This window comes from Camelus ferus, chromosome 1 (genome assembly GCF_009834535.1).
Source record: "Camelus ferus isolate YT-003-E chromosome 1, BCGSAC_Cfer_1.0, whole genome shotgun sequence".
In the NCBI taxonomy this organism is placed as follows: Eukaryota; Metazoa; Chordata; class Mammalia; order Artiodactyla; family Camelidae; genus Camelus; species Camelus ferus.
In genome coordinates, this window is record NC_045696.1 from 44,137,400 (window position 1) to 44,281,578 (window position 144,179).

Genomic DNA, 144,179 nt, shown 5'->3' on the forward strand with positions numbered 1-144,179 from the left:
TTGCAGTGAAATTTAAGCTAGAATCAATATTAAGTGCTCACCCAAACCACTGTATTCAACTTGATTAATGATTGCAATTGATTGATGTGAATTAAAAATGGCAGAGCATTTAAAAGCATTACAATGATCAGCTACATTTAATTTTCACAGCAATACCCTTGTAGACTATTTCACACGTTAATGGTCCTAGAGTTCAGAATTCTATATCAGGTTCTAGAAACAGTAATCAGAGATTTAGGGCAATATTCTTCTCTCTGTTGCTTAAAATATCCAAATATAAGAAAACTAAATTTCCTTATTTAATATGAATATTTTAGCTGAATTACATAAATATTTACTAGTATCTACAAATTTCCACCTAAAGTTGTTGAATAATAATGCTTCATAAGAATACACCTAAGAAGAAGAAAGGAGTAGACACAGGGTATGTTAAAACTACATATTTCAAACATTCAGGGGAAAAGTTCATGTTTTACTAAACTTTTCCATAAATAAAATCAAAAGACAGTAATTTATAGCCAGGCTTTCAAATTTGGGCTTTACTTAACATGTCTAATAAATAAAGGCCAAGGAGGAGTGCAAGCATATTGTGCTTCAAGTCTTGAAACTGGCATCCCAAAGTGATATACAGCTCTGGGTATGCATGACATTTGGAATTACATTTGGTCTTCCTTTCTCAAATACCAATAGAAAGATTGCTTACTTGGTAAGTGTAGGTAAGTTAAATAGATTTTTATTTTTATAGTATATCTAACAGCTTTTCAAGGGGAAAAAAAACCCAAAGATAATCCAATTTCTACCTTAAAATGAAGTTAGATTGGAGGATCGATACAGTGAACATATAGCCAAAATTTTCTCCTAAAGTTTTTCTTAAAAAAAAAAAAAAAACTTTATCAGAGCTGAAAAGAATTCTGGTTTTTTAACTAACTCTTATTTTGGCTCTCATTATATCAAAAATGGAAAATAGCCAGTTGTGGAGAAAATGTTAATGGTTTTGCAAGGTACAGGAATGTAGTTTAAAACTTAGATATGTATAGAGTCAGCCTTTTTTACTGCCAAAATGAATAAACCTCTCAGTGAACCTCAGAAGTTCACCTTGAAGTTCATGGTGAAGTCAACAGAACATTTAAGCACAAAAGGAGAACAAAGTGGAAGTAAACATATTTCCACCAATTACAAGATACAGTGGAACATTATTAATTCTAACTCACTGAATTAAGACCTTGTAATGTCAGTGCAAGTGTGTTTTAGGGGTAGGAGTGGAGGAGTGAGATATGTTTGCTAGCTGAAAATACTGTCTGGACATTTAAAAAATGTCTATACAGCACACTTTTTGGCTTAGATTATTGAAGAAGTCAAACTATTTTCAAACACTTAATACAACATCAGTCTGTATTTGAGAAATGAGGTAGTCCCATATCATTTTTGTTTTTATCAATTTAAAACAGTCTAAGATGGTTTTTGATAGATGATTTCATCAAAGTTCTATACATTCAAAGCTTAAAAAAGGTTTTAAAATTCTATTATAATTATCTAATCTGTTTTTACACACTTTTTTCAAAAATATATTAAATTTAATAATATTTAAGAAACATTTCTGAAAAAGTACATATTTTGAAGCAGTATGTTATTTTTTCTCATTGGCTTATGTTATAAAATTTTTAATTTATTTATATCTGACAAGGAATATTGAAATTTGAAATGTGTTTCATAATGGCAAGAAGCATTAAAATATCTTACTGATTCTGTTATAGTGCTCCTTTTGAACATCTATAGTTTTAGGTTGTAGAATTTTAGGATAGAGTTATCTTATAGTAATTTGATCCTGATAAAGGACTTTAGTTTATATGTGCTTATTTCTGCCTGATTAGTGTTACTTCAACACAAATCTTACTAATATGAGAATGAGATCTTACATTAAAAACTTGAAACAGGTTGCAGTATAAATCCACTTCTAAAGACACTGGGTTATTCATTAATTATAAAAATAAGTTCAAAGAGGAAAATATAAAGATGAGAAAAATTTTCCAAATCTATCCAAAAGAAATAATTATTTTTAACATGGAAGTTATTTATTACTCTTAAAAAGATGTATACACTTCAATAGACTCTGTGCTTAAAATGGCAGTTTTCAAATATGTATTATGATATATTCACTTAATAAAATGTTGAGAAAACAAAAAATAAAATAAACTTAGACCTGTACTTACTACAACAGACCAGAAAACTTGTAAGAAAATTAAATGCTTCAATTTAAAATTGAAAACTGCGATAGACAGACACATTTGTACTTCACATTTGTTTTTGCCAATCACAGTATTTACCAGAAGCAATCTAAAAAGATATAGTACCTGAATCCCTTTCTCTTCCCCAGAGCTTCAAGAAATGGAAGACATTTAGATATAAACACAATGTAGAACAAAATATGCAGAAGCAAAGAGCTTTTGTGTTTGCAAAATAATAAAGCAGAGGACCCAGGGATTGAAGGATATCCTCAACTTTGTGCTTCTTAGTGTTGGGCAGTCCGAGGCAGAAAAGTTGAACCAGAGGAAGCCGGCCTCAGAGCCACCGCATGAGGCTTGGAGTGCTGTGTGAGGCTGCCAGTGCCTAGCAGTATCGGATCCCAGCAGAAGTTCCCCATAGGGCACCAAATACTAGATCTTTCAAATGTATTGTTTCCTAATATAAGAGCCAAATTAAGTTCTCAAAAATGGAGTCATTTGCAATTCTCACAGTATGCACGTACACAGTGTATGAAAATTTGCTTTATTCAGTAATGTTATTAATTTGGTAAAAGTATCTAAACATACTTGGGCTAATAATTATGACCAAAACCATGTTTACATTTGGTGATATACATATGTTAAACCCAATTTGGGTAACATTATGTACAATAACCTATTCTTTTACTGATTTACTATAAATAAGTATTTTAGGAATTATTTGCTATCACTTGTTATACTTGCACTCTCCATGGCAAGCATAGAGATGTGCTTTGCATATAATCATGATGAAATCTTTTTTTTGTAGACCAGAATATTGACTATTTGTAGGTACACCAGCATTAATTTTTTTTTCACAATTACTATCATTAAAACCATTTCCCTTCTTCACTCATGGGTCACAAATTACTCTTGTTCATATAAAAGAAAATTGCTTTCTAGGAGAGATTAATATCTCAATGTCACTATGGCAGGATATCTAATGGTCTTGTATGAATAACAAGATGATGTCCTTTCCTGAGCTTAAATAACATACACTTTTAGATTGTAATATGTTTAGTGGCTCTTTTGTTTATCTAGTAACATGTCTTCCTTTTGCATTATTTGGTTTCTTTAGTAGTACTTTGCTGATTTAACTTTCATTTATAACATAACATTTAAACCCTAAGAATTAGAGAGGGTTGAAAATTAATTTTCTTTGTCATAAATCTTAAAAGGATTAGAAAAATCTTTCTATTCCATAGAGCAAGGAGACAATTTTCCATTTCCACTAATATTACGGGACTTAGAAATTTTCAGTCAAAAATTGAGTTTAGTTATGATTGGCTATATGTTAATTCTAAGTAAATTCAAATGTACTGGGATGGTAGTCTAATGACATAATGTTATTTATTTTACTTTGCACTTCTATGTTCATTTTAGCTGCAAAGGACAATCAATAACTGAGAAGTCTTTAGTGCTGGTTTTTTTTTTTCCTAAAGTTGGTTGAATTCTTAAAGCATTTTTTTCCTGTAAGGCAGAAGCATTTTCTAGAACAGTTTTTGTATCACTCAAAAGGGGCATGAAAATGGAATAAATGGAAATCAAGGTGTGTACTGTTAATACATGAGAGAAAGTACAAAGAACTATGTAACAAATTTTACTTCCCTTGTTTTCAGCTACAAAAACTAGAAAGAACAGACTAAATAACACAGACGTAAAAGTTGGGTGAAGAAAGGATGAGAACACATGTAACTGTCTAAATGAGATAAGGACACTAAATGCAGAAAACTTATCCTACAGTATCAAATGAATTCATAGGTGTAATTTCAGAACACCTGTCAGTAATCCTAACAAACTCATAATAAAAGGAATATATGCCATAAGACTAATGATGGGCAAATGCTTTCAAACTGAAGGGAAGAATAGAAACCAGAAATGACAGGTAGATTCTGAGAAAATTCTAGAACAGATTATATGTTTATGAAAGTCTCATTAGCATAACTTAAGAGCTGCAACTTCAGAGGAAGGAAAAATATGAGAGATATTCAAGATTCAATGGGATGTCATTAAAATGAATATAGAATTGTTGCCTAAAGCTAAAGAAATGCAGACTCCACTGAGAAATCAGTGAAGTTTGCTAAATCTGAATAGGTGTGAAGATTTTCATCTAATCATATCAGATTAAAGAATATCAATTGAGTAGTAGGGAGACTTGGACACCCTTGTTGTCTATAAAAATGTGGTGGGTAGAATGTCTATATGGGGCTGGAGAAAACTTAAGAAGATACGTATTGCCCCTAGATCTCTTGCCTGTCTCCAGTTTGGATAAACAACGTCAACTCTTTGAGATGGTCAGTCTTAACATTCACGAATTATCATTCTAATACCCTCAATTTGCCTGAGTTGCTAACATTTCTCCTAGAGTTAGCAGATTTTCTTCTCAACCCCCACAATATTTTAAAATTAAGTTTAAAAATAAAGTAAATTAAACTCAAAAGACTAACTCAGTAGTTTAGAGATTTTTAATTGTCAGAATTAATCAGACTAGGTAATCTGTCAGATTTTAATTTGAACTAAAATATGCACTTACTGGACTTTTGATTATGTCAGCCAAATAATACGATATTCGATAAAGTTTGTAAATGGAACTGGGATGTTTAAGAGATCTGGATTGACAATATACATTATTTTAATTTGTGAGATTAACATTAGATATTTAAGCATTTGGAAGGATTTTCTTGTTAGCATTATATGTTATCCCAGCTCAGCACTCCAAATTACTATTACAAAATTAGATATAGTAAAGTTTAAATACATTAAAAAAGTTCATGGATGTTTGATAAACTAAGTAAATACATGAGACTGAAAAAAACCATAAAGAAAATCTGAAGGGAGTGCTTCAGAAAGAAGAAAAATGATACCAGAGAGAAGGTTGAATCTACACAAAGAAATAAATAATCTTAGAGATGGAAAATGTGTGAGTAAATGAAAAAACTTTTTTTTATTTTTAATCATTTATAAATAATTCACTGTTTAAATAAATAATAACAATGAGGAGCTTATAACATGTATAGAACTAATTATAGGATAACCATGGAACAAATGAAGGGAATGATGAAATTATCATATTTTAGGTACTTATGCCATATATAAAGCAATAAAATATTATTTTAAGGTAGAGAATAAGTTAAAATGTATGTTGTAATTTATAGATCAACATCAAAAATTAATAACACAAATATGATTAATAGGCTAATAGTGGACATAAATGAAATCATAATAATGGTTCAGCTAATCCAAAATAACTAAAAAACATTGAGAAAATATTAAGGAATAAATGGGACAAATAAAAAATAATAACAAGATATCTATAATTGGAGATACTGTCAGATTGGATAAAAAAGCAAGGGCCATATATATATATATATATATATATGTTGTATATATGATGCAGAAGAGTACTCAAAATATTGGTGAATGGGTTCAGTGATTCAGTTTGTTCACAAGAGATGTTTTATGGAGTCATTTTTGGGTCCCGTCATGTTGAAATTTTATTTCAGTGATTTGAGTGAAGACATAAAAAAACAAAACAATGTCAAGCTGCTTAGCTAATGCCACATATAATAAAATCAAGATTAAAAATAACATATAGAAACAGTGGACATAAACCAAAGTAAAATGTAAAAATGAAAGTGAAACCTTGAAATAGGTGCAGAGCAGTTAACAACTGGCTTATCAACTGGATATCATAAAAGATCTTGGGATCTGTATTAAAAAAAATTAACACTTGCTGAATGTAACATGGTGTCCTGAACTAACTCTTGGAACAGGAAAAAGATTTTAGTGGAAAATGGTGACATATGAATAAAGTCTGTAGTTTAGCTAACAGTGTTATACGAATGTTAATTTCTTTTATATAAGATGTCAGCATTAGAAAAACTGTAATGTAGGGCATATGAGAACTGTACTGTAACTCTTCTGTAAATCTAAAATTTTTTCAAAATAAAAGTTAAGAAAATGAATATGTTTCAATAAAATACACTGGCATGTAAAATATTTAGAAGAATAGTTATTTCACAATACAGAAGTAAATTTTCCTTGGTAAAGAAGCAAGTAAATGGAGGAATTTGTGAAGATAATTGAGTACTTCCTATGTACCAGGGCTTTACATGGATTATTACATTTTATTTTCGTAATAACCATTATAGTTGACATACTACTCTCATCATTTTACAGATGAAGTTAAGTCAATTGCTCGGAGCCAGTAAGTTGCAAATCTGGGATATAAAACTAAGTTTATATAACTATAAAGGCCAAGATTTTTCCACGATGCCATAGTAGCCTCTAGTGTTACAGTTTAACTGTCTTCTGCACTAACCTTAAATTTTATTTTCATTTTATGTTAATTTTAGGATGGATGTTAAAAAGTAGAGTGTATTAGAAGAATAATTAGAATTAAAAGGGGGTCAAGAAACAGAGGTTTAGCCCAAAATTTAAAAAGGGGAAAATTAGATATCTGAATATATGATCATTATAATCAATAAGCAAGGCTTTTGTCTCTTCAGAAGTAATCCATATAGATTTATGAGAGGGGTGCATATTTCATCTTAAAGGAAAATATGCTTCAGCATTAGGTTGTTTAATAATAAAATGAGCTGTCTTTGAAATCTTGCTAGCAGTGTTATCTAAGTAGAGGCAGGAAGTTTTCTCCAGTAGAGGTCTATCATTTTAAGAAGAAATAATTCATGCAAAGACATAGTGGTATGAAAAGCATTTAATATTTAGGAAATAGAAAATACTAATGGATAGCAGGATCATAGATTCTGGTACCAATGGGAATTGCTTGGGGATTTTTCCATCACAGTGAAAGACTGAGAAATATATTCTAACTAAATCCTACTGTTATGACTTGGAGTGCCATTATAGATCCATTAAGTAGTCACCTGAAATAATTTTAGGTAGCAAGAAAATTTGGTGATAGTTTTGTAAAGTCAGATTAAGAACTAGTATCAGCTAATTCCCTTGCAAAAGAAGGAAGGATGAAAACAATTAAATTAATTTGTTATTTAATTAACAACAATTAAATACAATACAGTTAAAACTAGCTAAACACTTATTACATATTAAATATTATGCTTGATATATTTTATTTAATTATGTACTCTATTTAAAAATAATAAAAATCAAATTCTTAAATCGAGGAAAACCATATTAACTTACTAAAACAATTTTACCTCACAATTCTATTTCACTTCTGGCACAAAGTCATACTGGGCTTCATTGGTGAGCTAAAATGGGTACAAAATATAAATATTTTCCTTGGAAAAACACCAAAACCACAGAGAACCAAGACTGTTTAGTTCTTTTAGTTTAAGATTATCATCTCTCATACCATCAAGAGATGCAACCCTTGAATCTTTGTTGTAAATGCCCTTTCAATATAAATGAAGGCTCTGAAGGCAAGTTTTGATAAAGGAGCCTGGAACAAAATTGATGCTGCTAGATGGCTGAATTGGAGGTTAAAGTGGGAATCCACAGGTAGGAGGATGGACATACACAGAAGAGGAGACCTAGGGAGATGCATGCAAATTGCCTTAAATATTTGCCTTGAATACCTCTATTCATTATTTTTCAACTATCTTTATCATATCCTATAAAATTACAACCATGTATTTTGAGTTAAGGAAAATATGAGTACTGTCATCCCTAAATTTTCCCTAACTTGAATATGAAATATGAATAGGGTAAACTGGATATGTGATTATAAAGATACGCATATCATACACACTTTCCTAGGAAAGATAAATCCAGTAGCTAGAAGTTGTATCCTTTTTAGGAGGTGCTTTTTAAATAAAAGTTAATTCTTGACTAGTTTTCTTTTTATGCAGAAGAATTTCAGAATTTCCTTTTAAAATAAATATACATATTCAAGTAATCTCAATAGTTGATTGTGATTAATTAATAGAGATCTAGCTGTGGCCTTTATTATACCTGTGATGGTTATTTGTATGTCTCAGATTGACTAGGCTATGGTGCTTAGACGTTTGGTCAAATATCAGTCTAGAATTTGCTGTAAAGGTATTTTTTAGATGTGATAAACTTTTAAAACAGTACACTTTGAGTAAAGCAGATTACCTCCCATTATGTGGGTGGGCCTCATGCATTCAGTTGTAGAACTTAAGAAACAAAAACTGAAGTTCCCCCAGGAAGAAGGAACTCTGCGACCAGGATGCTTTTAACCTGATACTGCAACATCAACCCCTCCCTGAATCTTCATTCTGCCAACCTGCCCTGTGGATTTCAGACTTGCCAGTCCCCACAATTACACAAGCCAATTCCTTAAAATTTCTATCTCGATAGATTATATATAATATAGATAGATAGGTAGGTAGGTAGATAGATAGATAGATTGATTGATTTATATAGATTAATCTGGAGAGACCTAATACCAATACCTCTACTAGAAAATGTGTCATTGCTTTTGTTTGCCTGCCCCTTTGGCCAGCTGCATGCATATTATCACTGTACAAACCTCAGGGGCACAGAGAATCTGAAATAAGTGCTGAGTGATCACAGAACACATTCTCTGGGCAAGTGCATCCTTTTCATTATGTGACAACCACAGCCTTCGTTTGTGTTGTTGTTCTTGTTCTAGTTTTTGTCCTTATGGAAATGCTTAGTTCCATTCTGCATGATATAATTCTGTGTGTTTTTTGTTCTGATTTTTAATTTTCACCCCTAGGCACTAAAGCCTGAGAAAACCATTGTTTTAGGTTTATTTCTAATACCAGTCTTCACAGAAGAATTGAAACAATTTGTAATCATAGACTCTATATCTTTCATTCAACAGACAAAAAGAACTCTTTTCAGAGTTTTTGATTCTCAAATACAAATAAATCAAAGAGAAAAATCAAACGCACCCCACTCTTGTCAAGATATAAAAGCACACACGCACACACAGTTTTAGAGTGATACACATCTCAGTGTGTCTTATGCAAATAGGAAACTTTTATTGTATGTATTATTTTAAAAGTACTTATTTATATAAAGATAAATCAAGCATATAATAAAAAATATAAATTTTTACATAAAGGCTTAAAAGCAAATACAAAGTCCCCGTCACCATCAAACCATTTCCTGAGTACTATTCCCTGCAGAAGTTCTGATTAGAAAATTTTAGTATATTGTTCGAAGAAAATGTATGCATATATACCAGCATATGAAAGCATACTACTCTATATGTTCCTTTGCATCTTGACTTTTAATTTAATGAAAAGCTCATGCTAAATCATAAAATCCTCACAACAGCACTATGAAGTGAATATTCTTATTCACTTTACTTGGCAAATGAAGAAACTAAATTATTTGGCACCAAGATGTTAAGTAACTTGCCCGAGATCACACAGCTTGTAAGTGGCAGAACCAGGGTTCAAGAACTGACATTCTGAACTTCAGATTCTATGCTTTTAGCTCTTCATTATAATGTCTTAAGAATCTTTCTTCATCAAAAGATGTATATTTACAATATTGTTTTGAAAGACCATATGGCTTCAGAGATATTTTTTAAAATAAACATTCCTTTATTGAAAGAGTACATAGCATTGTTTTCAGCATCCCTGTGGTAGAGCTATAGGAATGAGATACCAGCCTAGAAGCTTATCAAGTTAGCCTTTGTAACTTAGTTAAACTTAATTAACTTCTTTAACTAAGTTAAAATCATTCTAACTTAGTCAATCTAACTTTTAACTTAGTGGAGGTAAGCACTCTCCATACACTTTGTTGAAATACTAAGCTGGACAAAGTTTGTAGAATAGTAGCAAGATCTGCCTTAAGTCTCTCAAGGTGTACTTAGGATAGGGGAATGCTGTGCCCATACTGTTGGTTGGTGTTTTTTCCTGTCATTATTGCGGCTACCGCAGTCACGGTTCCTAGTCAGTATGAGGCTATTTCTTATTAATCCCCTTGGCAGACTATTCTCTGCCTCCAGATGAGATCTTCAGACTAAACTCCTTACTGGGTAGTGAGAAACTGTGGATAAAGCTATCTCAGGCATCAGGATTTTTCTCTACTTGAAGGCTGTACATGCTATTTTATCTTATTTATTTATGTTTTAATCATGTTTTTACTGAAGTATAGTTGATTAACAATGTTGTGTTAGTTTCTGGTGTACAGCATAGTGATTGAGTCATATATATATATATACATGTATATATATATATATATATATATATATACACACACACACACACACACATATACACATACATATTCTTTTTCATTATTGGTTATTATAAGGTATTGAATATAGTTCCCTGTATTATTAAAACACTCTATCACAAATTTTCAGAAATAAGTTCCCAAATTATTTCCTTCAACTCTAAAGATACCTACCTTGCCAATTATCTTTGTTCAGATAATAAAATAGAGTTTAAGTTCCTTTTCATTGCAAAAAATGAGAGCAAGCCAAAATTTACTTACAGTAAAGAAAATAAGACTTTATGCAAAATATGATGGTTATAAGAATTCAGATTGCTAAGGTTCACACAGTTCTCAGAAAGCCAGAGTCCCCAGCCTGTCCTCTCCTAGACGGAGAGGTGTGTAGGCATCTTCCTAAGCTTCTGAGGAGACAGAACATTTTGCCAATTATCACCTTCCATGTTTCATTTAATTACTATCATATTTAATAAAAGAATGCAAGCTAGTCTTCAAAGTGAAAATTTTAAAACTAATTTTACCTTATGTTAAAATCCCTGGTAAGTTGAACATTAAATGTATTATCCTTTCTCTGCATTCTCCAATGTTTTCCTCCCTGTATGTACATTATTTTTCTAATTGGAAACATGCACCACCTCTCAAATATTTTAAAGAATTTCCTTAAGTTGTATGTCCCATGGTTAACAAATAGTTCTTAGAATGTCTATTTTTGCCAAGTAAACAGTCATAGAATTTCTAATAAATGCAAGCATATTTTGATTGTGATATTAAATTCAGTACAAATGGTAAGTATAGTTCAAAGCTAAAGAAAAATGCTAATTTTGTTTTTATTTTTCAAATGTTCAGATAACAGAGGCTATTACTCTGTAATAATTGTTCTACTGCAGCTGTGTATAAACTTACCTCTTTTTGGCTGATAAATATTACATGAGAAAAAAAGGAGTGTTTAAAACATTTCTTACAAGTTAAGAAAAATTTTTATCTAATTCTTATATTTGTTCTTGAACTTTCTAAATGCTATACATTGCTGCGTGAAATTTAGGATAACATATAAAATACATACTAATAGGAAATTTTCCCTTTCAAAAGACTTCATTTCTAAAAAGAGAATATAAGACTTTCAAAGAAGTGACATTTTTACCAAAAATCTTGATCTATCGTGACATGTTATCTAACTCTCACCTTGGGTGTAATTTACAAAATTGGTTTGAAGGCATTTGAGGAAGGTATGGGAGCCATGGTCTGCATTACTGATAAATTTATCCAAGTACTTGATAGTCCATTAGGTGAATGATTCATCTGAAAGCAAGCAGACCGATATCCACACAGTGTTCCAAACACACAACCAATTTGAGAAGCAACCAGACAGCGGTTACCTACTTAGGGTCTGCCTGTGACCACATAAGTAATGCCTCACGTTCCCACTTCTAACAAGATTATATTTGCTGCTTTCAAAAATTGCTGTTTTTTTCTTGAATAGATGAATGTCACATATGCTGTAATTAGAAGGCAACTAAAGACTATCCAATTCAGTGAAAAAGGGTATGGAGGGGGAGAGAAAGAGCTGTAATACAGACAGAAATATTTGAACTAATGAGTCAACATTGCCTGAGAAGTCTTAGGTACTGTCATTAATGTATCTTAAATTACAGTATCTGAAATCTCTGGGCCTGGATTCTTCCCTGCTCCCTACTCTCTGATTTCCCTGGTGATTTCACACAGAGACTCAAAGTTTCATTTTATAAATTTCCCATGATAGCAACTCCACGCTCAGTAGTCCTACAAATATACTTAGGCATATTTGTGATTTATTTTGTGTTAAGTGCTAAAATATTTATTTGGGCTCAGTGGTGACTAAATCCTGAGAAAACAATGTAAATACCTTCAAATTTTATTTTTAGTTTTGGAATTACCATTTTCAAAAGAATTTATAATTATCTATTTTTTGATCATAATGTTCTAATTAGCCTCTTTTTTTTTTTTTTTTTTGCAAATTAATAATCCCTAGGTCTGTATCTTGTAGACTTTATACTACAGATATTTACAGGCCTAATTCACATAATCCTTCCAAATGGCTTATCTGCTTACTATTGACAGAACCCTGGGCTGCTGTGTTGCACAATTCCAGCAGGTGCATTCATATAATCTATGTGAACAGTGCTTCTGGAGTTTTGCAAGGTGCAATCTATTCACATAAACTATAATGGGAAAATGCCTTCTGGAGTTATGTACTACAGTAGGATGGCTAGGCCCATCATGGTTTTTTTTTATTATCTGCTCCTTTGCTCTCATTATATGTTCTGTGCTAGTAATCCCACCACCAAACTCCAGACTACCTAAATGAGGTTAAACCTTATATTTCAATGCCTAATTTAAAGGTTGCCATGTCAGTGAGCCTACCTAATGAATGAAGTTGCTATGTCCTCCCCTGTGCTCCAAAAGCCATTTGTTCTTATAAGAGGTCAGCAGTCCCTCTGTTGCTTTATGTGTGTGTATTGCCTTTCCTGCTTGAGAATGAAATGTTTAAGGACAAGAATCATGATTTGCTGATCTTTGAGTAAGTATGTCATATTGCTTGCTTCATGGTTGGGCTAGAAATAATTTGCCAAATTGATTTCAATGAAATGAGAATTCTCATGTAACTCAAGAAAGTACTTCAAAATACCTATTGGCCCTTAAGGTAAAAAATAATACCCAAACCACTTACCTAAAATTTCATTCTTAAAAATCACTCTCATTTTAGGGACAAATTCTGTTTCATATGTTTTGTTGATGTGGCTCTGTGCACAATACAAAATACAGAATCACCAGACTCAAACACAGGTTCCTTGGAGCAATGTCTTCCTATTTCCCTGCTTGATTATTCCTCCAATGGTCACAGGAATGCTAAACTAAACCCACAAAACTTACATAATTCTTTTTTTAGTAATGCTTCCAAAGCCTAAGCCTGCTCCTTATAATACAAATTAAAATCTGTACATCAGAAATTCAGAATATTATCTTAAAGATCAAAAAAGGGTCATCTTCCATAAATGCAGACACTGATCCCTGTTTCAAGCAATTTTCTTTGATCTACTGTAAGTTATGTGGGTGCCAGTTTCCTACTGTGTGCAGAAATTTCACCAGGTAAGGGCAAACCGATCAGGTAACTGTCCGTTTTTTAAATAAATCATAACACAATATAAGACAGTGTGATGCTAAGAAAAAATATGACAATACAAATAGCTAATTGATCTTTAATTATTAGACATCCCATAAGATTTTAGAAGGTCTAATTGGTACCCTTTAGGTAAACAGCTGCAGAAAGCTGATATATGGAGAAATGTATACAATAAGGAGAAAGCCAGTTCTGAGATTTAGACAAGTTGGATTTAACAGGTATTTATTGAGAACCTATTATACTCCTGGCTCTAATACAGAACTATGGTTAAAAGTAAAGAAAACATAAAAATTTCTTCCTTCAGTATAGTAGGAAGAGAAATTAATGCTGAAGAAATAGGTTGGGGCTTGATTGTTAGATGGGCTTTAAATTACATGTAATTATGTTTCTTCTAAACCAACCTAATCCCATCATTTGTAACAAATCTTGGCATTTATCTGTCTTATTCTAAGGGGCTGTCAACCAGGAATAGCAAAGGTGCTTCCTGGCTCATCAACACTACATCTGAGTATGCAGTTCCAACTGCAGCTTTAGTTTATGCCTCATCATGTGACACATTGTGATGGAAGTGCCAATAGACCCCAATAGATTGTGTTGGCTCTGAAAGCCAGTTTGAACATTTAGAAGCTGATCTGGCAGAAGACACTTCCCTAAAGACCTTTTCTAACATCTGAACATGCAGTTTTCTATGCCTGCACCTTTTCACACTATAAACACAAGCTTTCTGTCAAACACTGGTGTTAAATAATCAGCATCCTTCCCCAGCCAGCATTTACTTGTATAGCAGAGCATGCCAATGAATCTCCCAGCGCTGACTACCAGCCAAACCATTTCCAAAGAAAACAGAGCTATTAACCCTTAGAATTCTTTAATTGTCTCTTGTTATTTTTCAGTAATTTTCTCTTATGCTGCGTAAATACTAAAGATGATGGAGGAAACGGATTACCTTGGGATTCAGATGTAAAGACACCATCATTAAGGTACAAAAATCACTTGGATTACAATTTCACTTAAAAAAAATCTAATAACTTTCTTAACAACAACCATAGTGAAATTGCTTCTGTGTCTTGTTTCTGCCTATGCAAAACCAAAGAGAAGAAAAGATTTGTTTTCAAAAGAGTGTGAGCTAAATTGATTTAATTGTTTCTAAGGACATTGAAAGATTCACTGATACAAGATACAGTAAATAAAAGTGATGACAAAGCACTGAAGACTTGGATACTGTTCCAGAAGTTCATATGACTGCTTAAACTTGCTATGTCTCAACATCTCTTGTTACCCACTTTTGGAACATAGTTAAGACTAGAAATGTAATTATCTTGATCTGACTAGACTTTTTTTTTTTTTTTTCTCTTATTAGATTTTAATCTCTTAAAGCAATACTGTCTGTTAGAAATATAATGCAAGCCAGAAATGCATTTTTCGTTTGTTTGTTTGCTTTGAAGTTTTTTTTTTGATTTATAATCATTTTACAATGTTGTGTCAAATTCCAGTGTAGAGCACAATTTTTCAGTTATACATGAACATATATATATTCATTGTCACATTTTTTTCTCTGTGAGCTACCATAAGATCTTGTGTATATTTCCCTGTGCTATACAGTATAATCTTGTTTATCTATTGAAATGCATTTTTAAATATTCTAGTAGTTACAATAAAAAGTAACAGGTAAATTAAAAATGTATTTTGTTTAACTCAGTTTATCCAAAATGTTATCATTTCAACAAGTGTTCATTATAAAAAATTAATTTATGATTTTTTTGAGACTGCCTTTTCAAGTTCCAAATTAGATGTGTTATACTAACACATCTAAATTCAGACTAGCCACATTTTAAGTGCTCAATAGCCACATGTGACTACCATATTGCATAGCATAGTCTTACGAGGTGACACTATATATCTGTGTCAGTGGTTGGTACCATGTTCTGGACAAGTGTATGTGTTTATCAGGGCCTAAAAATAGTACATTATTATGATGAGTGATGTTTGTAAACTAATTTGTCATTTAGAAGTATGTCATGTGGTAATTTATGACATCATCCCACAATGTTTGAAAGTATTGATTCACATTCCAACAGCGAGGAATTGACTCCTTACTTACTGATTAAGGAAGCCTATAATTCATTAACACTAAGAGTTGTTTAGGAAAAAAGACATTTTAAAACATCAATACTTCTCAATTTCCTTTTTTTCTTTTATGTAACTTAAAAACAGCTGAGGCAACACATATCAAAGATTTAGAACATCAATCATCATTAAGAACTAAAACTGAAATAAAATAACAAAAGACTAGTCAACATTTTCAGAATTATTATCACTTAAGGCAGATGTGTCAAGTTCTGGGACCCCCCCTCCCTAAAATTCAAGATTTATCTTTTCCGAAAACTTCTCTCTGGAAAAATTCTCATTGCTTTCTCTTATATGCGATTCAAATGCTCAGCCTCCTCATTGTGTGGCTCTAAAGGATTAATCGTAAGTGGATTTCCTGGCTAGTGCTCATACTTGCTCATGCTAGAGTTTTGGATTCCTACAAATTCTCCTTTAAATGTTTTTTCTCAAGTCACGGGATGTGTCTCATTGCTGCTCAGAAACAGCATGCAGCCTTTGCCATACCCTTCCACAATCCAGCTTCCCTCTTGGGTGTCTTGCTTTTCCCAGTAGACTGTTTGAAGTTGAGCCCATCTATAGGATGTATTTAGCAGTTTAATTTAGAGACATGGTTAGCAGTATAATTGCTGTATCCTCCAGCTGTCAACTAGGCAAGCTGTCCAGGTAACATTTGTTGCCAAAACTATTTATTAGCAATTTGGAGAAAACAGTCCTCTCCCTGGTGCTGTGGTATCCTTTTAACCAGGCCCCAAGGTGATGCTTAATATGCTTTGTATCTGATACTGCCCCTATCAAAATAGCCACTTTAAACTTCTGCTTACAGCTTCTCTATAGTGGGTCAGATCAGGTCCCCAGGGCTAAACCAGTTTTCACAGACTATCCTGTCTTGTTTGCCAGTAACCACTGCCTTCATCCTACCATGAGCTTCTTGCTTTATCAGTGCGAACAAAGCGTAGGCACTTAATATTTTGAATGAAAAATTCTTTTATCTAATTCCATTTTCATATTCTCTATATAATAATATTTATTTAAAATTTAAGAATTATTTAAAGTGTTTAAAAATATTAATTGCAAATTGATTGTGAAATTTTGTTTTTTAAAAACAGAAACAACTTCCTCATTTATTCTGTTTATAGAAGTAATAGTCATTGTAAAACATAAATCAAACTTTGAGGATTTCTATAAAATTTCTTATAATCCCTAACAGTGAAATTTTCTAAATGGTTTGTTTCAACTCTTTAAAAATGCTTTGTGCATTCTCTTTCTCACAAAGGTCATATGGTTGTACATGTTGTATAACATACTTTTTCATGTTTTTATATATAGGAGATATAGTATCTACCTTGGAATTTTTATTAGATGCATAATATTCCATTACATTTATGTACCATGAATAATTAACCAACTCTTATTGGTGAATAATTTATTTCATATTGTTTTTCATTAAAACCTCAGTGTAAGAGATATGTTTTACATATGAGTTGGAGTTGCTGCTAATTGTATCTTCTTGAGAATTCCTCCAATGTGAAACCCTTGTGTAAGTTTACTCAGACATAGGAACAGTCTTTAGGGAGAAAGTTTTAGGCATACTGATTTCTGTTGCTCATGGGAGATTCAGGTAGAGATGTCCAGTAGGTAATTTTTAAACTCTTACGAGTTTAGGAGTCAAGTCTAGGATAAATATGGAATAGATAGCTTCCAGCCTATCCTGAGGGTTAGGAGCCATGAGAATGGAAGCAAGAAGGGTGGTTTGGGTTGTGAAGAAATACAGTTCTGTGGAGTTCTAGGGAATATTTAGGGGTCAGAGAAAGATGGAGGATGAACATTCAAACCGTAAAGAATTAAAGAGAGAATGGCTTCATTGAAACAGGAAGACTTTCAAAAGATGAGATGTTTTCAACAGTGTTTGATCAGATAAGAAGCAATATTTTTCTATAAATTGTGTCAAATAGAAAATTGTTGGTGATCTTACCAAGAGTCATTTTAAAGAAGTAATAGGAGATGCTTTCAATTTGTGTAAATGTGAATTAAGAAATTAAATTACTTTTTCAAGAAATCAAGCTATAAAATGACAGAGTGATAGGTAGATGAGTGGGACAGTAGTCAGGGAGGATTTTTTGTTGATTTTATAGACAAAAATGTCTCGAAAAAATTTAGAGAGAGAGGAACTACTAAAAAAATGGTAATTTGAAGTTAGGTGATAGGTGATAGTTTGTAAAGTACAAAGAAGGCTGAGGATAAAACTGGAATTATAATATTTCATTGTTTAAAGATTGCTTACAAACTGTTATCTTTGGTTTAAAGATGGGAAAATAGAGATATGGACCAAGAAACCCTAACTAAAGAGCACTGCAAAAAAGAGAAAAACAGAAACCAAATATGAAATAAGCCATCAAGCTTTTCTTTTTAACTGTACAATGTGGCTTCAATAAAAAGATAGGATTTTGTGAATCAAGATTCCTATACTGCTGTATTTACAACCTACAAATCCCACTGCCAATGTAAAAGCTCATGTTAGTGAAGACAATTTTGTTCAAGCCATACTTAAAGGAAAATCAATTGTTTCCTTCCTCTTTTCTTTTTGGAGCTCTTTAAATTTTCAATGCAGTATATCCCCTCAAATTCACTTCTTTGATATTTAAACAATTTAATTGAGTTTACATCTATGTACTCAAAAATGTAGATTTTAAAATGATCACTATTTATTTTAGTTTATTTTGGAATAAAGATATTTGCATTGCACTACAGTCATTCATCCAACAGCAACAACAAGGAGCTGCAAATCATACCACGCTGGTGGGTGGAGGGGACGTGAGAGTGTAATACAAACACCTGCTCCTCAAACGGTTTGCAAACTACTTTGAAAAAAAATTATACTCACCATTTGTAGGACATTCTTTTCATCCCATTTTGCTTGCAAACAAGTTTATCTGGGGGACTTATTCATTGCCAGGTGGCTGATGGATTTGCATTGATTTATTTAAAGTGCTTTCCTTGTGATCAGATGCAGATACTTGCAAGAAGGCCAGCAGAGACGAAAACTCTGTTTGTGGCCAAGGAACAAAGTGAGAGAAGCCCGCATTCATGACTTTGACCTTATTAGTATGGTGTTTCAAACAACTCCACTAACCAGACATGGAGGATTTGTTGATAAATATGCACATATATAAAGGCAGAGTACTTAATGCAGCGTGTCTTACTCATACACTCAGATGCTCCTGTGAAGCAATTTGCATTTCCTAAAATACATGAATCTATTCATATTTTTCGGAATTGGTAAGAAGGGATTTTGAAAGCACCCTTCTTAACTTTCTACTTAATTAATTACAGAGCCAATGAAATATAAGCAGCAGAGATTTGAAGTACAATAATCTATGTTCTTTGTTTAGATAAAATTTTATCTATCTCATAAAATACAAACACCAGATACCTAATGAATTATTTAGATCAACTGATCTACAGTCAGAGTTTCAGATTCTGCCAAGCCAGAACACCAGAAGAATACAGCACGGTTGAGAAGCAGAATGATTTGCTTCCTCACTGGGCTCATATGTCACTTGGTTCACATGTATGCTAGCAAAATTTCCATGTTGTGTTGTATCTGCTTACTTTTCAATTCACCAAGGCATGAGACCCCAAAAGCAGTGTCATAGCTTTGTCTTCTTGATATTTCTGTTATTAAGCAATATTCCTACACATAGTGCACTCACAATATTTATTTTATAAAGCAGTGTATTAAGTTTTTGTACTTTTCTATTCTAATCATCCCCATCTTCAGTGAGCATATATAGGTATTATAATATAATTTAGATTTACAGAGATTATTATAAAAGCATATATCCTCATATAAAGGATATATTTATGATTTGAGTTTCAGTTATAATAAACTTGTCTAATTTAGAAACTAATAATTCTTTTTAGCTGTTGCTCCAGTCTATTATTTTATGTTAAGATATCCAAGAACAAGTAGTTTGTTCAATTGTTCCAGTTCTGATATAGTTGTTTATTGTTGATTGCTGTTCCAGCAAACTGATAATTGAATAATAATCCAGATCTCTGTTTTCCCTCCCACTGAAGGATTACGATGTCTTACTAAGCATCCAATATTAAAATTTCTATAATTGTCTTTTTTGTCTCCTTTTGGGTTTGGTTTTGTGTGTGTGTGTGTGTGTGTGTGTGTGTTTTGGCCTGAAAATGATGCAGTAATGTTGATCAAACACAGAAATACGTAAGTATTGACATTCACCTGTTTAGGGTAGGGAAAATAGTATGTTTTTTTCTCTTACTCCAGTGATTAGTGACACTGAAACAAGAACAAAGTTTATTTAATTTGATTTTGGTTAGGCTATTGGAACTACTTTCTCCTAAAGACCATAAAATCAACTATCATAATAAGATCCTCATGTTGCCCTAAAACATGTCAGAATAATTCTCTATGCCACAAATGACAACAGATGTCTTAGATTTATTTTCATTATTTTATGCACATAAGATCCCTATACTTTTAGCACACACAAGACAAAAAAATGAGTCATGAAACTGAAGACAGATTTATAAAAATAAGTCAGAACAATTATTTGCATCTCCGTGAAATCCCAGCATTGCCTGGTCTTACAGGGTCCCTGTAATGAACAAAGGAATTAAAGTAATTCTCTAAATAAGCACATTTGTCAAAGAGATCGATGTATTCAGCCCCCAGCGCAATTATCTAGCTTTGGCTTCGGAGAGCTGACGATCAGCTAATTAAATTGCCTTTGAAAGATCAACAGGAAAACAGATTCTACCACATTTACTCACTTCTTTTTCAGCAACAGTAATGCTTTATGACTTAATTCTCAACATCATTGAACTAATGGAAAGATCAGAGAAAATCCCTAAAAAATGCTCCACTCCAAGTTCATTGCTACAAATCATTTTCTTTGCCTCTGAAGTAAAGATAACAATCATTTGTTCAGGCCCACAAAGTGACCGTGGGGCCAAAAAGAGACTCTCTGTCACATAAGGTCTTCCTTATGGAAAGAGAGGAGTCATTCTATTTACAGTCCAATTTTGACCTGTGAGGTGGGCAATGATAAAACACTGCTCACATTTCCTCATTTTAGAAATCAGTGCGATAGGGAAAATAGAACATTTTTTTTTCCTTCTACATAGATACTGATAGAGCACTAATCATGATTTGCCCCTTCTACCTGTATCAAGGGGACACGTGACTAGGGATCTGTGATCCTTAATACTATAATCCTTTACTTTTGGTTGACTTCTGTTTGTTTTTTTACGTCTCATCATCATAATTATCATCATCATCAGTCCAAAATATTGTAGTTATTGAACACGTATGTGTCAATCTATGCTGATACTTATTATGTGCCAATCTATCCTAAATGATTCAAATGTACTATCTGACTTAGTTCTTAATTTACCATTGTTTCCTCCATTTTAAACCTGAAGAAACTGAGACGTTTGGAGAATAAGTCATGGGCCTGCAAAGTAGTAGAATACTGTCTTGAACTCAGATGTGTCCAAGATCCTACTCTTAACCACTTCGCTATAAAATAGTGTAATTTGCTAGGCTGTCTCATGAGCAGAGAAAGGAAATTGCAGTTACATAGCTAGAAGTACAATGTCTGCATACATAAGAATTTATCAGTAAGGAAAGGCATAGTGACCAAAATCCATCCTGTCTGTTTTAGCCTATGTAATGGTGCTATGCATCTGTCACTTTTGGCCAATTCTAATGAGAAGTTAAGATGATCTGCACCAGCAAGAAGTCACTTGTTAACACAGATATCTTTTAACTACAGAAAATAAAACTTTCTAATACTTTACACTATTATAATGTGTATCCATATGTTATTCTAAAGAGCTTTAAAGGATAAAAACTGATCTGCTAGGGAAAAGTATATAAAGATTGCCAAATAGGACACATGTGCCTTGACTCTAGAAGAAAGCATTTCCCAAGATATGTTTCTACTTTTTGTCTAAGTGTCAAATATTCTTTGTATATTCCTCCCAAAGAGGGAGATTTAAGGCAAAAATTAATGCCTATTCCAGATCACACAGTGTGGTCTATGGCTCCCAGGTGATGGCTAGAAAGTGCAAAATTTATTTCTGCATACCAAGAATACACTGAAAATACACTGATGACTGCAAACTTGTTTAGGAGGTAGAATGCAGCTAGTCGTTTAAAGCAGGGATGGGAAGTAGAGGAATATCTGGGATGATCCTCTCAGGGAAAAAAGTTTTGTTCTTTCTAGATCGGAGCCAGGGTGATTGTCAATAACAACTAAGAAACCTACTGGAAATTATTAAATCAACAGAGAAAGCATTCTGCAAACCAGTGTTCATGTACAGTTTTGTTCAGTTGCATTTATAATTGTAGTTTAATTTTAATTATTTATAATGCTTTCTTCATAACATAGTGACATAAAGCCATAGAGCATTATGTGAATCAAATGAACTCTCAAAACTAGGAGCAACTTACTTAATAACTGTGTCTGGAATTGAGTAAGCAACTGCTAGCAGACAAACACTGCTCTTCATGTGCATTTCACTTGCATTATTTGGCAAAAGCCTTCACAAACGCACACACACACTCTCAAACACACTTACACTTGTACCCACCTGTACATACCTTAAGGTAAGAAATGTACATATAATTTCCATTTTCCAGGTTAAGACATTAAAACAAAGAAAAGGAAACAGACTGCCTCCAAGTAACAAAGTTAGTTCTAAGACCTCAGTTATCCCCTGTTCTTTGATCTACATGATTAAACGACATGTCTTCTTTTTTCTTGGCTTCAACTATTGCATCTTTTTAAAAGGCAAGAGTAAATGTATATGTTTAGTTGACAGTGGTGCTATTTTATTTAGAAGAGTGAAAGCAGAGAGGTTTTATAATACAGAAAAAGACAAATTTAGAACTTGGGAGGAGATTAGTGAAGAACTCTGTTTCAGATAAATTTATACTAAAAGAACATTCAGAAAATGATTCAGAATCTTCCTCACGATGTGTAGGATATTTTCATTTTTGTTATTTCAATCTTTAACAATTCATGTTTCTAAGATCTCAAATGTAGCAAGTGAGATTTTCAGTTACATAATGTAGATCTCAAGGAAAAGAATATCACTTAAAATAAGAAAAGATGACAGTGTATGTATAATCATAAATAAGATACAGTAAACTAAATATTTCTTAATCTAATAACATCTTACTCTATAATAATTCTCCCTAATTTTCCTTTTTCCAATGGTGTATATAGTATTAACTGAGTTATAGAGAGCCATTTTCTTCATTTTATTCTCTTCCAAGAAGTCCAAGGGCATAATTAGGCATCTATAATCAGAAACATTGTAGCCTTGCTTACAAATCTTAGCAAATTCTCATTATTCCTATAGTCACCAGAAAAAAATTAAAACTTAAGGGAAAGGAAGACTGAAATGAATATAAATATATATATATATATGTTCATGCATGACTAAAGCATTATGCTGTACACTAGAAATTGATACATTATAAACAGACTATACATTAATAAATATGTATGTGTGCGTATAATATATATATATACATATATATATTATACGCACACATACACACACACACAAAAAGAGAGAGAAAGGAAGGCTGGCTATTGGCCTAAATATCTGCCAAATTCTGACCTTCAAGAAATACCCAAGAAAGGGGGTGGAAGGGGATAAATTTGGGACTTTGAAATTTACAAATGTTAGTCACTATATATATAACAATAGATTTTCAAAAAAAAGTTTCTTTTGTATAGCACAAGGAATTATGTCCAATATCTTGTAATAACCCTTAATAAAAAATATGAAAATGAATATATGTATGTATATGCATGACTAGAACATTGTGCTGTACACCAGAAATTGACACATTTTAATTGACTATATTTAAACAAAAAAAATCCATAGAAAAAAAATACTGAAACTTCCTATAAAAGAGCTGAATTTTTAGTCCATGGAAAATGCAGGAATCCAAGCTGAATATGCAGTCCAGCAGAGGATGTAGTCTGCTCTGACAGGATGTACACCCACAAGCACTGGTGAACACCCAAGGTAAGTCTTGGCTCTGAGTACTTCTTTTCAGAATTGAGTTCCTAGCAATGCTAGAAAATAATAGTTTTCTACCCAAACAAAGGTTCAGACCAAAATCCAAGACACCAAATTAGAATTCACACATACACTTATACACCCACGTACACATCAAAGACCTTGGTACATTATACCATTAATTATTTAGAATTTATTATTCCTTATTCATAAATCAGACTTACAGAATACCCAGCCCAAAAAGATCATCAAATAAATCATCTCTCTTTTTTTTACACTTACTGTCATTTCCCACTTACCTTTAAAAAATACATTACCCAAGTATCCCTTTTCATCCTTTCCAGTTCTCACTGATTAATTCCAAATTATCTTTCATTCAAAAAATTTTTTTCTTAAATTTATTCTAAAAATGTCATGGGGAGAATGTATAGTGCTGTCCTCTCACAGGGAGAGTGACCTTGAGGCACATGAGTAGGGGGACCTACTATGCTGTACACCAGAAACTGATACAACATTGAAAATAAACTATATTTCAGTAAAAAAAAAAAATGAGAGAGAAAAAGAGGAGGTAGCTTACTCTTATTCCTCTGGAAAACTAAGATTGAACTTTAAAGAAATTTGCAAAAAAAAAAAAAAAAAAAAACAGTAAAACCTCATTGCCAGTTTCTGCTATCCTGAAGAACATATAATCTTTCAGGAGATGGATCAAATGATTACAATCAAAATTAATACTTAGAATAAGCTCAAATAGAATCACCAAAAATAAATATTCTGGTTTTCAATTAAGAAAAAATTTAAACTGCAGCAAATATTACACACCTAAAAATAAAGGAAAGTACAGATTAACCTGTTGCCTACAGAATAAGCTATACATTACCATAAACATTTTCATTATGCTTTAAATTTGAGGGCTTTCTATACAGTAATTATATTTGAGGACTGTCATATATCATGCATTTTTCAAACATCCAGCAGCATAGCAAAATTTAATGTTGTATAAATGAACGGGAATATATTTTAGTATTATTGTGAACTGTGACACTATGGTGACACTATCTTACTCATGTATCTTCAAATGAATTTTTTTCTCTTTTTTTTAATAAACAACAAATTTTATTTTAGTCAATAGGTTTACATGTAAAGCACACAAATTCAGAATGTTCCAGTGACCTTTTATTTTTTTAAATGCTGGCCTCATAAGAGTGAAATATGACAATTATTAGAGAGAACACACACAACATTTTCAAGTACATTCTTAAAATTTTTATAGAGGATTACCTAAATAAAAGACACAAAATTTATTTAAAGCTAGTTGGTATTAAAGTACCTCAGTAGAATTGGATAGTTGTACAAGCCTAATTTCAAATGATCAAAATTATATACATATGTTTATAATCTGCACATATTTGATATCTAGGTAACTATTTAAAAGTATGTAAGAGAGATGCTCAAAATACATATTTAAGTCATAAAAACATGTTACAAAAGGCCCTGTGCAGATGGTCATCCTCAAATTAAAATATTTAAAATATATAAAGACTAAATACAAGGATAATATTTTGAAATACTTTTTAAAGTGATGTTCTTCACTATCTAATTCAACCCCACACCTTTTCCCTACCAGCAACGAAACTAGAAGTTGATGATGAGATCTTGCAGAGAAAGGATGATAAAGATATGAAGTGCCAGTGTGAGAAAAGCTAATTCAGGACATTTACATTATAGGTCATCTTTGACTTTTATTAGTTATTGTTGAGATTAAAAATTGTGCTGCGAAAGCTTGAATTTTTTTTTAAAATTTAAACTCTTAAGCCTTAAAACGTTGCAAAGTAAACCGTAGAGCCTAAATGAAGTGGTAGTATATGCTACCACATCAAGAGTTTTTGAAAATCTGAGTATGGGAGAGGAAAAAGAATAAACTGAGAGTCCTTGCCCTCTGTCCCCGTTCCACAGCCCCAACCCTCCACAGACATCAATCACTGCTGGAGAGACTGTACAACAGGTAGATATGTTTGAATATCTAAGCAAAGATAGGATGTGCATCTTGCTTCCTTGGGGAAGTCTATGGAATAACAGTATCGAGAATAGCCTTCTCTAAAAAGAGTACTCCACAATCTAGTTCAAGGAGTATGGTAGACATAGTGGCATAGGGTGCCTACATAATTAGGTCAAAAGACTCTTTCACATTTTTTAGGGTCCTAGAGTAACATGGGCCAGAATCGAATTATTTCCAAGAATAAGTGGAAAACTCAAGACAGAAATGAATCCCTGACATGGAAAAATAATGAAAGCTAGAGTTGCTGTCTTCTTTAGCTTGTAACATAAGAAATGTATGTTCTTTGTGTATAGTGTGTGTGTGTGTATTATTAGAAACCCAAAAGGTCTACTGGTAGGCAAACATTAAAATATCAACAGTGGCATTCTCTAGATAGGTGATCATTAGCTCTTTGTTTTCTGCTTGTTTATATATCTGTAGTTTATCTATTTCCCTTGTAATAATTATAAATTGATATGAAACTAAAGGGATAGCTGCAGAGATTGCCTGCTTTGTGCTCCTTGTTATTATGTATTTCTTTTTTGATAAATATGAATTAACAATTAAAATTAAGAAGAAAAGCCGCAATTGATAATCAAGAATTATAGGAGAATGGAAGGAATAGGCTCCTTTTCTTGTGATAACTTACCAGAGCTCAGAAAAGTTTATTCCTTCTTATCATGTTGGGGAAAAAAGAAAAAAAATTGAGTAACTTTCTGCAATGAGTCACTAGTTAAGAGTTAAGCAGGAAAAAAAATGGGGGAAATCCACCCAATGAAATAACCTATTCTTTGGTACAGTGTTTGGAAAGTTGTCAAAGAATAGAAAGTAAAGTTTAGATAATAATAAATAATATCAATATTTTAAGGATAAGGACCTAAACAAGTTTATAAATTGATGCAGGTAAAAAAATAAATGTTTAAACAAGCATTACCTTTAGTCTGATAGTAGAAACATAACTATGTTCCTGGTTTTTTTCATGGTATTATGCAACTTTCTACATCAATAATGTTCAGGCTTTACCTAGTCAGTAAATACACACACAGGCATTATCAATATATTTTTACATATTTTTAAAAGATGAGACATACCTTATTTTTTTATTCCCTGCTTGATATTCCTGCTTGATTATACCCTCATATATCCTTTATATACAAAATAGAAAATCATCCTTCCTGTCTAAATGTATCATATTAAATTCTTTATGGTATCTATTATTCTCTTTTAAGCTTAAATATCTTTTTCAGTAATTCCTGAGAAGTTCATGCTTTCCCTTAATAAAGAGGCTAATGTTTATCTGCATTAAAGTAGGAAACATCAGAAAATCATAGGAAACACATGGTTTATATAAGGCCATTGTTGATCAAAAGTAAAAGCACTAAAAATGCAGAGCTCTTATATTTAACCTTTGTACCTTTCTAAGTAGTTAAGATATAAATTGAGTGTTTACACACTTTTGGTGGAAATAGTTCAAATCAACTTGTAAAGATAAACATGGACATAATAAATAGAGCAAATAGGAAAAGTATAGAATTTAAGGCTTTTCACTTTGTGAAAATAATTTAATTTCTCTTTCTCAGATGTAATGTAAATCATAGAAATGTTTGTGGCTTTAAAGATCTCCTTAGGTTTAATACACAGCAATAAACATGGAAAACATAAATAGAAACACACAGATTATTTCCACTAAATGTTCTTCATTCTAAAATGCATAAACCAAATATGCTGAAATACTGAATGAAACCCATTGAGAGCCATAATAGTAATCATCATTAGTCTTCTTTTATTTTTATCAAACCACTATGCACTTGTTCTTTGCAGAAGAGAAACAGAAAGCTGTCCTTAGAATATCCAAAAGTCACTAGGGAAAAAGAACCAGAAATCCCACCAGAATGTCTATTTTATGAGAAGCTCTGGGGCCCAGTTTTTCTCACTTGGCAGCTTTGTTGAATATAAGCTTTAATTAGGTTATTCAGCATTTTATTTGGCTGAACTGAACTTAACCTAGTCTGTAGATTGCTATGTCCTACGTGTAGTTTGTTTATCTAGTAGACAAACTTTAAACAGAATATAGAAAGAAAAATATCAATTAAGAAGCTGACCAGAATTATTTATCTCAAGGCAGAATGTATCCCATATGGCTACTTCATTCTGAGCTAATATATTAGGATGGAAACTTTGATAAAACAGGAAGTCAAGGGAGGCTTGTGAAGAATCGTACAGTGGAGTGGAGGAAAGAAGAGTGACAGTCTAAATCACACTTGTTTACTTTCAAGAATAATGGGAGAAGCCCAACCTGAGATTCGGAAACAAATCAATGTAGTGATTTTAATGTCATTCCTTGAGAGCACCTACTCATATTTGAAAATTCCTTCCATCCCATGCAAATCACCATCTGCATCCAAACTATATATGTAGTTTGAATATAGGAAACATATGCAATGGGAGGTCAGTCTAGGACATAGGATGAAGTCCTTTACAAGATTAAGGTCATTCACCAGACATCATAGAGAAATTGATAACATGATTGGGTATATCTACTGACAGTGAATAAATGGTTATCCTCACTAGAGTCACCATAGACATAATGGTGGTTTACACAAATCTTATTTCACAGACTGTGGCTATCAAACTTTAGGAAATTTAGAGATAAATTCTCTAAATCTGTCAGAGCATACCTATACACATTTCCAAAATGAAAAACTAAATAGAATAGCTATTCAGGCAGCTGACTACTCTCATGGAAGAGCCCCAATTGCTTAAGTTGTATGTAAGTGAAATACGCTGTTTTACCCTGCTAAACCTTGTAAACTAATATGGTCCTAGGACAGTAACCCAGTGGGACTACAGTTCTCTCTCTGCCAATTTTGTAAGCAAAATACCATCCCCCTGGTAATTTAAATACATACTTAAACACATAAAATACTGAACTCCTCATGTTCTACTCAAACCTGCAGGTGATGGTTAATTTTTTGTGTCACCTAGCCAGGCCATGGAGTATCCAGATTAGACATTGTTTCTGGGTGGGTCTGTGATGGTATTTCTGGATGAGACTGGCATTTAAATTGGTGGACTCAGAAGATTGCCCTTTCCAGTGGGAGAGGGCGTCATCCAACCTGTTGGGGACCAAATAGGACAAAAGGTGGAGAAAGGAGGAATTTGCCCCTTTTTACTGCCTCACTAGTTGAGCTGATTTGTCTCACTATATCTTATCTTCTTCTCTTGACCAAAATTTATACCCTCAGCTCCTCTGGTTCTCAAGCTTTCACATTATATATATTTATCTTTTATTGGTTCTGTTTCTCAGGAGAACACTGACTCATACATTCTTTCTCCCACATCCTTCCACCTTCTGTTGATCATTGCATCCTTTCGGTTGCCCAGGTCAAAAAACCTGGGAGCCATTCTGACAGCATTTTGTCTCAAGCCCTCCATCTAATCTCTCAAGCAATCCTCTTGTCTCTACTTCTCCACACAGCTGGACTATTTAAAAATGCAAAACCTATAATTCCTCCATTCAAGACTTTTCAATCACTCCACATTTCATTTGGAGTGAGTGTAAAGCTTTTAACATGAACTATAAGGCCCACATGAATTTCGTTTCCTGTTATATGTGCACACTGTTCCAACAATATCGATCTCTTTGGTTCCAGTCCCTGTATTTACATGCATTTTTTGTTTTATGTCCATGACACCCACAGTCACATCCTCAGTCATGGCTTCACCCCGAGCTCCAGACTCTATACTTCGTATTTTTTTTCCTGCAACTATAATAGGTATCTTCAAACCAAATATCCAAAACAGTTTTGATGTACTATCTTTCTAATTTACTTCTACTCTTAGGTTTCCCTGTCTCAGAAAACAGCACCATCATCTCCCAGGTTTCTCAAGACACGACACTGGGAGTCATCTTTGGTTGCTCTTTGCTTCTCACTCACATTGGTCCAGTCCTCTCAGTGTATCCATCATCTGTGCTCCTTTCTCTGCTTCCACCGTTGTCACACTCGTCTGAGCCACCTTTTCATCTCTTCACAGCCAGTGTGATGTGGTCAAAACACGGATCAGATTATATTACTCTCTTCTACTTAACAACCTCAAATGGCTTCTTGTTTCCCTGAAAATAAAATCTGAGCCCATCTGTTGTGTATAGGCTTTACAGGTCCTGGTCCTCCTGATCACTCCAATCTCATCTCTGGTCATACCAGCTGCTTTTTTTTTTTTTTTTTTTAAATCTCAGATTAGCCTCACTCACTCTCACCTCAAGGATAGTACAAGCCCATGTTATCTGCATGAAATATATGTTCCCAGATAACCATATGCCTAGTTTCTTTCCATTTGTATCTAACTCAGATCATTCCTGCCATCCAGGAAAAGATTCTTTAACCACATATTATGTAGCATTCCTTCCTTCATTTTTTCTTACTTCATTCTTCCTTTTTTGTAGCATTAATTGTATTTGTATTTATTTCTTTGTTCTTTTTATTATTTTACCCCTCTCTTCACTGCTAGCTCCCAAGAGAATAGGGTCTGTGTCTTTCTTGCTTACTATTGTGTCCCCAACACTTTAGATTTGTACCTAGCACATAGCAGGTCTTAGGAAACATTTCTGGCATAAAAAGGAAACCTTAGCATTTTGTTTAAATGCCATAATGTTACACAGGTCTCATTTTAAGGCTATAAACATTAAGCCAGTAGCAACCATTTGCAAATTTATTGATTCTGATCACCTAGTTTTATAAGAATTATTTCAATCCTTTGGTGAGAAAGGGATTTGTAGTAGGTCTGCTTTATAACTACAGGGTTAATACTCCATCATGTCATTCAGTTTAGGTTGAGAGTAGCTGATCTTCATGAATACTGGATGGAACTGCATAAGCATACTTCCTACCAGTGTATATTTTACTTCTGAAAGCCTGGGGAAGAGTGCTTTGTAATTAATGATTATTTTGTCCTTCCAATTATACCATCTGTTGTAATTGGTAATATGGTACATAAGTGTAATACTGTGCAGAACACTCTGTTGGTCTGGGCAGTGGTTCCTACTCAAGTGAAGAATATTTTCTCTCTCTCAGCTTTTCCCAACAGCCCCTGTTCCTTACATCACTCTTCTATGGCTTCAGTAACAGGGGGAAAAGCAGCTTGTAATATTAGCTGCTTCCAATTTACCTATTTATTTTAAAAAAGTAATCATTAAAACACGAAACCCTCTTCAACTACATTTACATCTCACTTCAGTAGATCTTGCTTAAGACAACTGGCAAATGCCAAGCTTTTATAACAATCTGATAATGTCAGGAAGTCTTTATTTTGCAATGAAAAGATACATACAGGAAATAAATATTATCTATTACAGATAGGTGGCTGAATTGATATCATCTATAAATTGGCAAGAGTTAGTAGAAAAATGCTTAGCACTAATTTTTATTCCTATAATATACCATTCTGCAGTTCCTCAGCTTTGCAACTATTCACATGACCCTATACTAGTAACATGCTGGAAAAGTAGCTTTTTTAAGAATAGCTTTAAAAATTAGTGTATTTTTCACAAATGTTCATATCCATAAATAGCCAACTACATTTAAAGTGTGATCTTTTGATTTTATTATTTATTAACCTCAAATAAGACTCTCAAAAGGAGGCAGTAAGTTTATATATTTGAGTGAAATCCATTTCAATACTAAGATCCACTAAATTCACAGTCTGTTAACCCAGGCTCAGTGTTTTACACTGCATATCAGTATGTCATAATGACGATGATCATCATTACCATCTTTTTATTTAAAGACCCCAATTCTTCAAATTGGCATGCAGTCGTAGGCTACTGAGAATACAGCAGTACAGTGTTGCCTTACTCATTCAGAACTGGTACCCTTTTGCTTGAAATTTGTCCAGGAATAAGGGCTTGGAGTAACGTTTTTTAAAAAAGATGAATGACATTTGGCTTTTCCGATTGTTACCGAACCAAACTGGAGTCTGCTCACCCACGCACAGTAAAGCCAATCTACTGACACCAGGTTGTTGTGAAGGAGAATACAGCTTTTTTGGTAAGAAACAAAATGTGGGGCCAAGCAAGGTGAATGGGCGGCTTCTGTTTAAAAGATCTGAACTCTGATGACTTTCAGGGAAGGGTTTTTAAAAACAAAGTGAGGGAGGGAGAGGGTCGCAGGGTATGTGATCAGCTCATGCACAATTCTCTGACTGGTAGTGAGGTAATCACATGAGTCACAGGAGTGAGCATTATCAGTCCTCAGGCTCCAGCCGACCTCTGGGCTGCGTGTTTATGGTCATCATGCAGTTAGCTTCATCTGCCTGGGGTGGGGTGTGGTTTGGCATCTGCAAAACAACACAAGGATATGGCTCAGGATACTGTCTCTAGCCCTTGAGGAAGAACTAAAGGTCCTTGACTTTGTTTGATGACTTAACTACTATTATTTTGTCTTGCTTGACTATTTCCCCTTATTTCTGCATTTTCTTACGTCTCTGATTAAATTTGCTCTTTGGAACTCTGGAAAGGCCTAGGAGGCTGTTTGTCTGTCTGTTTGTTTGTTTTTAAACAAAGAAGAGAAGGCCATGGGGCAGGGAGTAGTTGGTGGGGGGAGGGTTCTGCCCAGGGAAGGCCTCCACAGTGTCCTGCTCAGTTTCAAGATCAGCTCTTCAAAGCCAGGGAAAGAAGTTCTAATTCGGAGTACCAGGCTTTGTTTCTTTATAGGCTCCTTTTGTAGGATCTGCAATTCCACATTTGTTTCCCTTTCAGGAGTATTTGTACAAGAATGCTCAGAGCCCCCAGACCTTAAAATACAATGGAAATAACTTTAACTGGTAGTAATTAACCTATCAGAAATGGATACATCTGCATTTGCTTGGAAAGACATTTGCCCTGTGTTGTTAGACCAAAAATAAAAACAAAGCACAAAACTGTTTGGAGAATATGAGCTTTTATGTTTTAGGAATAATATGTATGAATATGTATATGAGTAACATGTTAATAATGGTTATTTCTGAATAGTGAGATTGTAGCTTTTGGAAATAGATTCAGGTATAGACAGAGATATTCATAAGCATATCACAGTTTTTCTAAAATGCGTATATATGTGTGTGCATAATTTTAAAACAGAAATTAAAGAAAGGAAACCACTGTAAAGACAGAGAGCTAATTCCCGTTTTCTAGCCTTATCATGTCACTAAGAAACAGACTGTCTTCAGTGTAATGCTGAAGGACGTCATTCACTGTAATGATTTTTAAAATTTGATTAGCTCCTTCCATCAGTCACCAGAATCAAGCAGAAGGGACTATAGCCTAACATCATGACTGAAAGATGACACCTGTTGCAAGTGCAGTGCTCACTCCTCCTGCTTTTAGGAAGCTTCTGCTGTGTCAGCATAAGAGTGGCACAGAGGACTGAAAACATAGGGGACCTGATTCACTGGTAAGATCTCATATTCTACACAACCCTTACCCCTATAAAATTGCTTTTATCATTGAACCTTAACTACATTGCAAACAGAAAATATAGTGAAATCGTTGCATACACTACAGTAGCTCGAATAATCTTTCCTTTTCTTAAAGAAACACATGCCTGCCTTCAAGCATAGAGAAAGAACATTTGTGATTTGGGTTTACTCAGTTTGTGTGAATTGGTTTTCATTGTTTCAGCTTTAACATTTATATTCTCAGTGAAAACATTTTTAATTTTTAGGAAAAACTATTTATAGATCCTCTACATTAAATCATTTTTGTAACTGTGCTGCTAACGGTTGAATTTGGAGCATCTGGTTTATAAATGTCTCTTGAAATGACCCTTGATAGAATATGTATCAGCACTGAAATTCTTAGACTTTCTGGAACCATAGTTTCAGTTCCTGGCAAGACTGATACAGCTCCCTAATTTTCTGAGCGATAAGGTACATTCCTTGTAGTTCAGCTTATTTGGATTTTGGGGGAAAAATTTTTTTTTTCTGTTCCCAAAGGTCTGTGTTAACAACCATCTACTTAATGAAGAATTCCAAATAAGATTTTTTTCTTAAGAATTGTCTTTTCTAAAATCTAAATCTCATTAGGGCTCAGTGATTAAAAATCTTTTTTTGAAATATTTTAAATGCACAGAAAAGACAGTAGGATATCTTTATGCACCAACCACTACCAATAAACTGATGTTAATGTTTTGCTGTATTGGCTTCAGTTCCCTTTTTTATTATTTTTCAAAGGCATACAATATTTGAGATATAGCTTAAATCTCATATCCCTTTAGCCCTACTGAATCCAGTGCATATCATTTCCAAATATGGTTTTAAACTTTGCCTCATATTTCCCTAAACTGTACGAATAAAAATGAAGTGAGGTTTCTCTTTTATTTTTTGTTTCTATTTATAAACAATTATTTTGCACAGTTTTAAATTTATGTGAATGGAGTCAACACTGGATGAACCCTTTTGATACTTTGAAAAAATTCAACAGTATGTTTTTAAAATGTGTTTATATTGATACTTACTATGTTATTTATGTCCTATAAACTATTCCATTTGTATTAACTATTTTTTAGTATATAGTGAGATTATCTTATATTTAGTCTATCAGCCATTATGTCAGAAAGTGAACATTATATTAAATAATATTTCATGACACTATAAAATTATCAATTTGTATTTTTTAACTTTATTTTTTATTTAAATGTAGTTGATATACAATGTTAGTTTCCGGTGTACAGCAAAGTGATTCAGTTATACATTTATGTACTTTTTTTTTCTCAGATTCTTTTCCATTATATGTTATTACAAAAAATTGAATGTAGTTCCCTGTCCTATACAGTAGATCCTTGTTGTTTATCTATTTCATATATAATAATGTGTATCTATTTAACCCCAAATTAACTTTTATTTATATACTACTTGGTACAGTTATTGAATATGAAAATTCACTCTATTTTATTATTTCAGTCTTTCATTTATTCATCTTCCCAGTCTTTATTTCTAATTATTTCTCTTCACTACATTACTTCCACTCTCTCTGTTCCCTTATTGTGGAAAGCTTACTGGAGATCTGTTAGACCATCCTCTTTTATTCTTCATGCCTCTCAACCTCACCTCTTTACTTATCATTGTCCCTCTGTGCTGTGTTCGGGGTAATTCTCTCCACAGCTGTATCTATTTTGCCTTTCGACCCATCTTTGTGTTTTCAGCATATATATATATATATATGTACTTGTATAATAATGTACTGGTTTTATATATATGATATCAGTACTTCATTATACATTTATATATATCTATATTTAATGAAATGCTTTTTTTTACTTTTTTCTTTGCCTATCTTTTTTATATTTTAATGGTTTTGATTTATTTTTATGCTTTTATGGATTTTAAACAAACATTTTATTATCTCTAGCTCCTTGAATTCCCATTGGTGCTTGTTTCATTCTTTGCTTCTCCATCATTGGAGTTATAAGAATAATGATAATGATAATATTAACAAGAGTGGTACCTACTTATTTTTATTGAGCACCTACTCTATGCTAGGTATCATTCTAGGTGCTTTCTATGTACATTCAACCTTTACAGCTCTATGTGGTGGCTTCTATATCCAACTTTACAGATAAATGAACTGAAGTTAAGGAGACTGCACAACTAATAAGCAGATGTGAATTTATCTTCAAAGTTCAAAATCTTTACTCTTAATTAGCATGCTATAGTCTCTCTTAATAAATGCATATAGGCAGATTTAATTTAATAGACCTATCATGGCTTTAATGATTGGTCCATTAATCAAAAAACATTTAGCCAAACCAGATAAAAGCACTCTGTTTGTGTGTGTGTGTGCATCTAAAGGATATTATATAAATATAAAGTTATATTTCTGTGTACAGAAATTATTATATGACATATCATGAAAACATTGTATTCCACCCCTTAGACTTTGAGTAGTCTAGATCTAGAGGAAACATTGTGTACACCAAACACCAAGGTCCAATTACATGGCATTTCTATCTAAGTCACTTTCTAAAATTATATGTAAACATCAGATAGATACCAGATTTAGAAACATAGTTTGCATTACACTCCTGCTGAAAATATTTGTGCATCTGTGAAAGTTTCTGGATTCTTAGACAAAATGTTTGGAATGATCTTAATATCATCAGATATCAGCCATATATAAAATCATTGTTTTGGTTACAACGTACTTTCTGCTAATGATGATTTTGGTCAGACTTTAATTGTAACACAAACCATTCATGAAAATTGATCCACAAAATTATGTCAGAGTCAAAGAAAAAATCCTCATAATCTTAAATTCATTTGTTAGTAAGATTCCCTTTCTTCCCTCAGTGAATACAATGTAAATATAAAAATAAATAAAATATATCTTGACAAAGAAGAAACCAGGATAGTATCCTGGATGGTCTGAAATTCATTCTTGAATAAAATCATGGTTTATGATTTATTTACAAAAAGAATTAGAAGCTGTAAATATTTAGACCATTCATTTTATAAGAAATATATATGTGTGTATATATATCTATGTGTATATATCTATGCATATGACTCACTTGCCTACCTTTTCATTACTAAAATAAAATCCTTTGGCTGAGGTAGGCTCATAGTTTGAAGGTTAGGTGACTCCAGAGAAGTTTTACTTTATATGCGGTGTAGAAGGCATATGACTTGCAATCTCTCAGAGAGCAGTCTGTGAAATGAATGCAAGCGTGGTCCTGTGTATGCAAGAGTACAGAGGCAGTCCAACCTCTTAATAACTCACCATCCCGTGTGACTGAATCTGTACATCACTCATAGAAACTCAACTGAAGGCAGCTCCTAAAGTCACAGGGATAATTTGAGGACTAGGTGAAAAAATTGGATAGTGCCTTCATGCTCACGCCATTCATCCAAAGGGGAAGTTGGGAAGTTGAGGCCATCTGCTAGGAACATAACACATTATCACATTTCCACTTCACACAGACAGGCTAAGGATGTTGACGCTGTCACCATTTGGCACATAAATTTACTGTGGCTTGTTATATAGATAGGAAATATGAGAGCAGAGGTCCAAACACTGATCTCTCTAAGGGCTTTCAGGCCCACTGGTAGACACCGATGGATGCCTGACCCACCTCTATCCCTAACTTCTTGCTGACCGAGGCCAATTGTATACAGATGATTCTCTCCCAGCCCCTAAGCCAGTTTCAGTAATTCTGTTTTCCCCTTGTGTTTTATGTGGGAATGTTCATGTGACTAAATCACAGCCAGTGGAACCAAAACTAAGTCTGCTAGAGGCTTCTAGGAAAAGGTTTTCTCCCTAGTAGAAAGACCCTCACCCCATCCTCATCAAAAATAAAATAGTTTTCTTTGTAACTGTATATTATAAGTTCTGAATAAACTGCCTTGAGTAGTCAAAGTCATCTTGCAACCACGTGCAGAGATATTAAAAACCACTTCCTTGATCCTGGATCATATCACTATGACACACAAAATATTCATTTAAGGACTCACCTATCTCTGGATATGTGAAATATTCAATCCATTATGGTTAAAGTTAAATTTCTACTCGATGTAGTGATACAACAGTCTAAGACAAGCGTCAGAAGCTGTTTTCTATGAATGGCCATACAGGAAGTATTTTAGGATTTGTGGGCCACTGAGTCCCTGTCACAAGTGCTGCACTGTAGTGTTGTAACACAGATGCAGCTGCAGACAGCACGCAAATGGATGAGCATGGCACCGCTTCAATGAAACTTCATTTCCAAAAAGTACGAGGCCAGCATATCTGGCCTGGGAGCTTTAGTTTGTTGAATCGTGAATGTGCTAAACATCACACACAATTTGAAAATACCACCAAATATCTTTGTTTTCCAAAGGAATAAGCCGAGTTGACGTTTAAATGACTTGTTCTCAGTTACAAGCACACCTATTAATGGTGTAGACGTTATCTCTTAGAATGAAATTAATTGAGGTTACCTGGGCATGTGCACAAGAAAGGATTTGTATCCAACAGCCTTATGAAAAGTCAAAAAGACCATGAACTTTCTCACTAAATGTAAACTTTTGTTATTCTCCTATTAAGATGATTAATGGATACACAGGTATATTAAGACTGTGTATGCTTCTCTTTCCCGAAGCTGATAAAAATGTCTTCACTGAACTTAATGGAGAAAAGTATGAAAATATCATATCTTCTTTGGTTACTGAAGGAAAAGGACAGTTTTCACTGACACCATCCACTTTGGTTCAAAAGAAGTAAGTGGAGCTCTGAACTGCTGTTTTGCCACAAGCATTTTACAGCTCTTTCTCCCATTATAAAAATGGCAAAGTGTTCTGAAAATGAAAATTTTTCCTCAGGGACAAATTCATAGAGATTTATTATCTTGCCTCCAAGGGATAGGACTGAGCCATTTTTACAGCCAAAAGTTACTTGTATTTTCAGCACTGGAAGTATTTCTCTGCAGACTTGCAATGTGTAAAAAGATCATTATTGCTAAGCACTTCTGCCACTGATACAGCCACCAACAGGCCATCAGTGATATTAGTCAAGTGCTTTGATAGCATTCCTGTGACTCCCAGCCAGAAACATGCATTTGAAATTTATGTGAAACATTTAAAAATGCAGAGTCCTGGGCCTTACTCTAGTGGCTACACTTGCCAGAGACGGCCTCTGGATAGCTGTCTATTTTACACCGGCCCCCAGTGACTCCTGAGCACAGCCAGCATGGAGAGCCACTGCTAATGGAGAAGAAAGCAGTTTTCTTCTTAACATCCAATTTTAAAAAGTCAATGTCTAAACAATGGTTGTTTATCAGCTTATAAATAATGCCTGTGTGCCTCAAAAATAAGCAAAAATAGACACTTTTTATAACATTGATCCAAACCATCAAAGTCTGCATCTGAAACTGATGGCAATGGTCCTGTCAGACCTTCCAGGAGATCTGCCCTAGAGTCATTCCTTGGGGTTATTCTAACCCAGTGCTGATTTCAGATTTCATCTCATTCTGGGAAGAATCCAGTCAGAACAGTCTTCTGTTTCCTATGCTAAGTCAGTTAGGGCTACTCTTAGGAAGGGGAAATTTGAGAAGTTCCAGAAAAGTACCTTCACCACACAAGCAGACACTAGCCACAATAAATAAAATGCCTGGTCAACTGCCTATCACATCTACATTATCATTAGAATATTTTTTGAATGCTGGAGATTATTTGGGCTGTAGGGATATCTTCTTAGAAGGTCAGCATGTACATAATATAACTCTTTTAAACTCAAGAAATACCAAACAGAAGATGCCTAAATGTAGTGTGGAAATCACATGAGATTTACCAAAGGACATGTTATAGATTAGCAGATACACATAAAGTAATAGGTTTTGTTTAGCTGTATCATCTATCTTGTTTCACAGACAATATAAGGAAACTGCATGAACTGGTAGGCTTCAAGTGTTTAACCAATTGCTTGTTGCCATGGCTATATGCCTGAGAGCTGCGGAATCTCATTCTAACAAATTTAGATAAAATTGTAATTGAAATTGAAGCTGAAAGTAATCATATTAATTCAACTAAAACTATGTCATGCACTTAGGAAATGATGAGAGATTATCATTGAACGAAGTGAATGACTCCCCATTACTAACTCCATTGAGTAGTGACCAGTCCTTGTATTATTTGGCCTTTCAGTGCATCATTAGACACTGAAAATTGCTTAAACACTCTCTGACTTTAGCTTCATAGAACCACATACTCCTGGCTTTCTTGTTTATCTTTTTTCACTTCTTCTTGACCTCCTTTAAAGAAAACTACTCCTCCAAACAACACTTAAACACTAAACCTCCTCTATGCACTAAGCAAGGCATTCTGCTCTTTTCACTGTAAACCCAGAGAAACTGACCATTTTGTAATTTTTTCAATTTTCATCAAAATACTGATAATCGCTAAATCCATACAGAAATTACACATTGGTTGATCTCCAGACTACTATAGCCAACTTCCTACTTCTATCTTTACTTCTATGTCATGTAAACACCTCAAACCCATTTCATAAAGTGAACCTATTGCCTCTCCCTCAAAACTGCTCCTCCGCCAACATCTCTACACTAAAAAAGTGCCACCACAGTCCATGTCCACCCTCCCACTTCAGCCAGAATCCTAGGAGTGGCCCTCACTGGCTCCCTCTTTTCATCTTCAATAATCTATTCATATCTCTTCTGCCTTCTACTGCTTCCATCAATATTGTGCTACCATAGTTCAAACCACCACCTTTCCTTCTTGGACTATGGCAATAACCTCCTAACTCTTCTGTGGCCATCACCACTTCAAATCTTTCAGTGGACTCCCATTCTCAAAGTATTTGCCATAGTTATAAAGAAAAGGCATTGCTTGGTTCCTCCCTTCCTCTGAAGCTGCGTTCTCCTGTGGCTGCCTAGGCTGCAGCTCCCCTGTGTTCTTTTAGCACCTCCTCCATTGACCGCACAAGCTGTTTTTCCTGCTTGGAGCACTCTCCCTTCAAAATTTTCCTCTCAAAGGACTTTCTTATTGTTAAATTTTCAATTTCAGTCCCATATTTTTCAGGGAAATACTCTGTGTCTTCCCCAAGAATCTTAGATGCCTCGTGTTTCTTCTCTCCCAGAGCATCGCTTCCTTCCCTTTTTGTTACACTACACATGTAATTACAGGTGTTCATTCCAGTTTTATAAAAGTAGTGGGCTCTGTGAGTGTAGGGAGCGTGTTTGTCCTGTTCTTTGCATTATTTCTAGAGTCTACCATTATCCATAGCCCAAATTAATATTTTTGACTGAATAACTGAATAACTGATGTTGGCATAGCGCTGGTTCATGTTCACTAGGCTAGTATTTGTGGCTTTTTGCTTTTCATTGTCAGGAAGAAAGAAACACGTGGTCCTTATAGCTGTGAATTTATTATCATATTGACACATACTGGACAGCACTGACAGTAACCTTTACAGTAACCTTTATACCTTAGGAGGGATTATTTATATCTTTGGAAGGTATGGTGAAGAAGGAAGAGCTGAGAAGTACTGAAGGAGAAAATGGGGGAGGATAATAGATGAATAACCTGCCACATGATTATCACTGAAGACCAGTTACTCTCTTCTGCCCAGTTGATGTTTCGGAACATACACTGTGTGTGTGTGTGTGTGCGTGTGCGTGTGCGTGTGAAATCTGCATCAGACACAACATTGGGCTCACATCAGTTACACTCTTTCTAAACCCATTTATCATTTTTGGACTGAGGTATAATGGCATTCCCTAGTCTGTAGGTTTGCTTGATCAAGTGAAATGATCCACATAAACAGCATAACACGAAGCATGGAAATTGTAAGCATTCAATAGTTACTGTTCTCAAAATTAGAATAATGTTAAAAACAAGACAAGAGGCTCCAAATAATTCACAAATTTTACCCAATGATTGTATATTCAAGAATAAACTGTTTTGGAAAATATTCAAATGAGGCTGTCTTTATAGTGCTTCTAATAGATAATGTAACTGGGAGTCAGAATTTTCCACATAAATCAGTGGATAGTGAACATTGTTTAGTCTACCACATTTTTGTGGTCTCCACCAAAATTTATCAATGATACCCACTGAATTTATTTCCATTCCCTTTTGCTACTCCATGGAGAATGAATACAATAATATGACTTTAATAAACAAAGAACTTATTTTACCAAAGAAAGCTTTTTTAAAAAGATGATAAAGAATGTACTATCTAAGCGTTATATGTGCATTAACAAAATTGCATAGACAGCCACCCTGTTTATCCTCATCAAATTAATTTTAAATCTCTGGTTATACCAAATTCTGGATTTTTCAGAATGATAAATTCAAACCTCAGACAAAGCAAAATTAGAGTAAGTATCCCACAAACATATTCTCATTTGGACCTAAAATGTGATTCTTAGTAATGCAAATCTATTTGGAGAATTATTTTGTGAAAACTCACAAAGTCCTTTGCCCTTATTTTTACCCCTAAAACTTTGGATAAAAGGCTCAAAGTTTTTTTAGATCTGTTTTTGAAAGGGATGGATTAGGGATTTTTCTATTACCAAATTTATTCATATTCAGACATAAGGATTTTAAATATGTCTCTTTATACTACAACTTCTTGTCATCAAAGGACATGGGCTGTCATCACTCTGCTGACTATCAGAACCTTGCTGTGGAAGCCTTATGTGATGCTTCTTCACTTGAGCTAAATAAAAAGATGGGGTAGATGCTTTTTTGGGCTCCATGTGTTAATTGCGTCCTAATAAAACCATCTAGTTAAACTGTCTGCTTTGTAGTGAAGTGCAGTTGAGAAGAAATTTCTAAAGGAAGCCTGCTAAGTCGATTGTGCTCCTAGATAATTAATTGAAATAGGAAAAAAAAGCAAAAAAATGAAAATTCTGTAACGCTGCCTTTTCAACTCTTTTACATAACAAAGTTTCTAAGATTCCTTGCAGCGGATAGAGTATTCTCCTTCAGCGAACTGTGTGTTGTTTTACTCAAATTAGCAACTATTGCCATTGTATTTGACCAATTCCTTCCAACCTTCAAAAATGGGAGATAAGGTTAAAAGCTATCAAAACACCCTGAAAATATAACTAGTTGACTTTCACTAATTGATAACATAACTATAAAAATTTGATTGTTACCAAGGTTGTTTGTGGTTTATTGTCTCCTTTCTGTGATCGCTGTGTTTCATTTTAGTTGTCGGAGTCCCATTTATAACTATCTTCCAGATGTAATTTAGCTTTGTATTTATTTTTTGAAAGCAGGATGATCAATGTGCTATTTTTTAATCTGTGTTAATATGTCATTAGTGTTCTATGCCTTAAATTCTAAAATTCCAATATTAATTTTATTTTTTTATTCTGATAGTAGTTACAAATTAAAATCACATTTCCCCTTGCCTAAGATGTTTTAAATGATTCGTTGTATCAGCAATTGATTGCACCCAAGGGCCAGGTCTTTCTTCAGTCCTATCATGGCTTTAACTTGTTTTGCTTTGACATGCTATAGAAGCAAGCTTTTCTTATATAACACATAGTATTGAATATCATAGCCTGCTCGTAATAACAACTTGCCATACACCCATCCTAATCATACTCATACAGATAGCAGCCTCAAGTCTCACCATTTACCTTTACCTGTTTTACAATTTATAATCCAGCCCAGGTAGAAAAGTCCCATGGGTTGAATTGTGTCCCTCCAAAATTTATTTGTTGAAGCCATACACCTCAGTGTCATGGTGTTTGGAGATAGTTAAGTTTAGATTAGGTCATGAGAATGGGCCTTTACTATGGGATTAGAGCCCTTATAAGAGGAGACACCAGACGGCTCACCTGCTCACACAATCTCTGTCTCTCTCAATCTCTCTGTCTCTCTCTTTCTCTCTCTGCCACATGAGGACACAAGGAGAAGGCAGTCCTTTGCAAACCAGGAAGAGAAATCGTACCAGAACCCAATCATGCTGACATCCTGAACTTGAACTTTCGGCCTCCAGAACTATGGAAAAGTAAGTTTCTGTTGTTTAAGCCACTCAGTCTATGGTATTGTTACAGCAGCCCAAGCTGACTAATATGAAAAGCATTACCCTCAGGAGGATTATTCAAACAATGAAAAAGAAAACTTGCAAGGAAATGATACATGAATTTCTCTCTTAATTTGCTTCTCCCTTACATCCACCATCCCAATTAGATGATAAGTAGATAGACAGATACATACACACACATATAGATGCATAGAGGACAGAGAGATTAAAATGTGACATAAAATGCTTTCAGATCTAAGTATGCATTTAACAATCCAGGCTTAGTTGGCTATCATTCAATGGTGGTTGGTCACTCACCATTTTTCGCAACAAATTTTACTATTTCCTTTTAATGAAATTTTCTCTATAATCTTGTATATAGTACTATTTTAATAAATTTCAGTATACACTTCAATTGTTGTCATCTTGATTTATTACCTTAGTCCACATTAAGCAAGCCTTGGATTATTATTTTCAATAATGTCTCTCTAAAAGGATTGCTGATGTAAAATATAGCCCAAAGCTATTAGATGTACATAAAATAACTTTATCAGAAGCCTAAGTTAACAAATTTCCAGGTAGGATGCTTGTTGAAGAAGCTAGACTTCCCATTCAAAATGTGAATATTGGAAAGCACTTACCTTTTTGCATACTGTTTCCATGTCTGCAAAATGCACATGGGTTTACTTCCTTCTCTACCTATCATCCTTCTAGAAGATCACAGTTGACTCTGCACACAAATCAATCTTGAGAAATCCTTTGATAGTTCGCTAGCTATAGTCCCATTAAGATGGAAGAGTCTGTGTTTTCTTTTTTGTATCCCCAGTCTGCCCCATAACTGGTACTCAATTCATACGTTAGTAAATACAGCCAGTTCACAATTATCTAAAATAGCCTAATATGTAGTTACAAAAAGCTAAATAGGAGCTATTCAATTATGTCTGGCTTCTCCTACCGTCCTTTACCTAACTTTTAGAAAACAGGGTCATTCATGATGATGGTTCTCTGAAGAGCTTATTGCTTTGTCCCTATTATCTATTTTAGGCCCAGGAAAATAAAGAAGTGGCACTCCAGTTTCTAATCTGAAGATGAGGGACTTGGACCTACAATAGAGCAAAGATATTTGTACAGTTACATAGTCAGTGAGCAGGGATGAGATGACTTGCGCTTTGCTTTAGCACCAAATGTCATTGCTTTTCCACTGGTGATAGTATCGCTCTTGGTTTCAATACTTCTATCCCAGTTTTTAAGATGTAAACATTAGGGGGAGTTTGGTAAATGGTGCATGAAAATCCTGTGAACTACTTTTGCAAGTCTTTTGTGAACCTAAACTTATTTCAAAATACAAAGGTAAAAAATAATAAAATGATCATAGTAAACATTTAGATAACATTTAACAGGTCTTAAAGTTACTTTTCAAGTGCTATATCTGTATTAGCTAATCATACAGAGATAAGTCTGAGATTCAGATTTCTAAGTCTAAGGTGACTCATTTAAGATTTCACCATTACTGAAATATAAAATTGTGCTTTTTAAACACCCTGATACATAAAGATAATATTTGTGGTCAATTTGTACCAAAGTAGATGAAATTCCTATATCTATATATACGTATATAAAGAGAGAGTTATTTACATATATAAAGTCCCTTATATATGAAGAAAGTTGTTTTTACGTATAAAAATTTTACACATAAATATACTTCTAAGTTACAAAATTTGAAAAGCTACCCATAAAGTATAATGAGAGAATTATGGGATTGATAGTTGTATAAGGAAAAGATTAAATATCAAAACCACCAGCGTACACATGACAATGAAATCCAATTTTTCCCTTCTCAGGGATATAAAAGGAGCTTCGGGAAACTGATTAGGGAAACGAGTATATTAAATTTAAGAGATGCTTCACCTCTTTAGCATTGTCCTTGACTGACACTTCTTTGAATGTGGACCTCCTCCCCTTCTCCCAATCTTTTTACCTTCACAAACTCATGAATATATAGGGAAAGCCTATTCAAAATTTAAAGTGCCATATATAGCTATTTCCAAGACTGGTCAAACAATTAATAGATTGATTTGGTCTGTCACTCATATGAAACTTATGCAGTTATAGTTGCACATAGACAATAGGACACTTTGAAGCATGACTCAGTTTGAAAGCATTTATTTCTCAATGTTCTTTCTACTTTGAGAAGATTGGATTATTGAAAGGGAAGCTGGCTCAATACTGAAGCCCAAGTCAGCATCTGAAGGTAATGACCACTTAATTGCCTGAAGCACAGTAAGGACTTATTTCACTGAAACAACAAAAGCACTGTGATCAGAAATTAATTCTTTGAGCAACTCATTTGGTGTATCATGCACCCAATTATGCACAGAATTTTTGAATCTTATTCAATAAAGTCAGGTATATGAGAAACAATTATTTCTTTTCAGTAACCCATTTTACATCTGACCACACAATCCATAGGACTGCAATCATAGTCATTCTTGATCTTTCTTTCCCTTTCTTGGGACTTACCAGAGATTTAGAATCCTAAGCAGTACCAAGGCAGAGAAAAGGCATAGGTCAAAGGTGGGGTTGGGGCTCTCTGAGTGTTCATGCTAAATTCTTCCACACATCCTATGTCACTTCTGTCTTCTCAATCAGCCATAAAATTTTTACTAAGAGCTTAGATTTTGAGGATGGCATGTGTTTTATGTATAGGAGAGTAGTAACAATTTCAGGGTTTTAACCAATACTTTTGGACTTGCTTCTTGTATTCTCAAGACCCTGTCACATATCTTTCCTGAGGGGGAAAATGTCAAAATATAGAGAGAATAAAAGCATGCAAGTTTATATTTTAAAATATTATCCAGCCACATATTTTTAAACACTTTGAACAATGACATCCACTTCTGGGCATTTACCAAATACAAGATCTCTATTTGAAACAAACTATGCTTAAAGAAGAGAGCACATTAGTACTCGTATGGAAGGTGTGAACCAAATACACCAGGGCTGAGGCGCTTTTTTATTGTTAAAATACATTGCATATGCAGATACCTGAGGAAACTCATACAGTAGTATTAATAAACCTTTCTTGCTTGGGGGTACAACTAAGTTGGCATAGACATCATTATGTTCTGTTGCTGTGAGCTACTTCAGAGAATTTGCAGGCAGCCTTTGCTTTCTATTCATCTCTTAGTTCTGCATTTTCAAATCATTCAATATGCAATGGCCAGCCCTCTTCCCTCTCTCTAAAGTAATGTCATGAAAATAATGCTATCAACTGTCCTGCTGCAGAAATTACCTACGCCTTTCCTCTCTCCCTACAATATGCAATTTTATGATCCCTTTGGAACAAAAACCTAAAGGCTTACAAGCTTGGAGATTTGAAATGTTCAGAATAGAATGTAAAGTGCAGATACAGTTGTTTATGTTTGTGAGGATTTCAGGGCTATTTGTTCAGTAAAATAGTTTATGAGCCAATGGGTATGATTTTGAAAAGCTTGATGGTTAAGTTTATCTCCCCAAAACAACATGGCTCCCAAGACTCTGGAAACAAAGTTGGGTACAATTAGATTGCTATCACAAAATATCTAGTTTTAAATTGAGATAGAAGCTTCAAGATTTGTGACTTTGAAATAAGAGTAATAGTTAATATCCTGAAGGAAGTTTATTGATGTCTCTAGCTTAGAAGAGAGAGAGAGACAGAAACAGAGAGTCCTTCCATCCTAGTACTCTCTTTTTGTAAGAATGGTGTAGAATTCAAAAATAAATGTTTCTTTGACACTAATTTTCACGTTATTCTTTTAACATAAGAAGTTATACGTAATAAAGGTGAAACAGTTTTTGAATATGAATTATAATTAGAGTCATGGTTCAATTCCATCAGTTTTAAAAATTAATTAAGTAGATAAGTTTTACTTCTAGGCCACCAAGAGAATCCAAAAACAACCCTCCCTCCACGTTGTATTACTGTGAAATAAAATCAGTTACTCTTCGGAACTCGTTTCATGAAGGTAGTAACTTCAACAAACTGGAAAAATGCTGTTCTTGACAGATTGTTAGCTAGTGAGATGACAGTATATGGAGAAATGCCAGGACAAAAAGAGAGATCCTCAGTAAATAAAAAATATTGTGAAATAAGGAAAGAATTGATTGTTTGGGTCACTTAGCAGAAAGCAAAAGAAATAGAAAAATCTCTGGAGGGGTTAAGACTCATGTCTGTCTTAGAAAATATTAGGTGAAGGATTGCTAGCTACAAGGGTTCATCTGTGTCAGATCAAATAGTAATTTTCACTTAGAACAAGATAATAAATGCTCTGGAAAAGAAAAAAGTACATGGCATTTTCTAATTGAGAATTGTGTTATAATAATAGATGTTTGAAGACCAAGTGAGAAGAAATCATCATAAATCAATAATTAATTAAGGTAAGTATTCGTGGATTTTATACCAAAGTAGGAGAAATTTAGATAGAAATTCAGTGTAAGACCATTTAAATAGCCTTCTAAATTTAATCACTTAGTTCTTTCATTTCTTTTTTTTTTTTTTTTGCCAATAGAGTCTGTTATAACTAAATGATGGAGAGTGCTTTATGTGTTCAATACTTATTAAAATATTAGGTGTACACGTGTGTCCATTTCTAGGCATATATCATGCAGCAACTTTTTTGACATTTTTTAAAATTAAAAAAAAAATAGGACACAGAAATATGCAGTCACCTCATTGTGAGATTAACTTCACAACCTAATAAATTAGTACAATAAAGAGAGACAATAATGATAAACACAGATTTTAAAGAGTTAGATTAAATTTCACTTTCAGTTTAGGATATAGAAATCGTTGCCAAGAGTGTTAATTCCAACTTAACAAAGTCAGATAAAATAGAAACATATAATTTTATTAAAATCCAACGGGAAGTTGAGGAAAAAGAAACCTGAATGAACTAAAATTCAAAATGTTATAATTCCCCCGCTAGAAAAGACCTGCTCACCTTCATCCGTGGTGAAGCAATGAGAGGAAGAGAAAATTATCATAAATGAGGGTAAGAAAAAATGAGAATTTCTAAAGGCCATGTGATGTTTTAAAATTCTAAGAAACTTCATCAGCAAAGACAGTCTACACCCACCATTCCAACTCTTTCCCGTGAGCTATTACTAAGTTTTCTTGCAGCAGCGTGACAGCAGAGCAGGACAGAGAGATGCTGTGAACGGAGGCTGGGATGTTAAGGACTAAGGGTGGGGCAAGGATCTGATTTTAACCATCTGAAGCTTTCTAGGCTCTCACTGAGTACTAGTGGATAGATCACTTAGAGAGAGCCCCTTGAGGCATCAGTGTATCGAACTTGAAGAGATCTGTGTGCAGAGCAAGAGACCATAGAAAAAGCTCTCTGAGGCATCCGAGGCCCTTGCTTTAGCCTATCTCCACTCCAAGTCTGAGGAAAGGGCAGCAGAGGTGAAGAGATCTTCCGAGAGACGGACCATCGTGGCGGATCCAGAGAGCACAGAGAACTCCTCACCGGCCTCCAGCCCCCAAAACTGGCAGCCAGACTGGAAGGCAGAGTAGGAACTCCCACGATCCTGAATGCTTGTAGCTGGGCTATAAAGTATAAAGCATAAAGAGATTTTTATATGTCTTCCCAGACTCAACTCCCAAGTCCTAAGATCTTAATCCAATGGTAAAATGACTTGAATACAGTAGTGAGTGATTCGTGTTAAATAAATAACAAAAGCCAGACCTGGCTAATTACAGAATAAGATTCTCTTCCTCACCCTAGAGGCCTGAGAGAAAGAGAGAAAGATGTACCCTTTTCTAGGAGAAAATATAACTTATTTCAATCTATTTGTCTTTTTACACTTAATATTTAAAATACAATCAAATGTTATAGGACACATGGAAAAGAAATGTGACTCAAGAAAGCAAACCATCAAAAAAACTAAACTAGGAGATGGGCCAGATGTACAAAGAGCCAGAAGGGACTTGGAAAATGACTATGATGAAGGACTTGGAGGGCACTTTGCTAAGTGAAATAAGTCGGACAGAGAAAGATAAGTACCGTACAATGTCACTTACATGTGGAATCTAAAATATACAACAAATTAGTGAATATAACAAAAAAGTAGATTCACAGATACAGAGAACAAACTAGTGGTTACCTGTGGGGACAGGGAAGTGGGGAGTGAGAAATACAAACTATTAAGTATAAAATAAGCTACAAGGATATATTGGAAAACACATGGAATATAGCCAATATTTTATAATAACTATAAATAGAGTATAATCTTTAAAAATTGTGAACTTATGTAATATTGTAACATATAATATTGTACAGCAACTATACTTCAATTTAAAAAAAGAAAATAACTGTGATGACAGTGGAGGAAAAATGGAAAATATCTGAGAATAGATAGGAATTTTCAATGGCAAGAACAAATCTATTAAAAAGACTCAAATTATAGCATGCTATAAATTAAAAATGCAATATAAGAAATTAAGAATTTATTTTATGGATTAGCTGACTAGACATGGATGACAAACTAATGTGTGAACTGAGGATGGCCCAACAGAAATGATCCAAACTGAAAAATATAAAACAAAAAAGTGTGAAAAAAACGAAATAGAGTATTCAAGATCTGTGGGACAATATCAAACGATAGAACATATGTGTAATTTTAGTCATAAAAGGAGAGAGGAAAGAGAATAAAACAGGAAAAACTTGAAGAGATAATTTTCTAAAATTGGTGGAAGACATCAACCCACACTTCTAAGAACTTTAGTGAACCCTATGCAGAATAAAATTGCATTTAAGAATAGAAAGAAAATCACATCTATGCATACCATTGTTAACGTGCTGAAAATCAAGCATAAAGAAACAATCTAAAAGCTGATGATGGGACTGAGGTGAATTAATAACATATGAGTCTGTAGCACTAAGAATAATGGCTGACTTTTCATAAACAATAAAGGTTAGAAAACATATGGAATACTTTTAAATATATTCATATTTTAAGTTATTTATTGGATATTATTTTACTTAAGCTGTTTTAAAGTTTATTGACTATTTAAAATAAAATTAATAAAAATAATAATAGCATACTGTGGGTTTATTGAACATGTAGAAGCATAATACATGACAGTAATCAGAGATAGATAGATATATTTTTAACATTCTGTCATTCTTTGTTAGATTTGGACAATTTTTGAAGCAGATTGTCATAAATTAAAATGTATTCTGTAATCTCTAGAGAAACTATCAGAAGGAGGCACAAATAAAAAGATAATAGAAGTGATAAAATAATTCTTCAATTGCAAATTTTTAAAAGGAGCAGAAAAGGATAAACAAAGGAGTAAAGGATAGATTGGACAATGAAAAACAATCCAGTATATCAATAGTTACATTAAATGTAAATAGTCAAAAAAAAAAAATAATAAGGAAGATGATCTACTCCTGCTGGGATCCAACCTCAAGTTTACTTTGTAAAGGGTATTTCTTAAAGATCCAGCTATTTGTATGGAAATACCATCTGGTTGGCCAAGCCATTTTTTTAAATGTATTTTCAAATGGTCACCAATATAATTACCTTGATTAAATGTGTCATCTTTCGGGAAAAAAAAAGTAAATGCTCTAAACCACTAGTTAATGGACAGCTGATAAAAAACAAAATATAACTATATGGTGTTTCTAAGAGCATAATAACTATATGTCTTTAAACATAAGACAGGTAAATAGTAAAAGGCAATGCAAATATTATAAAAACACCAAACTTGAATATGCTTGTGTGGCTATTTTATTTATTTATTTATTTATTTATTTATTTATTTATTTATTTATTTATTTATTTATTTATTGTGTGTGGATATTTTAATATACAACAAAATAGACTTAGAGATAAAGAAAAAGAAGCACATTGGTTTATATGTTCTCAGCCCCACATTACTCATCTTCTAAGTGCTTAGTTACCAACTTTAAATTTTCTTAAAAAAATAAATATATAAAACTTCCTTACTCCCAGTTGGGTATTTTAAAATCCCAAACTTTAAGTAAATGACTTATATCTTTACATATTACAAGCCATAAGTCACCAGTTAATAATCAATCAAAATTAAGAATATATTGTATAGGTCATTACACTATTCAGATAGAATACTTTTTTAATAGAATATAGTCAGTTTACAATGTTGTGTCAGTTTCTGGTGTACAGCATAATGTTCCAGTCATACGTATACATACATATATTCTTTTTCATATTCTTTTTTATTATAGGTTACTATAAGATATTGAATATAGTTCCCTGTGCTATACATAAGAAACTTGTTGTTTATCTATTTTATATGTAGAATTACTTGTCTTTCTTTTAAAGGGATCCATTCAATTCTCTTGATATTAATCTTCTGTTTTTCAACATGTAGACAGTGGATTCTTCTAGCACCAATATTCTACGGCCTTAAGATTTATGACAAATACAGTGGCCACCCAAAAATGAAATATAAAACAAGTAACAAATTTTCTTACAATTTAAATTCATAGGAGAGGCACACATATAATACAAATTCTCTGAACTATTATAACACAAAAAATAAAAATGTTTTTAGTATTGATTAATTATATTCCATATAGGATACCTAGATTTCTTTTCTTGATGAAGACTTATAGAATTTTGTGACGCATATAGAAGTGGTGGTGGTGTGGGGGTATGTGCATGTTTCTAAGTGATTTTAAGCAGTTTCAGCTGGAGAGAGTTTCTAGAACTCTCTACTGTTCTTTACAAACACTAATTCTTGCTCCTATATTAAGGTATCCTGCTGCTTTATTTTCCATTTCCATTTGTATAAGACATAATGATTATGTGATTGCAGAATATATTATATATAGGCATGTTAGTAAATATCTAACAATATGGTAGTAAAGTGGAAATCACAGCAGGATCACATTGAAAACAAGTTGAAATGTAGGGGAAATTTATCTCTTCTTCAAGTTTAGAATATTCTCCAATATTCCACAAATCTCAGACTTCCACTGTGGTTTCAGAAAAATATCTAGTCATATATTCACTGGCAAACTAAGACATATAAATTTAGCAGATCTTCCCCGACAGGCAAAGGCTTGGTGAGGTCTGTCAGGATACTTGATGTACACCTGTTTACTCCAATCTTCTGTCACTTCCACTGCAGGGACCTACTATTACAGACTGAAGGAACAGTCAGCGTAGCATCCTGCAGTTTTTTCCTCACCTGGAGGCATGACTTCGTCAGGCCCAGGACAACTGATACCTTTTAAAGGAGCACTTTTCTGTAAATTCAGAGGTAAAATAGAATTGCCATTGTCCACATTATAAATGAACTTGAGTTAATCTTAGAAAGTTCTGAAGCAACCATTCCTCTTATTTACACAGGAATTCCTAACTAATTGGTTTTTATTTATAATTCTTCAATATAACATTGAACTTTCTTGATGAATGAATCACCTTTGTTATTTATACAATTATTGGCTGGTTATATATGCCCTATTGCTACAAGTGGCCAAGTTACATTAATTTTTAATTTCTCATTGAGCCACTAAACTTTAGCACTGATGCTCCTTTGATCATATTTTTTTTTTAATTTACAAAGGTTAATTGTGGTGAAAATGACTAATGTCCCCACAGGAATTCTTGTTCTCGTCTCCTTCCAGGCACTTGCTCTTTGAGTTATATCCTGCCACTAATTTTGAGCAATGATATGTAAGCAGAGGTCATATGTGCTACTTCTAGGAGGAAAAGTTACAGAACCAGTACACAATTCTCCATGGTTCTCCCAGGTCACAGGGAACAGAGTGGTGTGTTTATGTGGAGTAATATCTAAGCATCCTGGAAGCCTGAGCCAATCAACTGGAGGAGGGCAATCTGGGGGTGGGACAGGGAATGGAGGAACACATGTATGTGTTTTATTTATTCAACACAAGTTTATTGAGATGCTACTGTGTGCCATCATTTTAGGTACAATAGTGAATAAGGCCTTATCCTTGGGAAATAAACATTTCCTGTTTTAAGCCACTGAAATTTTAAGATTATTTGTTATCTTAGTGTAAACTAAACTAATATAACTAACACCATACTGAAAGTTTAACCAGTGAATTTTGAGTTACTGTGATTCAATAGCGACTCTAGTTTTTCAGGTTTAGATGGACCAAATAGGTGATCAGTTTAGGAAAAAATGTAATGTTACACTTTTAATACAAAAACAATGCAAGAACAGTATAGAAAAAATAGAAATAAAGAGTAACACAAAGAAAAGAATCACCTATAATCTTATTATCAGAAATAACCACTCAAGTTGTTCTTGTATATCCTTCAAATACAAGTATATCTGAAAATTTATTTTGAAATGACCATAAACTCATTGAATTTCTCTTTCCTGGAAGTTGCTCCATCAGCTGAAATTTTACAAAATTTATTAAAAAAAAAATTTATATCTGCCACTGGGTAGGACATACCTTTCCCAAAACTTGACGTCAAGTATTTCCTAGGTACCAAGTAACCCTACATAGATTTTGACGTGTTATATTAGTAAACCAACATCCATCGTTCTGTCTTGAAACAAATCTCTCTGAATTGAAACATAACTGTCCCCACAACATAAACTCTATTAGAATTTCTGTTCACCTATTTATTTTGTCAGCATTACACTTCTCTTACTTTTTCACTAATTAAAAACATCACCTCTATTTTATTTGTACTCCTATAAAATCAGGATGGTCTTTGAACAATATATTTAATCAAAATAATCAAAATTTAAAGGGGAAAGGAAAGTGTTTCTCTAAGCTTATCAATCTAATTTACCAATAAATTGAATTATGTCAAGCAAACATTGAAAAGTCTGATAAAGCTCAGGCCATGTTTCTCTGCCCATCAAAATGTGCACAGCACTGTTCTCATTAGCAAAAACTCAATTTTAAAACTGCTTCCAATCTTAAGAATTCTGTTATCAAGCCTCCTATAAAACATTAGCAAACTTCTACAAATATCCATACATGGCATTAAGCACTCTTTTGTTCTCCAAAGAATAAATCATTTAAGGTCACTGTGACCCGCACTGAAGATAAAATAGAGATTTCTTTTTTTAAAAGAAAATACTTTGTTTTAAAGGTTGAATAAAAAGATAGTTGAAAAAAATCCACTTAGCTAAAATTAAATTTCCACTTAAAAGGATCACGCAGAATATGCTTTGTTTTAGCATCTTCACAATGTTAGTTGATGAGAAAAAGTTACCTTTCCATTTCCTTTAAACTCTGGTTCAACATTTTCTACTTCTGCAATTGGCAGACAATCATCAGTTGTTTTTTTTATAGTTGTTTGAAAATAGGGTTCTTTATATTAACTATAATTTTAATAATGTTGTTGCTTATGAAAATGTCTCAACATTCTCTGTTACATCTTCAGGAGAGACTGTCTTTCTCACAATTTTTCCATTTGGATTATTGGACCTTCTTTCCCTGTCTTGCACTCTTTAAATTTCTCTTCTAATCCGCACAGAGATAGACTGCTTATCCCTGTCTCACGAGTTGGGTTGCTGCCTAGAAACAAATTCTGTGATTCCATGCTCAGGCGCTCTGCTCCTGAGGAGAAGGCCATTAGTCCCTCACACTTTACTGAATGTTATCCATGTGTTTTCCTCTGAGAACGCTGAGCAGTTTGGGTTTCTATTTTTTCTAGCAGACTTACCTGCTTTCATTTTCTTGATGCTGACTTTGGTACCCTGCTTTTCTCTGCATCTTTTCTAAGTCTTCTGCTCAACTCAGCTCCATACGCTTTTCTCTGCCTCTGGACTGGTTCTTCACATCCTGGATTCCAAACTTGTCTCTCAATCACTTGTTAAGCCAAGTAAATATGCTGTTTTGAAGCCATTTGGAAAAAAAAAAAAAAACACTGTCCTGCTTGGAATTTATTAATAGTTGTTTAAAAAAAAAAGGTACAACAAGTTCAGAATGTTTGTCAACCTCAGGTCCAATAAGGTAAAAATCTGCTTTGGAAAGAATGGTTTCTAGAACTCAGTTTGTATACTATATACGGTAATATACATGCTTGAATCAGTCCTTGATTTTAGCTCTGTGCATCAGTAATCTCTCTGGTCACCATGTCATTACAGTAAACTTTATTTTGGGATCCTGCTTATCAAACCATCCTTTTCTGATGTTCGCTCATGTTGTGCCTCCCCCTCCCTTCTCATACTTTCTATCATCTTTCTGCTTTAGCTTCTACTGTCCTGCTGAGTAATCAAACAAATCTCTAGACACTGTGGTCTTGCTGCTCATCTCAGTAAAGGAAGAAAACAAATAACAGCTGCTGAAATTGTGAACCTTCCTTCCTGGCTGTCAAATTTAGTGAAAACAGATGCTTCAAGGAACCATTTGTAATTCAAGCAGGCACAGAGGAGAAAATGAAAGCTCTTATTTGCTAAAACTAGAGAAGTTTTGCTAGGTCAACTTAGCTTCCGTCTTACAGTATGAAAGAAATAGCACATCCTTAAGTTCTTGCAACTGCCTGGCACTACGTTTCTACAGTAAGGTCATCACTTATACTGACAATACATAAAAAGATGCCCAGGAAAGGTATTTGACCTGGAAGAAAAATGATTAAAACTGATTCTAATGAAATGAATTAAATGTTTTAAAATGTTAAGCATTCCTCCAGTGAGGTAAAGTACTTCTATTTCTATAAGCCTGGGCAAGAGCCTGCATACCTGAGCCACGCGAAAGAATACTGAACCAACTATTGAAAGATGTCAGAACTGGTTAAGGAAACTTCCTCAAGTCATTTACATCTCTGACCCGTATTTTTCCTCAACGGTGATGACACATAAAGAACCTTACATCACTAAGGTTCTGTAATTCAGTGAATTGAATGCCTCTGTTAATATTTTACTGGCAAATTTTGCCAAAATAGCACAGTCATTCTAATCAGATCAAAACTTGACAATATGTATTCATAGAAAATGTTTTTCAATTTATCAGAAGATTGCCTGTGCCCGGTTTTTAGTAACGACTGTAGCATAAAGCTGACTACGTCTGTGGTTATTCTTATGGCTAACTTAGTCTGTCAACCTCTTAGTACAAGTTAGAAAATCCGCAAACAAAAACTAAGGACATCTACTCCCTAATTGGTCCTTTAAGAAGAGGAACCAGAATTCTAAGTGTATTTGTACCTATTAGAGAATTATAAAGAAGCTATATGAGGTTAGCATTTGGGGAAGTGGGGGAACAGAGGGGGGATGGCTGTGAGTCTGTTGGGCCTTCAGGACGGAGAAAAGTACTGAGAAATGAAGCAATCTGAGGCTGAGTGAACCCTGAGAGAACACCAGATCTGGACCAGGGAAGGGGTGTGGAGGGACTTCAAATGATAGAAAGTGAAAGAAGGGAACAGGGCTAACCCTGAACTATAGGTAAACAGTATTAATAAGTTTTCCTTGATTCATACACATTTGTTGGACACTGGAGAAGTTAGTCACCTCTAGACTAGCCATCATCCTGAATCCCCGTTTCAGGCCCCGAGAGTTAGTGAGACTGATATGGAGAATCATCATCAAGGACATTTACTGAATTAAACTGAAGCTTAAGTGTCAGTTAAAACCTCATGCTTCCACAGAGATGTGCTCTGACATTTTTTCATGGGATCCAGTCTTTTGAAATTTTGGACTTTAGGGTCAATATTCTAGAAGTTCTAGCTCCTTAGTGGTTTGATGCAATCAGATGGGGTCTTGGATCTTTATCATTTCAACAAAAAAATCTTCCTCCGTCCCACTTCCCATGAAACCCTAACATAACTTGATAAGAATCTGGGTGGGCAACAGGATAAATACATTTACATGGACTTCTATTGCCTTAGGAAGAAACTCAATTTGCATCAGTTTTTCCTTTGTATGCTTTTCCTAGTATTACCTACTGTCACCATTTACATTAAACCAATTACAGAATGTCAAAGAGGCTGCTTTCCTTACATTTGAAAAATAGTTTACTTAGCACAAGGCAAGTATTTTGCTTATACCTCCAAGCTTCCTCCCTAGATCATCAAGAGATTCTATTGAAGATGGAGTCAAAAAACAAACAAACAAATAAACAGAAATGAAGTAGCATTCTTATCATAATAAACAGATTTTATTTTTCCTAAAGTATCACATTTACATATTTCCCTCAAAAACCTGCGGTAGTAATAGATAACTATTTGAAAACTGCATTCGGGGACACGAAATGACAGCAAGATATCATCCCTTTATCATAATAGCTTTGAAAGGAAATAAACAAATATTTCTCACTGTAGCCTCTCCCTTACCTTACTTAAAATTTATCTAAAACTCTAAAGATAGGAAGGCAGGCCAAACTTTTAAAAGTGCAACCCTACTGCAATCAGACTCTTGCCTACAAAACTCCATTGAAGCTGCTTTGTTGAGATCACTTATGACTCCAGTTTTCTAAATCTACTGGTCAATTCTCAGTTCTCATGTTACATACCCCAACTGCAGTGGCAGAATTGATCACTTTCTACTCCTGGAAACTCATTTTTCATTTGAATTCCAGGAAACCACAACTGCTTGGTTTCCCTCTTACGTTAACCTCACTGATAAGCCTTCCTGTCTCGTTTGCTGGTTTTTACTTTCCTTTCAACCTCTTAACACTAACATGCCCCATGGCTCAGTCCTCAGATCTCTTCTCTATTTATACTCACTCCTTTGATGATATTATCTAAAACTTATAATGCCCTAATTCATATCTGTATCCCAGATCACTACCCAAAACCCCAGGCTTGTTTATTCCACTGCTAACTCAATATCATCATTGGGTATTTAATTTACATCTCAAATTGAATCTCAGATTTAGTATCTCCAAAACTAAACCCTTATCAACTCTAGTCTTCCTGCTCCTTAGGCAAAACAAAACAAAACAAAACATAAAACACCTAAGAGTCATCACTGATTCAACTTATTCTCACATATGACATCAAATCTGTCAAGAAATCTTGTGGGTTTCATATTCAGAATATATTCTGATCCCTTGTCAGTACTTCACTGCTGTAACTTTGGACCAAACCACATTATCTCTTCCCTGGATTATTGCAATAGTCTTTTAAATTGTTTCTCTGTTTCTGTCCTTTCCTCCATCTGGAATCTATTTTTAACCCAGCAATGAAACTAATCTTTTTAAAACATTTATTATATCATGCTCTCCTCTGCTCATAATCCTACAATGTTTTATCTCACTGAAAATAAATGGCAAAGTCCTTACAATGGCCTATAAGATTCTACACTATTTACTCTCTTAGTATTTTTCTGACCTTATCTCATTCTACCTAATTTCTTTTTTTAAATTGAAATATAGTTGACATATAACATTATGTTAGTTTCAGGTGTACTACATAATGATTTGACATTTGCATACATTATGAAATGATCACCTCAATAAGTCTAGCAACCATCTGTTCTCATACAAAGTCATTACAAGATTATTGACCATATTCCTTATGCTGTATATTACATCCTCATAGTTTATTTATTTTATAACTACAGGTTTGTACCTTTTAATGCTCTACATTTATTTTGCCCACTCTGACGCTGTCCTCCTTCTGGCAACCACCCATTTGTTCCCTGTATCTATGAGTTTGTTTTTGTTTTGTTGTATATGTTGTTTTGTTTTTTAGATTCCAGACATAAGAGAAGTCATGCTGTATTTGTCTTCTCTGTCTGATTTATTTCACTTAACATAATACCCTCTAGATCCATCCATGTTGTCAAAAATGGCAAGATTTTTTATGGCTGAGTAATAGTCCATTGAATATGTATACCATATCTTTATTAGCTGTTTGTCTGTCAATGGACACTTACATTGCTTCCATAACTTTGCTATTGTAAATAATATTACAATGAACATTAAAGCACATGTATTTTTTCAAATAAGTGTTTTTGTTCTCTTCAGGTAAAAACCAGAAGTAAAATTCCAGGATCATATGGCAGTCCTACTTTTAATTTTTTGAAAAAACTCCATACTGTTTTCCATAGTAGCTGCATCAATTTATAATCTCACCAGCAGTGCACAAGTGTTTCCTATTCTCCACATTCTAGACAACACTGTTACTTGTTGTCTTTTGATGATAGCCATTCTGATAGATGTGAGGTGGTATCTCATTGTGGTTTTGATTTGCCATTTCCTTGATGATTAGTAATGCTGAGCATCTTTTCATGGGCCTGTTGGTCATCCGTATGTCTTCTTTGGAAAATGTGTATGCACAGCCTCTGCTCATTTTTTAATAGGTTTCTTTTTTTAATGTTAATTCTATGAGCTTTGTGTGTATTTTGAATATAAACCCTTTATTGGATATATCATTTGCAAATATTTTCTCCCACTCAGTAGACTGGTTTTTGTTTTGTTGATGGTTTCTTTTGCTGTGAAAAAGATTTTTAGTTCAATGTAGTTCATTTATTTTATTTTTGCTTCTGTTTCCTTTGTTTAAAGAGCCATACCCCCAAAAATGTTGCTAAGACCAATGTTAAAAAGTGTACTGTCTGTGTTTTCTTCTAGTAGTTTTTATGGTTTTTGATTTTAGAGCCCAGTCCTGGGGTCCTCTACCTATTTTCTTAATCTCTCTTTCTGGAATCCTTTTCTATATATCTGCATGACTAACTCCTACAAGTACTTAAATAATTGTTTACCCCCTTAGTGAGGTGGTCCTTGACTAAACTATTTATAGCTTAAGCTCCTTTGATACATCCTTGGTTTATTCTTCTCCAAAGACCAAATCAAATCACTTTCCAACATGCATAAAAGCTTCATATATTGATTATGTTTATTGACTGACACCCCTTAATGAGGTCAAGATTATTATCTCTTTTAAGGCTACAATACACAACATAAAATAGATATTTAAAATATTTACAGAGTAAATGAACACATAAAATAAGTGAAGAGTATGCAGATGGACTAATCAAATACCCGATATAACAACATTGACTTGAGAAGGAGACAGAGAGTAATTCTAATGGGAGTGGCCCATGAAAATCCTAATTTGCCTCATCAAATTCAAATAGTAGTAGGAATTAATAGAATTATTTTTCACTAACTATTACCTTGTTTCCTTGGGTGCCGTCTGCTTTCCATCATTCACGCATTCATTTAATCGTTTATTCTCTTCCTTGGTAAAAATTTTGCCTAACATGTATTTCCCCTGCATTCCGGTCTATTCGGACTCCTGCTCTATTATTTCTCTTAGCGCAGTTGCCTCACTTAAACTTTCTTTGTCCAGTCTGCCTCAGTCTCTGCTTGGTATTTACTCCCTGACTACTTTATTTACTTTTGGTCATTTTCAAGCCAAAGGACTTCCTTAACTTTCTATGGTTCCATTTAGTATGTCTATACACTGAAACCTCTATAATCTATTGATCAAGCTGTGGAACTGAGGAAAAAAATAAAATAAACCCTGATTATTAAAATAACATCTACACTATGGGTTGAATAATAGTATCACCATTTTCCAGATGAAAAAACTGAGATCCGGTTTTTAATTGACTTTCCTAACCTCAATTAGCCTGTATATGGTGTGTGTGCTTTCAAAATCATTGCTCATTGTATAATGTTACATTGCCTCTTTAATCCAGATATCCTAACTCACAGCCCCCAGTTTTTCACATTTCATATGCAAGCTTCCCTCACGTTTTAGGAATATACCGTTTTTTGCCTCTTCATCCTTAGGCATTTAATAATCAATTATTCCTCACACTTCACTTCAAAATCTATTTTATATACAATGCATTCATTAGGCATATTGAAGTGGGAAAACATTCAACTATCTGCCAATAAAAATATGTGAATATTTGCTAGTGTTAAAAACAGCCACTCTTTTTTCTCATGGAAAAAAAGACACCTTTTAAAATTAATATTAAGATTACCAAACAGTCCAAACATAATACCACTAAACAACTTTAGATTTTTTTCATCTATTTTTTTTAATCTTTTAAAAATTAAATTAACAATCCAGTTGTCAGTAAATATAACACAGATACTTAAATCAAGGTAATATTTGAGTCTTCCATATTTAGATTATTCCTAAATGGGAAGACATTTATTTTCTTCTTTTGGCTTCAAAAGAGAAGAAAGGAAAGCCCATAGCGCAGGGTATTCATACTGTTCTTATAGAAAGTGGTATAATTCTGAATAAGGACCAAAGTCATATTTTCCTTTTCATCTAAAATAAGGGAGAGACTCTCTCGATGCCTTTTAATCTTGTCTCTGGAAAGAGTGTAGTCAATTGTCAGTTTGAATTTTTGTGATAACTAATTGCTCCTTCCTTGGAGTGTCTGATTCTATAAGAAGGTAAAATGGAGAAGGCATGAAAACCTAACTTTTTATACATATTTTTCCACTCCATCACCATAAGATGACTCTAAACCTAAAATGATTTGCTTATAGTGAAGCTCCAGAACTTTCTGAAGTCCTAAAAAGTTTGCAGTTTCTCTAAGGTTTTCTTCCAAAGCCAAACCATATCTGCAAGTTTTGACTTTTAAATTAGAAATTATATTATCCCGATTGTTCTCATGACAGCTTAACTAACGAATGCAGTGATTTTTAAAATGTAATCAATAAATATATTTTGTTGTCAAACAAATTATGTGTTTAGTTTTTACTTGACTCTAAAAGGAAACTAAAATAAACACTCTCTGTTCACAAAGAAAAGCAAGTAAGATGGAGCACAGGGATGGAGTAGTTAGAAATGATCCTACTAAAGAAATAGACATCAGTAGCTTAATAAGGAAAATTTATATTAGGAATGAAAAAAAGCAAAAACTAATTGAAACAAGAATAAGCATAGATTAATTTTATTGTTTTAGTCAAATATGTAACATAAAAGTGGTGTTTGAGGAAGATTAGTTAATTATATGATCAAGAGAAGGAATAAAATTTGCTGAATCAGAAGGAATTTGTGTAGAATGAAAAATTCAAAGTTGGAGTTATGGTAATGGGAATGAAATTTAATTTGAAGGAAACAAATCTATAGAATATGAAAATAAACTTGATGAGAAGTATCAAGAATACATATGAATCAGAGATCCTGTTAAACTTTTTCTCAAGGAAGCCTGTGGGTCTGGACCTAGGAGAGCAGTCCACAAGTGCAAGGCCAGAGCACAGAGTGGGATACACAGTAAAACTGAAGCATCTGTCAAAAGGAATTCAGGCTTTAGATTTATGTCATTCTTCTAAAACTTGATTATGATTGTGATTCTCATTTTAAAACATTTTGTTTGTGCCTAAAAATGATCATCTTAGCATACAAATCAGTAAGTTAAAGAACAGAAAATTAAAATGAAAGTAGAACAAAAAAAAAAACAAAAGGAGAAATTCATAAAATGTAAAACAAATATAATAGAGAATATAAAAAACAAATTTATTTTTTATCTGATCAAGATAAAAAGGAACAAGATTCTAAGATCAAGAGTGAAAAATGGACATTTCTATAGATTGTATGAGCATTGCATAGATAACATAAGGATATTATAAAAAACATTGATAATAAATTTCAAAAATTAGATAAAATGAATTTTTTTGAAAAAGCACAAGAAAAAGTAGAAAATCTGAACAATTATATACCTATTAAACAAATTATACTTATTAAAAAGAACTTATTGGTTAGTCTTTTAAAAATCATAAAAGAATATCACTAATCTGTACAAAATATTCTAGGAATAGAAAAGGAAGAAACAGCTTCCCAACACATTCTATGAAGCCAGCACATATTAATACCCAAACTTAACAAATTATACTCAGGAAAGATTATTACTATGTTTTGAAGATGAAAAAAATTCCAAGTATCTTATCAAATTAAATCCATCAGGATACAAAGAGAATAATAAATCTCAAATGAGGTGTGTCTATTCTAGGAATGTCAATTTGGCTTACTAGTAAAAAAAAAGTCTATATAATTCACCACACAATGTTTAAAAAAAAAGAGGAAATGTAGTATGATTATGTCATTAGGGAAATATTACGCACTTGAGGAAATTGAAGCAGAATGCTAAAATGATTCTCACTCTTCTATAATCTCTTCCTCCAGAATGTGAACTGAACCTGTGAATATAAGTCACTCCCATGATTTTGGAACTTTAGGTGGGAAAAGGGATTTTGCAGATGCAATCAATGCCACAAATCAGTTGAGCCTAAAATGCGGAAGTTATCTGTGTTAGCCTTACCAAATCACATGAACCCTTAAATCTGGATTGAGAGGTCAGCAACTAGGAAAGGTAGAAATTCAAAGTACAAAGATTTGGCATGCTATCCGGATGCTGGCTGAAAGATGGAGGGGACAATATGGCAAGGAATGCAGGTGGCCTCCAGGAGCTGAGAGCTGCCCCCAGCTAACAGCCAGGAAGGACTAGATTCTGACAACACAAGAATAAGTTTCAGAGCAGATTTTTTTTTTCCTTCTAGAGCCTCCAGATGAAAGTTCGCTTGGCTGACACCTTGATTTCAACCTTGTGATAACCTGAGCAGAAAACCCAATAACTCCTGACCTACAGAACTGTGAGTTAATAAATAGGTGTTATTTTAAGCTATTACGTTTCTGTGAATTTGTTATGTATCAAGAGGAAACTAACACAAATATCCAGAAATAGGTAAATGGTATCTATAACAAATCCACTGCCAACATCATCCTTAATGATGATTAATCAAGTGTTTGCCCTGAAATTAGAAATGAGACAGGGATGATGTTGCCGCTGCTCTTCAACATTGCCCTGGAGTCCTGTCCAGGGTAATAGGCAAGAAAAGCAATTGAGATGTACAAGGCATGGAAAGAAGGAATTAAACTGTCATTTTTGCAGATGACATAATAGTGCTTGTAGAATATCTAAAATAACTTACAGAAAAATTACTAGGGTTCATAAGTGAATTTGAATAGCAGCTGTATGCCAGGTCAACACCTGCAACTCCATATAAAAGCAACAAATTAGCAAATAAAAATTTTAACATAAAATTCTTTCTCAGAGCATAAAAAAACAAGCCACCTAGGAAGGGGTGCAAGAGTCCCTTTGTCTATCATCGTGCTAATCTTAGCCCATCTTAATACAGTTAGTTTAAACTTCTACCTTGGTAAATCCTCCCACTTTTTTCCTTTTCAGGATTCTCCTAGATATCTGTATCCCCGTGGATGTGTGTGTGGATGTATTTTAGATTCAGCTCATCAATTTCCACCAAAAAAAAAAAAAATAACAGCTATTGAATTTTTTATTGTGATTGATCAATTTGGAGGTTATCTTAAAAATACTGAGTCCTCCAGTGATCCTTGAACATGTCTCCAGGAACAAACCCAGGCATATATAGACTTAATTTATGAATAAGCCAGCACTGACAGCAAAGTGGTTTAAAAAATGCTTATCAATAAATGGTGTTGGTTTATCCATCGGGAAGAAAAGTGATACCTTACACCATTCACCAAAAGCAATTACAGATGACCTTAAATCAGTAGGTTGAACTATATCCCCTCAAACTTAATGTGCTGAAGTCTAACTTGCAATACCTCACATTTTGACCTTATTTGGACATAGAGTCATTGCAGATGTAATTAGTTAAGAGGAGGTCATGGGGGAGTAGGGTAGGCCCTAATCTAATATGATGGAGGTCATTTTGAAAAGAAGTTTAGATGCTGACCTGCACACAGAGGAAACACCATGTGAAGATGAAGGCAGAGATCAGAGACATGGTTCTACATGCCCAGGAATGCCAAAAATTGCCAGAAAACCACCAGAAGCTCTAGCAAGGCATTGAACAGATTCCTCCTCACTGTCCTCAAAAGGAACCAACCCTGTCCACCTCTTCAGCTCAAACTTCTAGCCCCCAGAACACTGAGAAAATAAATTTCTGTGTTTAAGTGATTTAATTAACATAAAATCTAAATATAAAACAGACTAGTAAAGTCTATGATATCTAATAAAAGATAACAGAAGAAAATCATGACTTTTGTTTTAGAGAAAAAACTCTTAAACAGAGCACAGATATCACAAGCCACAAAGGAAAAGACTGATAAATTAAATAATATTAATATTAAGAATTTTCTGTAATAGTTAAGAGAAATGCCAGGCTACAGTGAGGAGGAAGATATTTATAATACATAAAAATGAAAAGGAGTATATAAAGACAGAAATCAGTTAGAAACAGATAAACAGCATAATGGAAAAATAAAGAAGTTTAAACTAAACTAAAAGAGATTTAAGTAAGTACCTCAAAAAAAAAAAAAGGGTTTCCAAATGATCAAGAAATGTTTTTAAAAGTGTTCCAGCTCATTGAATCATCACAGAAATTTAAAAAATAAAAAAAAAAAAGAGAGATATCAATGCGTAGTAACCAAAATGATTTAAATGAAAAGGAATAAAAATATGGTTTTGGTCAATATTTGCAGCAACTGCATCTCTCATATACTACTCATAGGGTATAATTTCACAGAAACATTATCTACTAATTAAACGTACACATTCTCTGTGATCCAGTAATTCTACCTCTAGAAATACATACGTATGTGCTCCAAGAAAATAGGTACAAGGATGTTAATAGCTGCATAGTACGTAATACCCAAAGTCTGGAATTAAATGCCCACCAATAGTATTATGAATAAATGAATTATTATATATTCATGAAAATGCTATGCAGCAATGAAAATTAATAAACTACAACTATATTTAACAATATGGGTGAATCTCAGACCAAAATTTTGAGCAAAGGAAACCAGATACTAAATAAACATACTATTTGACCTCACTTGTGTGCATTTCTGCAGAAGAATAAAACTAACATGACTAATACATAGAGAAGTAATTCAGAAGAATGTAGTGGTTGAGATGAGTTATAAGAAGATTCTGGGTGCTGGTAATGCTCCCTCCTTGGTGATTACACATGTATGTTCACTTTGGAAAATTAATTACCATTCACACAATCAATGAGTGCAATTTTCTGTATCTTTAGTATACTTTAATATAAAAGATTACTTGAAAAGAGACTCTAGAAAATACTAGTTTTTAATAAGAGTGATGAATAATTAAATTAGATAAGTAGAGTTATAACCAAATAATTGTTAATATTCATTAAAATACATATCTTAAAGTAATTATTGATATTGTTAAAAATTTCAAACCTTACTGCTTACAAATCTGATTTGAATGAGTATAGAAGAATCAAATTCCATATTCTGAAAAATTTCCTAATGATTGCTCATATTCAGCAACAATGTGTTAGCTCTAAGGTATTGTAGTGTATTACCAGGATAATTCTTCATTTGAACTCTGAAAGTATCATTAGGAGGACTTTCTTAACTAAAGGCTGAAATTGAAAATGTCACAGCCAAAATGTCCATTGTAACCCTGGCAAAATTCACTGTTTCTTAAAAGTGTCATAATTGGAACTTGGGTGGTTCACAGCTGGCTTAAAAGTGTCAGAGAAAATGCTAGTGAGCTGATTTTGTATATAATACAGATTTAATATTTGACTATATAATGTTTATTTTAAATGTATGCGTATCTATATACATATGTGTATGTGTATAAGATTTGAAATGCAAAATAAATTATATGTTTCAAAGAAATTCTGATAAAGTGTTAGAATTTAAAAGATTCTTAAAGATAATACATTATCTACAAAAAGTATGGGAAATTGTTATGCTTCCTATAAGAAATCCATACTGATTGAAAAAAAAAAAAAACCCAAAATCTGAAGTAGCTATATTCAAATCAAGCACAAAATTTTTACGCAAAAAATTTTATCAATAATGAAAAGGGTCATTTCATAATGATAAAGGGGTAGATTCATCAAGAAGACAAAAATTATAACTATATACTTCATAACAAAGACTCAAAATATATGAAGCAAAAACTAAAAGAACTTTAGTAAGAAATGGACAAAACCATAATTATAGCGGGTGACTTCAACACCCCTCCTGCAGTGATTAGCTGAATAGGTAGGCAAAAATAAGAAAAAATATAGAATACTTGTACCATATTGTTATAGACTGCATTGTATCCCCCCCAAATTCACATGTTAAAGTTTGAACTCTCCCCCGCCCGATCCTCAGAATGTGATTGTATTTGGAGATAGGGTCATTAAGGAGGTTATTCAATTAAAATGAGGAATTAGAGTGGGTCCTAATCTAATATGACTGATGCTTTTGTAAGAAGAGACTAGGACACAGACATGCACAGATGATCATGTGAAGCAACAGGAAGGAGACAACCATTTATAAGCCAGAAGAAGCCAACCCTGCTGACATCTTGTCCGGAATAGTAAGAAAACAAATTTTTAGTTGTTTAAGCCCCTATCTGTGCTACTTTCTTATGGCAGCTCTAGAAAACTGATACTCATACTATCAACCTATTAACTGACAGTTGTAGGAATACTCCACTAAACAGAATATACAGTATTTTCAAACTGTACAGGGATCACTCATGCAGACAAACCATATTCAGGGCCTAAAATAAATCTTGATAATTTAAAAAGGATTCAAGTTATTCAAGTTATACAAAGTATGTTCTCTGACCCCAAATTAAATTTAAATTTAATAATAGAAAAAAAATTTGGAAAATCCCCAAATAATCGGAAAACAAATGTAGTTCTAAATCACCCATGAGTCAAAGAAGAAATCAGAATGGAAATTAGAAATTATTTTGAACTGAATGAAAATAACAAACCATATCAGAATTGGAGGGTACCGATAAAGCAGTATGTAGAGGGGAATTTATGCCATCAAATGCCTGTAGTGGAAAAGAAGACATGTATCCAATCAGTGATTTCAGCTTCCACCTTGAGAAACAAAAAATAGAAGATCAAATAAAATAAGGAGAAGAAAGAAATGTATAAATAGTGCAGGAGCCAATGATAGAGAAAACAGAAAAACAATAGAACTGTTATATTCACTTGGGGTTGATTTGTGGATTTTCTATTTTGTTCCATTGGCCTTCTGTTCATTATGTGCCAAAACACCCCATATAGAGACTTTATGATAATTTTTAATAACTGGTAGTACAAATCCTGCATTATTTGTGTATTTTTCAGGGGTTTCTTGGCTACTCCTGTTTATTTTTTCACATGGATTTTAAATCAAACTTAACTTCTGGATTTCTTTAATTGGTATAATAACTTAGAAAGAACAGATAGATATCTTTACAATCGGTGTTCCAAGCCACTAACAGCTCTTTTCATTTTGCAATTTTGTGTTTTTCTATGGTTTTTAAAAGTTTTACTCTTACAGTCTTGCTAATTTCTTGCTAAGTTTATATTCAGACATTTTTTCTTTTTTACTGTTACTTTAATGACGGCTTATCATTTATCTATCTATCTATCTATCTATCTATCTATCTATCTATCTATCCTGGGGATTTAACCCAGGACCTTGTGCATGCTAAGCATGTGCTCTACCACCAAACTATACCCACCCATCCAAGTCTAATCTTTTATTATATTTTGTAACTGTTTATGATATATATAATAACAGTAATAGTATCCAGTATTGATTTCATATTTTGCAGTCTTTTTGTTCATATGGTTTTAAGATTTTTCTTTCTTCATTACTTTTATAACATATCAACACATAGTTTTCTTTCTGTTTATCTTCTTTAGCTTCAGAGCCTTTTGCGAGTTTGCCAATGACTTGAAGGGAAAATGGCTCATGGAGTTGCTCTCATTTGGTGTTTCCTTTCTCTCTTACACTTCCACCCCTTAGCCCTGGTTGCTGCAGCATTTCTTTGATGCTTAAAATTATTCTTTGTATTTTATTCTTTTTATTTTATTTAGGTTTCTCCTAGTTATTTTCATTTGGAAGCCAGACTGTTCCAAATTACTCCATCTGACTTGGAGGAAGAAGTCTCCTGAAATCATCATTTGGTCCAACATCTAGACACGCAGGACATTTTCAGCTTTCATTTTGTTGTTGATTTCTAATCTCATTGTTTTGTGGTCAAAAATACTCTTTATAATTTTTTTTTTGCTTCAGAATTGATAGAAGCTTCATTTTAAGACTAGTATATGGTTGATTTTTGATAATACAAAAAATGTTATTAAATGTAAAATTCTATATATAGCTATTTAAATGTACTATTTATGTAATTCAGAACTTCTATAGATACCTCTATTTTTGACCATTTTATCAGTAGTATATATTAAAATTTAAAAATCCAGTTTCCCCATAGTTTTGAGAATTTCAGCTTTATAAGACAGTGCTGAGAAGTATGTGTTAACAGGTGTTTTATATTTTAAATCTCTTATTTATTAACCAATATTTAATGACCCTTTGTCTCATTATATTCTTTACTTTAAATTCTTTGAAAGAGCTATCCAAGCTTTCTCTTGGTTCATATTTATGTGTTAAACATCCATTTGTTGTCTATCTTTCAGTTGTTTTCTGTTTTGAATATATCTATTAAATATATCATTATGTAGCATTTTGTTCTGTATTTTTGCTGAGTGAGCTTAACCCATTATATTTACAGTATAAACTGTTAAATTAAGGTTTATTTCTATCATTTTATTTCTTTTTGTTTTGTTTCCTTCTCTGAAACTTTCTTTTGGATAATTTTACCTCTTTTGATTTTAATATACATTAAAGTTCATACTTATCCTTAATTTATTATTGACTACTCAGAGCTTATTTTGCCTTAAGAATATCTAAAGCTTATAAATATTTGAAAAGCTAATTGCACTCTTACATCCTTCTGGTCATCCCTTTTCTAATAGACCTTTGTGTCGATTTATTTTGGGTTTTAATTCTGAATTATTAGTGACTGCTCATCTAACAATCATCACTCCACTTCACGCTTACCTTGCATGTCTCATTTCTCCCTCCTGGTTTCATCTGGCTTCTTGCTAGAGTGTATCCTCTGTATCTTTATCAAAGAAAATCTACCTGGGATACTCTCTGAAACCTGATATGCTTGAAATATTTCATCTCATCCTTCAGTTTTAATAAGTTATTTGGATATAAAGTTCTAGCTTTATAGTTATTTTCTTAAGTATTTTGGAAATACTATGCCATTGTTTTCCCACATCCAACAATACTATTTATAAGACCAGTAGCAGTACGATTGTTGCTCTTTTGTAACAGATTTGATTTTTTTTTCTATCTTGAAGTTTTTAAATATTTCTCTAATTTTGACATCTTTAAGTTATTGCTACATTGGGTCTAGGTATGAGTCATTTTCTTATATGTCCTGTACAGAATTCTGTGTATCCTTTGAATCTAAGATCTTGTATACTTTTTTCTGACAAAAATCTTGTTTGATATATTTTATTTTTTCAAATACATTCTTTTCCCTGATTTTTCTTTTCTTTCCTCTTGAGATTCATGATGGTTGATATTGAAAATTCTACTCTTATTTTCCATATTCCTTAACAATTTCAATATTCTGTCTTATTTCCCTTCCTAATATTTCTTAACCCAATTTGTAGTTCATTCTTTTCTATGTTCTTTATTTTTGTTTATTTATTTTTGTTTTTGTTATATTTTGTTTATATTTGTTATTCAGTTCATCCAGTGAGTTATTTCAACAGTTACATCTTGGTGTTGCTATTTTCATTTTATTCCTCTTCATTATTTCTTGTTCATACTTTATGTTTCCAATGTCCTTTATCTTTCTAATATTTTTTAGTAAAATGCATTTTATAAAATAGCAATCTTTTTCTTTCATTTTCAGTTGTATTTGTAGATTCCTTCCTTCCTCATTTCATTTTTTTCTCTTCCCTTTTTTTTTTTTTTCTCTTTTTTAACCTATGCTCCAAGATGGGTAGAGTTACCTTATTAGATCATCATACACATTTGTGCTGTTAGATTACTTGTTTATTAATGTCTATGATAAAGGATGTTGATGGAAGTCTAGGTCTTAGTTTGTGTCCTTACGGATGAGGAAAGGTTTAGTGCTGCTAGTTTTATTCCTGTTCCCTGCACTCCATCAAGTGCCCCCTGCTGGCTCTCTCAGCTTGCAGATACTAACAGGAGGACATTCTCTCTGTGGTATTTGCTCAGCGTATGAAGTGGGAGTGGTTCCGGGACTAAGGAGTAGGACTGTAACTGTACCTACTGTTGCCATTGCTCTTCACTTAGAACAGCTTCCAGGGCCACCTGGGTATGACTTTATCCCGAGGCCACCTTAGATTGGTACTGCTCTTATCTTGATAATCAGGAAAAGAGCTGATAATGATCTCTGCGAGATCAATGGGGATTTTTTTTTTTTTTTTTAATTACAAAAGACCTCCCTTTGTCCATCCCCTGTGTTGGGCCCTGGGCATTTTCTGCTCTAGGCATCTAGGTATATCTCTCAGTCCACAAATTTCTCACCATGACACATCTGGCCACCCTGTGTCTCCACATGAGTTTCTCACAAATTTTAGGTGTTACTAATTACGGCTTTAAAATTCACCAAAATTCATGGCATCTCCAGGTTTATATTATAATGTTTACTGAACTAGAATTTCCTAGGATATCTTTATTGTTTTATATTTATAACTTTCAAAAGTAATTTTCAAATATTTGTCTCCCCACTAGACTGTGAAACTCAGAAGTGAAATTTAATTATTTTGCATGGCCTACATCTAGCATTATGCTTAGGCCTCTTTAGGAATTTAATAAATATTTTTGAATGCATAATTTATCCATGTTTATATGGGAAAATGTTGCTAAAAGTGAAAAAGAATAAATTAAGGAAACAGTGTTTATAGGTTATTAATTGACATTTCTTAAGACTGTTCTACAACAAGAATATCTTTACACGAAGAAGGCAGATCCATACCCACTTCAATTACTTGGTCTTCCCTAAACATTTCTCACATTACTAACATACCCTACAGAAATCTCTAAAATTATTCAGAAAATTTATAGTTTATGTTTTCTCTTTTTAAACAAACCAGATGTAGACTCCTCTGTAGCTTCAGAGTTAGCTTAACAGCAAATAATAGCATTTAACAAGAATTTCTGGAAACTTGTGCAAATTATAGGAACGATTAAATTTATAAAAATATGTGGGTAATTTAATTCATGGGGAAAGGTAATAGAAATTGCTACAATATAAATAAAGCAAGGGAATGGGGGGTTCAGTATACTCCTTACCCATACACATTAAAAAAAATTAAGAACATATAGGTATATGAGTACTTTTGAAAATCTCCTAGATGTATTATTAGGTTTAAAAAAAAGAAAAAAGAAAACTCAAATAAATAATGTTTATGGTATAATATCGATAACTTTCCATTTTTCTACATTTTTGTACATGTGTGTTCGTATGTATTGAAAAAGTCTAGAAAAAAATATCGTAAACATTTATCAACACGTGCCTGGAAGGAATGGGACTGTGAAAGAAAAGATGTGAGGACAGAGCTTTAAATAGGTATTTTCTATGTTTTCTTGTTTGGTTAAACATGTGGCAATGTATGCGTATTACTTAAAATTACATAAAAATGTCTAGTTATATAGAGTCACAGAAAATGAAGAGGACAAAGATAAGGAAGTATTTAGTGCATGGAATTAGTAATGCTTGCCACGTCCATCTTCCCTCACCTCTGTTTGTTGCCTGGAGTTGCAAACCTATGCCAGGTAGCGTTTTGGAGAAGAAACGGCTATTATTTCACAGTCACAGTAAAATCGTCACACCAACATTGCCTCATTCTTTGTGGAATTGAAAAAGGTCCCTTATTTTTCTCTGCCAGGGAATGGGATCTTTGCTATATTTAGAAGTGTTTGAAAATAAGGGTAGAAAGAAGGAAGAAGGTGGCAGGTTGGCAGGGTTTCTTCTTCTACTAAAAAAAAAAGGAGAAAAGCTCATGACTTAGGAACTAAAGGGAATCCTGCCCTTGCTTCTTTCCCAGGCTCTGCCTCCTCTGGGAAAATGGTTCTTTGGGAGAAACCCGAAGTGGCAGCTACCCAAGCTCACTGCTCTGTAGACGAAAGGGATGGGCAAAGTGCCCTGGTAGAACTGCCCAGAGAACAAGATGGCTTAGAGAAAGAACTGTCCCCACCTCCATTCAGCAAAAGCACAAGCCCTCAGGGAAATATTCCTCGTGGGAGAAATGCCAGGACTGAAAACTAGAAACCCCTGCTTAAGATTCCACTGAAAGTAATGTTCCATTCAAATATGTAAAAAATGGAAACGGCAAGTTTATTGGAATGTGAAGAAAGGAGAGAAAAACACTGAGGCAGGCAGATACAGAGTGACAGACAAGATCCATTAAGACTAGGTTTATAAAAACTTCCTGCAATGACTAACAGTATTGTAAGGAGCTACAGGCAACAAGAGAATTGTGATTCTTTAAAGAGAAAGAAAGATTCATGTTTTATGTTAGTGATGGTATTTCCTGGATATCTGAGTTTTTTTCCTTCTTTCACATTCCAACAAGAGATTTTCTGTTTCAATTTGTTTTCCATTTTGAGTCAGCTGTATTTGGAAACTAGCTACACTCTGATACATTATTGATTTATGTGATAGACCCATGAGACACCACTTATTATCATGGATTAGTAATTTTCTGAAAATTCTAATTTTCTAGAATGATAATTGAATGACCTATGTAGTCCATGCTCCCCCATCTCCTGCCAAACACACACTCACAAACACATCCCACTCCACTCCTCTCTGTGGCCAAGTCACAGCTCTTTAAGGAAAAGGGGCATTCAGCTAGGATAGCATGAAATATTTAGTGGCTTGCTGATGGAAAATTTATTGGAGGGGGAGTTCTCGAAAAAAGAATCTAAAGTTCTATTTCTTTGGAACGGCAAGTGTTTATTTGAGTCCCCTTTTCTGCCCTAATAATGCCCAGTTTACTTTCAGCTATCATAGCTTTATTGCAAAATATCCTAAAAGCGAAAGAGGGAAGCAAGTGAGAGAGATGCAGTTGGAGTGAATGCCTAATTCCTGGTGGGAGCTTATATCATCAAGAAAATCTGCCTGGCCTCTTCACTCAAAAGATAATGGAAAACATATACTGCATTTGAACTCTCTCGAGTCTGATACTAGGTTACGTCCTCTGACTTCAAAGAATTAGTTCACTCCTTTTATCTGACCACACATGAAGTGTCTGAGCCAGATGAGAAATCATTTTACGAGCAAAAGGCACTTTCCCAGGTGTTTACTCTGCAAAGCATATGAGAATAAAGTGCACAATTGTGGGGAAGTTAAGGTGCTTAGAACTTGCTGCTTATTTTTCTTCTCAGAATCTCAAGTTATTTCTCAAGCCTTAATAAGATTGTGGTGTTGCACCTGCCTAAAGAGCACAGAAAAAGAATAAATGACAGACTCAGATAAATAATAAATTGATGGCAGAAGTCGTGTATGATCCAGGAAGTGTTAGGCACCAGGCCACTGCACAAATCCAGAATCTGTCTTTTATTATTATACTCCAGTGACCACATACGGAAATGCTTAGGTCTGTGTGTAAGGCTCTGTAGTAACACTGGAAGTCCTTATCTTATTTAATTACCTTATCCAGCTTTGCACTCTGATATCTTCTGCTCAACTGAGCTTTTGTTTTTTGGGTTGCTGTGGGTTTTTTCTCTCTTTTTTTTTTTTTTTTTGGTTTGTTTGTTTTTTGTTTTAGTTTGGAGGGTTTTGTTTGTTTGTTTGTTTTTCAGAATCTGCTTGGGATTTACAGCCATAGCAAGAAATGGTACACGGAGAACAGTACTTAGAGTGATAAGAGTTTAAAGGGCAGTAGTTATAATTAGCAATGAGGTAATGACGTTGGGGAAAAAAAAAATCAGAGAACCATATGAGCATGAATTTACCAGAATATGCTGTGCCCAAATGTTCTTTCAAATAATCACCAAAACTATAGCTCTGGAACTTTGCTTCTGAGATTCAAATCATTTGCAATTATGCAAAACTAACTCACTGGAAAAAGACATTTACAGGGCAGAAAGATTGTTTGTGTTAGCATCATGCTAAGTGTGGAAAGGTCTGCAAAAGAGCTCCAGGGCCCACAATACCTCCTATTACCCATGGCTGTTGTTTGCCAACTGTCATAAGCTCTATTTCAGCCTTGAAATATAAATACCATGGAATCTGTCATGGCTCCAGAATTTCTCCATAAAAGGGGCTTAAGAGCTACGAATGGCTTGGAATGGGGATTGCATGTGGTGATGAAAGATGTGGCTTGAAAGCGCACTAGCATCTCTTGATTTGTATGACACAAATCAGCAAATACAATATTAGTAAGAATAGGAAATACAAAAATAACTTTTAAAATACTATAGAAAGTGTTTTTCTGATTGACTAGCTGATGAAATAAACAAGCTCTAGTGACAAATTAAGTAATTTCTCCTTTGTCCACATTAAGCTGTGGAATCAATTAGTCTAAGGCCCTTACACAGTTTGGCAGTTGGTAAGTCAATTATTATTATTGTTATTATTCCCATTATTTTGCGATGCCTTGGGTCCTTCCACTGCATGCAAAGATATTTCCTGTAGCTGCAAATTTTGTAAATTTGATTGTTAACAAAAGGGCCATTTCTGAACTCAGGATGCCTAATAAAATAGAATGTTGGTCATTCTGGTGGCCTCACAGTAATCATCACTCTCTTCCAAAACAAAAACTGAGACATACATTACAGTTACAGATAAACACAGTGGTGGCGGGAATCAGAGGACAGGCTCAGAGGGGAACATAGATCTTCCTGCCCCATCTTATTATTTTACAGATAAGGAAAATAAAGAATAGATTAAGTAGATAGCAAAATTTTTAAAGCAAGTTAACAGCAGAGCTCAGATTGGAAGCCTGATCTGAGTCCTAATCCAGTGCTGGTCCTACCACACGACCCTAACATCCTGCTATTTCAAGAAGGCAAAGACTTTTAGGAATTTCTCCCATATCCTGGTCTTATATTTAGCTTTAGAGATAGTACAGGGTGTACTTTGGCCTTCTTTTCTTTTTCTTTCTTTCTTTTTTTTTTTTTTGTAAAAGTAGAAAAGGTTTGCATTGATGTGCAAAATAGCCATTATTCTCACATATGTGAGATGATATCAAACTCAGATCTCTGTTTTATTCATGGCTGAGATCAAAAGAATAAAGTTCTTACAAAACCTCTTCACAAGAGGTAGTGCTTGTCCGAAAAACGATCACTTCTGCTCACTGACTGATCAGGTGGAGCGTCTCTGAGTGTGTGCTTCAGGGGAGGTGTATTTTCTTCCTGTTCTGAAACAAACGCTCTGGATTTGGCAGCTGTGTGGAATTTCAGGGGTTTTCCCAGTCGCAAAGTGAATAGTGCCTTTCTTGGTAGACAGTGAGGAATTGCAGGTATTTTTGTGAATTTTCCCCCAATTTACTTAGTATTTTTCATGAGAAGATCTAAAAGAAAAACTGAGGTGCCACAGAAATTGCCGTTGGCAATCACTTAATCAGTGTGCTTTGGTAGCACAGAAACACATAAACATTATAGAAAATATATATTTTAAATGCTCTATGTTCTTCCTGAGGGAAGAAATTTGGCAATTTAACTTAATTGATGCCCTGAGAGCAGAGCTGGAATGCAAAACGAAAGCCAAGGACCCCCCACCAACAAATCAACTCAGAAATGCATCTTATAAAAAAAACCTTTGAAATGGAAACAAAAAAATAATAATCTATAGAGACAGGTTATGCTATATACTTAGGAAGTAGGTAAAATTAGGCATAAAGAGGTATTTTTAACTTGTGACTTGGTGCTGAGCTGAGGTTTACTGAGTGGGTGCTCAGTAAACATTTGTTAAACTAAATGAATTTGCTGCAACAATGAGAATCTATGTAGATAGAAAAATAGGAAACTAGGTAGATGTCCACATGTGTCTTGAGTGCTCATTACTGTGTAAAAGGTTTTAATGCACTATCTCATTGAAAATCCATTAGGCAAGTACTAATTATTAAACTAATTTTACAGCTGAAGAAATGAAGTTTCCAAGAAAATAAGTAACTTGCCAAAATTTCCCCAGATAGGGTGTGTTAAAACTGAAAAGCAACTCTAGGCCAGGTCTTTTAACTCTGACAACCAAAGATTTAACACCTAAACTGTACTGACTTCCTTTATTCTCAATATTTAGGTAAACAATTTCAAATTCATGGTTTTGAGTTAGGAGTATCAAAGGAAAGAATGCTTGCTATTTCTATTTTAATAGCGTATGCAGACAATTTTTCTTTGTTTTTATAAGCATATCTTCCAGGCATCTCACATTCAGATTTACCAGGGTTAAGGAATGAAAAAAAATAATAATCTAAGGAAGAGAAAGTTGTGCACAGTCAAACCAGTCTATGGTTCCTCAAATACATAAAACTGTGTAATTCATTATGTCTGACTACCCCATTATTAGGCATATTAAAAAGATGGATAGTCCAAGTTAAGTGTCTGCTCCAGGGTATGTTGTCTCTTGTTCAGTCTCAAGCTAGCATGTCTACGGTGCACCAGTGATTCATAATATAGACCTTTAGAGAAGCTGAATGCAACTAAAACATGAAATTAGTTTTGGCATATTAAACTCTTCAGCTTCGGTAAATGCCCTTTCTGCAGGTGCCCTCCTGACGCCTTCGCTCTCTGCCGGACTTCCATCACGTAGTTTTATCTTCAGCTTTTGCAGGGATCATTTCCTTCTTAGAATAATGTGCTCTACAGTTTTGTAAATCATAGTAAGGTACTCTCTGGGTTATCTAGTGACTCTTACTGTTGCCTGGATTTAAACACAATTGTTTCTTTAGTGCATTAATACATGTTGACAAAATTTAAAGAACAAATACCAAAAAAGAAAAAAAACAAACCCAAAACAGGGTTTTGACTATCTGTATTATAAGAAAATATGTAAAGTTTCTTTGGTCTTGAGAAACTTCTGGGAATTTGCAAAAATTCTATCTAAGACTTACTGATTTCCAACTATGTGCAAAGCACTAAGGTGGACTCGAAACGTGTTTTGTTCTGCTTACAACTTTGATTTGTTTCTTTTCTCCCTTAGATATCAGAATTTAAAATAATTTATTATTAAAATATTTGAAATATATAGTAACACCTAGGGAAATCATTTTTAAATAATCTATTATCTCATAGCTTAGAAATAATATTTATCATTTGATTGATATTCTCCCAGTTTTTTTTAACACACACGTTTATGTGTGGGCATGGTTGTATTTATGCCTAAACGTGGATTATGCTTTATCTTGTTATTACTTAAATCATGTTTCTTCACTCACCTATATAGCGAGATCCATTTTTGCACATTTATTAGTTGTCTACTGCTGCATATGGAATTACTCCAGAATTTAGCAGCTTTAGACAACCCACATTTATTATCTCATGGTGTCTGTGGATCAGAAATCCGGGTAGGGCTAGCTGAATCCCATTCAAGGCTGATCAAGGGCCATAGTCATATCAAGGTTCAATCAGAGTAGGATTCAATTTCAAGCTCTTTCAGTGGTTGTTGGCAGGACTCCATTCCTTATGAGTTGCCGTACTTAAGGCTTCAGTTTCTTGCTGCCGATTGATTGAAAGCCACCTTCAGTTCCTTAGCATGTGGGTCTCTTCCTAGGGCAGCTCAAAGCCTGCTAGCTTGTCATCCAAGCCATACAGTGAGAAGAGTCAGAGAAAGTGTGAGCAAGATAGAGGTCACAGTTTTCCAGCACCTGATTTCATGCCATCACTTTTGCAATATTCTACTCATTAGAAGCAAGTCACTATATCCAGCCCACACTCAAGCGGAATGGTTCAGAGGGGAGTGAATACAAACAGGTGGGGATCATTAGGGCTGTTTTAATGCTTGGGCGTAATAAAATTATATTTTTCTGTTTATCTATCTACTTAGGCATCCATTATTATTTCTTTTTGATAGATTCTAACAAGGAGGATCATTTGCTGAAAAGGAGTACAAATTTTAAGACTTTGAAACATTCTTCCAAATATCACAGCAGAATTATTTTGCTATAATACAATCCCATTAGCAATATATGAGAAAAAAAGCCCCATGTTCTCAAAGTCTCACACACTTACTATCATAGTTTTTGTTACTTAAATATTTTGTTAAAAAACAAGATCTCATGTTTTAATTTTCACCTCTGATAACTTGTGAAACTTAGTGCTTTTTGATTTAAAGGTTTATCAGACCTTTAAGTTTCTTCCATTGTGAATTGCTTATATTCTTTATATATTTTCCTATTGGATCACTGCTTATTGATTGAAAATAATTTATATTAAAATATTATACATCCTTGTATTTTATGCAGCATTAATACTGATACAAGATTTCTCATTTGCACTTTAAGTAAATAAGTCTTCTTTTCTTTACTTAACATAGATACATTTTTTTCTCACTGAATCCCACTAGCATTCCAATGATACTGTTTCTTGTAACTACAACAAAACAAACAAAAAGCACATTTAGAACTGGAAGCATTCAGCACTTTTCAAGGCCCCTTTTAAGCAGAGAGGGTTAGAGAATTTTGCACTTAGAAGGCAGAATAGCCTGAAGGTGAGGAATTTATGGAAAGAGAGAGAAGAGTGGTTTGTACAAGTGCCATGTGATATGAAATGTTAGAAAGAGAGGAGAAGAAAGAGCAGTGATAATGCCGTCATTATTGTCACTCAAAATAAAACCTATAGTAGCAAGTCTACATTATTTAGTAAAGATTTTAGTGTGAGATCTGAATTTCTTTTTGATTCAGTAATGAATATGGAATGGCCAGAATAAATCTAATGCTTTTTCAGTTTAAAGGGAGATTTTCAATACCACCAATTTGTCTATCATATTTGTTACAAATACTGACTCAATTAAACTAGACATTGTTGAAGGATACTATTTATTCTTACAATTAGAGTTCTAATTAACCAATTTGGTTCTCGAATTGAACTTCATTAATGGAATGTATTAGTAATTAACCAAACTGATCAACTCTTTCCTTTAAATATAGTAAACACATTAGTAAATACATGTCATTCTTCTTATTACTCCCACCGTGTGTGGAGAGCCTCTGCTCCTTCACACATGTCAGTTAGGCACAATTTAAGCACAGACAGACTGATACAATTCTCCCTGTTCTTATACTCCTAGGTCAGAAAAATCCCTGAGTTAAATCATTTATTTTTTACTCCACTCTTTAATTCAGATTAGGTTTATTGCCATTTTAAATTATGTTAGTACTGTTTAAAATGATCTTTACTTAGGAATAAAACTATATGTCCAAACTTGTCTCCAAGGATATCCAATACACTTTGGCAGCTACTAAAGCAAAGAATTACAACCTAACCTGAAGCCAATATGACATATTCAGATAAAGAGGGCAGACTGAGCACACATTTCTATCTTTACTCCCTTCTGAACTGTAGGAGTGACTTCTGGTATAACTACACGATGGAGTGCTAAACATCTTTCAAAAAGGAAGAAGGCTATTTTTTATAAACTACTATGGAATAATTTCTCGTATATAAAATTAGTGATTAAAAAGCAGAGGAAAAAGAAATGTGAATAGTATGACACAAGATAGGAGGGACTAAAAGTGCATACACATTTATTTTATTTAAAAAATAGAAAAATAAAACAAAACTAACAAAAATGACTAGCAGAAAGGATGGAGAAAACAGAATGGACAAATAAGTTAAATTCTTGATATATGTACCTAATTTGTAGGGTTGACTTTGGAATCACATATTTTATATAAATATAAAAAGCATTAAATTAAAAAAAATCCTTAAAACAAAATGAAATAAAAACACTGAGTAGCAAATTGGTGGCATAACAACACAGAGATATATGTGTGTGTATATAAATTTATATGTGATTTTTATATATGAATACTTATATAGGAATTTAGCTATATATGAATGTATATTTATATATAATTTAAATATGAATATATGATTGAATATATATCACTGAATTTATATATGTATATGATTGAATAAATATAGTATATAGGAGTTAATGTTGATAGGAGCCAAAATTTTCAGTTTAAGAGAACAGAGATACAAAGAAGAAAAATTGCTTTTAAATTAAGTAGAAGTTCAGGAATTCTAAATTTGAATTGGATGTCAGTAGGAACTCAAGGAGTACCAACTGACTCCCAGCGCAGATATGGATAGGTCTTCCAACTAAAAAAACTTAATAGCTGGCTTACAACTCACTTCCAAGAACTTATTTTACCTGTTCAGGTATAAAAGCATCTATTTTTCAAGATTATTCATGATGGTATTATTTGTAACAGCAAAAGTTAAGAGAATAACAATTGTCCAATAACAGGGGTACTGTTGAAATTAACGATGGCCACAACAACAAAAGCATGGTAATCTACATGAGTGCTTCTTAACAAGGGGTGATTTTACCCCTTAGGGGATATTTTGCAATGTTAGGGGACTTTTTTTGGATGTCAGAACACAGGGTGAAGTGTTGCTGCTGGCCTCTAGTCAGTACAGGCCAGGCTGCTAAACTCTTACATTGCACAGCAATCCCCTCATAATAAGTAATGATGTTTTACAAAATAACAATAATGCTGAAGATGGAAATTCTGACATACATGGAGTACTGTGCATCCATAATAAAGAATGAAAAGTGATCTCCTTGTATTAATATTGTGAGATCTACAGATTACAGTAAAAAGAAAAATTAAGGTATAGAACATTACATATAAAAACTAATGTTAAGTAGAATGTGGGATAATAAGAATCCTTTCTTGAAATATCTACACATACAGAAACACAAACATATTTTTTCCCCAAGAAGTAACAGTGGAATGAAAATGTTGACTGCATATGGGGTGGGCGGAGGAGAACAGGGTGGAAAAGGCAGGATGGAGGAAAGAACTATCGGTGTGTATCATTTCACTTCCTGAGGAGTTTAGACTTCTGAATAAGGCAAATGCAATATATGGTCAAAATTATTTAAATTTCAAAAAGGAAATCAAAGACAATGTAGAATAAGATAGTCAAAATGAAATATTATTAGAGTAATTAAAAGATAAAGTCAAGAAAATCAAGTAGTTGAACTGAAAATATGAACAATAGTATGGAAAGAGCAAGAAACTTATAGGATCATTCTATCTTTTTAATAAGAGTTCCATAAAAAAATGAAGTAGAAAGAAATTTTAAAAATACATTCCTAAATATTTCCTTGAACTAAAGGGTTGAAGCTCTAAACAGAAAGGGCTTTCTGATTTTCTGTTACAATGAATGACAAAAGCTCACACCAAAGCCCATTGTTGCAAAATCCTTAACACCAGTGATAAAAATAAGAAGCATGGGCTTTGGGAGATTTATGGAAAAAGCAAAACAAAGAGTGCAGCCCTGTTGAAAGGATTAACTATCCAAAAAGGCTTGGGGCTGTAGAGAGCAATACCAGCTGCTAAATGTCATTAGACATTTAAAACAAAGTATGAATATCGATACCCAGCCAAATTGTCAATCAAGTAAGAAAACGATACTTCCAACTAACAAGGTCCCAATAAATGTGTCACTAAATACACTCTTTCCTTGGTATCAGCTGAGGAAAGTATTCCATCAAAATGAAAACAAATAAAGAGATGGTTTGGCAGAGACAATAGAAGGTGTACCCCGAAACAGACTCATTTTTGTTCTGAACGTACAGAAGGGCATTTTTGAGCCTCTGGGGTACAGTTTGCTGAGGCCATGGGACCACGTCCTGGCCCATGGGTGTAGGCAGAAGTGGTACGTGCCACTCCAGGTCTAGCCCTCACTCCTCTTGCGGTTTCTCCACACTTACTCTCTCTTTTGGATTATCAGGCAGAAGATGCTGTGGAGGAATCTAGATGTCTGCAGAGCCACACAATGGAGTGAAGGGTTTCAGCAGGACTCTGGAGCTGAGCCCTTACACCTGCCCAAGTCACACAAGAAGTGAGTGTGAAACAGACATTTTACTATGTGAAGCTACTGAAAAAACATTGAGTGGTTTATTTTAGTAATTAGCATATCCTGGTTGATACACATTAGGTTTCAGACAACACGATCCTACACCTGGGAGAGGTGGAGGGAAGTCCAAGAATGAAAGTAGCTCAAAAGGCCAAAAAAGCAAACAATCCACCTAAACAATCCAGGAGGGGAGGTCTCTGGAGGGGAAGCAGTTAATGACAGGTTTACGTGGAAATTTGTTTTGAAAGGTTGTTGGAGAGAATGGGAAGAAAATTCAGAATTCTTTTCTTTTAATGAGGAAATATTAACTTAAGGAAAAACATACAGAAGAGGAAAGAATCAGTCTATCACTGGGATCAGCAATGACTAACATGAATATAGTCATAAATTTGTGCCTGTGAATAGAAAGCCCATGGCTGATTTTTAAACCAGATAAATTTTTAAAAATTACATGTTCATCAGAAAAGCATATATAAATATCAAAAGAAACAGTCAAAATAATTCAGAGTGGCTGCCTGTAGGGAGCAGGTCTGTATGGTGAGGAGGTGATAGTCAGAGAGGTGTTGTTTAGAGCGTGTGTATATGTAAGTGTACATGTATATGCGTCTATATGAATGTATGTATAAATATACATGCAATTTTTATTAATTATTACATTTATATTATGTAAATAAAATTACTTTTGGAAAGACAGAATCAGGTTTGAAGCGATACTTCTTTGACACTGTGAATTAAGAGCAGCCACTCTGTACTCACAATCCCGCCTAATTTATCGTTCAATCTTTCAACTGTGCACATCTGGATGCTATCTTTTATTGTCCTGTGAATATATTTTGCTTCGTTGCCCCTTTATTCACACCAATAACTTTTCTTGGAATGCCCTCTTTTTCCTCTACTCTATTAAATTATATTTGTTTTCAAAATACAACTACGTTTCCAATTCCTACAAAAAAATTTCCCTAAGTCTTAAAAGCTGATATGCTTACTGTGATTTCCTATACATTTTTCCCATACATTTTGGCACTTTCTCATACAATTTTTGGAAATAATTTTATCATAAAATATTTATTACCCAATAAGAGTTTAAGTTCCATGAGAGAAGAGACCATTATTGTCTCCCAGTAGACACTCAGTGAATGCTGGTTAAAATTATATTAAATCAAATAGTGTATTTGTGTCCCACTCAGCATTTTGGCACAAACTTCATTAAAATATTAGAAATTAAACTTGAACTCAAATGAACTAGGAGCAGTGTGTACAGGGACAAAGATGAACAACTCTTAGAAATCTGAAAATCTCTCTCGGTCAGGTTTGGATACAGGTGACAAATATTATCACTGATAACACTCATGATCACATCCGGTGATCTCTTTCCTATTTGTCTACTATTTTCAAAGAGGTTAAAAATTTAAGTAAATTGCAAAGGAAAAAAGTCAATGTGGGTTAAAATAAAATGAGGTAGCATTTAGAGATGAAAGTATTTTTGTCTTTGGCAAAATTCTCCTAATAAAAAACAACTACAAACATAAGAAGAGTTACTACTTTTAATTTATATTTGGACATTTTGTTTCTCAAGATGTTAACTCTCCCAGAAGTACCTTAGAACGGGGGCCTCTGTCACTAGTGCAAAATGTATCCAACTCTGAGGACCAAACAATATGTTTTCTCTCATTGACATTTATGTTCTTTAGTTTAACTAATTTCAAACAAATTTAGTTCTCTAAAATTAGTGCCACAAAACTCGCACTTTACCCACTACCAGTAGAAAAAAATGAGCTGTCAACATCAATTTCAGTTTTAAAGTAAGAAGCATGGTCTGTGTTTGAATGCAGATGTTGAAACTCCAAACACACAAATACTTTCTCTTAGCGGAGGCTTTATTTTTCCTAAGAAGGACAACTGTTTAGCAGCTTGTTTGAAAAAAAAAAAAAACATGAATGTAGAAACACGTAACAGCATGGGGGCTAAGTCTGACAGCATGAGCGCTACATAAAGGAACAATTACAAAATTGAATAGATGTTGCCACATCTTGCATAAGAAGTGGAAGTCATTTCCCAGGTTCTCTTCAGTTACAGCATCCTGATGCTATCAACACAGGTATGAAGAGACTGCAAGTATCTTAGCATTGCAGTAAACCCACTGGGGGAAGACCAAAGCCTGATTTAATAGGAAATTCCTGTCACTCACAAGAAGTTAGCAGAAAAAAAATTAAAATGCTTTTATTTAATGATCACAGGCTGAAAAAAAAATATAAGTATGAGTTTTATGTCCTTACCCTGAGGTTGAACTCAGCCTGCTATGCTAATTGGAAATTATTGCATCATTTAGAACCCCAAATTACAAAATCAAGATGAGATCAGAATTGGTCACTAGGGTGCAGGCACATTTTTATTGATTATCCATTATGTATCCTGATCTATGCTTGGTGCCCTGCATAAGTTATGACTGCCTTGTGATTAATTTCCAACAAATTTCAAATGTCAACAAAGTCAACATGTTGAAACAATGAGGCCAGCAATTCTTTGCTGTGTAACCACGAGAGTAACCTAAAGAATAAAATAGTGGAGAATAAAGGAATAAAATAGGAATTCCAGCAGTCTAAGCCTGTGCCCACACAACGAGAGAGGGGCCTGGTAGGGGAGCACTTCTATCCTTGGAAAATTAAGAGAAAATAGCATTGTAAGTGGAAATGTCGGTTGTGACTATTACAAGTGTCCTTAGAGTGTTGCTAATCAATCATTTTACTTCCACTTAGGGACTTCGAGATTGTTCAATTAAACGGTGCAAGACTTCACCTATTACAACCCTGCTAGGCGTTCAGCTCCCTTTTAGACAGCTAAGGGAGAGCTGTTTGCACAGCTCACCCTTCCTCAATAGTTGACACCGGACAGACTCACAGAAACACCCTAGTTACAAGGGCATCTGCTGTTTGTACTGCTCAGCTAGAGGTAACATGGAGCCTGGGTATCCGGGGGCTCTCAGCATCCACCTGAGGATCCACTGAGCTGAGCCACGACATAGGGGTGAGAGGTTCATGCCTGAGTGAAGCTGGGAGACTCCACTCCCATGGAGGACATTCCAGGACATTCAAGTAAGTTCTCTCACAACGCTCCTTCTCTAGGTCAAAACACCCAACCCTTGCTGGGAAATAAAATGAGTTCCCAGACCTCTAAAGCACCTTTGTTTGTTCTCCTCTGCCTGAGTCTCCCTGTAGTTGCTCTCACAAAAATTTGTTATTTTTTCATAGCTCACTCTTCCTCAATGTCCAACAAATACCCTGTATCTTATTTTCTTCAAACAGTAGTTCTCTTTTTCATTTTCAAATTAAACATGACAGCCCAGTAAAACAAGAGCACAGAGGAAATTAGTCAAGTGTTCCCAGGTGATAAAATGAAGTATTTATGTTTCATCTTTCAAGCACACCTTAGAACACAAAGGGGATCTGAATAGTTGTTTTCCTGTTAAAATAGGTTATCCATTTATAACCTGTCACATGAATAACAATGGCTTCAGTAAGTTGTAGGTTTTCGGATATATTATCTCTAATCCTGGTCATACTGGGGAAGCTGCACGGTGGATATTACGAGATACAGTCCAGAGATTAGGAAACCGAGGCTCAGTAGAGTTAGTCCAAGTCTCAGAGGAAAAACAGCAACCAGCTTGACACAGTCAGTAGGTTCTGAATCTCATGTTCTCTTTTGGGGGGGATGGGGGAAGGTAATTAGGTTTATTGCTTATTTTTGGAGGAGGTACTGGGGATTGAACCCAGGACCTCATGCATGAGAAGCATGCCAACCACTAGAGCTATCCCTTCCCCACTGAATCTCATGTTCTTTACACTAAACTTACCTCTGTTAGAGTACAAGAGAGAACAGGAAGGCGCTCAAGCCATACAGCTTCAAAAATACAAAGATTTTAATGGCAGAAATAGAAGAAGCCTAACAGCAAGAACAGAAGTGATCTTTCTGGAGTAATGATAGCAAAAGCATGTATGAGTCTCAGCAAATACTGAGAAAATGTGGTGATATGCAAAATGCCTCCAAGAAACCTGTGAGAACTGCAGAAGAAGCCAAACTCAATCAGAGCCTCATCAGAGCTGGAGAGTTTCTAATAGCTTTTATGCAAAAATTGATGGTTCGAAGAGACATACTTACACATATGCAAATATTGTTTCATCCAGCTGTGAGGATTTACTCAGTTACTTTCAATATTCTGTGTCTTCCTAAACATAGTTAATAGTTTTTCTCAGGTTAAAGATTATAAAGGATTGTAAACCTGAATATGATATAGCCATAAGAGCATTAACCCATTGAACCAGGCAGAGTATGAGTATTAAGTTGACCGTGGGTGTGATGCTGTTAACACTATTAGCTCGTGAGTTGGAATGATTACTCAAGTGGCATGAAACTCGGATCATTCAGCTCTCCAGAAAGAATAATCTGCACCAGATCAGTAATGTCGGAAGCAAGTGTCCTTAAGCAGAGACAGCCTCTGATTTGGGGGACTCAATGGAATAATACATATTTAAAATTTAAACGTAAATACTCAAGTCCACTTCTCACCTCATTGTTATTCCTTAAAATAAACATGAGATTGGACACCATTTCTTTGATTTAATTGGTCATTTTCAGAGGGACAAGAATAGTCTTTATCAAATAAGAATTAATATGATGCCTGATGAGATTATCTCCACAGTGACCTCAAGAAGATTGTTTCCTAAATCAGTCATTAAAATTAACATGTGCATCACTCCAAAGATGCAAAACAATTTCTTGCAGATGAAAACTTTATATATTAAAAGAGTGATTTGATGAATAATTTGAACACTGGAGTGCTAGTCTCACTATCATCTAATATTTAATTGAGAATATTTGGTTAAAAAGCCAAAGCAACACTTTGCTGAGAAGTTCACATATAGTCTCAATTTTCTCAGAAGACCTTTATAAAAGCAAGCGATGGACAATGATAGAATTATTATTTGTTCACACGGCAGTCGTCTGAGTGTCTCCTATGCTTCTGAAATATGTAAGAATGACTCAGAAAGAAATTTATAGTTGTTAACTGTCTATTTCCCCCATTCAACCAAGTTATTATTATTACTTTTTAAAACTCATATTGCTCTCATTCCATCAGTACTCGGAGAGACATGTCTTACAGCAAGATACACTTTGGTAGCATTCCAGTGACCAGGGAGAGTAATCAGTCACCATTATTAATCTTTGACTATGGGAAGGTTGTTAAATAAAAGGGAATGTGTTATCCTAAAAAAAGAAAACAAGATTGTATCCATTATGTTATTCAATAGATAAGTGCTATTAATACATATGTTTAAAGAAGTCCAGTTGATATATATGTATATCTCTCTCTCACAAACACACACACACACACACACACACACACACACACACAGCACACACACAGAGACAAATGTGTATTCAAAGTGGAAAAACAAAAAGTCATGGTATCAGAGTAGAATAATAGTCTCTGGGGAAAAAAATTATAAGGCAAAAAGATTTTTGACAATTTTTTCCTTGGGAGAACACATATGTAATATTTAAGCCATTATTTATGTTCTTTCTCTTCAAAAAAATTACCAATGCACATTGTTTCCAGGACGGAGGCTCATTTTATCTTCACTATATTGCTTATTATAATTAAGAGCTTGGAAGCTTAAGATGGGATGAAATATTACATTAACCTAAGCAAAAATGGTATCTCCAAATTACAGCTATTAATGAACACCATACTCCTTCTGAGAGTTATTAAACTAAAGTGTAAAACAATCATATATTTTAAATTCAGATATAAAACCTGATACAGCATCAGGAAATGTGCTGTTGGTCAGCAACATATGAGCATCGACTACCCATACGGCGGACTTATACCTTTATTTGGGGGAGGTATTTGAGACTCCCAAGCAACTCTGGCATTCTCTGCTTATTGGAAACTGTTCTAGTTTCTGTTTACATGTTATCTTTTTCACTCGTTAATCTGGCATTACCTATCACTAAGGATTCAGATATGTGAAATAGAAAAATCACTTTGAGTTCAGAGCAATAGTTGAACTTTGTTATAGAAGTCCTAGTTTATTTCAAACGATTTACATACATACCTGGAGAGGACATCACTGATAGCTAGTTCTGTAGGTATTGACCCAGATTTCCAGTCTTTGCTTCTGAACTGTATGAAGACTATTTCCTATTTTCATTAGATAGGCGAGCCCTCCCTGTGAAAAGATTTGAAGTTTAGTGTGTTCCCTTTCAAAAAAGACAAAGGCAGTTTCCAGTTACTTTTTTTTTTTTTTTTTTGGTAGGAATTGGGGGAGAAACACTCAGTAATCTGGTATAAGGACCATGTTGGTGTTGTAGGCAAAAACGTGCCCTCCCCCCAAAAAAAGGATATACAAGTCAAATCCCTAGGACTAGTTACCTTAATTGGGGAAAAAAAAAGGGTCTTTTTAGATGGAATTAAGTTAAGGGTTTTAGAGATGAGGTCATCCTGGGTTACCAAGATGGGCTTAAATTTAAGGACAAGTGTCTTTACAAGAGACACAGGGGAGGTCTGGCAGACAGAAGAGAAGGAGACTGTGTGACTAGGAAAGCAGAGGTTGGAGTCCTGCTGCCGACAGACAACAAAAGCTGGAAGGACAGAATCCAGACTAGAGGCTCTGGAGGGAGCAGGGCCCTGCGGGCAGACACCTCGAGGTCAGGTTCCTGGCCTCAGGAACTGGCAGAGAATACAGTTCTGTTTTAAGTTATCCAGTTTGTGGTAATCTGTCACATCAGCCCCAGTAAACTGATAGAGTTGGCAAACATGTTTATAACTGAAGTCTTGAAATCAAGAAGATTAATAAAATTACGAAAATTTATAGAATGGGAGAGCACGAAATCATATATGTGAGGGAAACAGGCATAATCAATTACTAGGCTGTGTTGTGAGGGAGTACAGAAATGAATGTTGGATGAATAAGGAGATGTGTGTATGTGTGAGAAAATTCCACTTAGAAGAGTCATCCAAGCATTGGGGGACACTGGGGGTTGGTTGGGGCAGGAGTCTTAAAAGATACATTTACTAGGACATGAAAGGGGGAAGGGTATAGATCAAGTGGTAAAGCACATGCTTAGCATGCAGGAGATCTTGGGTTCAATCCCCAGGACCTCTTCTAAAATAAATAAATAAATAAATAAGCCTAATTACATGCTCCCCCCCCCCCAAAGAATATATACATTAGGAGGTGAAACAGGATGTATACATATTATGTGTGAAGATGAGCTTCTCTATGTGGGATGGTACTGGTTGAAAACCACGAGTTCTTGAATTCAGCCATTTTATTTTTCAGAATTTTATTTTTCTATGTATTAGTCTCAACAATACCCAAGGACCAAGGACAATTACTTCCAGGACCTGACAAGTTTCATTAACCAAACCAAAATTTTACTTTCTATTCACCAATTAACATTTTCAACAGGGGTCAATATATGATAGACTAGTGCTCTCCCAGTCCTCATCATCCTTTAAGGGCGCTCTTGTCCCATCAGGTGGAAGGGGGGATTATACCTTAGCTGTCCAGATTCAGAAGCCAATGGCATGAAGCAGTCAATTTACCGTGTACCACTAGCTGTAAGTGTCCAAGACCAAGTAATAGACTGGAAAATCAGGAGCTATGGTCTGTGCTGTAAATGCTCCAAGTATCTTTTCACCTTATAAAATAGGGTGATGGAGGATCGTTATCATTAAAACAAACAAAAAAGAAATTCACCAAAATAATTTGATTCCATTTTACCAATTCTAAAATAAGCTAGAAATATATACACTATACTCAAACTGCATTGACAGATCATTTTACTGTGAAATGAGTAGTACCCAAGGGACCAAAATTCAAAAAGAAACATTAAAGTTTCAAATACAGGCATTACCCTTTTCAGATACCCAACTCACACAGGGACAATGACAGCTACTGTCTCTCCCAACAGCCAGATTTCAGAGCAGCTTTTGTGTCTGCCTCAGTTAAAGGAAGAGGAAATTGAGAGCAAATGTTAAAAGTTATATGATTAAAGGTCATTTTATACAAGGTTTTGGAAGGAGGATTTGTCCTCATGACATAGGATTTGGTTGACTTCAAAATTGGACAGTAATTTTGTATTGAATCCCTGTGGATGAATTCAATTTCATCTAATAGTATATGCATACTGGGTACTAATTTATGCATATTAGTGTTCAGTATACATGCTGTGAAAAAGGCCCATAGTCCCATCACAGACCTGGGGTTGTTACTAGTATTTAACAGGCTATAGATACCAACATATTCAATAAAGAAATAAGAGCCAACTTTGGAAACTGGCCAGAAAAAAAAGAAAGATGGGATTCTTCCTCATTTTTATTGAAAAGCTGAGGTTTGTTTTAAAATGCTGAATAGAAAGATAGTCTACAATTTTTAAAAGTTATTTAAGTGTCCAAATCTTTTTATTCAGCTGAATTATAGGAAATTTGGAATTGAAAGGTATTTCCTCATATTTGGTAAGGAAAAAAAGTTTCTTCATAATGAAGGCTTTCTGGATGAAAATGTTTCATGACTACAGAATGAATGAAAAAATCAAAATGTATCACACCTTCTTGGGTGGCCAGAGGAACAGAGATGTATGCTTTAATTGGAATGTGGCAAGTGTTCTAAGGTGCACAGTGTGATAGTAATTTATTGTGTGATGCATTAAAATAGTGTTTGGCAAGTTAAGCATGCTACAGTAAAAAGTTGCATGTGAGGGTACCAGGGGGATGGAAAAACAGAAATGAACTATATTTCCAGATCTCTGTTAAAAAACAGAATAGAAAACAAAAACCAGAAAACTTTTCACATAGTTATAAAGATGCTATTTGAGAAACCAAAAACTTGTACTGAGGAGAACTTAAATTTTAATATAGCAGACACTTTGCTCTGAAAAAAAATTTTTACTTGTTTAAATACTAACACATGTTTAGTCCATAAAATTTTATTTAAAGGGGTGTACCCCTAGTTAGTCTTAAGAGTTATCTTAGAACATTTTTATGAACATTTCAGATGTATATGTTAGTGTCATGATTGACTAAGAACTAGTCATTATATGAAATTTCTCTGTTTTCACCAAAATAAATGTCCTTAACTACTTTAAAATATACGAAATAACTAAATGCGTATACCTTTAACCATAAGCCCTGAAATCTCATGGCCATGATTAGCATTTAGTCATTTACTAATGTACCAACATATCTGCATACTCCATGGAAATATAGATTGTTAAAAAAATGCATAAAGTATATTTGAAAAAAATCCTTTATGAAGTGAAAACTGAATCTGACAGGGTAAGCTAGAATTGAAAGGGAGTGTCTTGGGTCAAAGGTGGTTATTTTTCTAGGTTCAGGATACAGATCCATTTAATTTCACTCATATTTAGCATTTCCTATAACCCCTTCCCCAATCCCACACACAGACACCCTACTTACTTTGAGAAAAATGGGAGTTCCAGAGTTCAGCAGAAGATAATAAAGCACAGCAATCAAGATCAACAGTGTCTGAAGGCATCTGAGGTCACAGATAAGTCACTGCCACCCTCTGTGATGCCTCAGTGAACCCTAAAACCTTAACCATACTTGGAGTAATTAATAACAGCAATTATATGCTGGAGCCGCCCACGCTGAGGGGGTCCCACAGAAACAGAACAGCCGGCATGCTGCAGACGGTGGCTGAGAAAAGAAAAACAACAAGGACTAGGAAATGATCACTTTCGTAGGGCTTTTGGACAAAGAAGTGAATGTGGCCTTTCCTAGAACAGACAAGATGGTGTGGTCGAAGTAGGCTCACGTTTTACATGCCCTGAATTTGTTGTAGAAGTCTGATTTGTTATTATTCCTTTATCTGCTAACAGTCTATCCCATTTTTTTGAAATTATATTGAAACCAAATCAATGAAAACCTAAATGAGGACCATTTGAATTTATAGACCAAGTACGTGATTCCTAAGTATGTTCTTAGCGTACGTACTTGCATAAGTTATACACAGATCACAGCCCTAAGTGCTGCGAGAAATTTAAAGACAGCAAATGAAAAACAATACTTATTAAACATCTATTTTGTGCCAGGTCCTCTCTCTCTCTCTCTTTCTCTCTCAGTCCCCTTGGTTTTGGTTTCTGTTTTTCGGTAGTGGTGTTGGTGACAGGGTACACGAGTAAGTGAAGACAGAGAAATAGAGAAAAGCACTCAAGCTCGGGGATGCGGATTTCTGGTTATTGCTCTGATACACTAAGCTTTTTTTTTTGACTAGTTACCACATATATGCGTATCAAAAATACACCACTAATCCCTTTCATAAAGAAAAGCATATCTTAACCTGTAAACATAGGGATAAATATACAATAACTGATTTACTTAAAGCATGTTTTAATATCCTGTGTAGAAGTAAATATTCTAGCAATGGTAACGGAATATGCTGGACTCACACCTACAGCGCAGACAGGAAAGAGTGTGCATAGACTATAGGCACAGGCCAGGGGGAAAGGAGTTAAAAGGTGCTGGGGTTTGGTAGACTCGGTCATAAATACGGAACCTCAGTCCACTTGAACAGCGCTAATTACCCAATTTTACTACTCTCTTGTCTTTGATATATAACATATATGTATGACATGAAAATTAATCACAATGAAAATAAATCTTTCAAGCTATGTTTTGATTTTCAATTGTGGTGTTGTAAATTACCACAAACTTACAACACCACCTATTCATTGCCTCACAAGCCTGTACGTCATTTTAAGTGAGTTCAGCTGGGCCAGGCAGGGCTCTTATTTAGAAGTTCTGGAAAGAATCTGTTTCCAAGTCAATTCAAGTATTTGACAGACTCAAGTTCCTTGCAGTGTTGGCCTGAGATCACTGACCCTGGCTGGTTGTCAGGGGCCTCTCTCTCCTCCTCAAGGCCACTTGCACTTCTCCTATGATCCCCACCTCTAACAAGCACAGGTATGTTGAGTCCTCAGACAGTCGTCTCTCTCTGACATTTCCTTCTGCTCCCAGCCAAGAAAGTTCTCTGTTTTCAAAGGCTGATGTGACTACATAGGGCTCACATAGATAATCCAGGACAGTCTCCTTACATTAAGGTACATCATGCCATTTAACAACAATCATGAACATGATGTCATATTTTAGGTTCTAGGGATTAGAGCTGGATATCTTTGGAGGAACATTTAAAAATGTCGGCTTAACACAGCTATAAAATTGCATTCCAAAAGTACAAAGCACAATGGCCAAACAGTACTGATTTATTCTTCCCTACCCCGTCCCCTTCCCCCTAAAAAAGGACTTCAATCATGGTAGTAGAATCTGGAGGCTATCCATCCAACAGTTGCTTTCTCCAGATATGAAGAAGGAAGATGTAATCATGGTTGTCTGACACTGAAACGTCTTATGGCCTCTTCCCTGGAAACATTACTAAGATCAATGACTCCTTCCTCCATGTCTTCCACATTTAGATGCATAATCCTTTTAAATTACCAAGATTTCTAATATGTTGCTTGGGTACATGAACTGAAACTTATGTATTTAATGGGTTTAGGAGATCAATATAGTAATGTTTTGTGCTCAAGATGGGCTTTTTTCACCCTGTAATTATAGTTCTTGACTGAAACTTAGATGCTTTTGCAACTGAACTCATTAATTCTCAGCCCAGTCCCTATGCCTTGACCTTTCCAAATGTGGTCTTCACACTCCTAGAAAAAAAACTTTTAAAAGGGATAAATATGACAATATAAACTCTTATTTTTAAAAGAGAAAGTCGGCTGAATGGTCTTTAAAAACATGTTTTCAAACATTCTTCAAGCACTTCAATCTACTACTTAGAAAAAATTTCTTGGAGAAGACATAAAACACAGAATTTATCTCTTCTACTTTATAAATCATTCATCTAACTTATGCTCAAAGGAACAACACAGAACTTCTAGTATTCAGCATTTCAGGTTGTTTAATAGAAATATATGCAGCACACATAAACACAAAATTGTGTGTTTGTGTGTGTGTATGTGTGTGTGTATATTGTAGTTATCACATTCTCTAAATCACAATTGTATATTCACATAAATATCTGAAAAGCATTCACTCAGAAATATGTAGGCAACCAATTATGGGTTAAAACACTTAAATTTTTTCAGACTATGTATATTTTAAAAATTCTTTGCATCCCTGGGATGAATGGTATACCATATGATATCACTCATATGTGGAATCTAAAACAAGCAAACAAACAAGCAAACTTATTTACAAAACAGAAACAGACTCACAGACATAGAAAACAAACTTACGGTTACCAGCGGGAAAGGGGGTAGGAAGGGATAAATTGGGAGTTTGAGATTTGCAGATACTGACTGGTATATATAAAATAGATAAACAAGTTTATACTGTATAGCACAGGGAACTATATTCGGTATCTTGTAGTAGCTTGTGGTGAAAAAGAATATGAAAACAGATATATGTATATTCAGGTATGACTGAAGCACTGTGCTGTACACCAGAAATTGACACAACACTATAAACTGATTACACTTCAATTCTTTGTGTTTGAAAACAGGTGACAATAGATGTGGCAAATGACACATGCCTATTTAAGATAGATTATTAATCAAAACGATGTATTGTTGAAAAAATTACATATCATTAAAATAATTTTCTAAAAATAAAAATATTCTCTATAACTCCACTTCCACAACAATTTTTTCACTTTATGTTTAATCTGTGTGTACTTGCATACTTATTGATAAATTCAATTCTTTTCAAATATTATTCAAATAACATATCAATAAACATTACTCATGTTCCTTCGTAATTTCCATGATGACATGGTTTTCATTAGTTCACTAAGTCATGCCTTTTTCATTAGACATTTAAGTAATTTCCACTTTGGGTGCTTTTTTTGTGTGTTTTTCTGGTTCATCTCAATTATTATATCATAAGCAAATCAAAAGAATTTCCTGTGGGTAGTATTGCAAAGTAACTGCTTGAAATAAATATTTTCTGTATTTCATACTTTTCTTTTCTATCTTTTTGGTCCTTTTCCTGCTTCTCTCTACTTGATCATGGGCCAAGCTGATTCCAACAAAGGCTTCTCACTTCTAGAACACAGAGCACACATGATTACTTGGACAGTGTTTCTCAAAATGCGGTCTATGCACCATCTGATCAGCATACCCAGATGCTTGCTGAAATAGAGGAAACCCTGGCCCCACCCTGGCCCCACCCTGGATTTATCCCATCAGAATCTCTGTGCTGGGGGTGAGGGTTACAAATCCTTGGGATATTTATTTCAAAATTTTTTTTCAAGTTTCCTTCCCTTGGAAAAGTATTTTTATTTTCCCATTGTGCTTCTTTTATACATTCTAATTTACTGAGACAGTTTCTTTAGGAACTGTTCACTTAAAAAAACCAATCGAATCAAAGGTCATTATCTATTGTTCACTGCAGACTATATTTTCTAAAATGATCTGTAAAATCTCCATTTATATTTAGAACTATTATTTATAAAATCATTACAGTAAAACCAGTCTACATATTCCCTCTAATGCTGAGTTTGCTTGATACTTTTCTTTGTTTCTAAGTGCAAAACTGACTCCCAAGGGGGCTTTTCTCAATGTTTCAGCATCTGCTCTAGCTGAATCTGGAATAACATTTGAGATTCATTTGGTTTCAGATTTATTGTATTGTTCTATTTTCTACAACAGTGCATACAATCCAGTTTTTTTTGTTTGTTTCAAAAAACCTACTTCTAAAAAATACAAGACACACGTTTGTCTTAAAGGGTCTACACCTACCAAACAATTGCCCTAACCCAGACTCCCACTCAACATACATCATAGCTGTGGGAGCTAACGCTGTACAGCGTGTGCGTTCAGGATGCTCCCAGAATCTTACCGGAGAACTCAAAGTTACTTCTTGGTATACTCTACCATCACAATTATATCAGTAAAAAATAATAGTAATACAATACACATTTTGCCAATCACTATTCTAATTATTTTAAAAATATTAACTCATAAGACTCAAAACAATCTTATGATAAATACTATTAGTCTCATCATTCCCATTATACAGATGATGACAGGTGAAGCAAAGACAGATGAAGTAACTTGCTCACCACAGCTAGTAAGTGGCATGGCCAGGGATTTAATTTCTGCAGAATCCATAAGATTCTAATCAATACCCTTAACCATTAAGACATGCACCAAACTCCTGCACCAACTGGGCTGTGTTGATGATTCTAACCTTTCCTAACTAATATTTTTCCCTAAGTATACTATAGATTTTCTCTTAAATGTTATAAATTCTTTGTTATTTATTCCACCTCATTCTAAAAGCTAGTTGAGTGTTGAATTTTTAATGGGTAACAAACAATTGTATTCTGCTAACTTTGTCATTTGTAGCCAATAACTAAAAAGAGATGTTTAATTTATATTTTTTGAAGTTCATACATTATTGTGTAATCCTGAAGAATAAGGACTATGAGTTATAGCGTTTTAATCTCTTGCACAGTGGCAAGGCCAATGTTTTGTGCATAGTAAACATTAAGAAAATAATGTGACTCAGGTAACAGTAACTAATTTTACTGAAATTCAGAAATTTAAAGAAAAGAACTTGAAAGTACATTTTGTAATGCCAGTCAAATCACTTAAAATTATATTTTTTATGAACAATTTTTATTTGAATTGAATATGTCAAAGAAACCTGTACATGGTTACCACAAAGAAACCATTTGTACTATTGTTAATGTCACAGTAAAACATTTACCACATAAATTCAATTATGAAAGTATTATCTTTGTACAGAAAAAGGAATCCATGTTTACTATAAAAATTTGTATAAACAAAAGTATAAACAAATAAAGGAGAATTTATCCATAAAACAGCTATTTTTTAATTTTTTAAATTTTTTACCTAAACAGCTATTTAAATTTAAACATCTTCAAAATATTGGCATATTCATTTAAATAAATAGTCTAGAAGTCTGGACTATTTATTTTTTATACTTCTGTGGATATTCTAAAATTTTACTTCATTCTTCTGAAGAAATATGCCTGCAAAATTTTGTTTTCCAGAATTCTCTGAGATTTTTAAAATATTTTTAGTCTTTTGTCATCGTGTACCAATTATTCTTGGGTTTATAAAGGGTATGTATGCTCTGGTGAGAGCAGCAAAGCTAAATAGAAATATGCTAATTATTCATTTATGTTATGTTATTTGAACTACTTAAAAAAGAAAAGATAAAAAACCCTATTCTATTCATAATAGTAACCAAAACATAGACTATTTATATCTACACCTAATAAGAATGAATATAGCTAAATGTAACTTATAATCTATAGTAAATATAACATTTATTGTGTGTTTGTGGTATATACCTGTCCAATATAGTTAATATATAACTTATGGTAGGTATAATATATATAATATCTATTACGATATAACCAAATTTTACTAAAAGTGAAATTTTGAATAAATGAGAAGACTAAAAATACCAAGTGTCATTTGTCTTCAAACTAATTGATATTATTTACATAATCTCAGTGTTTCATTTGTTTGTTTTGTCTTAATTTGACAGAATCATTCCAAAATACCTCTGGGGATATAAGAAGGTTAATAATTGCAAAGAAAATTCTGAAATGAAGAAGAGTAATTGAGAACTGGAAGTAAAACTTATTATACAGGTATAACAGTTAAACTACATTATTCCAAAAAGAATAGAAAATATGTCAAAAGATGATCATGTAATATCAAGAAACAGATTCCAGTCTGTAAAAGAATTTATTCTGTGAATAAAAGATGACCTTAAAAATCAGTATTTTATTTTCAAGCCACCTTTTCTGAAATATATACAGAAATAATTTTATGTTCCCTTTTTTATATTTTTCAACTTCTAGCTATGTTCCTTTTCTTTTACCTTTTTTCTCCCAGAAATTAATTACATTTTCTCTATTCCTACTATATAATCATTATTGTAATGGCTTCATTGTAAAACAAATGAATATTTTCAGTTATTTTAACATCCATTTTGTCCTTTATTTTGATGTTTGAATTTCTGATCCTGGTAAGGCTAAGAGCATTTCAGTAAAATCTCAAATACCTGTTTATGTATCTCGGTGCCATGCTGTTCAGCACAAAATTTTTTATAAATTCAGGTCTTTGTTTTGAACCATGTTTGCAACAACGCAAATCCGAGTCCCGTGCAGGTTGTTTTTGGTTTTGCTTGTTTGATTATTTTTATTTGAATACGAAGTTTAAGTGACTTTGTCTGATACACGGTCACAGGCATTTAGGGAAATATGAAACAAGAGTCCAGACGTTGAGTAAATTTTGTCAGTTTTGTACAAAAGCGGGAGATACGCACTCTATCCACCTGTGGACACAGCCAGCCCCTCTCGGTCTCTGGCACAGAGGGGCAGCCTGGCTGAGGGCAGGGTAGCTTGTCGTGTTTCTCCTACTCAGACTACAACTTAAATAATTTATCCAAGATCTCTGAAGGTCATTTTATTTTAGATCTTCTTTGCACATTTTTGCTTAGAGTTGAAGCATGCTTTTGGTATGGGAGAAAATATATTTTTGAATGTTGACTAAGTAGCGACTTTAGCTATGAGATTTTTATTCTCCAGTTGAGTTGATTCTCTTTGGGGTTTAAGTAGAAATTCTGATGTGTCCATGGAGTTCATTTCGTTCTGTCCCACAGAAGGAACGAATTATATCCGTCGTTATAATGGAGATGTTTGAGCATGTGTTTGTTACAGTGTTCTGATTTCTGCTCTGTATAGGTCCCTGTCATTTCTTTTGCTGATTATGGTAAACATGTTGCATTAAGTGATAAATTGGGAAAGTCTATATCAGAATTTGATACCCAGATGATATTTTGAAATGAAATATAATAATTATATTTATTATAATTAATATTAATTTAATTGATAACTAATTAATATTATTTTGCTCTAATTACCAAAATTAAAATGAAATTGATTGCCTTTACCATTATATATGAAATATAATTAGTTATAGTTATATATTTCAGTATAAGAAAATGTTGTAATTTACTTTCTTCCATCTTTTTCATACTGCTATAATAATAAAGAATTTAATTTAGAAAATTAAACCAAATGCTTATCATTATTATAATTTCAAATTTATACATCTGCCTCAATATTTTTGATTTGTGTTGTTACCTCTGTGTTTAATTAGTTTCATGGCTCATCACGAGTCCTCCTAGTTTCTTCCCCAATCTTGAGAGAGACATACACTATGAGTAAGGATGTCTGTCAGACAGATACAGATTGACATTGTATGTTCTCTAATTACTAGTTGTGTGACCTTCGGTCTCTGAGATTAAATTCCTTTATGTATAAAATGAGATTAAAAACAACTGCCTCTTAGGGATGTTTTTATATTATATAAACTAATGTATCTGAAACATTCATCATATGCCTGGCACATCATAAATAACACTTAACAAATGGCAGCTATTATAATTACTCTCTATTTATATTCATCTTTCTGTGATTGGATTAAGCACTTTGTCCTGTGGTTTTTGCAGTAGTTTCTAAGACAAAGAATGTCCAAAAATGTTTTCACTGTCCCCTTTGCTGATGAGTGATAACTTCTTGATAAAGTTACTGATTTTCTATTGCTGCATCGTAAATTGTCACAGATTTAAGGGTTTCGAACAATTCACATTTATTGACTTACATTTCTGTAGGTTAGAAGTCTGATGCAGGTCTCAGGAGGCTAACATCGAAGTGTTTACCACGTTTGTTTCTGGAGTCTGTAAGAAAGAATACTTTTTTTGCATTCTCCCATTTCTAGAGGTTGCTGCATTCCATGTTTTGGAGCCCTTTTCCCCATCATTAATGTTAGCCGTGGCCCTCCTTCTGTTTAACATCTCTGACCATAGCCTAGAAAAGTTCTCTGCTGTTGAAAACCCATGTGATTATACTGGGCCACAATAATCTCTCCATCTTAAATCCATAATCTTAATCACATCTGTAAAGTTCTTTTTTTCATGTAAAGTAACATATTCATAGACTACAGGGTTTAAAATATAGACGTCTTGGGCCACTATTTTTTGTTTGTTTGTTTCCAAAAATAATTACTTGTAATTTATTTACTTACAATATCTTCTCTTCATAATTCCACAACAGTATCTTTCATTTCATACCTATTTGCATAGAGGAGATGACTGAATCTAGTCAGATTTGGGGGTATTTGCAGTTAAGTTGTTGTTGATGATAATAAAGGTGATTCCGTGAGTTTGTGTGTAAATGACTGGTTCTCCTAGACATTTAGAACATTTCTTAAAATGATTGCATATGCTTTATTTGCATTCTTTCATTTCTGATTCTTAGTACATAAATCGAATTCCCTGCATCTGTGAAACTGCCCCCTCCTTTCCGTAAATATTTTTATTTTTGCATCCTTTTCCTATAATCCCCATTAACTTGAATAATTAACCTTTGTTTTTCTCCATCACTAACATAATATTTTTGGGAAAACACAGCTGGTGAAGGGAATGCATATGTTCTAGAAATTTACTCAGAGCTCTTTGAGCAAAAATGTCAGACGAAACCTGGAGCGTAGTTTGAAGGCTCAGGCTTTGAGTGAAGGCGTTCTCTCAGCTCCACAAAGTCCACATTACATGGGAGGGGCTGACCAGAGGTAGGACAGTGTGGGCCCCCCTACAATGTGATACCTACCATAAAGGAACACTGCTTCCCAGGTCTGAGCGAGGAGGTGGGGTTTTCATGCGATGAGAGTATAAATGATGTTTGGAGCCAGTAGAATACAGAGATAACTGAATACTTGACACAACTGGTTGGTTTTCCCTTTCACCGGATACTCTGTCTTCAGTATGAGGAACAAATCAACTGTCTGTCGTCATGGGAATAGGTTTGCTTATGTTGAATAACTGATGTCCTCAATCTGATTGTTCCCTTAGACTGCCTGCTACTCCCAAGTTTCTTAAGGTACATAATTTATATCCCTAGGTTCATGAAATATAGAAGACTACTCCACCTGATCAATGGGGAGCAGGATAAATGGGGACGCAAGACACTGATCAATTGCATCCTCTTTACCAGCTGACTAGGTAGCTGTCGAACAGTGATAATGTTCTGTTTAAGCCAGATATTCATGCCCACTTGGTCTGCCCTGAAGTTTATGCACAATCATCTGTCTGATGTTATTCCTTCTCTGTAAGTTTCATCTGGGAGCATGCATATTTATGGGTTGCTCATGGCAAAGTACCTCTGAATAGTATTCAGTTCTAAGTATTGAAAAGTAATCAGAGTCTAAGACATGATTCAAATCCCACCAGTTTGGTAAGGCATGAAGTTTTGACCAGCTGAGCTCATTTAATGGGCCATGCTCCTCTAAAAATACCAAAAATTGTGTTTAGTTCCTGCTGCCACAGGCATAAATCCACATACACTATATCCGCTTACCAGCCTTTCCCCTGATGGAGTTATTTATTTCAAATATTTTTTCTTATGCCTGGTGGGCAGACTATTAAATATTCCACTTTGGGCAACATATAACCCTAATGTGCCTCTCCCAGGCAGTAAATGAAAAGTAGAGAGGGGCATTGGTATACTTAGAACACTCAAAAGTTCGATGGCACAACAGGCCCTAGGTTGCTCATCTTTGTTTAGCAATTATTTTGGCCAATAATGAAGACTAACAGCTCTGGGGGGATTAATTACCCAGGGGTAAATCCCATTTGCAACAAGACTATGTTGTTGACTTGATCAATCGCAGCAATGCCAAAATAAAATTGCTTACTATCATGTTGGTCTAAGGGAACTCTAGAAGTTATAGCTGACTTCTGACTTCAAAATTTAGTGATTCACATAATACCTGAAGTCAGAAGTGAAAACCTCAGAAGAAAAATTATTTTTAAAGAGTGTATCAAATTGTGTTTTCAATGACATCATATTTTCAACATGTAGTGGATCAGTTTATTTGCTATCTACAATGTGCCAAATCAATTTCTGAAACACAAACACACTTATTCTTAATAAGGCAGCTGGCTTTGTATCAGCACCCGCCTTACTGTCAGCCACAGTAATCAATACTATGTAGTACTTTTAGTGCAGAGCAGAGAAAATTCCTTGCTGAGAAGGACCTTTCCCACCTGGTGCCAGTGTGACTGCAAGTCTACCACTCTAGGCTAATCTTGTAGCATAGAGCAGTGCCCTCTCTTGTCATACTCCTTCAAATGAAACAGTCCCTCACTGGCAAACACTCGGGGTCATTGACACTTTAGTGTCACATATTTCTCTCTTCTAGTCCCATGTTGGTGGCAGGGAACCCAGCATCATCAGAATCCTGAGCAAGGACGATCGGGAAAGGAAAGTGAGAGGTAAGTGTCAGAGAGCAGGCTGGGAGCATTCTAAGGAGACTGAATAATCCTGTGAATACATGTAAACGCAGATCCTCCACAGCCATGAATGGCGCTGTGCTCCCCTAATCTCTCTTGTCGAAGTGTGGGTCACAACACTACCGAGAATTTCCAATAACCCCATTGATAGTAAGCTGTAACACTTACCAAAATTTTACTTACTGCTCTCACTTTATAGAATGAAGTTGAAACATAGAGACTAACTTCATAATTCTGATGGTCAGATACGCCGTATTCTCAAGAGTCTGGGAGCACAGCTCATCTTTCTGAATCTTGAAATCTTGAGTGTGTTCATATTCTGAAAGTTATAAACACTTAATAATCTTCTTTTTCTATATGAATGCCACTAACCGTACAGTAAATGGGTAGAAGAATCTTGGGTGACAGGATTTAGCTGCCGTGTCATGCCAGGACAGTACGTGTTAGGAAGCAGTATCAAGACAATGTCCTGTATCTTATATCTCTCTGTGCAGCAAAACCGAATGGAAAAATTAAAGATAGTTACATCTGATATGAACACAAAAATGCACTCAGAAGTGAGGCAAATGTTACAGAGGTCAGTAAAGGAGACAAAAATAACTCTGGAATGATGAGTACTGTTTGCTATTCTTGATAGTGTAGTTTAATAATGGATTTCTAAAATGAAAAACATACTTCTCTAAAGTTACTATAATTTTCATCCACCCAGAGCACAGATCTTTGGGTGTGTGGAGACCAATGAAGCGAGGCTTCTGTAGCATCTACAATACACCGATCCTTGGAAGTTTCCAATTTCCAGTCTGGTCTCAATTCTTTAAAAAATGAGTAAGTAAAACAAACAACTAAATAAATATTTAAATAAAGTTTCCCTGCATTGGTTCTATTTGGATTCTGTTTATTAAACTTTTGAAATCATTGGCTTTCTTCTTTCTTCTCTTAGCTTCTGATGACATTTCTCAGGGCTTTCCAATGAGAGGAAATATCAGCTTTTAAAGAATGAAACATTCAGTGGGATGTTTACAATGCCCTAGGGCTTTCCCTTTCCTTCAGTGTTTGACTGAAGGGGGAAGAAATGAGTGAAATCCTTCATTCTGGATTCAGGGATCCCAGCTCTGTCTGCTGCTCTCTTGCTGTTGAGGACAAGCCCTTATTGCTCAGTTAGCCAAAAGTAATGCACTAATGTCTCCTTTGTTATAAGTTCATTCCTTCCAACATCTAATTCCTAAGTTAATGGCCAAAATAAAGCCTGTATGTATGGAATCCTTCTTATTTCTTGCTACTTCCCCTTACCTGCATGTTTGCTGCTCCCATAGCTTGATATAAAAAGACAGATGCCACATAAATGGCTTCTATTATCATGAACTCCTCCAACATGAAGCCACCACTGATTAAAGTCATATCCCAGGTCAGAGACTTTAATATCAGCCTCCATAGTACAGCTGGGCACGTGAACTTTGGGGTCAGATACTATACCTAAATCAGGTTACCCCAATTGTTTTTCATCTTAGTAAACTACTTTTTTCTGTCCTTATTTTACCATCTCTCTCAGCCCTACTGAATTTATTATTTTTTTATTGACGTATAGTCAGTTTATAGTGTTGTATCCATTTCTGGTGTACAGCATAATGTATCAGTCATGTATATACATACGTATATTTATTCCTTTTTATATTCTTTTTCATTATAGATTACTAAAAGATAATGAATATAGTTCCCTGTGCCATACGATATAAACTTGTTGTTTATTTTATATATGCATTTTCCTAATAGGACATTGTCAAGTTTGTTGCAAGTATGACATTTCTAGCATTAATAAAGTATAAACTATGATATGCTAGGCTCTATATTTCCAAATGGAAAGATACAGAAAGTAAGTTTATGTAATGCATAAAATAATTATTAGATGTGAAGAAGAGGAGAGAGAGAGAGAGAGAGATAAAGCAAGAAAGAAAGAAAGAAAAAGGAAGGAAGAGAGGGAGGGAGGAAGGAAGGGAGGGAAGTTGGGAGGAAGAGACCACTATGCCATAGAGAGTTGGCTCCAGAGAATTATGAAAAACTGAAGCAAATGTATTTCTAATAAAATTTAATCCAACTCTTACACCTTGGCTAAATAAATAAACAAATAAAAAACAAACTTGAGGATTTGGGGGTTTGATAGAAAACATTCTAAAAAATAGTTTGTTGCTTCTTTTTGGAAGGATTGATGGACTTAATCCAACATTTTTCCCTCATGTTTGACCTTGGACTCTCAGTAATGACACCTTTCACTACATTCCATAACTGACCATATTGAAGTTTGACAAAGAGAAAAGAAAGATTGGAAAAAAATAGCAGGTAATGGAAAATATCAGGAGGTCTATAAAGTGAGAAAGACATAGAACTTAGAACCACTGTGCAGGTATTTAAATCTCAGGTGCCCTAGTTACTGGTTGTATAATCATTAATTAGAAAGACATTTGCTTTGATGAGTCTTAATGTCTATCTGTAAAATTAGTATAATAATAAGGCACATATCCATTCTTCCATAAATATTTTTGAATGTTTACCCTGTGTTAGGCTCAGTGTGTAGTCCCTGGGATACAATGATAGGCACAAATGGTCAATTTCTCAGTACTCAAGGAATTTACAATGGAGTAAGGGAGTAAACAGTCACAATATTCTAATATTATAATGGAGAGGTACATTGTGCTACAAATTTAAAGTAGGGTAATCACTTAAGAAAATCAGGGCAGAGCTAGATCGAGGTGACATTTGAAACAGAATAGGAATTAACTATTCATATTTATATGGTTTGAGATATCATGCACTCCTAACAGAGGGAACATTGATTTAAAGACTGGAAAGGGCATATGTTTTCAAGAAATGGAAAATTATGAGCATGTTAAAAAAGGATGGAAGAGGAGAATGAGAGCTGGATTATCAATGGCCATTCACTGTGTATGTGCATCATTGCTATGATGCCTGAGATAATGTTTGTCTAAGTGTTGAAAACATACAGTTCTATATAAACGTTTGGTGTTTTTACAGTGTTGACCCAGGATGTTTAGCTTCACTCCAGCAACAATAAGACTGCAATATAAGAACACAGAAATTAATTTGGAATTGATTACCTTTTGAGCCTGTAGATTGGGATACTGTTCACTGTGATATGTCTTTGGTAAACTCAAACCAAATTTCATGGTCACATGAAAAAGTAGACTTTGCCCATTGAAGAATTACATAAATGATGCTCTGACCTGAGTTGGTACATTATGTTTGATAGGCATGAGAAGGGAAAAAATAAACTCTGAAAAGTATATGCAACAATAACAATGACTATATGACTAATATCAGACTTGCAGACATAGTAAACAATCTTATGGTTACCGGGGGAAAAGGGGTGGGAAGGGATACATTTGGGAGTTTGAGATTTGCAAATGTTAGCCATTATATGTATAAATAGATTTTAAAAAAGAAGTTTCTTCTATATAGCTCAGGGAACTCTATTCAATATCTTATAATAACCTTTAATGAAAAATAATATGAAAATAAATGTATGTCTATATATGCATGACTGGGGCACTATGCTGCATACCAGAAATTGACACACTGTAACTGACTATACTCCAACAAAAAAAATTTAAAATTTAAATATCCTTAATTTACAAAGATACTTACAAGTCATTTTTTTCAAAGGCAGAGTTTCTTATAAAAAAAATAAGAATATGTATAGGTTATTATCCTAGGAAGAAATCTGAGTGGCAGATAAGTATAGAAAAGATTTCCATCTCACCAATTTTCATAGATAAGAAAATTAAAAGAACATATAAAAATTAATTTATAACATATTTATTATAAAATATAATTATATACTTTATATATTAAATATATTGCATATATATTTTATATTTTAAAGTATATATCAAAGTTAGAGTATATTATGCTTTATGTATATAACATATAATAAGATATGATATATCAATAATAATAATAAATCTAGGTTCTATATCACTATATATAATTGTTATATTATTGTTAAATATATATTATTTTAATTTTTTTACCTATGAGAGTTGTTGAGATGGAAATCTTTTCCATACCTATTTGCTATTCAGATTTCTTTTGGGGGTAATAACTTGTACATGTTCTTATAAAGTACATATTAAATAATATATTATAATATATAAAGTATGTATAATTAAATATAAAGTGATATATAAAATATATTACATTATAAATTAATAAATATGTATTGCTTAAATTAGCAAATTACATAAAGTTATGAAAACTGTAGAGAAAGAGAATAGGAAGAGGTGATGGGTATTTGAGGGGCTGATCACATACTCCTAGTTGAAGTAAAAATTGCAATAGTATTTCCTGAAGGCAGTTTTGCAATATATTAAAACAATACATGCCCTTTGTCCCAGAAATATCACTTTTAGGAATTTATATTAATGAAATTACAGAAAAGTAAGGAAAGATACATACAGACACAGCACACACAAACACACATACATTCACGTTAAAATGTCTAATGTACATGTAGAGATATGCAAAATACCAAAACCTTGGAAATAAGCTAAATATCCCGCAATAAAAGATTAGCTAAATACATTACTGTACATTTGTACGTGAGAAAACATTCGCTCACCAAAGTCGATGATGGGAGTATTCTCTGTGCCGTATACCAGTGGATTCTTCGTGGGTGATATGGGACATCTCTTATGTAACTTTGTTAAATTCTCCACCCTGTCTCCTTGAAGATTCACAACACACGTTATCGCATCAATAGCTCCAAGTCTCACTTGTTTAATACTATTTAATACAGACTTTAATTGAAGATTTCTCATAGAACCTCTTTTTCTACATAGCATCCGCAGAACACAAATAAATGTCTGAGATGCACCTGTCTGTTGCCATCTGCCTTGCTTTCTCTTTTAACCAAAATAACGTTAAAAATAGAATCTTTAGTCTTTAAGAAGTTTTTAGGAAGAATATAAGAAAACTGTATAGAGAAGTATATTTTGGCTGTGTATGATTCATGGGGATATGGGAACACAGTAAATATTTAAGTATTGGAACAGAATACATATGGGGAATACTAGCTCTTTTCTTTATCCTAACACTAAACCAGAGAAAAACAGGTAATCTGTTAAGCCATGATAAAAACCAGTATTTTGAAGGTGTCCCTGAGAGTTAGATGAGACAGCCCAATAAGTGAACCACCAAGTGAACCCTGGCGTGGGACAGACTCTTAAATATGAGTTGCCTCCTCCTTTAACTGACCCTACACCGCACAAGAATCTTGCACTCTCTATCTTTGACCCATGAGTAGTGCCTTTTTTGGCTTCTTCAAACAAGTCATTAAACATTCTTTTTGCTTTTTTAAGTTCCTCCCTTGTTTAAATAAACACTTCCAGGGTCACACTGTCTAATGGAAAGAAATCAGTCAACGCTTTATGGCCCATGGGTGAATGGTTGTTATTTCAAGGCACAGGAGACTAGAAGGTGGGCAACTCTGTACCAGCACAGTGACAATTTTCTTGTCCTATTTTTGGTTTAAAGGGGATGTTTATTTCTCGTGTATCCTCACAGTTTCAGAAAAGAGCAAAGTTTTGGTGGAAAGAGCCTTAAAAATTGTCAGATGAATAATAACATGAGTTGAAGATATTTTTCACATAAACATGGTTGGAGAATGATTTAACTGGTTTAAATACCTTGTCTTATTAAAGACACCTGGACTACAAGATAGAAAGAATTTGGGTAACTTCAAGTGATGGAGAGATCCTAAGTAAAGGAGAATTTAAATTTTAAAATTTACATTTTAAATACCTTTTTAAAAAAAGTTCTTCTGTGAGGGCAAGAAGTCCCTTGAAGAGAAATGAATTTTCAGTTTAGTAGAAAAGACTTGGAGAAAGATATTCACAGGAAAATATTGACCATGGCCTTTAGAGATAAAGGAAAGCATATAGATGTTCTGATAACAGCTGATAAAGAAAAAACAGAGAGCCCAATATAATGTGGAAATACTTTTAAAAGAATGACCTATTGCTTGCGCACTCAGGTCTTGATTCTGTCTGATATCTTTCTGCCTGACATGTGGCCAAACACCAAGAACAAATCATTTCAGCACCTAGTTCCAATCAAGTCTATGCTTGTTTTCCATTTTAAAAATCCCAGTCAACCCTCAAGCCTCACAATTCCAGTCCAATGGGTTGGAGCTTCCAGTCTGGATGCCTGTCAATAAGATCACATATTCAGCACAGTGGGTTTTGTTTTGTCTTGTTTTTGTTTTTGTTTTTGGTTTTTGCCTCAGTGTCCTCTGTGTTCAAAATCCTTCAATGGCTCACCTTTGCCTACAGGATAAACACAAATTAGTTAATGATCCAAAACCCTTCTCAGTGGAGATATTATCTTCCTTTTATATGCTGTAAAGAAGAAAATTTCAACTAATTTTGAAGAGAAGAATGAGTGCAAGAAAATATAAAACCATTGGAAGGTTTCAAAGTGATTGCCTCAGTGCCTTGTGAGTAGTATATATTTGATAAAATGTTTGCTAATTAAATTTAATTGAGCATCCTTATTTCTTCCTGCATAAATATTCTTCAGCTACATACATTTCAGGGTACTTTTCTTGCACATAGCCTTTGCTGTGAAACAGGCATACTCTGCACTGTTGTTCCTCAACCCCACCCACCACTCCAGCTGTGAAACCATCTGTGGAAATTTTATCCGGAGGGGCCTCTGTATACTTTTCTTGGAAGCCTAGCCACTGATCCTCTAAAAAAAAAAAAAAAAAAAAAAAAAAAAAAAAGAGGCTGAAAGGGATAAGAATAGGGGAGAACAGTGACAGTTGACTTAAGGGAGAAAGAAGATGAAACAAGAGTACTGCAGGCAGTGGCTGACTCTTTGTAGGATCTTTAAAATCATATCAAACGCATCTGTTACTGAGATAGATTAATTTCCTTCTAAAAAATCATTCATATAACTCTAAATATAAGAAATTGTATATCCTCTTATTGGCCTAACTTTGATCAGAGTTCTTTTTTTCCTTTTTACTATTTTTAAAGCATTTTTAGGTTTATAACAAAATAAAGAGTAATGTACAGAGATTTCCCATGGATCTCATGTCCCCAGACCTGCATAGCCTCGCCCAATATCAACATTAATCACAAGAATGGGTACATTTTTTAAAAGGATGAACCTTCACTGACTTCACAATCACACAACGTGCCTAGTTCACATACAGCTCTCTTGGTGTATGTTCTGTGGGTTTAGACAACTGTATAATGTACATCCATCATTATAATATCATACAGAGTATTTTCACTGCCCTAAACATCCTTTGTCTTCTGCCCACGTACCCCAACTCCTCCTCTGTTTTCACAAAGATTTTTCTATTGTCTCCACAGTTTTGTCTTTTCCAGAAAATCGTGTCGCTGGGATCATATAGTATGTAGCCCTCTTGGATTCTTTTACTTAATAATATGCATATAAATTTCCTCCATGATTTTTCATGGCTTGATAGTTCATTTATTTTTAGTACTGAATAATATTCCATTATCTGGATTTACCACAGTTTATTTATTCATTCGCCTACATCTTGGTTATTTCTAGGATTCAGCAATTATGAAAAAAGCTGCTATAAACACCCATGTGCAGGTTTTTATGTGGACATGAGTTTTCAATTCCTTTGGATAAATACAAAGGAGCACAATTTCTGGATCATATGGTAACAGTATGCTTAGTTTTGTAGGAAACTGTCAAACTGTCTTCCAAAGTAGCTAGACTGTTTTGCTTTCCTACCAGCAACGTATGAGAGGTCCTGTTACTCCACATGCTCGCCAGCATTTGGTGTTATCAGAGTTCCAAATGTTGGCTGTTCTATTAGGTGTGCATTGTATCTCACTGTTCTTTTAATTTGCATTTCTTTGATGACATATGACGGGGAACATTTTTTCATGTGCCCATTTGCCATTTGTTTATTGTTGACCTGAAACTATTAAATAGACTGCTAGATACCCCTCCAGCAGAGATCAATTTACTTGAGATTAGCAGCGAATTGAAATTCAGGGTCTGCAGCCGTGGCAAGCCACACGCAAGTCCCTTCACAGCAAGAAAAAGAGAACGCTGTTATAGGCAGGAAGTTGGGAGGACTATAGTGAACAGAGTCCATGGCTTTTCATTGGCTGAGTCATTGTCAGGAAAGACGAGAACTCTTCCTCCTTCTCTGCTCTGCTATCACTGCAAGGCTTAAGAGCCTCCCCCTCTGGTCTTCTGACTCTAACTGAGGCTTCAGTTTATTAATTTCATACAATATCTTCTTTGGTGAGGTGTCTTTGACCCATTTTTTTCTTATTAGTTTTCTTATTGTTGAACCTTGTTAAGAATAACAGAATGCTCTGGGTAATTTCAAAAAGAGGCCTTTTCCCATCCCCCTGCTGGAAGCACATGGGGATTGTTCTCCGGTATTTACCGTGGGAATCTGGTCGAGTTCCTGGAGGTAAATCTCACAATATTGTGGGGATCTCCCTATGACTGGGTGTCTCTGGAGTTTTTAACCTTCAAGAGTTGTCCACACTGAGTCTCCAGCAATTTATCAATTAACGTTCAGGTATTCCACCCACGTACTGTTCCCACAGTGGTTTCCGTTCCTGAGTCTCTGGTCTGATAAACTGCTACTCCCTGTATCTGCGTGTCTGTCTCTAAAATCTTGCGGACAAAGGTATGCCCTGTATCCTCCTCTCCCTTTATGGATCCAAGATGAAATGCTTCAACATTTAACTTGTTGTTAGAACCGAGTGGCAACTTCTATGCACCTTATATGCAGAACAGGAAGCGTGGAATTCTTCATTATAATCCTTAAGAACTTTACTGTTGTTATTCTAACAAAATTTGTGTCCTCTTTCTTAGTTAAATTATACATCACACACATACACGCACATAGAAATTCTGAATTTACTTGAGCATGAAGAATTATGCCTATATTATTCATCAAGAATCTGCCGTCTGGATGGGGTGTTTCATTTCACCCCACACAGGTATGCATGAGGTACTGTAAGGTGGGGACTGAGCTGGCCCTCATCATAGTGACAGGGAAGAACAGAAAGAAAGAAAGAGCAGTTTGATAAAAATCCACTGAAAGCAGAGGAGACCTCTTCTGTCTACATGATCCCAGAGATAGAGAAAGCTGGCATCTTGGGTGCTGAAGACCTGCAGGCGTCAGTTTTCCTTTTCTTTTTCTATTTTTAATTGGTCTTTACTCCTTGCATCCATAGACCTCTAACAAGATTGTTCTTTCATTCCCCCACAAATACTCAATATGCATCCTCAACTCTATTCATCTGTTAGTGCCTTTTCTTGGTCTGAGGTTTCATTTTCCCTTCTGTCCAGCTATTCATTCAAAGATGAAGTATCACTTATTCTGGGAAGCCTTCCCCAACATCTGAAACCCTAAGTGGCCAATCTCCCACTAAACTCTTGTGACACTTCCATATGTACCATTCTTTTAGCACTGTATTTATTTACTTTTTTAAATGGCAGTACTGGGGATTGAACCCAGGACCTTGTGCATGCTAAGCATGCGCTCTACCCCTGAGCTAGCCCCACCCACCTAGCACTTTATTTCTGCTGCTTCCATTTACACAGTTTTGTCTGTGAACATCCGCCCACTCAGACCTAGTTGTAACCTCTCAGTAGCGTCCTCCAGCTATTAGGCATGTTTCTAGATCCAGTGCCAACTGCTGGGCTCTCAAATTTCTTGATGCTTCACAAGACTTAGTCGCTTATGACAATACTAAGGAGCAATAAAAGACTAAGGAAAAGTCATAGGCATCTTAAATAACTTTGTGGCAATGTTTCTCAAAATGAGATTTGCAGAGGACCTGAATTAGTAGTTCCTGGATACATATGAAAATGCAGATATCGTGGCTATTCCATAAACCTTTTAAAATAGACTATCTGGAGGAGCAGCGTGAAGTCTACATTTTTAACAAGCATTTTTATGTGATTCGCATTACCCATTGCTTCATTGACTGACCAGTTTGTCATGGAATTCTACAACTGGAAAAAACCCTAAAGTATTATCTAACTGAACCTCCCACAAAAAACAAAATAAAAATGGTGAGCACGCATTATTAATGAGGTACAGGAGAACTAAAATGTTGTCACTTGGGCTTCCAGATACCTCACATCAAGCTGTGTTAATATTTCATTTCACCTCCATTAAAAACTCAAAACAGCATATATCATACCAAAAATTCAATGACACAACTTACAATGGTGAACCTACTAGTTTCAAGCAACTTTCTAGAAGAATTTTGGACAAAGAGAAATATATTGATTTTCAATATCACACTGTTTTGCTTACAAGGGTGTTTTCAGACTTATTTCAAATATTGGAAACACATGAGATGAACACAGTATTTTTTTTTTTTTTTTTTAGGGAGTGTAAGGCTTCAAAGAAACAAGAAATTTCCGATTAGACGCTTTACCAGACACAGCTGACAGAGCCACAGTTTTCACCTCAGATACCCCATTTTAATTATTTTGCCCATTATTAGGTGTTCTCACTCACCTGCTACAGATGAATCAATTTCTACAATTAGAGACGGTGCTGTACATCAACTGACAAGGAACAAAGAAAGAATAAAACAAGCCCACCAGCCAGAGGAAGTGGCGGTGATGGGTGCATAGAGAAGCCAGTTACACCTGGCCGCTAAGTTGCACAATTAACCTGTACCACTTAAATTTCCCATTTGCACATGCACCCGAGAAAACATGCACTGATCTCTCTCTGAATTGTCAAGGCAGATGTTGGTATAAAGCCAGCTTGACAGGTATAAAAATATGCTGAATTATCCATCACCTAATTGCAGAAGTTGGCTGGGGCAGAGGTCAGCTCTGAGTTGCCAACCAGACACCCACACGGTCTGTCATTCTCAAGAAGAAAACAAAGAACCATCTTCTCAGCTGATTTAAAGGAAAAGTCCACCGTGGTGCATATGAAAGCTAAATAAATGATAAACGTGGATAAAAGCAAAATTCAGAGATTTAGTTTCCCACACCCATTTAATTCACTAATGTCCCTACTGAAACCATTAGCAGGGTGGCATTTGCTGTTACTGTAATTTTTTTTCCTACGTGTGCTTAATTTGCAGGAAGTTTAGCATCTGTGAAGCTGCTCGTCTGACAGCCCCAGAGACGAAAGTCTGTTTATTGGCAGAGGAGAGAGGCCAAGGCAGCCTAAAAGTCTAAGCTAATATTATCACCTTTGCCATGCATGTTTTTCCTCAATCTGGAGACTAGTGAGCTGAAAAAAAGGAATCTGTGAAAACCATTAGGCGACGACTGTCCCCATCTCGAAAAGTATGTTTCCTGGGCTGGGCCTAATAAAACAAATCAAAATCCATGTTTGTTCCAAGACAAGATATTTTCTCCCAAAAAAGTCTTTTTAAAGACACAATACCCAGAAATCAAGGGTTTGATATTTATTACTTGAAAATGTTGAATTAGCTCCCTGGATCTCAAGACAAAAGTTTCATGATTTTCCAGCCAAAGCTTGCTTTTGCTAGAGAGGAGATAAAGAGGGCTCTGCTCAAAGCCTGGCTGTCATCAGTCCTCAGGGTAGAAACCTGCTTCTGACACTGACCGTGGTTTTGCCAGGTTCTTTCACCTTTCTGTGCCTTACCTCCTTTTTCTCTAAACTAGGGAATAATAACTAGTGTCTACATGAGACTGATTTTGTGAGGATTAAATGAGTTAATACATACACAGCACTTAACGCCTGGCGCAGGGAGGAAGACCTCCCCACATTAGCTATTACTGCACTCTCATGCAACGAAACCAATTGTTATCCTGAGAGTTACTTTATCTTAAAGTGAGCTTTTTTGTGATGACACAACTATGTCATTTTTCCATGATCACTGTTGAATATTTATGGGGAAGTGAGGCCATTCTTACTCTCTCTCTCTCTTTGTCTCTCCCTTTCTCATTTAAATCTCAACTAAGTGAACATGGAATTCTCAAGTTTGGAGTCCCTTTGGCCAGCTGCCTTCGTCTCGGCAGGCGTCATGAAGAGGGAGCAACTCCTTTACAGCACCTTGTGAATTTGTGGAGTGAGGAAACATCTGTGAGTGGGGATGGTCCTATGTGCTTACTAATGAGTTTTTTGGCTGTTTTGCATCTACTGGTGCTCTGTAGATTTTTCATCCCTCACTGATGCTGGCATTTGCATTGCATTGATTCCTTAATCTTCACTTTGCCTTGCTTAAAAAGGTGTCTGAATAATTGATTTTGGACAAGACCAGCTACATAATTTGTGGGTCCCTTGTTAAAAACGTTAAGAATTTTAGTACAGTGACAGCAGAGAATTAAACCAAGTATAGTTTCTTCTGACTGCAAGGCCAGATCACATGGCTATGAAGTCAGCCTTGACTTGAGGTTTTTGTTTTTGTTTTTTTTTTTCAACTCAGAATCTGAACTAATCATGGTCATCTGTAGAACTTACATTAGGGTCATACTAATGAAAATTATTTTTTTTCTGGCTTGTGAACATAGGCTGTTACTTACAGGTATTTTCATAAACTTCAAATTCTTATTTTTTATAAGCTGTGAATTTCTCTGACTTTTCAGGAGCTTCCCTGAATAGTTTAGAAAAACAAAATGCAAAAAAAGGGAGCATAGACTTCATACTTAAACTTCAGTCCTTGATCTCGTCTCTGAAAAGGAACTACTGGTTGGCTGGTTGAGAGAAAGAGAATTAGCAGCAAAAAAAAAAAAAAAAAAGAAAGAAAGAAAAAGTGATGTGTCTGAGGACCTACAGATTCTCCTCTTGTTTAGCCACTGTTTATATCATAGTAACATTTTTGTTGATTGATCTAATGCTTTTATTACCTAACCTCATTTACTAATTTTGATTCTGATGACAGAAAGATCAAAATATATTTTTGTGCATATCCTTAATTTTCTGCTATTTTTTCTACTCCTTTATTTCTACTGGGGGACTTTTACATAAAAACAGATGTTAAAAAGATAACATCATTAGCTGTTCATCATTTCAAGTTATAATTCTCTGCTTGAAACATTATAATCATTTCCAAGAAAATCAATTGAAATGCTGCAAATCAGAACATTATGATGTAAAGTAAGAAAATTCTAATGATAACCAAAAAATAATATCAATGGTCTTAGATCTCTACCTACCAATTCACAGAGCATTAGGAAAAGAAGGCGGGCAGCTATGGTTTTATACAAAGAAGTAAATGCAGCATTTCAGCTTCAACCTTTGTTGCTCAATGGTATCACAGTAGCTAATTTATGTTTGTATCACCTTAAGATTTGTAAAGGACTTTATATACATTTTATATACATAATCAGAAGAGTCCTGTGATGGTATCATCATTATGTTCCACTTAGAAGATGAAGCTTGGCGTTCAGTGATACTGTCCAATGTCATACAGTTAATAGCAGAATGTCTTGTAAGATCTTAGTGGGAGAGGGAATTAGACTCAATGAGCAGAAGTGACATCACTGCAGCCATTTACAGAAAGTTACTTAGAGAGTTGGAGAAAATGCATGATTGATTCACAAAGCATAAAAGAAAACTGCTTATTCGTTGATTAATTCAGTTTGCACCCATTCATACATTTATTCAAACATTCTTTCCTTTAATAAATGCACACTGATGAAACCCACAACCAACGCAGATGGCTGTCTCAGTCAACTGAAAGTTCTGACTTGAATACATTCTTGACTTTTCTTGACAGTTTCATCATTGTGAGGCTCGGAAGAGATGAGAAAACTGCTGCCCTGGATGGAATTCTGCCAAGAAGGGAGAACATTTGCTGAAGTGGAAGCTGTGGGAAGCTTACGAAGAAGGGAGCAGTGGGTACCAGGCTTTATAGTAAAGGGCAGATCTGAAAATCTTTAAAATAATTTTTTTCTGCCTTAGCTGCCAATGAGAATAATCTGAGACAATTAAAAAAAAAAAAAAAAAAGAGGATTCATGGACCCCTTCTCCAGAAGTTCCAATTTAGCTAGTCTTGGGTGAGGCTCAGGTGAGTGTGTGTGTGTGTGTGTGGTCACCTGCACCCTCCGGTTTGCAAAAAGAAATTCATGAAGGATAAACCAGAAACTGCTGAAAATGTTCCATCAATGGGGAAAGTGGAAAAAGGGGAGAATGAATAGGTCTGGGAATGAGGGCACTAAGAAAACACTTAGAGTTTTGACTTTTAAAAACATGTAAATATTTTATATACGTTACAAATAAAATAGAATTTAAAGTGGGAAAAATGCACATACGAAGAGAAAAAGTAAACAGAAACTAGTGAGAACTGAATCCAAACTGCACACTTAGGGGTTACAGTCTAAGAACAAAAAGGAGTGAAAAGATATCACAACCCAATGTAACATATGACCCTTGATTATCTCATGGATAGAAAATTAAAAAAAAAAAAAATTTTAAGCATAAAGAAAATTTGTGGGATAAATAAAGTAATTGGAATATAAACTAAATATCGTTTATATTGCTTTATCATTGTTCAACTCTTGGCTACAATAATGGTATTATATGTAAAAGAATATCCTTGTTCTTAGTTATATACTGAAATATTTAGAATTGAAAATACTAAAAACTCCAGTATGTGTATATGTGTGTGTGTATGTGTGTTGAGAGGCACGGGAAGACGGAAAGATGGAGAATAAATGTAGCAAATGTTTAAAATTGAAGAGTCTAGGTGAAAGATGTTTAAGTGTTCCTTGTACTGTTTTTTCAGTTTTTCTATAAAATATTCAGAAGTGTTTGGAAAACTGATTTATGAAACTGGTAGAAGAAAGAAAATATGTAATCAAAGAGAAAATATTGATATATTTTACTACACTAAAATTTAAATCATCACACATAAAATTAAAAAAAAAAAAAAAGAAAAGAAAAACAAAGGGCATACCAAAGACAACTTAAAGATATTTAAAGCCCTTACTAATCAATCTGAAAAGATAAACATCCGGAAAGAAAACTAGCCTATGGAAATGAATAGAAATTTAATTTGAAAATCAATATTATTTCTCATTTAATATAGAAAAATTCAATTTCACCAGTAATAAAAAACAAAGCAGCAGTTAATGCCATTATAATACCCACTATTAAAGAGATTCAGTGAAATTGTTATACCCATAAAATCTTTCTGGAAGAAAACATGGCAAATCCTTGTATAAGGTTTTAGTACTGCACCTTTTTTTCAGTTTACACATGAGCGTGGAAGTTCCATCTAAAGAATTAATTGCAAGGAATTACGAATACCTTAAGAGGCAAGCACAAAGAAATTCATGGTAGCATTGTTTATAATTATGACAAGTTAAGAATAGCCTAAGTGGCAAAAGTAAAGACTTGGTTAATGGAATTATGGTGCCTCCAGGAAAATATCATGTGGCCATTAAAATATATGTAGTGTAATTATATTTAATGTGTGAAAAATGTTGCAATATAAAAGAAGAATTAAAAAGGTTACAAATCAGTACAAGCTCCTTTCTATTTTAAAAAGAAAACCTGTGTATAATATATACATATGATGCATATAACATATGTGTATAAACAGATGGAAGAAAATTTGCTAATGTATTGTGTCGCTATCTTTGGTGAGATTGAGGTATTTTTTTCATATGGTACCATATTTTTTCTCAAAAAACAAATGCATATTATCTGTTTGAAAAATATGAGAAAAGTTTATAAAAGAGAAGTTTATAAAAAAAGATTGAGATGGCTACAAAGGCAGCTCTAAAAATAACTCAGATTTTAAAGATTTTATTCAATGAAATAAAGGAATATTTTCAAAAGTATCTCTAGGTACTTTTCAACACGTAATGACTCTTCAACTTTAAACACTTGCTACATTTATTCTCCATCTTTCTGTCTTGCTGTGTCCTCTCAACACACATACATACACACATATACACATACTGAAATCTTTAGCATTTTCAATTCTAAATATTTCAGCATATGTCTAAGAACAAGGACATTCTTTTACTTAACATAAACTACAGATAAAAACCCTAAATTCATTAATCGAGTGAGACCAGACATAGATATGCATTAGAATGTCTTTGAAAATTGATACCTGATTTCCATATCATTCAGTGTTAAGGGCAGTGTCAGAGAATCAAGGTCATCACGAGCTTAGACTAATACAAAATAAGAACAGTGAGAGGGGTTATGTTCTTCTGTTCAGAGCAGGAAGGGAGAGGAGGAAGAAGAGACAGAGAAGGAGAAGAAAAGGAAGAAGAGAAAAGTGGAGAATAAGAACCCCTTATTGTAGTTTACTGTCAGAAAAGTGATCTTTAGATTTTTTTAAGGGCAGAAACTAACTTTGCCAAGAGAGAATCAATGCCCCAATACATGTTAAAACACACACACACGCATGCACACGCATGCACGCACGCACACAAGACTGTAAGAAAGCATACAGACTCTCTAATCATGTTTGTTACTTGTCCCAAGAAAATTATTTCTCAAGGAACTAAAAAGAAAAGGGAAAAAAACCTTCCAGAATTGTATACATAAGAAAAGATTGATAGTAATTAGAGACCTGTGGTGAATAGAAAAGTTGTTGAAAATTTACCTGAGTCAGGTAAATACACTCTTCAATAAAAAAAGGACTACTGTGACTCTTTAGCATGGAAATTTTCAAAGTATTTCTCAATTTGCCACTTTACGAAAGTCAGTTCACCAAAAGCTAGATGTGCAGAATGGTCAGCTTATGAAAATCTGCTGCAGCTGAATGACCATCAGAAGCCCAGGCAGACAGGGGCTGGGGAAGGGTGGGCTGAAAAGGAAGGAGCAGGAGTTTAGAGAGAGAGAGAGAGACGCAAGACAAGGGTAGAGATAGTACTGGCAGAGACAAGGGAGAGGAAACTGGCGGGACAGAAACAGTTTCACAAAAATGAAGACAGGAGATGCCTTGCAGGAAAAGCCCACCATTGATGAGTAGATGGGAATTCCAGGTGCACGAGAGCCTTGAGATGTTAAATCCAGCTGTTCTGCAAAGGAGCTGCCTTAAACATCTGCAAGGCAGCTAAACCCTTAAATTAAATCTTCAGAAAGGCTCTTTACAGTTCAACAAGCTAGTCTTGTAATGAACTTATTTTCTATTAATTTGGCCTGCTTCCTTTCAGGTCTTCAATGAAAGATCATTTAGTAAAATAAGAATGATCTCCAAATAAATCACAACTCTCATTTTAATGTCGTTACCAATATATTGTGAATTGTAAAACAGAATATTACAGGTAATATAAAATGTATAGTACCTTGAGATTATTCACAGTGAGTATTTATCGAGTGCTTGTTTTATAACAGATGCTCGGGAGGTGTGCTTTATTTACATTGAATTCTCACAGCCACACTGTGAAGTGCAGTTATGTTCTCCATCTTACAGATAAAAAACCCTAAATTCATTCATTGAGCAAGACCAGACATAGATAGGCATCAAAATGTCTTTGAAAATTGATACCTGATTTCCATATCATTTAGAAGTTTGTGTAGTGTGTTTTCTTTTGGGTTTCCTTTTTAATTGAGATATAATTGATGTAGAACATGATATTCGTTTCAGGTGTACACTATAATGATTCAATATTTGTATATATAGATCTTCCTTGACTTGTGATGGGGTTATGTCGTGAAAAACCCATTGCAAATTGAAAATATAAGTTGAAAATACATTTAATAATATACTTAACCTACCAAACACCACAGCTTACCCTAGCCTAACTTAAACATGCTTAGCACACCTACACTAGCCTACAGTTGGGCAAACTCATCTAACACAAAGCCTATTTTATAATAAAGTATTGAGCACCCCATGTAATTTATTGACTACTGTACTGAAAGTGAAACACTGAACGGTTGTCTGGGTACAGAACGGTTATAAGTACATTGGTTGTTTACTCTCATGATTAATCATGTGACTACCGGGGGCTGCAGCTCGCTCACTAGCCTGAGAAAAGATCAAAATTCCAAATTCATTGTGTGGTTGCTACTGCATGTGTATTGCTTTCTTTACCATCTTAAAGTCAAAAAATTTTAAGTCGAACCATTGGAAGCCAGAAGTCATCTGTATTTGAGAAATGATCTTCACAATAAGTATCCTTAAATGTCCGTCACCACTCATAGTTCGTAACACTGTATTGCATATTTGAAAGCTGTTAGAAGGTTGGTTTTACAGCATAAACTTTCATACTTTTTAATTCTGAGATATTGGACATTTATGAGAATGGCTTACGTTCTATCAGACACAATTGTGAAATGCTTTTGACATCACACTCTGTAACAGAGACATAAGCATTGTCTGTATGTTTGGAAGAATTATTTAAACTGTAGGAGAGAGTTCCACATCATTGAAGACAACAGAGAAAGAAGTACTGCGAGGCTTCTTCTCCCAGTTCTGTGTTTGTGCCCTACACCCCCCTTGCGGAGGGTAAACCATGGCAAGGAGCAATAAAGAGCTCCCTGGCTCAACTCTGTGATCTCCACCTCCAGCAGCCTTGCCGGGAATTCAGGTTGAGTTTTGGTCTCTGAAGGTGATAACGAGGCATCTTCTTCATCTCTCCATTTTGTTAACCAGCCTCAAACTTTTAGGACAAAAATTGTTTTTCTCTTATTAGCAAATCCATCTCTACTCTGGACTGGATTTCACCTCCTGAATCTTAACCCAGAGGCAGAGATCCACTAGCAGCCTCGAGACTTCACAGACGCAGATTCCAATTCTCACTGACTATATTTTAAACTGTTGTCTGCTCCACATCACTCAATACTGCTCTTTGCTCCTTGGTCTGACGTTCCAACACCACAAGAAGTGTTTTATTGTTGATCTTATTATTGCAAGTAAGCAACCTTATATAGATTCCCGATGACATGCTAGCTACTGAGATGGTTTTAAGAGACAATATAAAAATGATATGCTCCCAGCCCTGAACTGACTTTTAACCTACAGTAGCTTGTCCTAGACAGTCTCAAGCTCAGGATTATATTCTGCATATTTAGAGTATATTTACTCACTTTCCCTACTACACAGAACATTTGACTTTCTATGAATACAGTACATGACGTATCAGCTTTTAAAAAATAAGACTCTTAGCTTTTAGCTAAAAACAAGTATTGAACAATAATATTTTCCAGAAGTCATCTAATTTAAGAGGTCCCAAAGTAAAATGGAGGAATGTAAGGATTTGACCACACAGGGATACAACAGTTACAGGTAAATGTCAATTAGTTTGAAATGAATTTTCCTTCCTAAAATTTTACATATGGGGAAATACAGATAAATTATTTTTTCACTGGTGGTTTCAATGCATTAATAAAGAATTCAGACTTATCTTTACATATGATTAGAAAGAGCTCACCACACTCATTCTAGGAAGATTATTATGCCATTGTTTTGAGGGTCAGAATCCAATGCCTCACACCTTTTTTTAGAGTAGTTCAAAGCTACAGAAACAGAGGAACTTCCACTGTATTTCCAGAATCCTGGAACTCAGTTCATTGGCTAAGAACAGCGGTTCTTCTTTATAATGGGCTCTTATTTGTTCTCAGATATTCAAAAGTCTTCCCTGGTTCCCTCAGAGACCCATTTAATGTGGGGAATTATTCATAGGATTTTTGAGATCCTCAACCCATCATTTAGAAACCAGTAACAAAAGCAAGGTGAAATCCTGTCCTGAAGCAAAATCAGCCAAACAAACAATAAACAGAAACCAAAAGGTAATCAGATCCATAGCCTGTGTCACACTGTATTTTGCCAAAGGAGATTTTAATCATTTGTGAGACCCATTACATAAACTTCTCTTTCCCACATGCCATCATCTCAGATAATGGAGAGAATAACGTATTTAAATCTCTTGACTATTAAAACTTCATACCCTCCTATCTTCCTCTAGCAGTTCACTGTCTCTGGTGCATGGTGTAAGATGATTTAGCTTGGGCAGTTGCCAAATGTTTTATTTCTATTTGCTTAGTTTCTTTTTTCTTTGCTTTGCTTTCCTTTGCCTTCCTTTCCTTTCCTTTTTATCTTTTTGGTAGGAGGTCTACTCAAACTCTACTCTGTAACATAATTTGATGCTTTATTTGATTTATTTTAACTTACAAAAAATGTGGGGTGACTCTGTGAAATGAAACAAAGGTTCTTGGGGAGAAATATGAGTTGGTGTCAGACCCCCTGGGTATCAGTCTACTCCCAGTTCTGCAAATGACTTTCTTTAGTACATCTGGTTCAAGCTGACAATACATTTTTGGTGCCCTCTGTACATCTGGATCCTCTGTAGAAAAACATTTTATATTATTACTTGGCACTGCTGCAAAATCAAATTGATTATAAACTAGTAAACATGCTGATATGCAGGCTACATGATTAATTTTTAAGTGGTGTAGATTCTCTCATAAGACAGTCTGTCAGTCAATAGCAATAATTAGGTCTCTTCTTAACAATAAAAATATACAGTGAACCATTACTCTTGACTGTGGGGTGAGTAGGCAAAAGAGGAAGTATGTCTTTCAACAAACTGTTGTGACCTATTAGCTCAAATTACTAAATCATATATTAGCCATTCAGTATCCTTGTTAAATTAGGGGGAAAACCCCACATTTGGACAGTCTCTATACTACCTTTATTCATACATGATGTTTACAATCTTGACAGCTGACTTACAGGAAGTAAGGTTTGTTTGATTTGATCTTTTTTAAGTGTCAGATCCTCCTTCCTATTTCAGCCTCAGGTGTGTTTACTGCAACCTAACACTTTCCCATTTAGAGCCAGAAAAAAGTGAATACTGTCCTGCAGTGTGGACTAGGGGGAAAAGTGAGGTGAAGGGAATGAAAAAGTGCTCAAAGTATTACCACAAGAGAAATCTTGACAAGGAGAAAATCCTACTTCAGAACCTTTTAGCTTAAAACTCTTGGTGAGGAGCCAGTGGGCACCCTTGGAGAATCCTCCAAACTCCAGGGAATTCTGCTCTTCTTATCTGTTCAACGCAATGCTTCACAGTGGGTTGATTCTAGGAGACGTTTGTACAGCATTTGGAATAATTACAAGAAGAGTGATGGGTTTGGACAAAAGAATGCATCCTCCAAAATATTGAATAATGGATGCTCTGAGTAACTTCCCAGTTTAAGCTATCTTCCACCCAGTGTCAGAATGATTGCTTTCTTTGTGGTACGTAAACTGCACAAGAGCAACTATCCATTTACTTGCAGTGGCATTAAATCCTGTCTCCTGCACACCATAAAAGCTCCATTTTCCCAGCTTGCCAACTTTTATCCTATCCACTAACTATGCAATCAGAAATAGTAAAAAAATGTGAGGCCAACAAATCGCTGAACTATTCTATCAAACGATGTGTCAAGGTCTAGGTCTTTACCGCCTTTTAAGAAAAGTTACTACTTTTCTGGTGAGTGCTGATAATCTACAGTTCATACACTTGGCAGTTATACCACTCCCTCTGCCCTCTATTCACCACTGCCTTACAAGACACACTGATATTTATGAACACATAAAATCACACGTGATCTATGAACCTAACTAGATAAATTCCATTATAACATCAACTCAATGATCAGCCATGAATTTTTTTTCTGAAAAGTTGCCAGAATATAAGCATTCTCTGACAGACCTGCCCAGGGTAGGTAAGTAGTTGAAATTACCCAAATATATTCAAGTTTGACAGGGGAGTTATAGTGTATTAAAATAAAAATTAAACTGGGATCAGAATGTTGAAAATGTTTTCCTTTACAGGGAACTGGAAAAAGATCGAAAACTGTGAATTATTTACTTTTTGCTACCTTATCATTTCACCTTATATTTTTCTGATAGAGAAAAAAGGTATGATTTATACTTTAGTATATATGAACTTATATATATGCTTCTATACAGTCTTTTTTTACACAAATTATGCCTGCAATACTCAATATTCAAAATGGTAATACTATTAATAACAGCTACAGTATGACTCAAAATAGTTGGATTTCCACAGTCATTTTCCCTTTAGGAAAAAAAATTCTGATAAAACAATAATTGTAATAATAACGGTAGCTAACATTTACTGAAGGCTTATTTAGGTACCAGGCATAGTTCTAAGGGGCTCTAGGTATTAGCTAATTAATTATTGCAATGTTGCTATGAAGCAGGTACTACATTATCTCCATGTAATAGGTAAATACTCTATGATGCAGAAAAGATTTAAAAAATTGATAAAGTAATTCCTCAAATTGAGCTGTTCTATAAATACTTTATTGGCCATATTATTACCCCTTCCAAGATATTAGACTGTCTTAGTAAGTTAATGCTCAGGGCATTAAGTAATATAAATGATTTCAGCTTATGAGCATAGTATATTTCTGGAATATGTTTCAAATCAGACTATCCTAAGATTAAACCCTGAATATGCATCGTCTGATGTATTTGTCTTGTGACTTGGCCCTTAAGTTGTTCAACAATTGAATATACATTTGATAAAAAGTCCACTACAGGTTTTTATTATAATAAATGAAGCAGAGAAAATCAAGTTCTGAAAAAGTGACCTGAAAAATGTTTCTCCAAATGATCAAACATATTTAGGAAGGTAGAAAAAAAATCCCCCTATATAACAGGTAAAATATCTGTGACTGGAAGATTATTAAGTTACAAGCAAATATAGGAAGCTCTAGAGCTGGCTGCCCTGGCCCACATGGTGGTCACTGCCTACGGGTGGCTCCAAGGGATCTGAGATGTGGCCAGACCAAATAGCTGTGTGTAGTTAAGTGTAAAGGCCACAACTGATTTCCCAGACTTAGTATAAAAAAAGTCAAAATCAATAATAATCATTTATCTTGATTATTTGTTGAAATAATATTTTTGATCTATTATATATAATAGATCAAACAATATAAAATTATGACTATTACAATTTACTTCTTTTAACATGATCATCAAAAAATTCTAAATTACGTATACGGGCTTTCATGCTCTAAAATATGGGGATGGTGCAAATTCTCACTCTTGTTTTTCTATACTATCATATGTTCATCTCTACAGATAGAGTGCTATAAAAATTCGTATGTAAAAGTCCCGATAGGAAACCTTTAGAAGAGCGTAATATACTGCTGTATCGGGAACATAAAAAATGGAAATTTGAAGCCTAAAATATAGACAAACATTTGTTTCTTCAAAGGTTAAAATATGGAAAACTTTTTGTAAAAAGTAAATAAATGTTCATTCAACGGAAAAAAAAGAAAGGAAGAATGATACATGTTAATAGAACACAGAAAAAAGTCATTATATGAGAAAATACCAAGTGCCAAAGAGGAGCCAGTTGCTTAATGGACTTGTCATGGCACCAAAAAAAAAAAAAAAAACAAAACCCGAAAATTGTAACAACATATAGGAAGGCAGTGCCTAATGGTGATGAGGGGCGTGGTTTCTGCCTTTAGCCTTCACTGATTCTAGATTTGCACAGAAGCCTTGTGTCCTTGGACTAGTTACTTAGTGTCTTGGTTCTACTCAGAGTAGAGTCTGAGGCCACGGGTTACTTTGCCTAGTTGTCAGATCTGAGGGAAAAGGCATGCAGGACAGTGGGAGGAAAAGGGAATGGAAAAAAGCCAGTTCAAAAATGTCTTCTTAAATTGAATGCTGACTTTAGGATCTTATGAGGAATCTTACAAAATGCGCCTCAGAACTACCTGCAACAGGGAAAAAGTTGGGATCAGGGGCATACTTCCCATTGTCTCCTGGCCTGTGGGTCAGGAATAGATGCACCGGCACTAATACCACCAGACTTCATTGGTCCACGCCCTGGTTACGTGGGTCTGGGTAGTGCTTGCACAGAGCAGAGCTGGGTTTGCCCCATACAGTGGAGCAGGAGAAGCCTGGAGGCAAGATGTGAGACGTACACTTGGAATTGGTTTCTGCCACAGTGGCTAGAAGAGGAACTGATACAAAAGGATTTTGGAATGATGCAAGCAAGGTGTGAAAATATTAAATACCTGTAAGTCCTAGTTTCCTCACACTGAAATGGGGATGAGAATAGGGCCTTCCACGCACCATTGTTATGAAATCAAGATAGTGATTGTAAAGTACTTGTCACACTGCCTGGTATAATGCCCTTGCCCAGTACATCTTAGCTCTTTGATTATTCAGAATCAGCTACATTATGCTGTGTAACAAATAGTCACAAATTTGAATGGCTTAAAAAAAAGAAATTATATATATTTTGTCCATTGTGGGTTGGCAGAAGGGACCTGATGGCTGTAGTCACCCAGGAATTGAGGTTGATGAAGGATAAGATTGATCTTATCATGAGTATAAGATTGATAAAGGAAAGGAAAGATGAAGAAATAGAAAACAAATTTCAGAACAGAAAGTGAACTTCAGTAATTTTATCTATGCAAGAAGCAGCTCGGAGAAAGAAATGATACCTGCTTTCCTATTATCTTCTATGTTTGTGTCCAAAGGATCCTGAATTTCAGTCTTGTCAAGGACATTAAAGGACTGTGTATCCATATTATATTGAATAGAATTGTATTAAAACCAAGATCTACCATCAGGAAGAACAGGAATAAATTATATATTCCACAGACAATTTGGGGTGGTTTATGAACACTCCAGAGGTCAAACCAATGAAAGGTCAGAAAAAAGGGAAGGGGTTACATGGGAAAGAACAGAAGTACAGAGTTAGAAGGAGTACACAGCTGGGTCCTTTTTCTGTTATTCAAAAAAGATGTCAGCAAGCCCCTGGCTTCTGCTGGCATCTTGTTTTCCAGAGCCCCCTCCTGCTGCGCTAATGAGGTGAAAAGTGACCTGCCTGCTCATTTTCTGGCTCCTTAGTACTGGTGTGACATGCTGAAAAGCTGACTGCGTGCGCTGTGTTAGAGATTAGATCATGCGATACCTAACAGATGCTCTTAGAGTCTTTGAAATAGCAACTCTGAAGTTTCAAAACTGCGTGGGTTTTTCATCTAAAACACTGGAGGAGTAACACTGCTCCTGTTAATTCCACATACTTCTACATATGGTTCCTTCATTACAATGTGTCACAGGCTAGCTGCCTACAAATTACTCCATTTGCCATTCCAATCGATAATTATGAGCTACGAAGAGCCCTCGAGGGCCCAATTTCATCTGATGATATATCTTGCACTCTGATCCTTCTATAAGAAAGTATCTTTCTTTTGATGGCATTAATGTCACCTTTTAAGTGTAGGCTTGCAAATTCAGGCCTCAAGAAGCTTTCTCTTTCTTTTTGTCACCAGATGAAGGAAGTCCCTGTGGTTACGGCATTGAGGTCAGCACAGACAGAACAGATGTGTGTTTCTGAGTCTGCTTTTGCAAGTGGGGGGCTGGGGAAGAGGGAGAGGAGTTTATTTGGAAGTGAGAACAGCATACTATTTTGATGAATTGCACTTAAAAATAATACAGTGCAATAGGTAAGGTTAACACAAAACAAGTGCAAAGTTTTCCTAATCAAACAGTAATAGGGCAACAGGAAGATGCCCTTAACAAGCTGTCTGTCCTTGGTCACTAGTGAAAGAGGTAACAGGTTTCTGCATCACAATGGCAATGTCTTAACTAGGACCGCTGGTGTAAAGACTGGATCACTGTCTTCTAAAAAAAAAAGAAAAGATTATTTTTTATTGTAAAAGGAGTAGTAACAAGGAGAGTACCACTAAGATCCCTTCAGATAAGAGAACTTCATAAATAGGCCTGAACAGAGTAGAGGCCAGAAAAGTAATGTACCACTAACTAGTGAGAGATCAGAGCAGCATTCTAGCCTTTAAATAGAAGAAAATTCCTAAAGAGATAGCATACATTTAAATTCAGAGAGCAAGAGATCTGGTCTCTGAGTGTAGAAAGATGAAAAACCGTCAAATTTCTTAAATGAGAATTTTTCCCCCTTCCTTCCTGTTTTTGTTTGTTTGTTCGTTTGTTTTTGCTGTATTACAAGTATTCAGGTTGGAAGTTCTTCTCGTCATCTAGGGAAGAGTTATGAAATTTCTAAAGGAATAAGATTATTTGGTTGTTTAGAGCCTGGATATAATGAGCCATCAAGTATTTCATGAAAGAAGAGAGTGTAGAGCATTTTACAGAGGGGGTAAAAGTGTTAGAGCAGGCAGATAGCTTGATATGAGCAGAGAAAGGGGGACTCAGGCCAAATGGCAGGAACTGGGAGAAGAAGGAGAGGGGCATGGGCCAAATGCAGGAATCTATACATCATGGAAACACCAGGGGTCCCTAAGCAGAGGAAGAAAAGGAGGAAGGTCTGGGCTAAGAAATCACACATTTTGGAGTGACAACTGTCCTGGAGGCTGACAAAAAAAAGGTGGGAAAAGATAGCAATCTCCAGTGTCTGAATGTAACCTCTTACTCATTATGCCTTCATTACAATAAAATTAGCCTTGCAGATTAGAAGTACCCATCATGCACCAACACCATGACACTTCTGATCCAGACTAAATAAGGGCAAAAATCCCTCCTCCCTTTCAGAAGGTGGAGGTGGGATGAAAATCAGGGAACACGACCCCAAACCCTTCCTTCCCCAATGAATATTCCACCCATTCATTTTACACCATTTGTAACCAACTTACCAAAGAAATTCAACACAGCTGTTCACCTGAGCCTGCCTGCTCTCCCCTTGAGAGTGTACTATCACTTAATAAACCCTTACTTTACCTTCTTTACCTCTGTGTCTCATCTCTGAATTCTTTCTTCGACAAGGTAAGAACCTAATCATCGGCCACAAAAGGAAGGGTATATATGGGGTTAGAAAACTTAAGCGCTCAGAAAGGAGGTCATTCCCCTTGACCATAAAGATATAGCAAGAATGTGAAGAAAGAAGAAAGAAGACAAGATGAGAGTAGAGTAGAGGGGAACAAAGGAAATAGATTATCTGCAACTTATCAATGTATTCTTCCTAAACACCATAAATTTTTTAAAAAGAAAAGAGAAAGAAGGTGGTTATATTGGAAAACCATAGTTCTTGCTACTGCAAAGTCTTCAAAATAAAATTCAGTGTTAACACAAAAACTTATTGTACTGTGGGTCCATAACATGGAGCAATTATTTCAGGGTTCTTGGTCCTGAGAAGTGCCCTCCTTCCCAACTCTTTAATCACCCACTGGTCTCAGGTGCTTTTATCCCTTTAAACAACTTTTTTCATTATAACAATCTTCTCTTTGATGCCTCGGGCTTCCATGGAGAAGACACAATGAAGGGAAGTGCACTAGAAAATGTTCTGAGCTAGGCATCAACCCGTGTGTGTGGATCAAAAGGAGAGGAGAGGAACTGGGAAAGGTGTCCTACTTCCCGAAACCAGTACTCATGGAGGGAAAAAAAGGCTCACTGTGCCTCAAGTCACACAACCAAGCTTTGCATTAAAGTAGCAGTGGATGGACCTATTGCTGAGGTTCATTGCTGACGTGCTTTGGAACTCGCAGGTGGCTGAGCCCATCCCCACAGGCTAGCTGATCTCTTGAGTCCCACCCACTGCCTGGACCATAGCAGACTAGCTTTACCTGATCAACAGCCAGATTCTTTCAGTTTGTCATTTTGCAAAGGGAATGGCTGGAGCGCCTGGTTCCCAGCTAACTTAGCCCATTTAGATACACTCTTTGCAGCACTTTCTTAGAACGCCCAAGAAAAAAATTTTTAAATTTTCTGTACATCTATTTTAGGAATGAGGAGGGAACTAATATGTCTTGAGGTCCCTTGAGCTGGTAATATGGATAATAAAACTTTTATCTATAAACATATGAAAAACTAGTATTGATATGAAAATAACAATTAATTCACTCACTACATGTGACTGTTAAGGGCACCTGAGATGAGCCCTTGGATGTCACATGGAGGACAGGTGGACAGGTGTTTGCTGGGGAATAAGCATGCAAAGATGGCTCCTCTTAGGGAAGGATCTGTTTGTTACTGACAGGATGCAATCATTAGGTAGCTAAGCAGTTTTAGCCAAGAATACCAAGGTAACCTGATGAAGGTAAGTGTAAATAGGTCATAATTTAGTTAATGGATTTCAGGGATTTTCTTAGGCAGTAGGAGTATGTGAACATTTTCACAACTTTTTTGAATTAAAGTATAGGTTATTATATTTTTTCCAAGTCTGAAATTGGGCAAACTACAAAAAGAATGGTCAAACCAACATTAAGGACATGGTTGAAAAGACAAATAAAATTTTAAAGCAAACAATATTCACAGAGTCTAAGATGGCCTCTATAAAAAAGTACAAAAACTAGCAGAAATACCTAAGAATATATCACCATCTAGCCAACTAAATCTGAATTTCCATCCAGAATAATATTTCAGAAATACTCAGAAATATTCTACAGTCTAAGGAAATGATATTTCTACAATAGGATTATATACAGACAATGCATGCGCGCGCGCACACACACACACACAGCTAAAATCTCATCTTAGGTTCATTGTCTGAGACTTTCCAATATAATCTTCCTAGTCACCATAAACCTTAAAAAGGGGGGTGGGGCTATTAGAAAATCAAAGTTCTTGTTATTGAAATTATTGAACTTACTTGTACAAAATCAAGATGGAATTGGATCTTGTCCCAGAAACTGACCAAACTGTGGTTCCATAAGAAGGAAACAATAATTTCAAAGCTCTTGATTCTGAGATGTGGTCAACTTCCGATCTCTTAGATCACTCACTTGTCTCAGGTACTTTGCCCCCCCCCCACACACACACACAGAAACAAACACTTGGTAATGTGATAAACAGGCTTTTTCCATTATAACAGAGTCTTCACTTTGATGTTATAGGGTTCAGGACATGCTACCACAAAATAAGGCATCTAGGCATATTGAATATCTTAAGCTAAAGGAATTAGAGAAAATGACAGAAGCAGGAAGTCACTCAGACTTCCCCTATCCCCACCCTTCTTCCCTGAAACAGGCCATAAAACTCAAGGAAGAGGTACCCTCCCTATACTCAGAGGAAAGGAACGTCCTTATCTCTGAAGACAAAGTGATGCTGAGAAGACTCCTAACAAACAGGCCTTGTTGAGTTTCCCCTACTTTACCATAATTACCTCATACTTCTTAATCTACCATATTTCTCCATAACTGTGTACTCTCCATCAAACCTCACATAAAACCCTGAGGTCTAGCTGTTTCTCTTCATTTCCCTATGACGGCTCCGTGTCACTTAAAACTTAGATTAAATAAATCAGTGTGCTTTTTCCCTGTTAATCTTTGTCAGTTTAATTTTCAGAACCAGGCAGGGACCTTAAGAGGGTTGAGGGAAGATTCTTCCTTTCCTATAGATTTTATCTTCCAAAGAGAATATGATAAAGGGAAATATACAGGAAAATGTTGTTCTCTAAGCATCAGTTAGTCTGTGCAAAGCAAAAGGATTAGACAAAGTAAAGGCCAATATTTCTTATAGATTTAATATTCTGACTCATTTTCTTAACTTTGTATTTAACAGTTTAGTAAACACATCTCTCTAAAATGGGAATTCTCATCCTTTGGGGAAAGTTTTTTGCCTAAAGGTCATGTTCTTCAGTTTACAATATCACAACAGGTGTATGATCTTTTTTATGTGTTGTTGATTCTATTCGCTAATATTTTGTTGAGGATTTTTGCATCTATGTTCATTAATGATATTGGTTGACTATACACCATGATCAAGTTAGGTTCATCCCAGGGACACGAGGATGATACAACATATGCAAATCAATCAACATGATAGACCACATCAACAAGAGAAAGGACAAAAATCACATGATTGTCTCAACAGGTGCAAAAAAGCTGTTGATAAAATTCAACACCCATTTATGATAAAAACTCCAACCAAAGTGGGTATGGAGGGAATATATCTCAACATAATAAAAGCTATTTATGACAAACCTACAGCCAGCATAATACTCAATGGTGAAAAGTTGAAAGCCTTCCCACTAAAATCTGGAACAAGACAAGGATGCCTACTCTTATCACTTCTATTCAATATAGTATTGGAATTCTTAGCTATAACAATTAGATAAGAAAAAGAAATAAAAAGGATCCAAATTGGAAGAGAAGAGGTAACTCTCATTATTTGTGGATGACCTGATACTATATATAGAAAACCCTAAAGGCTCCAACCAAAACTACTGGAGCTGATAAAAGAATTCAGTAAGTTAGCAGGATACAAGATTAACACACAGAAATCAGTTGTATTTCTTTATGCTAACAATGAAATATCAGAAAAGGAGAGTAAAGAAACAATTTCTTTTAAAATTGCATCCAAAACAATAAAATACTTAGGAATAAATCTGACCAAGGAAGTAAAAGACTTATATGTGGAGAACTACAAAACATTGACTAAGGAAATTAAAGATGACTTAAATAAATGGAAAGATATCCCATGTTCTTGGATTGAAAGAATTAATATTGTTAAAATGGCCAGACAACCCAAAGCAATCTAAAGATTTAATGCAATCCCTATCAAATTACCCAGGACATTTTTCACAGAACTAGAACAAATAATCCTAAAATTTATATGGAATCACAAAAGACCCAGAATTGTCAAAGCATTACTGAAGAAAAAGAATGAAGCTGGAGGATTAACCCTCCCAGATTTCAGACAATACTACAGAGCTACAGTAAACAAAACAGCATGATATTGGTACAAAAACAGACATATGGATCAATGGAACAGAATAGAGAGCCCAGAAATAAAATCACATATTTTTGGTCAATTAATCTTTGACAAAGCAGACAAGAACATACAATGGAGTAAAGACAGTCTCTTCAGCAAATGGTGTTGGGATAACTGGACAGCTGCTTGTAAATCAATGAAGTTAGAATACACCCTCACATCATACACAAAAATAAACTCAAAATGGCTTAAAGACTTAAACATAAGACAAGACACTATAAACCTATTAGAGGAAAACATAGGCAAAACATTATCTAACATAAATCTTAGCAATGTTCTCCTAGAGCAGTCTACCCAGGACAATAGAAATAAAAGCAAAGATAAACAAATGGTACCTCACTAAACTTATAAGCTTTTGCACAGCAGAGGAAACCATAAGCAAAACAAAAAGACAACCTATGGAATGGGAGAAAATATTTGCAAAAGACTAAACTGACAAAGGCTTAATTTCCAGAATATATAAACAGCTCATACAACTTAATAAGAAAAAAAACAAGCAACCCAATCCAAAAATGGGCAGAAGACCTAAACAAACAATTCTACGATGAAGACATATAAATGTTCAGTAGGCACATGATAAATGCTCTATATCACTAATTATCTGAGAAATGAAAATCAAAACTACAATGAGGTATCACCTCACACCAGTCCAAATGTCCATCATTCAAAAGTCCACAAACGATAAATGCTGAAGAAGGTGCAGAGAAAAGGGAGCCCTCCTACACTGTTGGTGGGAATATAGTTTGGTGCAGCCATTATGGAAAACAGTATGGAGATTCCTCAAAAGACTAAAAATAGGCTTACCATATGATCCAGGAATCCTACTCCTGGGCATATATCCAGAGGAAGCTCTAATTTGAAAAGATACATGCATCCCAGTATTCATAGCAGTACTTTGCAATAGCCAAGACATGGAAACAACCTAAACATCCATTGACAGATAACTTGATAAAGAAGCTGTGGTATATTTATACAATGGAATGTTACTTAGCCATAAAAAAAGAATAAAATAATGCCATTTGCAGCCACATGCATGGACCTGGAGATGATCATTCTAAGTGAAGTAAGCCAGAAAGAGAAAGAAAAATACTGTATGACATCACCTATATGTGGAATCCAAAAAAAAAAAAAAAAAAGGACAAACGAACTTATTTACAGAGGGTGAGTGGCTAACTAACAATAGGTTTGGCTGAAGTCATTCAACCAGACCTGATACTCGGGAAATTTTTTATCCATTGATACCTAAGTTGAACTCACAAAGTGTGTTTCCTCAAAACATGAATTTGCTTATGTAAATGAATATTCTATATGCAAAATGCAGGCAGATATTTCCATTTAGGCATGAAATTACCTTTTTTATGGGCATAGGAATATTTTGTGAGCACAGACATGGGATCTAAAGTTTGAACATCTGAAAGTAGTAAAAAGTTCACCAACTAACAAACTGATAGAAAAAAATGTGCAACAACTTTCTGCTCATATTCTGAGATAGTTTCAGATTGGTCTTGATTTTGGTTTTAAATTATAAAATCAAGGTCTAAATCTCTCTTGAATTTCCTGAATCCCCCATCTAAATAGACTCCTGTGTACACCAGGTCTGATGCTAGGGCAGAACAGGCTTTCCAATCTAGTCTCTTTTTCATTCTTTTATGTAATGACACATAATTATTTTATTCCTTCCTTTGGTTTATCTGCAAATCACATGCGGTATGTTTTGAGGGGAATTTAAACCATAATGGAACATATTATTAGGTTTTTCCTTCTTCTCAGCCCTAGTCAATTTGATTTTGGCAACTGAACTAATCTTTTCCAATGGTTTTTATTATCTCTTTTGTTAGCGGCTGCTCCATCAATAACTTCCGGTGTACCAGTCTATTGCTGGTACATTATGATCTTCCTTATTCAGGGCATTTCTTTTTAGAATAATATCCTTTATCCTAATAAACATATTGTGCTTCTCAAATGTCTCAAATGTTGGAAAGAATGTTTTGCTGAAAAGGAACAAGTTCTACTTTCGGTTGCATCTTATTATAACTATACATTCATTGTCTACACATTGCCTAACATATATTAGACACTCAATAAATATCTAGTATTTTACAGGTTACATTGCCTTTGTGAAAATTACATTAAAAATATATACTGCAAAATTTGGACAAAGAAGCCATAGATCTTACTGTTGTTGAAGCCATGCTCCGTATCTAAGCTAGATCATTATTTATTCATTTTACTCTGTCTTAGCTAAAGCTAAAACTAAAATACCCACATGAAAGTTATACTGAAATCTGCTATCAAAGAAACAATCAAAAGTAGAAGAGAGCAAGTATAAAAAATATCAGATACGGAAGTGGAAAAAAAACCATATTTTATTTTATTTTTAATTTCCACTGCCAAGAATTTCCAGACCACATAGCTGCTTATGAGGACGGGCAATAAATCTGCATATAAAATATGTGGATATAATACCTTGAACAAGAAAGCCTGTAATCTTAAAAGTTGCTGAAAATGTGTCCTACATCATAGTTATGGTGGACAGTTTAGTGATTGCCAGAGGCAGTGGGGTGGGGTTGGGCAAAACTGAGTGCAGGGGGTCAAAATGCATAAACTCCCAGTGATAAGATAAATAAGTCATGGGGATGTAGTGTACAACATGATGACAATAGTTAATACTACTGTACTGTATATTTGAAAGCTGCTAAGAGAGTTGATCTTAAAAGTTCTTATGATAATGAAAAAAAATTCTAACTGTATGGTGATGGATGTTAACTAGATTTATTGTGGTGATGATTTCATAATATACACAAATATCAAAACATTACATTGTACACCTGAAACTAATCTAATGTTATGTGTCAATTATACCTAAATTTTAAAAAAAGTTTCCTATAAACTTTGTCACATCAAAAGCATATTTTACTTGAAGCAAATTTCTGTTAGAATCACAAAGAAATATCATTCTTTCTCAATTTAAAATAATTATGGAAAATCTTTTAATAAATATATATTTGATAATGCATCACCCCTGAATTTACATATAATTATTATTCTTTTAATTGAGCTATTAGTATACATGATTCTGTGATAATATTACTGATCTTTTTATACAGTAATAAATGACTAATGCTCAAATGCAAAAGACTGGTAATTTACCCCAGCAAGTTACCCATTATATATACATTTCAAGACATCACAATTTAACTCAAAGAAATACATTTTGATAAGCTTTTAGTTGTGTTCTCCTAATTAGAGGGCCCCTAACTCAGTACAAGTTAACCCTCCCATTCTGAATGCTGGTAGATATATCATAGGATTTGCCACCAGCAGATGACACTGCAAACCTTCTTCATTAACATGCAGCCATGTGGAGGAAACAAAAAAAAGCCTGTGAATGAAGTGGAGGGGCTCCTATTTCTGCATACTGATGGCCCAGGAGGACACTGTGAGCCCCAGCTAGCCTGGGAGCAGATCAGACAAGCATGACCTTCTGAGGCTTGTCCTTTATCACTGGACAACATGATAATTCTCATTTCTTTTTTATGGCTGAGTTGTATTCCATTACATATATATATATATGTATATGCTGCATCTTTATTATCTATTCAACTGTTGAAGTGCACTTAGGATGCTTCCATAGCTTGGCAATTATAAATAATGTTGCTGTTAATAGCAGGGTGTATGTATCTTTTTTGAATTAATTCTTATTTTGTGGTTGGCTTTATTCCTTTGATAACTATGTAAGTTTAAAAAGCTAAAGCTCTAAACATTCTTGGAAACAATGAACAGTACGTATATGTAAATTAAAAAATACATGTGCAGTAAAAAAAATGATCTATCAAACCATGAAAGACATGGAAGAAACTTTAAAGACATATTACTAAATGAAAGAAGCCAGTGTAAAAAGGCTATAAACTGTATGATTCCAACCAAATGACATTCTGGAAAAGGCACAGCTACAGAAACAATACAAAGATCATGGTTTCCAGGGGTTTGGGAGAGGGAGGGAGAGAGGGGGGAATGAATAGATGGAGCACAAGGGACTTTTAGGGCAATGAAATTATTCTGTATGATACTATAGTGGCTACATGTCATTATGGATTTGTCAAAGCCCACAGAATTTACAACATCAAGAGTGAACCCTAATGTAAACTATGGACTTCAGTTGATAATAATGTGTCCATGTTGATTCCTCGATTGTACCAAATATGCCTCACTGATGATGGATGTTGAGGGTAGGGTAGTATATATGTGTGGATGGGAGAGAAAAAAAAATTTTTCCACTGGAAAAATTGACACAATTTTCCCTAACTTGTGATTCATCTAATGCTTCACAATTATTTTGCCCACCTGAAAGAATAATTACAATAAGGTTGACTTTTGTCCAAAAACTTTGTGTGAGGAAAAAAAAGGTAACAGAAAGATGGGGGAAGTGGGCTTTAGCTGTGATGGGTTGGAGGTTTTGTAAGGAAGCATGACAAATGTTTAGTTGTACGTGTATTAAAATGCAAACAACTTTCCTGCTTTTTCCTTACTTTTAAAATTTCTACATGCATTTCTCTGTAAACTTAGGTCAACAAACTTGTGAAATCTTAGCCCTTTTCTTCCATTGCTGACTAACTAAGCATTCTGTTTAATAAAAGGCAAAGTCAGCGAGAAGCGTTTAGATGAGATTGCTGTTAGAAACTTAAGATCCTCATTAGACAGAAAAATGGAAAACATTAGGAGGAAAGGTGAGGGCTTTATTTTTTTTTTACAATAAGAAAACAATTTTCTGCAGGTAATATTTTTTAAAGGCTTTACAAAACAACCAGAGCTGCAGTCTATAAGCATATTTCCTTAACTTTAACCCAGATGATAGTGGTGACATTCTCCTTGCTCTGCTCAAGTTGCAGGAAACCTCAGAATAGTTCAGCATGAAACACAGGGGACTGCCAAATTTCAGATCTGCAGCCCCAACAACACGCAAACTTATTTAAATATTTTACACACAAGTAGCATGGGTACCACTGCTTTTCATAGCCATTTTTAAAGCTTTATACAGGATTGATTATCTTGGATGAAGTTCTGCTCTTACACAGTTGAACATTTCTGCTTCTTAAGAGAAGTCATATTCAGAGAAGTGTTACTTTATACTTTGGAATTAAACTTGAGAAGGAATAGGGTTTATGCTTGACTAACACAATTCACCGCATCCTCTGGCATCTGAGCCCACTACAGAGTAAGAAAGAGAGACAGTAAAGCAACTTTTTGCTCTACTTTTGATTCAGCTCCTAGTTATCCCCACATGAGTAATCCAGAATGCCTCTTTTCTCACCTTTAATCCGTCTCACTGCTCATTAGAATGGTAATAATTGAAAGACAAACATCATTTTCTTCAACAAATGTTCTCTGAGTGCTCTGTGAGTAAATGCCATTATCCGAAAGCATTGTTGTAGGGAATCTATGTTCTGTGAAAATTAAATTGCTTCTGCTGGAAAAAGAGCAGAGTGGTTGGGAATAAAGTGAAGGCAGTAGTAACAGGAGACAATCGACCACTATTGAGTTTTCTTGTTTTTGTTTTTGCTTTTTTAAATTGAAGTATAGTCAGTTTACAGTGTTGTGTCAATTTCTGGTGTACAGCATAATGTTTCAGTCATACATATACATATATGTATTTATTTTCATATTCTTTTTAACTATAGGCAATTACAAGATATTGAATATAGTTCCCTGTGCTATACAGTATGAACTTGTCATTTATTTGTTTTATATATATACTAGTTAGTGTCTGCAAATCCTAAATTCCCAATGTATTCCTCCCTATCCTCTCTGCCTCCTGTAACTGTAAGCTTGTTTTCTATATCTGTGAGTCTGATTCTGCTTTGAACATAAGTTCATTTATGTCTTTTCTTGATTCCACATATGAGTGATATATGATACTTTTCTTTCTCTTTCTGGCTTACTACACTTCTATTGCTAACTGTGCTTTTGATCCTTTTCCTAAAGCCATTCCTTCTTCTCTTCCCCCCACTTCCCTTCCCTTCCTCTACCTCTTACTTCTTCTCTTCTATCACCGACTACCAGTTCGGAAAAGAATCAATTTCCTATGCATTAGAAAACTCTGGCTCAGTTGAGTACCATGGGATCCTTCCATTCAGGTGAAATTTTCTCTTACCAGTTACACTTTAAATTTTGGTTAGAGAACTAAAACATTTTTAAAAATCACAAATCTAAAATTTCTGTTCATGGGCACTTAGGTTGTCTCCATGTCTTGGCAGTTGTAAATAATGTTGCTATGAACATTGGGGTTCATGTATCTTTTCAAATTAGTTTTCGTGGGTTTTTTTTTGGATATATACCCAAGAGTGGAATTGCTAGGTCATGTGGTAGTTCTGTTTTTAGTTTTTTGAGAAACCTCCTACTGCTTTTCATAATGGCTGCACCAATTTACATTCCCACCAACAGTGTGCAAGGGTTTTCTTTTCTCCACATTCCTGCCAAAATTTGTTATTTGTGTTCTTTTTGATGACAGCCATTCTGATAGGTGTGAGGAAATATCTCACTGTGGTTTTGATTTGCATTTCTTTGATGATTAACAAAGTTGAGCATCACAGTGAGCATCTTTATATGTGCCTGTTGGCCATCTGCATTTTCTCTTTGGAAAAATGTCTATTCAGCTCTTCTGTCCATTGTTTTATTGGGTTGTTTTATTGATGTTGACGTGTGTGAGCTGTTTATATATGTTGGATAGCAATCCCTTATCAGTCATATAATTTGCAAATATTTTCTCCCATTCAGTAGGTTGTCTTTTCTTTTTGTTGATGGTTTCTTTTAGTGTCCATCAACAGATGAATGGATAAAGAAGATGTGATACACACACACACACACACAAAATGGAATACTTTACTTCTCAGCCATAAAAAGGAACAAAATTTTGCCATTTGCAGCAACATGGGTGGACTTGGAGGGCAGTATGCTAAGTGAAATAAGTCAGACAGAAAAAGACAGATACTGTATGGCATCACTTATATACAGAATCTAAAAAATACAACTGGTGACCATAACAAAAAAGAAGCAGACTCACAGATACAGAGAATAAACTAGTGGTTACCAGTTGGGAGAAGGGGGTTTGGGAGGTACAAACTATTGGGTGTAAGATAGGCTCAAGGATGTATTATACAATACAAGGAAAATAGCCAATATTTTGAAATAACTATAAGTGGAAAGTAACTTTTCAAAATTGTATATAAATAAAATTTAAAAATAGTAAAAAATTCAAACCCAAAAAATAATAAAATAAAATAAAATTTCTGAAGTATATGGGTTGCTTAAATTTCATAATTCCATTTTCCCCCAGTTCTCTTCATTGAACAACACTGATTCTTCCAATGCAGAGCTATTCTCATTAGCTTCCTCCTATGTTCTGTTAGTCAAGGGGGTCACACACATGCCTGCCCATAATACTGTTTCTAGATGTCTCTCATAATTCTTTATCATACAACTCCCTTTAGAAGTCATACCAATTATTTCTAATACTCTCTTATACTTTTCTCTACCTACCAATTTTTAAGCTCATTCCTACTTAATTCAACCATTTAACACTTGTTTTCTGCATTTTTCTTTCTCCTATTCTGTAATATCAATTTCAGGAGCTTCAATATGCCAGCAAATTTTACAATTTCTTAATATGCTTTGTGCCAATTAATTCCAGCTCCACTCTTTCCATTTTGAGTCATAGTATGTCTTTTATCCTGTGTATTGGTCTAGGGTTTTTCAGTCAACTTAATAAATTCAACTCAAATTTTATTTAAAGAAAATATTGGCTCATGGATTTTTGAAGTTGTTATAGTGGAATCCTTGATCAGCCAAAGACATCAGGAATCTATTGTTTGCTTTGTTTTTCCCAATTTCTTGATTATGTTTAGCTCTGTGCTATTTTTAGGCACACACTCTCTGTATGATGACAGAGATGATCTCTTTTGATTTGAGTTTTATGGGTCCTTTTTAGTAGATACCCAAATAGAGATCTATCACATGTCAATTATGTCTTCCAGTATTCATATCAACCAGTGGGACTATTGTTCTTGTTTGAATCACCAAGAAGAGAAATAATTTATGGTTAGCTGGCCTGAAATAATTTCTCTGAAAAGGAGGGCCAAGTATGTTGATAAGTATATTCGTTTCATAGTTACTACCTCAAATACCACTCTCTTAAGAGTTTAAAATAATATAAAATTATTCTCCTAAGTTCTGGAGAACAGAAGCCTGAAATCGTACTACTGGACTCAAATCAACATGTTAAAGAGTCCAGCATTTCTCTTAGAGGCTATAAAGGAGAATCTATTTCCGTCCCTTTTCCAATGCCTGCTTGCTTTCTTTGGCTCCTGGCCCCTTCTTTTACTTCGAAGCCAAAATCATAGCATCCATCATCTCCTTCTCTGGCTGCCTCTATTGCCTCCCTCTTATAAAGAGTCTTATGACTTCACTGGGTCAACCCCTTTAGTCCAAGATAATCTCCCCATCTCAAGATCATTAACTTAATCACACGTGCAATGGATATCTTTTTTATTATGTAATGCAACATATTTTTAGTCTCCAGGGATAAGAACATGGGTATTTTTTAGGGAACGTTTTCCTGCCTACCACCGTTGGCAAGCCTGGAAAGACCTTTCCCCTTATGGTTGTAGAACTATGCTCTTTGCACATGATCTTAGCCAAAAGGCCGAGAAGCGATAGAACTATGCTCTTTGAATGGTAACCCTACAAATGAGGATATGTTTGTGTCTCCCTAAAATGTACTCATTGAAACTCTAACCCCAGATGAAAAGGATTAAAACATGGCCTTTGAGAGGTAATTAGGGTTAGATGAAGTCATAATGGTGGAGCCCCTACGATGGGATTATTGTCTTCATAAGAAGAGGGACTAGAGCTCTCTGTTCTCTGCCATGTGAGGACACGGCAAGAAGACAGCCACCTGCTAACCAGGAAGTGAATTATCACCAGGACTTGACTATGCTGATCTTGGACTTTCCATTCTCCAGACCTGTGAGAAATAATTTCTGCTGTGCAAGCCACATCTATTTATTATAGCAGTCTGAACTGACAGGATGGGACACTTTCCTAAAAGAACACGGATTTCCAGAAGAAACTCAGATGGCCTCATACAGCTGTCTTCTAATATTACAACTGGTCTTTAATTAACCGATATGATCTGGCATTCTCAGTAGATAATCTGTAAGGTCTCAATATAATCCATAAACTCTCACTCTCAATAGATGACATTTCTAATCTCAAAAGTAGATGTTACCAATTAGAATTTTATCAACATCACCATAGTGTGATTCATTCACCATTATTTTTCACCACCATCTATATTCATTTCTATTGTATCAACTGATACTAACCAGTGATTAGTAAATGACTAATAACTGATTTCCAGATCTTTATCTCTTTCCCAGATCCCTCAGCTATGCTTTATTTTCAATTCCTGCTGGGCATTTTTGCCTGAATATCTCACTGGAATCCTTAAACCTATCTTTTCAAAGTCAAGCTCATTGTCTTTCTTCTGAACTCTTCTCTCATGATTTTTTCCTTCTGTTAATGATACCATTCTCATCAAAGTTGGAACTCTGGAGTCATCTTTGTTTTCTCCTTTTTTTTTCCCCCATTTCTAACCAGTTGCTAAAATTCAACACAAGTTGTCTCTTAACTGCCTATCGCTGTGTTTTAATTCTCCTTGTCTCTCCCTGGAACCACTGCAATAGACTTGTTGCTTTCATGTTATCTCCCTGTAACTTTGCCCAGTAAATATTTCTAAAATGAGATTATGATTATATTTTTTAGCATCTCAAAATTCTTCAGTGCTCCCCAATGCATTGAGAATTAAGTAATAATCCTTTACAGTTGCATAATAATGTTTTACAATTAACAAAGCACTTTGCATTCATTATCATATTTTTTTAGTCACAGAAATAGGCTTGTAAAATATTCTAGTTTTTATTATGAATGAGGAAACTGAGATGCAGAGAG

At 34.6% G+C, this 144,179-nt stretch overlaps 1 long non-coding RNA gene across 3 annotated transcripts; it reads left to right on the top strand.

Annotated features, from left to right (window-relative positions):
* Positions 1-33,183: 33,183 nt before the first annotated feature.
* LOC116663246 lies at positions 33,184-99,029 on the top strand. Of its 3 annotated transcripts, none has more exons than XR_004319459.1 (7): positions 33,184-33,216; positions 43,175-43,274; positions 47,654-47,705; positions 63,716-63,808; positions 82,983-83,093; positions 85,865-86,200; positions 98,713-99,029. It is a non-coding gene; the product is annotated as an uncharacterized LOC116663246 (long non-coding RNA). The 3 variants fall into 3 exon arrangements; XR_004319455.1 differs by having other exon boundaries at positions 33,189-33,216; positions 43,167-43,274; XR_004319457.1 differs by lacking the exon at positions 33,184-33,216 and adding an exon at positions 37,896-38,014 and having other exon boundaries at positions 43,167-43,274.
* Positions 99,030-144,179: the final 45,150 nt, after the last annotated feature.